The 144,179-nt window shown below is 30.5% G+C and overlaps 7 protein-coding genes and 5 non-coding genes across 14 annotated transcripts in view; 7 read left to right on the top strand and 5 right to left on the bottom strand.

Annotated features, from left to right (window-relative positions):
* LOC119607788 (thialysine N-epsilon-acetyltransferase-like) overlaps positions 1–1,350 on the top strand; it is a 4,066-nt gene extending 2,716 nt beyond the window's left edge. Inside the window, exons 3-4 of the mRNA XM_037961899.1 lie at positions 609–690; positions 799–1,350. Of these exons, the coding sequence (XP_037817827.1) occupies positions 609–690; positions 799–1,117 (401 nt within the window). The 3' untranslated portion in view covers positions 1,118–1,350. The remainder of the gene's footprint in view (positions 1–608; positions 691–798) is intronic.
* Positions 1,351–2,495: 1,145 nt separating this feature from the next.
* Positions 2,496–7,309, bottom strand: LOC119607789 (trafficking protein particle complex subunit 10). Its single transcript, XM_037961900.1, has 7 exons — positions 7,169–7,309; positions 6,881–7,104; positions 6,499–6,770; positions 4,096–5,818; positions 3,401–4,033; positions 2,958–3,300; positions 2,496–2,893 (listed from the first exon to the last, which is right to left on the bottom strand). The coding sequence occupies exons 1-7, from the start codon at positions 7,191–7,193 to the stop codon at positions 2,667–2,669; spliced, it is 3,447 nt and encodes a 1,148-aa protein (XP_037817828.1). The 5' UTR covers positions 7,194–7,309; the 3' UTR covers positions 2,496–2,666.
* A 1,065-nt stretch (positions 7,310–8,374) lies between these two features.
* Positions 8,375–12,017, top strand: LOC119607792 (small G protein signaling modulator 3 homolog). Its single transcript, XM_037961904.1, has 3 exons — positions 8,375–8,674; positions 8,741–9,874; positions 10,019–12,017. The coding sequence occupies exons 1-3, from the start codon at positions 8,609–8,611 to the stop codon at positions 11,234–11,236; spliced, it is 2,418 nt and encodes an 805-aa protein (XP_037817832.1). The 5' UTR covers positions 8,375–8,608; the 3' UTR covers positions 11,237–12,017.
* A 620-nt stretch (positions 12,018–12,637) lies between these two features.
* On the bottom strand, positions 12,638–13,534 carry LOC119607791 (DNA-directed RNA polymerase II subunit RPB7). Its single transcript, XM_037961903.1, has 4 exons — positions 13,433–13,534; positions 13,048–13,368; positions 12,842–12,979; positions 12,638–12,771 (listed from the first exon to the last, which is right to left on the bottom strand). Exons 1-4 carry the CDS (start codon positions 13,442–13,444, stop codon positions 12,721–12,723), a joined length of 522 nt encoding a protein of 173 aa, XP_037817831.1. The 5' UTR covers positions 13,445–13,534; the 3' UTR covers positions 12,638–12,720.
* Positions 13,535–17,348: 3,814 nt separating this feature from the next.
* On the top strand, positions 17,349–21,811 carry LOC119607794 (phenoloxidase-activating factor 2). Its single transcript, XM_037961905.1, has 2 exons — positions 17,349–17,502; positions 20,420–21,811. Exon 2 carries the CDS (start codon positions 20,430–20,432, stop codon positions 21,744–21,746), a length of 1,317 nt encoding a protein of 438 aa, XP_037817833.1. The 5' UTR covers positions 17,349–17,502; positions 20,420–20,429; the 3' UTR covers positions 21,747–21,811.
* Positions 21,812–25,577: 3,766 nt separating this feature from the next.
* On the bottom strand, positions 25,578–39,759 carry LOC119607795. The gene is made up of 3 exons (XM_037961906.1): positions 39,523–39,759; positions 38,051–38,222; positions 25,578–26,860 (listed from the first exon to the last, which is right to left on the bottom strand). Exons 1-3 carry the CDS (start codon positions 39,566–39,568, stop codon positions 25,909–25,911), a joined length of 1,170 nt encoding a protein of 389 aa, XP_037817834.1. The 5' UTR covers positions 39,569–39,759; the 3' UTR covers positions 25,578–25,908.
* A 5,592-nt stretch (positions 39,760–45,351) lies between these two features.
* LOC119607786 (extracellular sulfatase SULF-1 homolog) lies at positions 45,352–141,220 on the bottom strand. Of its 3 annotated transcripts, none has more exons than XM_037961892.1 (15): positions 141,166–141,220; positions 124,017–124,096; positions 77,951–77,982; positions 52,030–53,017; positions 51,795–51,964; positions 51,412–51,738; positions 50,998–51,356; positions 50,655–50,938; positions 50,434–50,582; positions 49,285–50,372; positions 48,990–49,224; positions 48,618–48,928; positions 48,309–48,491; positions 48,137–48,239; positions 45,352–46,881 (listed from the first exon to the last, which is right to left on the bottom strand). In XM_037961892.1, exons 4-15 carry the CDS (start codon positions 52,852–52,854, stop codon positions 46,227–46,229), a joined length of 4,689 nt encoding a protein of 1,562 aa, XP_037817820.1. In that variant the 5' UTR covers positions 52,855–53,017; positions 77,951–77,982; positions 124,017–124,096; positions 141,166–141,220; the 3' UTR covers positions 45,352–46,226. The 3 variants fall into 3 exon arrangements, with proteins under 3 accessions (XP_037817820.1, XP_037817821.1, XP_037817822.1); XM_037961893.1 differs by having other exon boundaries at positions 45,352–46,878; XM_037961894.1 differs by having other exon boundaries at positions 50,434–50,570.
* Positions 104,197–104,269, top strand: Trnaf-gaa. The gene has a single exon. It is a non-coding gene; the product is annotated as a tRNA-Phe (tRNA).
* On the top strand, positions 104,479–104,551 carry Trnav-aac. Its single transcript has one exon. It is a non-coding gene; the product is annotated as a tRNA-Val (tRNA).
* Positions 105,145–105,217, bottom strand: Trnav-aac. Its single transcript has one exon. It is a non-coding gene; the product is annotated as a tRNA-Val (tRNA).
* Positions 105,427–105,499, top strand: Trnav-aac. The gene has a single exon. It is a non-coding gene; the product is annotated as a tRNA-Val (tRNA).
* Positions 107,326–107,398, top strand: Trnav-aac. Its single transcript has one exon. It is a non-coding gene; the product is annotated as a tRNA-Val (tRNA).
* Positions 141,221–144,179: the final 2,959 nt, after the last annotated feature.

The raw sequence follows: 144,179 nt of genomic DNA, 5'->3' as shown, positions 1-144,179 counted from the left end.
CTAGAACTGAACTAGAACTGAACTAGAACTGAACTAGAACTGAACTAGAACTGAACTAGAACTGAACTAGAACTGAACTAGAACTGAACTAGAACTGAACTAGAACTGAACTAGAACTGAACTAGACTGAACTACTGAACTAGAACTGAACTAGAACTGAACTAGAAACTGAACTAGAAACTGAACTAGAACTGAACTAGAACTGAACTAGAACTGGACTAGAACTGAGCAATAACTAAAATTAAGCTAGAATTGAACTAGAACTGAACGAGAACTATTGAACTATGGCTGAACCAGAACTGAAACTAAAGTTGATCTAACCTGAACTAGAACTGAACTATGTAAATTAAAACTGTTCTAAAATTAAACTGAAATTGAACTAAAACTGAATTAGAACTAAACTGGAACAAAAACTAAACTTGAAATGAACTAAAACTGAACCAGAAATGAACTATAACTGAACTAGATCTGAAATAGAACTGAACTAGAACTAGAGCTTAACTAGAACTATAGCTGAACTTATTGAAATTCCTACAATTTCCACAAAATATTTCGTAAAAATATAAAACAACTCGAATGCACATAAACATATTAATTATTTCTTATAGATCTTATACGGGATTCTGGTCTCAATGGTAATCGGGAATGTTGTCACATTTATGTTTTGGAATTAATTGAAGAAAATCAACCGTAAGTCTCACATAAAAATGTACAAGTACATAGTATATAATATTTCAATATAATAGTTGGAAATGATGTAAACTTGAGATTTAATCAAAATATTGTTTTTATTTCTAGCACCATTATCGGATATGCCATCTGTTTCTTCTCCTACTCCACCTGGCAAGGTAGATCATATTTCTTAGAAGACATTTATGTACGTCCCAAATATCGTGGCATTGGTGCCGGTGCGCGCATATTTTCGGAAGTTGCAGCAAAAGCTAATGAATTTAAATGTAAACGTTTGGATTTTCATGTTTTAGCGCATAATCCTGCCACGAAATTCTATAAGAAAATGGGTGCTAGCGATTTAAGCGAAACAGAAGAATGGCGTCTTTATCGTTTAGATTATGACAATATGGGGAAATTATTAGAACAACTGAAAAGTGAAAAATAATATGGATTTTTAGAGATTAGTGTGCAAGTAAAAAATATGAAGAAATATGTTGTTTATAAAATTGTTCAATACTGCCAAACATGTTGTACATTGATATTTGTAGTATATTTTTAAAGGTTTTATTTCACACTTTTCAAATAATTGATGAAATATGTGTATATTTAAAAAATGGCCATCATTTGATGATTATTTTTTTTTTTTTTTTTTTGTATTTTACCAAGATCACACTATTTTGTATAATATTTGAGTAATGTGAAATTTTCTTAAGTTTCTATTTATTTAATTTTTTGTTGCAGTGTTTTTTGAAGTCGTTTATTTTACGAATTTATAACCAATGTTAGTTATTTTTTTAGAACTCATCTTTTGTTTAGAAAATGTAGAAGAAAATAAACAAAAACCTAATTATTAAAACACAACTATGATTTGATTTTTTTCTGATATGTATATGTATGTAATTAAAACATGGAACTGAACTAGATCTGAATTAGAACTGATCTAGATCTGAATTAGAACTGAACTAGAACTAAACTAGAACTGAACTAGAAATGAACTAGAACTGAACTAGAACTGAACTAGAACTGAACTAGAACTGAACTAGAACTGAACTAGAACTGAACTAGAACTGAACTAGAGCTGAACTAGAACTGAACTAGAACTGAACTAGAACTGAACTAGAACTGAACTGAACTAGAACTGAACTAGAACTGAACTAGAACTGAACTAGAACTGGACTAGAACTATACTTGAACTATACTTGAACTGATCTAGAACTGAACTAGGACTGAACTAGGACTGAACTAGAACTGTACTAGAACTGAACTAGAACTAAACTAGATCTGAACTATAACTGAACTAGAACTATACTTGAACTGATCTAGAACTGAAGTTGAACTAAACAAGAATTATTAACTTGAACTGAACTAGACTTGAATTAGAACCCTTTTTTAGAATTTGAGTTGATATTTCATACCTTTTACCAACATGAAGACTACTGATTCCTCTGAGATTTATCGTCCTAATGTAACCACTTGAACTGACGTGTATCCGAAAAAGTGTTGAAATTGAAGACGTATTACAGATCAAAGGAAATTTTCTTCACACAATCGCGTAAGTGCCGAAAAATGAACTAAAAAGTGTGTTACTTTTCTTCAGGGAAATTGAGCTGATATTGGGAGCTTCTATGGAACTTTAGATGATTTGAACGGCTTTTAGTTGACTATATATTACCAAGAGTCGGCATTCAACAAAGTTATGATCTGATTGGTACTGCAGCATTGTCACATACAATTTTTTAATGCATCTTTATAGTATCTTAATATTAACAAAATTCCTGTTAAAAATTAACATTATTATTTCTATAGTTCGTTATATATTTATATAATTTATTTATAATGACCTCTAATATATGTTTATTTTTGTATATGTAAATGATTAACAATAATACTTTTTGTCTAAATAAAAAAAAGTAGAATTAAATAAATAAATTCACCTTATAATTATTAATTATTATAATAAAAATAGAAAAAAAATAATAATTAAAAAAATCTAATTATTGTTCGACCGCGGTAGCAATAACATGTATTTGCATTGATTTTGTAGAATTATATAACTGGCCGGGTGGAAACGGATGAACTTTGGAGTGAGTATCGGTTTTATTTTTACCGCCAGCGGTATATTTTGATAAACGTATGCTAGGCATAGGTAAGAAACCGGTACAGAGGGGCATGACGTCCAAACTAATGGAATGACTTTCAACCTCTTTCATGGAAATGACACCTGAAATAAAGGAAAGGAAATGGTTTAATAAATAAAATGGAAATTTTTAACTTAATAGCACTACCTGATGAACGACCACAAACAGCCCAAGAATTTTGATCTGTCAACACTTCATACATTAGATCAACAAAGGGATTTTCATGGATTTTAGTGATTTTTATATTTAAATTGCACACAGACTTTAGACGACACAACTCATTCGGTTCCAGTTGTGCCTGAACCTTAAACAAAGTCACATAATCCACCAAATCAAAGGCACAGCCAAAATTACGCAGTAAATAGGGTTTCTCCACGCTAGAGTATTTGGTAACAAAATGCACTTTGATGACAGGAAATTCAACTTCAGCATTTAAGGGTTCCACTTGGATTTCGTATAGGAAATAAACCGTCAGAGATTTATAGATTTCCTTGAGTTAAAGAAAATAAGAGATAAATCATTAAATAAAGTCATTATTTTGCAATGAAAATAAGTGATAATTTTTTAAAATAATTATAAAGATTACACACAATTCTCTGTTGTGTTGGAGGATTCAAATCGATCAAACGTACACCTGGCACATCACAACGCACCCGTGCCTCGGTCAAGTACAGATGCGCCTCTAAACCCCGAACAATCACTTGCAAAAACTTTTGCGTACCACAGGTATGCAAGTGACATGAGGCCTCTATGGCCGGTTGGAATTCAATGGGTATCTGTAGTTCATTGCGTGACCAGGGGCAACTCAATGAAATGTGATGTTCTAGGTGTTTGGTCAATTTGCGTCCCGGCATATCCGTTAAAACTTCCAATGGTATATCACGTTCCTCGAATGATTTAAAATTCATCAGCGGTACATTTAAATTACTCTCAAAAGTGGCATCTTCATCGGGATTCTCTTTATTGGTGTCGGAATCTTCTTCTTTAATTTGATTTTGCATACGTATGCGTAAATTTTTGGAACATTTTAGTGTTATTTTGGCATCTGGTGGAAATATAAAACTACCACCGGAGACATGAAGACGTATGGGTTGTTCAATGCCCGCAATTAAAGTCTTAAAGTTTAAAACAGCTGTAGCAGGTTTTGTAGTAATCTCAAAGGGTGGACATTTAACAGGCAGTTGTTCAGAAAGAAATTCCAATTGTGACATTCGTATGCAGAGCTGGAAAGTATAAATTGTATAAAATAATAGTTTGTGGTGAACTGAAGAAACTCTTTTCTTACCTGCTTAAATTCCCATTGACCAACCCGTGTGCCCTTAGTCTTCAACTCCACCACTTCGAGACCAGGATGTATGACTATATTTTCGGCCGCTACGAAATTTGTAAAGTCCGATTGAACACTTGGTGATAGTTTGCGTTTAGTACTACTAGTACGCCGTACTGGCTGTTTAGGTTTCGGTATATCACAGGCCACCGAAGCACACGCAAGAGTAGTATCTTGTTTACGATCCAGAAGTAAAGAAAATTTCAAACGATTTTCCTTATTAGCTGCTATTGGTTTATTTAAACCCACATTAACCATATTCTGTTGAGTGGGCAATGGTGTCACATAACGTTCAAAAGACAATTTAATCTCATCTACAAGCACATCTCGAGGATATAGACTTTCGAATTGCAATTGTACACAAACGTATTCATCCTGTATAATGGGTTTATCGTTCAGTACTTGTATATTTAAGATGCGAAAGTGATCTTCTAACACACAAAAGTTGGCATTTTCCACAGAGGGTTGGGCCGAAAGGGCCGATTTGAGTAATTTTAGGGATTTTAAGAATTCATCAAAGTAAAAAGATCTAACTAGAGTTTCTAATTCAGGACAGCAGGAAATGGCACTGCAGGTTTTGGTATAAGCCATGGCATCACCCATTTTGCGATAACAGTTCGATAACTCCAATAGAGTCTGAGAGCATAATGCTGGCCAATTTTCTGCTTTAAGTTCTCTTAACAGATCCGTAAAAAAGCCCACTGCCTTGTGCGGCTCATTAAGGGCACAATAAAAATTACCTAAATCCAAACCCACTAGACGGGCAGACCTTAAACGTGATACATGCTTATAAGTGCTGATAGCTAATTCAGCCAATTCTAAATAAAGTTTCTGGAAGGCTTGATTGGAACCCAAAGCCTCTTTTAGCTGTTCTGGTGCTGACTTGCGAGGCCTTCGGGCTGGTGAACGATCCCTTTGCTGGGGCGTAGGATTTAAAAATTGTTGCTGATCCATTGGCGTGTCTCCTATACCTGCTGAAAGTTGCACCACTATATGCAGTTGAGCGGAGGTGGGTGTACAACCCGGCAATAAACCACATAGTTTGCCCAATTCATACAGTTTATCTTTAGCCAAATTCCATATGGGAGCACAATGCTGAAAACAAGTTACTTCTTGTGGTTCCATAGATAGCTCACACACCTGCAACACTTCTAGAGCACAAACAAACTCCCAGCAAGCCAAGGCACCCTCTTGACATTCCAATTTAATCAGCTCCACTTCTCTTAAAGTAGAAAATAAAAATCCCAATAATCTCTTTGCTATACAGGGTGTGTCATTGCTTTGCTGCAGCAGATACGCCTGTCTTTCGAACAGATAATTTCGAAACTCTAGCAGAGAAACACCATCATTTCGAATTTTTTCTCGCCACTCAAAACGATCTTTACGACGCAGACACACGCCATGAAAAGAGGTTAGGGGACGGCGAAAATATTCCAACCATTTTTGTTTTTCACCAAAACTGGAATTTGTTATGAATTGTGAAAATATGGCATCTAGTTCGTCGTACTGTATAAGAGCTTCAGTATGTAGTTCAAGTTTTTCAAAGACCAAAGCTAAATCTTCTTGTAGAAAGAAATATTGACGAAAATCCCAACCGTCGTGATTGCGTTTTTCACGCTTCGAACGTATGAGCTCTTCGTATTTGCCAATATTGCGATTATAACTGGTTAGCATAAGGAATCTGGAAAGGGAGAAAAATAAATTAAGTAAATGTTTTAACAATGGATAACTTTTTAAATTTTCTAACAAAAAAAAAACTTTTTTAAAAATTTTCTGAAAATTTTTTTTTCGAAAATTGTCTAAAAAGATAGAATTGTTTAAATAAATTTTTGGAAAATTTTCTTAAAAGAGAGAATTTTTTGAAAATTTTCTCAAAAGAGAGAATTTTTTGAAAAATTTCCAAAAAAAGAGAATTTTTTGAAAATTTTCTAAAAAAGAGAATTTTTTGAAATTAAGTAAATGTTCTAAAAATGGATAATTTTTTAAATTTTCTAACAAAAAAAAAAAACTTTTTTAAAAATTTTTTGAATAATTTATTTTCGAAAATTGTCTAAAAAGAGAGAATTTTTTCAATATTTCTAAAAAGAAAAAAATTTTTAATAAATTTTTGCAAAATTGTCTTAAAAGAGAACATTTTTGAAAATTTTCTTAAAAGAGAGAATTTTTTTAAAAATGTCTAAAAAAGATTTTTTTGAAAATTTTCTAAAAAAGATAATTGTTTTTAAAATTTTCTAAAAAAGAGAATTTTTTGAAAATTTTCTAAAAAAGAGTTCGAGTTTTAAAGTTCAATTTGGTTGCAACGAAGACTATCGAACTTCATTATGATTTAATCTACTTCGATAATGGCCTGATAACACTTACCTTATTCTCTGCACCAGACAACGAAAACTTTCGGTTGATTTTTGTTCGAATTTCGCTGGATTCAATACGGAAATGCAACGATCATCATTTTTGGCACCAAAATCTAAACGTATTTTATCAAGAACCGTAGTTCTTTGCAATAAGTTTTTAGTTTTTCTTACATCTATAGTTTCCACCAATAAAATCATCCAATCGGAAACATCATAACTGGATAATAATTTTAACCAATTATCGATTTCTTCATGTGTTGTCTTCTTATAACTATCCAAATCCTAAGAAAAATAAAAATAAATTAGATAATAATCATGATGAACACAAAGCAACCCCTTTTTCACAATAGTTATTAAAATCCCTACACATAGAGAAGTTAGTTAAAACTTACATTACATTCCGTCACATAAATATGCAGTATCGGATGTTCCACTATACTCCATTCACCTTTTTTATATTTTTCCAAAAGTTTTTCATTGAGTGGCTGAAATTGAGCATCTAAGCGTACGTGTTTTGTGGGTCGATGTAAAGTACGACGCCATTCACAAGTATCCAATGGGATGGCATTTGAAATTTGTGACTCCAATGACCGAAATAATGGAGCAGCACCCGTATCTAGAGTAAATAAAAGAAATATTTTTGCTCATTTCTTTTTGTGAGTAAATGTATGGACACTCACATGTTATTGTGGGCTTAAAATTCATTATTTTATAAAATAATTGTTAGTATTTTATTGGATTTTTATCAAAAACAATAATTTTTTCACGTAAACAAATAAATTCGACCAGCTGATGGCCAGTGATGTTTATTTAGTTATTTTCTTGGTATTTTTGACGATTTTGAAATCAATATAGCGGGGAAATGTTGTTTGTTATAAGAAGGATTCTAGCGATTTCTTTTGTTATAAGCACCCTACAAGAAATGTATGACCGAAACTAACACATACAAAATGATTTCACTAACACTCTTGCAACATTTTTTTTATAAAATTGCTAAAAAAAAAAATAGTTAATGGATAATTCCATCAATAATGACAGTCAAATGACCGGTAAAATGACTGTTAATGTACCCAATGTGTGGTAAAGGGTTTCATTTGCATATGAAAGAGTGAAACAACTACATTTGACTGTACTGTGTTTTAGAGTTATATATTTCGATGTTATAAATTAATTATTTCTGTAAAAGCCAAAGATCATGAAGCGAAAAATCTCAAAATTTACAAAGTCTATAAATTATTGAAAATAAAGAGAATTATTATAAACAGAATTTAAAAATAGTGCAGGAAGTGGAGCTGAAGATAAACACTTCGGAGCTTAATCAATCTATGGTAACATGATTACTTACTTTTAATTTTTATATTTCGATATTTATATGTATTTCTTACAGACAACTTATTTCCACAAATTAAAAGGAGCATCAGCGGATTTAAGATCCTGCGAGGTATGTAAAATGGTGAAATGATTGTTAATTTATGTACATGCTTATTATATTAATAAAATTAACAAATATATATCTTATAATAATAAATTGTGTTTTATTATAAATTGGTATAGCCGTCACATTTGACGGATATATTCATCACATATGATTAGTCAACAATGACCGATAAATACATCATTTTTAATTTGTTAACTGTGATGGATATATCCATCAAGCATGATCAGTCAATCCTGACTAATATTTATGTCATCCTTGGTTAGTAAACAACAAAAGAGTGAGGAGCTCAAATATATGTTTTAAAGTCGATAGAATTCATAAGTGCAAGGGAGAAGAAAAATCACATGTACACAAATGTTTCCATCACTTTTGTCCATTTGCCTTAAGAAACTGATAGAAACTTTGCTTTACGCTGTGATAGAAATAATACATCAGTAGTGCCAGTCAAATGACCTATCAAATGACTGTCACTGTTCTTGTAGGGTTGTAGTGTCAAATTTAATACAAGAGAAAATATTTTCATTTCAGTAAAAGTGTTAGAAAAAATGAAATTTGTATAGAAAATTTAATTTTTTTACGTTTTAAACAAATTAAAACCTAAAAATAACAACTAATTAAAGAAAATAAAAGTGTTAACGTTGAGTAGTATTGTAAATACTAACAAAAAATCTACTAAATTACCATGGAAATGGCAAAAATTTTATTTGGTCGAGATCATGATGGCTATGTGGGCAGAGATGAACATACGGTAAGTAATAACAACAACAGAAATAAACAATTCGATAATTATTAATATGTCATCAAATTGTTGTAGAAAAAACTACAAACTTTAAGTTCAGAAGATGATGTTTTGGAAGAGTTACCCACCATGATGGAGGAATTGAGTGTGGTGGATGGTTTAAGGCCCAATCCGGGAGGTCCATTTTCAGCATTAACACCTTCTATGTGGCCTCAAGAGATACTGGCTAAACTGGGTCAACCGGAATCGGAGACTTCAGCTGGACCGAATGATCAACCGGACTATAGATTTGATGAGTTTGGTTTTCGGGTGGAGGAAGAAGATGGTCCTGAACAAAACTCGAATAAATTATTAGGTATACCTTTCGTAGAGGATGCTCAGCATCGTTTACAATGGATTGCCCATTTAGAATTTTCCCACAATAAAGAGGCTACTGAATTGACGTGGGAACATGTTGATGTTATGTTACCACGCACTGAAAAACTAAGAAATATGGTAAGAGAAGGTATACCCCATTCATTGAGGGCACAAATGTGGATGCGTTTATCGGGCGCGTTGGCCAAGAAACAAAAAAGTGAAACCAGTTATCAGGACATTATTAAGGCCTCAGCAAATGATCAGTTAATGACTTCAAAACAAATCGAAAAAGATTTATTGCGCATTTTGCCCACTAACGCTTGTTTTAGTAATCCCAATGGTACTGGCATACCAAGACTAAGACGCATTCTACGTGGCATTGCCTGGCTATATCCAGATATTGGTTATTGCCAGGGTACTGGTGTTATAGCGGCCTGTTTACTTTTATTTATGGAAGAAGAAAATGCATTCTGGATGATGGCTACCATAGTAGAAGATCTCTTGCCAGCTTCTTATTACTCTTCAACTCTGTTGGGTATACAGGCCGATCAGCGGGTCATGCAAACACTTATTGCTAATTATCTGTCGGCTGTTGATGATTCATTGAAGAAACATGATATAGAATTATCGTTAATAACATTGCATTGGTTTCTAACACTATTCGCAAATGTGGTCCATATGAAGATATTGGTACGCATTTGGGATTGGTTTTTCTATGAGGGTAGTATTGTACTCTTTCAACTGACCTTGGGTATGCTAAAGATGAAGGAGAAAGATTTACATAATCTTGAGAATTCGGCGCAAATATTTAATTCCCTGTCGGATATACCGGGTGAAGTGGATGATGTGGAGGTGAGTACAGCAACTTAACGAAATTTTATTTGGTGAATCGTCAAGTTTTTGTTAACAAACGGTGAAGCTTTTGTTTATTTCTTAATATAACAATGCCGTTTTTAATACAGGTTCACTTCTATATTATGTAATCTTTATTTTCAGGATCTTTTTAAACTTGCCCTAGAAGTTGGCGGATCTTTGAGTCAAACTGTTATCGACACACATCGTCGACGTCATTTGGCCTATCTAATGGCCGATCAAGGGGGTTTAGTTGGCAATCCCGAGGCTGTACCCAATCTACCCAAACAACATTTGGCCCGTAGACAGGTGCGCAAATCAAAATCCATACTCGAAACTTTACTATTCCGTGGTGACAACACGGGCGATGAGATTAAAAACAAGAACATAAGACAAACAGAGATTTTGGTAGATTTACGTGAAGCAATACTTAAAGTAGCTAGACATTTTATAACAATTGAACCGAAATTGGCCAATCACATACAATTGACAGCCGATTATAGCACACAATCACATGCTAAAGATCATGAGAATTTCATAAATGTAGCCAGGACACGCAAGAGAAGAGCCAAGGCTTTGCATGACTTTGAGAGGCATGACGATGATGAATTGGGTTTTAGAAAGAATGATATAATAACGATTGTCAGTCAAAAGGATGAACATTGCTGGGTAGGAGAACTGAATGGTTTAAGAGGATGGTTTCCAGCTAAATTTGTGGAACTTTTAGATGAACGTAGTAAACAATATACATCAGCAGGAGATGATGCTATATCAGAAACGGTAACTGATTTGGTGAGAGGTACATTGGCACCAGCGGTTAAGGCTTTTCTAGAACACGGCATGAAGAGACCCTCTTTCTTAGGAGGACCCATACATCCCTGGCTTTTTATAGAAGAGGCAGCCTCTAGAGAGGTGGAAAAAGATTTTGAATCTGTTTATAGCCGTTTAGTATTATGCAAAACTTATCGTCTAGACGAAGATGGTAAAGTACTTACACCCGAAGAACTTTTATACCGCTGTGTACAATCAATTAATCAATCTCATGATGAAGCTCATGCTCAAATGGATGTCAAATTAAGATCGTTAATTTGTTTGGGACTCAACGAGCAGGTCTTGCATTTGTGGCTAGAGGTATTATGCTCTTGCCAAGAGGTAGTGCAAAAATGGTATCATTCCTGGTCATTTATAGATTCACCCGGCTGGGTGCAAATTAAATGCGAACTACGTATATTGGCCCAGTTTGCCTTTAACCTTAATCCCGATTGGGAATTACCACCGAAACGTGGTAAAGAATCGCAACCTCTTAAAGATGGTGTGCGTGATATGTTGGTTAAACATCATTTATTCTCTTGGGATTTGTGAAAGGTTTCATGTGTTATTTTTAATCTTACTATTTTGCTCTTAATATATGATGAATTTTCTTATAATAGTTTTAAGTACAAAATTTCCACAATCAATCTATATATTATAAATATAATTATTGTATTTAAGCTTTAGCTTTGTTTTTGATTTATTTGTTTTAAAAGACAAAAGCTAACAACTTCCATTACGTTTTAAATTTTTTTACAACCATTAAGTTTTTTTGTTTTAAACATATTTTTTACTTAAAAAATAGAAATTTTTAATTTTCTTTAGTAACAAAAAGAAACGAAAAATGTGCATTTAATGTTATAGATAACAGTTTAATTAAAATATTTATTATTGTGTATTTGTTAGTTAACGTTTTGTTTAAATACCTCTTTAATTTTGTTTTTTTTTTTTATAAAAAAAATAATTATGCAGCTTTAAATGTCTATTTATATATGGAATTTTTCTTATAACTAGTTAAATTTTTGTTTTATAAATTATACATTTCAAATCTCACCGTTTTATTTATGGCTTTATATTTGGTAAATTATAGTTATACATTATTTTTATTATATGTAAACAATATACATATATTTATTATATATACTATTTGTCAGTCCACTTAAGTGCTTATACGAAATTATTAAAAAACCAATTTTCCTAAACCTTTAAACTGTCATAAGATAACAATTTTATAACATGTATGTACCTTAAATAAATATTTGAAAATTATATTAATTTAAAGATATATAATAGCTATATATATACATAAATATAAATAAAAATTATAAATATTAAAAAAACTAAACGAATATTAAAATCGCTTTTCATAATGACCGAAATTGGATTTGGACATAGACCAACAATATTATAAAAACACATAGAACAAAGTATACATTTCTAAAGGATTGAGCAGAGTTTAATCGACATTTGGCCTCATAATATTTCCATCGCTTCGTATTTTTAGAACCTCAAACTTTGAAAAATGGTTTTGTGATGGGAAGTGGTTTTCTAACGCTCTTCTTTATAGAGATGTCTATAATCTAGCCTGGTTTGGTCTATAAGCTAGTCTGTAGTCTAGTCAAAAAGTACTCTTTAATCTAGTCTATAGTTTATTCAATAGTCTAGACTATAGTCTAATCTTTAGTCTATGGTTTATAGTATATAGTCTGTAGCCTTTTTATAGTTTAAAGTTTAGTCTATAGCCTTGTCTATAGTATAGTCTATAGTCTACAGACTCGATTGTCATACTTTAAATTAATTTAGTACTTTAAAACCTAAAAAAGGACTATTTTTTATATGTAATCTCAAATCGAGATTTCGATCCCGAACCAATGCCGTAATTTCGCTCTGAAGTATGTTTTCTAACTTAATAAAATCGAATTTAATCTTCTCTTAAATAAAAAACACAATTTCTTAAGGTTTGCATTAAATCTATTACATTTATATAAATTATTTTTAAAATATTTGTTTGCATTTTGCAACCAGACTATATAAAATTAACTGCCAACTAAACCCAAATAATCATCCATCAAAGTACCAATAGCAAACTGTAAATAAACACAAAACAAAGCCATATAAAAATCATATAAAGTTAGCAAAAATCCCAACAAAACTTACAATGCCGGTAGCATCAACACGAGTACCAACGATTTTTAAACGTATTTTATCCTCGCCCGATATAACCACATCTTCATCTTTGGATTTATAGCAAGGTGGATTGCCATTGGGACAAAATTGCATATCGGCGGGAATGGACTGAAAACGCAAACACATAGAAATTATAAGTAATTTAAATAACGCTTAAAGTCACCTTTAAAACTTACATGATGTGATATAAAACACGATAGAGGACCAATTTCAGCAAACATGCCAACTTTGTTGATTTGTTTGACGACAGCATCTAAAACTTCCCCCTTAAATGGACGAAATACAATAGCTTTGTATTTCACCGGGTACACTACGAAACCCTGGCCAGGTTGTATAACACCGGAACCTATCTGATCAATAGTTGTGACAGCTATAACAAAACCATATTTTCCCGTACATGTACCCTCAACTTCAGTGTATAATTTTTGTTTTACCGTCTCCAATAGCTGGGGGCCAAAGTAACGTGGATGCAGTAGAATTTCATGTTCAAGAGAAATCTTTAGGAAAACACAAAAAAAAATTAATTTATGGCTATTAACGTAGAAATTTCAAGTAACTTACGTGGTAAAACATTTTTATTTTTTAATTAATCGGAATAATTGTACAAAAATTAGATTGTTTACAAACAAAATTGCAAATTCCCCAAGAAGTGAAATTTTCAATGGACAAAAAAAAAACGCGCTGCAGAGCCCTGCGCCGACAAATATTAACGACGGCGGCGGCTGACACTAAAAATATCGGCGACAGCTTAAAATCAACTGTAAGCCGGCTACGTTCTAAAATACGCTTAATTTTAAAATTTTCAAAGATTTTAAATAAAAACGGAATCCGAGAGATAAAAAAGTGGGATTTTGTATATAATTTATAAAAATAAAATAGAGCAAACACAAAAGCTGTGTGAGAAATTATGCAGAGATGGAAAAAATTTTAATTTGATTAATTCTTAAAAATTAAAAACAAATCCTTTCACCAAATTTTATGATGCTCTGCCCATATTTTCCCAGGTATTTATTTTAGACGCATAGTGTGATCTATAAGATACCGTTTCTTTGGGAAATCTTATAATGAACCACGAGATGAGAACTACCATTAGCTAGATAGATAGATAGATAGATAGATAGATAGATAGATAGATAGATAGATAGATAGATAGATAGATAGATAGATAGATAGATAGATAGATAGATAGATAGATAGATAGATAGATAGATAGATAGATAGATAGATAGATAGATAGATAGATAGATAGATAGATAGATAGATAGATAGATAGATAGATAGATAGATAGATAGATAGATAGATAGATAGATAGATAGATAGATAGATAGATAGATAGATAGATAGATAGATAGATAGATAGATAGATAGATAGATAGATAGATAGATAGATAGATAGATAGATAGATAGATAGATAGATAGATAGATAGATAGATAGATAGATAGATAGATAGATAGATAGATAGATAGATAGATAGATAGATAGATAGATAGATAGATAGATAGATAGATAGATAGATAGATAGATAGATAGATAGCTCTCAAAACATTCAGAGTGGTTGGTATACTTTGATGTTAGTATAGAACCAGTATAATCTTGAAGATTATAAACAGGTTATTGATCGCAATAAAATCCATTTTTTTTCTATAAAACTAAAGATGCTAAAAGGTAAAAATATAACGATGTACTAACTAACGCAATCAATTATGATGATTCGTCGTAAGTTGAGAATTATAATTGATGATACGAAAATTAGTTTATGGATCAAGAAACTTTTATATGTATAGTTATGCCAGTTTTTTAATATTAAAACAAATGATTTATTTAGATTTAAATTGTTTTCCACTGTTTGTCGATTACTCAGTTGTAAAAAGTGATCTAGATTTCTTCAATACATGTTTCTATTTTTTCAATCCACAGATTTCTCTATTTCACGCTGATGCTTCGTACAGAATTTATAATTGTGATTTTACATAAATTATAACCACTTATAGGGAATTCAAAAATAAAGATTTTTTTATATTTTAAGAGTTGCTAAACTTTGTGTTTGATTATAAATAATGGTTGCACTGTGTTGTAGGAAAAGGAAGTTTCTAAGAACGAACTTATTTCTATGCAAATGCATGTTGTAATGAAATGTAACCAAAATAAATGCATTTCTAGAGATAATATTTTGAATAAATTAAAAAAATACTTGAAATACTCTCTTGCGCACACTTAAGAGTGAATTGTTTTTGTGTGGTTTTTTGTATTTTTTTCAAGATTGCCATGACGTAGATACATTTAAAACTAGTTTTTGTTGTTTATGAAGACGCTTAAATGTATCTCACAAATATAATAAAAACAGAAAAAAATACATACTAGTCAGGCATGGAAAATTCAGTACTTTAATACTTTCAAAGTTCGAAAAATTCAGCAGTAACCCAACGACTTTTTAGGTACTTTTTCTAACTTATAAACTTTTGACAAACAGATTATAATACAGTCTAATCAATAGTGTTATCTAGCCTATAGTTTAGTCAATAGTCTAGTCTATATTTCAAAGTCTATTCTATAATCTAGCCTGAGGTCTATTGTTTGGTCGATAGTTCAGTTTACAATCTAGTGTATAATCTATTCCATAGACTAGCCTATAGATTAGTCTACAGTCTAGTCTATAATATAGTCGATAGTCTAGTCTATATCTATACTTCAGTCTATAATCTAGTCCGTAGTCTAGTCTTTAATCAAGTCTATAGTCTAGTATATATTCTATTCAATGGTCAAGTCTGTAGTCAAGTCTATAGTCCAGTCTATAGTCTAGCCTATAGTCTTGTCTATAGTCTAGTCTATAGTCTAGTCTATAGTCTAGTCTATAGTCTAGTCTATAGTCTAGTCTATAGTCTAGTCTATAGTCTAGTCTATAGTCCAGTCTATAGTCTAGTCTATAGTCTAGTCTATAGTCTAGTCTATAGTCTAGTCTAGTCTATAGTCTAGTCTATAGTCTAGTCTATAGTCTAGTCTATAGTCTAGTCTATAGTCTAGTCTATAGTCTAGTCTATAGTCTAGTCTATAGTCTAGTCTATAGTCTAGTCTATAGTCTAGTCTATAGTCTAGTCTATAGTCTAGTCTATAGTCTAGTCTATAGTTTAGTCTATAGTCTAGTCTATAGTCTAGTCTATAGTCTAGTCTATAGTCTAGTCTATAGTCTAGTCTATAGTCTAGTCTATAGTCTAGTCTATAGTCTAGTCTATAGTCTAGTCTATAGTCTAGTCTATAGTCTTCTAAGTCTAGTCTATAGTCTAGTCTATAGTCTAGTCTATAGTCTAGTCTATAGTCTAGTCTATAGTCTAGTCTATAGTCTAGTCTATAGTCTAGTCTATAGTCTAGTCTATAGTCTAGTCTATAGTCTAGTCTATAGTCTAGTCTATAGTCTAGTCTATAGTCTAGTCTATAGTCTAGTCTATAGTCTAGTCTATAGTCTAGTCTATAGTCTAGTCTATAGTCTAGTCTATAGTCTAGTCTATAGTCTAGTCTATAGTCTAGTCTATAGTCTAGTCTATAGTCTAGTCTTAGTCTAGTCTATAGTCTAGTCTATAGTAGTCTATAGTCTAGTCTATAGTCTAGTCTATAGTCTAGTCTATAGTCTAGTCTATAGTCTATAGTCTAGTCTATAGTCTATAGTCTCTCTATAGTCTATAGTCTAGTCTAGTCTAGTCTATAGTCTAGTCTATAGTCTAGTCTATAGTCTAGTCTATAGTCTAGTCTATAGTCTAGTATAGTCTAGTCTATAGTCTAGTCTATAGTCTAGTCTATAGTCTAGTCTATAGTCTAGTCTATAGTCTAGTCTATAGTCTAGTCTATAGTCTAGTCTATAGTCTAGTCTATAGTCTAGTCTATAGTCTAGTCTATAGTCTAGTCTATAGTCTAGTCTATAGTCTAGTCTATAGTCTAGTCTATAGTCTAGTCTATAGTCTAGTCTATAGTCTAGTCTATAGTCTAGTCTATAGTCTAGTCTATAGTCTAGTCTATAGTCTAGTCTATAGTCTAGTCTATAGTCTAGTCTATAGTCTAGTCTATAGTCTAGTCTATAGTCTAGTCTATAGTCTAGTCTATAGTCTAGTCTATAGTCTAGTCTATAGTCTAGTCTATAGTCTAGTCTATAGTCTAGTCTATAGTCCGGTCTATAGTCTAGTCTATAGTCTAGTCTATAGTCTAGTCTATAGTGTAGTCTATTGTCTAGTCAATAGTCAAGTCTATAGTCTAGTCTATAGTCTAGTCTATGGTTTAGTCAATAGTCTAGTCTTAAGTCTAGTCTAAAGTCTAGTCTAAAGTCTAGTCTATAGTTTAGTACTTAAAAAACCTAAAAAGTACTCAATTTCTTGTAAGTTAGTACCATTTCAAAATTTAAATTTTCCATACCTGATTCACGTATTTGTATTAAAAAACTCTGAGATAGTCAGATATTGATAACTTGATTTAATTACTTTTCTGAGTTTTTAAACGTAACGAACAAATGGACGGAATGGCTATAGATTGAGAATTTAGTCAGACAAAAGCAGCGGCTGTGAAAAGAGGTTTTTTTGTTTTGGAATAAAGAAAAGTGATTGTAAAGAAAATAACACATTAAGTTTTTTTTTTGTTAAAAAAAGGTACAAAACATATTTAAATTGTAATTTTAAAAAGGCAATAATATCAAAAGAATCATCTTCTTTTTTGATTACAAAAGAAATAAAGTCAAGGTATTGGGAATAATGTAAAAGGCTTACTTTAAAAAAAAGATGTGTTAAAAATTGTAAATTTTATTTCAAGTGGGAATTTTTAGTGTGTGCTAAATACATATTACACGGAATTATTAATCGTATTAATCTTGTTTGTGTTAATTCCCTTTACCCCTTAGAAGGTCATTATAAGTTCTAGTAGTTTATGCGTAAAATTATTAGTCATGGCATCATATAAGTTGGGGAAATTTTATATCACATATAAAATTTTCAATTCAATTAACTATTTCTTTCTAAAATTATTAATAATTAATTTTCAATATATTTTTAACAATATTTTAAACATTAATACAAACTAAATTTAAGAACCTGTTTGTTTTTTGCAAAAATCAATGCTTTTCTGTGAATTTCACGATTTCAAGTTGATGTTTCTTAAAAATGATTCAAGGTTATTAGCCAAAAATAAAAAAAAATTAGGGTTTGTTTATATAATTATACATTCAAATATAATTTTATAACAAAACAATAAACAATTGTTAATTAACATTAAACTTAAAATATTTTATACATAAAAAGCAATCACAATATACGACAAAGGTCAATAAAGTTATCAATATCAAATGTTAATCATGGAGACACTTTAGAAAACATGTAGTATACGAATTGGACATGATCATGAACATCATATGTCTTCTCATCTAAGTTTAACCTAATTTTATAACAGAAAATTAAAGTAGTATGAAGAAATTAGTATTTGTTCCAAATTGTTTGTAACAAAATACGAGGGAAGTTTGAAAAAAGTCGTTACATTTCAAATTATTGTTTTAGTGATTAAACACTCATCACTTGAGTTTGCGAAACAGGAAATAAATAAGGGTTTGATCACGTTGGGCCTTGTAAGAATTTTTACCATGGGAATTTGAAGTGCTTTGTCATGACAGAAGATCATTAATTTTTGTCTCTTATCAAATCTAATCCATTTAAAGAAACAGTTTTTAAGTAAAAGTTAAGCTATTACATAAATTAAAATTAATATTCGAATATTGTTTTTGAATTCCTGATTATTTTATTTTGTTGGCTAGTTCAAAGGTCAATGAACTTGGTTTAAACGTGGACAAGAAGTGGGAAAGTGCAAACGGTTGATGAGAAACGATATACATATTAACAATTTATGCAAATAACGATAAAATGGATAATTTTTCGAATGGCCATGATTGTGAACTTTAATATATAAAAATTAGTGTTTTTATTTTGGTACCCACTATTATAAAACATGAAGGTATATTGATTTTGTCATTCAGTTTGTAACACATCTAAATATTGTCTTAAGACCCACAAAAGTACACATATATGTATATAATATGTATATTTAGAAATGTCCGGCTGTGTGTCCATCTTTTTTCCCGTATTAATAGGTCGAAATACTTTTTTCACACTGGTACTTTTACAACCGCTGGGTGAGCTGTTAGATGACTCACCATCGCTTATTTCTGTTGGTCCATGTACCAGCACTTTGCTCAAGTACTCTAGCTATATAATCTCTTGATCATTGCTGCCCCTTTGTGTAAATTCACAGAGCACACTCGGTGGTAAGTTAGGTATGAACAGGGTCAAGACTGAACACACCTGAAAGAAGAAGAAACATTTGATGGTGTCTTCCGAACTAGGTATCACCATTCAACCCAGCAGTCTTCTTATTTATACGATATACCCAAGATAAAACATTCAACATATTCATGCGATTATATGGGTATGGCTAAGTTTTATCCCGGAATATAGTTTTCACCATGTATCAGTCTTTCAACCAACAATCTCTTTCCGCGGGTTTGGGTTTAAACCTCGCCCTCTACACGAATCTGAAAATTATAATAACCGGGACAAAACATAGACCAAAACACCTCTCTATGAGCTACCGGTTGCCGAGCAGTCTTCTTATTTATACGATACACCCAAGAGAAAACATCCAATATATTCATACGATTATATGGGTATGGCTAAATTTTATCCCGGATTATAGTTTTCACCATGTATCAGTCTTTCAACCAACATTCTCTTTCCGCCGGTTTGGGTTTAAACCTCGCCCTCTACACGCATCTGAAAATTATACTAACCGGGACAAAACATAGACCAAAACTCCTCTCTATGAGCTACCGGTTGCCGTGATACCAAATTATATTACTCTCTGGTTCAATACCAGGTCAAATTATTCCAAGCAAACGGTGAGAATACATTTGACACAAGCAGCTTAGCCCCCCGTATTGCAATCACAGCAAGATGAAGGAAATTAATCAATGTAACATGCCCCGGGGGATTGTTCGTATCTATGTTAAAATCTGTTTTCGAAAGACTCCAGATATCTGCGAGATTCGAACTTCAATAATTTAATCAAACTTTCCAAAAGTTTGTTTTTTAATGTCAGAAGGGACAGAACAAAGTCTGTCCTGTGGGCTACTGGTTCTCGTGATACTAAATTATATGACTCTTTGGTTCGACCCCAGGTCAAATTCTTCCAAGTAAAGAAAGACGAAACTTTTGACGTCAGTAGTTCATAAGCTCGGCAGAATAGAGGTATTTTGTTCCTCTGTACCTCTGTTCCCCCGGATTGCAATCACACCAGGACAGAGGTAGTCCTTCAAGGTAACATGTCCCGGGGGTTGTCCGTATGTATGTTAAAACCAGTTTTCGGATATCTGCGATAAACGAATCTTCAATAATTTTATCAAACATGCATTCGAGGAGTTCGCTATTTAAAATCAGCAACAGTATCTGAACAAATATATTATTTAATATTAAATATATTGTGTGTAAATCTGTAACTAATAAATTATATATTTTTGTCTCTTTTTAGCTTCTTCAAAATGTTCCGCCAACGCTTAACACTTTTAGCGTTGTCAGCGCTTCTAGTCACTGTCGCTGCCATGCCACAGCAGCAACAATCACAACAGACTGTAGATCCATCACTTGTCACCCTAGTCGACAGTGTTTTTGGACAAAATACTAATCAGCAACAGCAGCAGCAACAACAACAACGACCCACTAGTGGTTTTGGAGTTGTAGTAACACCTGTGCCCATAGATCAAACAGCACCTTCGGATGAATTTAGCTCAATTAGTGGCAGAGCCCAGTGTAATTGTGTACCCTATCATCTGTGTGATCCAAATACTCAAACTTCCACGCCAGTGGATGATGGAGCTTTTGATGGTTTCGGTTTGATTGATATTCGTTTCAATAGGGATTCTGATGATAATGCTCCTTCCTGTGAACATTTCTTGGATGTATGCTGTGATGGTGGTAATACACGTAATATGAGTTTAACACCTACTCCCCAGGAGAATAGACCAAATCGTCCTAAGGGCTGTGGTGTACGCAATGTGGGTGGTATTGATTTCAATATAACTGGTGCCAATGATAATGAAGCCGGTTTTGGTGAATTCCCTTGGACTGTGGCTTTATTGCATTCCATAAATGCCAGTTATTTCTGTGCCGGTTCTTTGATTCATCCTAGAGTTGTTTTGACTGCTGTTCATTGTGTTATAGATCGTCCTTTGAATAGTTTTGTTATTCGTGCCGGTGAATGGGATACACAAACTATCAAGGAACGTTTGCCTTTTGAGGAAAGAGGCGTAGCCCGTGTCGTTACACATCCTCAATATAATTACCGTAATGTGGCTAATGATTTCGCTTTGGTTATTTTGAATTCGCCTTTCACTTTAGGTGATCACATAAATGTGGTTTGCTTGCCACCAGCTAATAGCTCTCCAGCTCCTCGCACTACTTGCTACTCGACTGGCTGGGGTAAGGATGTGTTTGGTGCTGCTGGTCGTTATAGCGCCATTATGAAACGTGTTCCTTTGCCCATTGTCGATTACTCAACCTGCCAGGCCCAGTTCCGCAGTACACGTTTAGGACCCAGATTTGCTTTGGATCGTTCTTTCATTTGTGCTGGCGGCCAACGTGGTATTGATACTTGTCAAGGTGATGGGGGTGCTCCTCTTGTTTGCCCTATTGGCTTGGAGTCTAGTCAACGTTATCAACAGAATGGCATTGTTGCTTGGGGCATCGGTTGTAATGATGAAATACCTGCCGCTTATGCTCATGTTGCTTCCGCGCGCAATTGGATCGATGATCAGATGTATGCTAATGGTTTTGATACTACTTCGTACTCTCCAATTTAAATTTAAATAAAAATAACTTTAAAGCAATAAATACTTAATAAATTATATTAAATATTTAATTATAACGAATGTAAGATTTTTATTGTTTGATTTACTTGAAGCCCAATGACAAATCTAAACTTTGAAAAGGAACAAGGTTTAAAAGTGGTTTTAATTTTCAAACCCAATTTATAGAACTTTCAAACGACATATTAAATTTTATAAATAAATATGAATTCTCGCTATTATAACTTACTAGCTATACCCCTAAAAGCAATTCTTCATGTAAAATTTGAAGATATACGATATACGAATTTTTCTATTTGATTCATGTGGAGGCTTAAAGCTCCCCAGATGAAAGTTCCCCATTATACTCTAAATGCCCGTTATACTCTAAATTTTCAGATGAATGTCAAGATTCTTCAAGTAAAATTTGAAGATTCTAGCTCTAATAGTTTCTCAGATATACGATTTTTTATATTTAACTCATATGGGGGCTTTAAGCACCCCCCCCCCCCCCCCCCCATAAAGTCCGTTTTTTTCCTTCCAAAATGTTCAGATGAATATTTAAGTTCTTCGTGCAAAATTTGAAGAATTTAGTTCCATTAGTTTCCCAGATAAACGAATTTTTGTATTTAATTAATTTGGGAGGTGCAGTGCAGCTCCCCTCATGGGTAGTCCGCCAATTTAATACCCAAAATGTTTAAATGGATGTAAAAGTTATTAGTGCAAAATTTGAAGATTCTAACTGTAATAGTTTCCAAGATAAACGAATTTTTTTTATTTAATTTATATGGGAGGTGCCACGCCCCCTAATGATATTCCGCCTACTTTTTGTCCTAAATAATCATATTGACACTAAAGTTGCTCCGACAAAATTTGAGGACTCTAACTGTTATATGATCTCAAATATACGAATTTAATATTTTCTTAATATGGGCGTGGCTCCTCGCCCACTTAGAATTTCAAAATAAAAAGTAGCCCATTACTTAATCCATACAGGAATACGCTGTGAAAATTTGAAGAAAATCGGTTCAGCCGTTTATAGTCTATAACGTTCATACATACAAACATATAAACATAAAAACATACAAACAAACACATATTCATTATATATATATAGATTAAATATGGTGAAATAATCTGTCATAGATATCTGTCATAGATATCGTGGTTCTGGGTCTCAATGTTCGTTTGTTGATTGACCACAGACATAATACTATATTAGTTGTCATATTTTAGAAAGTATATTTATAGATTTGTATCTCTTGGATTTAATAAATGAATAACTACTTTATATCCCATTATCAATTATAAAGTATTTAAAATACCCTAATATTTGAAAAAACCAACGGGGATTTTTCTCAATTTGTTTTGCAGAAATGTTAACCTAATAATTAAAGTGATTCATTTAGATTACCAGATATAAATTATAATCTTGTTATTTTTATGTAAATAAATAGTCTTTATAAAAGATTGCGTATAAAATCCATCGCACAGTAGTTTAGAAGCGTTTTATTCTGGAAAAATTTGTTGCGCATATTCCAGAGAAGTGTGTCTTTGTATACCAGTAATAAGTACTAGTAAAGTATTGAATATCGAATAATAGCATATTCTATAGTCTAGTCTAGACTATAGTCTAGTCTACAGTCTAGTCTATAGTCTAGTCTATAGTCTAGTATAGTCTAGTCTATAGTCTAGTCTATAGTCTAGTCTATAGTCTAGTCTATAGTCTAGTCTATAGTCTAGTCTATAGTCTAGTCTATAGTCTAGTCTATAGTCTAGTCTATAGTCTAGTCTATAGTCTAGTCTATAGTCTAGTCTATAGTCTAGTCTAGTCTAGTCTATAGTCTAGTCTATAGTCTAGTCTAGTCTATAGTCTAGTCTATAGTCTAGTCTATAGTCTAGTCTATAGTCTAGTCTATAGTCTAGTCTATAGTCTAGTCTATAGTCTAGTCTATAGTCTAGTCTATAGTCTAGTCTATAGTCTAGTCTATAGTCTAGTCTAAGTCTAGTCTATAGTCTAGTCTATAGTCTAGTCTATAGTCTAGTCTATAGTCTAGTCTATAGTATAGTCTATAGTCTAGTCTATAGTCTAGTCTATAGTCTAGTCTATAGTCTAGTCTATAGTCTAGTCTATAGTCTAGTCTATAGTCTAGTCTATAGTCTAGTCTATAGTCTAGTCTATAGTCTAGTCTATAGTCTAGTCTATAGTCTAGTCTATAGTCTAGTCTATAGTCTAGTCTATAGTCTAGTCTATAGTCTAGTCTATAGTCTAGTCTATAGTCTAGTCTAGTCTAGTCTAGTCTAGTTATAGTCTAGTCTATAGTCTAGTCTATAGTCTAGTCTATAGTCTAGTCTATAGTCTAGTCTATAGTCTAGTCTATAGTCTAGTCTATAGTCTAGTCTATAGTCTAGTATATAGTCTAGTCTATAGTCTAGTCTATAGTCTAGTCTATAGTCTAGTCTATAGTCTAGTCTATAGTCTAGTCTATAGTCTAGTCTATAGTCTAGTCTATAGTCTAGTCTATAGTCTAGTCTATAGTCTAGTCTATAGTCTAGTCTATAGTCTAGTATATAGTCTAGTCTATAGTCTAGTCTATAGTCTAGTCTATAGTCTAGTCTATAGTCTAGTCTATAGTCTAGTCTATAGTCTAGTCTATAGTCTAGTCTATAGTCTAGTCTATAGTCTAGTCTATAGTCTAGTCTATAGTCTAGTCTATAGTCTAGTCTATAGTCTAGTCTATAGTCTAGTCTATAGTCTAGTCTATAGTCTAGTCTATAGTCTAGTCTATAGTCTAGTCTATAGTCTAGTCTATAGTCTAGTCTACAGTCTAGTTTATAGTCTAGTCTATAGTCTAGTCTATAGTCCAGTCTATAGTCTAGTCTATAGTCTAGTCTATAGTCTACTCCATAGTCTAGTCTATTGTATAGTCTATACTATAGTCTAGTCTATAATCTAATCTATAGACTAGTCTACAATCTAGTCTATAGTCTAGTCTATAGTCTTACGGAAAATTAGTTTAGTACTTTAAAATTTAAAAAGTACTATTTTTGTTATAATTTAGTGCTAATTCAAAATAAAAATTTTTCATGCCTGGTGTAGGGTATAACACCATCGATTAGGAACGAGCTTTACTTTTTACTTTTTAATTTTCATAATTAACTTACAATTGTAATAAAACAAACAATAGTCTAGTCTATAGTCTAGTCTATAGTCTAGTCTATAGTCTAGTCTATAGTCTAGTCTATAGTCTAGTCTATAGTCTAGTCTATAGTCTAGTCTATAGTCTAGTCTATAGTCTAGTCTATAGTCTAGTCTATAGTCTAGTCTAAAGTCTAGTCTATAGTCTAGTCTATAGTCTAGTCTATTGTCTAGTCTATAGTCTAGTCTATAGTATAGTCCATAAGTCTATATTCTAGTCTATAGTCAAGTCTATACTCTTGTCTATAGTCCAGTCTAAAGTCTAGTCTATAGTCTTGTCTATAGTCTAGTCTATAGTCTAGTCTATAGTCCAGTCTATAGTCTAGTCTATAGTCTAGTCTATAGTCTACTCCATAGTCTAGTCTATTGTATAGTCTATACTATAGTCTAGTCTATAATCTAATCTATAGACTAGTCTACAATCTAGTCTATAGTCTAGTCTATAGTCTTACGGAAAATTAGTTTAGTACTTTAAAATTTAAAAAGTACTATTTTTGTTATAATTTAGTGCTAATTCAAAATAAAAATTTTTCATGCCTGGTGTAGGGTATAACACCATCGATTAGGAACGAGCTTTACTTTTTTACTTTTTAATTTTCATAATTAACTTACAATTGTAAATAAAACAAACAACATTTACATATTTTTATAAAATTCAATAATATAAAAAACTATATATTATTTATTATTCATATTTTTTTAATTATTTACATAAATATTACATCAATAAATCCTCATACTTACAAAATGAAAATCTAATGAATGAAACTCTATTGCCATTGAGTTCAATTTAATCCATATTTAAAGAAGGCAATATAAGGCAAATATTTTAATTGTTTTTGTTTTCCTCAAAATAAGTTAATAAAATACTTAAAACTATAATTCTTGATGATAACGATATTGTGAGGATTATGCTTTAGAAGCCTTTTTTAAAGAAATAATTTTATAAAAATATTGATTTATATATTTTATAAAAAATTAATCCTCTTTCAAATGGAAATCAAAAGACTGTACTCCACTGCCGGTAAAGACACGCACATAAGCCCACTTGATACCATACTTAAAGAAGGCAATATAAGGCAAATAATACATTAATTGTTCGTTAATCCATACACGGAAATTCAGATACCAACGTACAATAGTATATTTATGTAAATAGGTCACTAATAGAAGGCCATAAAATACCACTATACGATCCCACCAATTTAAATCCTTATAATAACGATATTGATTTGGATCGGGTTTTGTGCCGGGACGATAGTCAAAATCATAATATTCATAACCTTTGACATAAGCCAAACGTTTGGTCATATAGAGAAATGAACCCACAGTTAAACTGGTGTTTACTGGCCATAGACCATCTAATAAAGCTTTACACATTTGCTCAAAATCTTTGCTAGTATTCTCCAAAGCCGGTTCATATACTTTACGCATAACAATGTCCAGTCTCAGTTTAGTTTCGGCCCAATTCTCACCGCAAATATTGTACTCATCTTTAATGCCCAATAAATAGCCTAAAACACGCCACATATGTGAGGTGGACTCTAGGAAATCTTCATCATACATTTGTATGCGATGAGCACCCAATGTTAGAAATCCTATAAAACCAAATTGTGTTAAAGCTAAATCTTTTTGTGTTATTTGACCAGCACCCAATTTAGCACAGGCACGACTAGAACGCGAATGGGCCTTACGTACCGCTTCTAAACTAATCCAGAATTTCGAGGTTCTCGGTGTGGGTGAGTAGTAATACCAGGCAGTTGTATGCATTATTGTGCGTACATAACGTCGATATGCGGTAGCTGGCGAAGAGGATTGTCGTGTACATATTAGCACTTTTAATATCGAGGGTATGGCTAAGACAGCTACTAAACCGGCCAGCATACCACTTTGCACAACAAAGCGATATTTCGACAAATAACTTTGGCCTCTGAAAATATAAAGAAATGTATTTAATAGTATTTAATAATCAAGTAAATAGGTACAAATCAATTAATGTCTGATTTGAAGTGAAATGCATCAACAGCAATTATTAAAAAAAAAACAAATTATTACTAAGTATTACCCACAAATTATAAGTGTGTTAAAAGATTTTATAATTTATTTAAATGACTTGTGTTTATATTTATTTAGATATTTATTGTACATTGAAATGTGTATAAATTTTGAATGAAAAATATTACATACGAAAAGCTATTGGAAAGTAAGGTGGGATTGGCATACACTTCTCTATAAATTAAGTTTATTTTAAACAATTTTTTTTTACGAATTTGTAACCTTATAAAAAAAGAAACTTAAATTCGAATTTTAATTGAAAAAGCTTATCGATAGATATGTTTTTGAATTTAACGGTTAAATATAATAAAAGTATTGATAATAAAAGTTTGAGTGCTATAATCGGCTATGCTAAATTTTAAATACTCTTCATCTATAAGCAAGCTTTCTACTAACTGATCGCATATTATAAATTTACATTTTCTAAATGTTGAAAGCTTAAGTAATAAACAAATAATGGACCGGTCCAGGAAAAAGGGTAGCAGTGAGATTTATATACATATAAATATATACAAATAATTTTCGTGTCGAATTTCATCCATACATCATTATTAATATTAAAGCTTATTATCAAAACTAATTGCAGTTGATGTCTCAGGGATCATTTTATACATAATTGTTATAGAAGCGAGTTCAGTCCCAGCAAAATCTTTATTTACCCGGTAGGAAGGCAAGTAATATTGGAGCAAAGTGTAAGTACTTTCTTTTTGGGTGAATACTACTTATTTTTGTTTGACGATAACCAAAAAATAACTGTTTACAAATGTGCTTACCCGACTTTTCCGGATTTAAAACCAGCTTTACAGTTATTTTCTGTGTTTATTAGTCTATTCTATTACCCAATGCTCCATTAATAAGTTGTTTTATCGTGCTATTTGGAATAGTTTTTACACAAAGGTACAAATCAATATTTCTTCAAAAATCTTCTAATATCGACTAGGTTTAAAATTAGATTATTATAATATAAAATTAAATTATTAGACTAGCTACAAATCCTATCCAAAAAAAAAAAAAAATTAAATAATTTTATTATTAAAGACCACTCGTTACCAAGTAATGTGTTAAATAACTACATTACCTACAATACTCATTACCAAAATTCGAAAATATTTTACTGGGGTATTTTAGCGGTACCGAAAGACTATGTTATTTGTCTTACTCTACTTAGTTCTTATATTCAAAATATGTCCATTTGTCATTCTAATTCATTCAATTATAGGTAAAGCCAGGCATGGAAAATTCAGTACCATAAGACATTTTCAGTACTTTTTCTAACGTTTGATAAGTTTATTCTAGTCTATAGTCTAGTCTATAGTCTAGTCTATAGTCTAGTCTATAGTCTAGTCTATAGTCTAGTCTATAGTCTAGTCTATAGTCTAGTCTATAGTCTAGTCTATAGTATAGTCTAGTCTAGTCTATAGTCTAGTCTATAGTCTAGTCTATAGTCTAGTCTATAGTCTAGTCTATAGTCTAGTCTATAGTCTAGTCTATAGTCTAGTCTATAGTCTAGTCTATAGTCTAGTCTATAGTCTAGTCTATAGTCTAGTCTATAGTCTAGTCTATAGTCTAGTCTATAGTCTAGTCTATAGTCTAGTCTATAGTCTAGTCTATAGTCTAGTCTATAGTCTAGTCTATAGTCTAGTCTATAGTCTAGTCTATAGTCTAGTCTATAGTCTAGTCTATAGTCTAGTCTATAGTCTAGTCTATAGTCTAGTCTATAGTCTAGTCTATAGTCTAGTCTATAGTCTAGTCTATAGTCTAGTCTATAGTCTAGTCTATAGTCTAGTCTATAGTCTAGTCTATAGTCTAGTCTATAGTCTAGTCTATAGTCTAGTCTATAGTCTAGTCTATAGTCTAGTCTATAGTCTAGTCTATAGTCTAGTCTATAGTCTAGTCTATAGTCTAGTCTATAGTCTAGTCTAGTCTAGTCTATAGTCTAGTCTATAGTCTAGTCTATAGTCTAGTCTATAGTCTAGTCTATAGTCTAGTCTATAGTCGAGTCTATAGTCTAGTCTATAGTCTAGTCTATAGTCTAGTCTATAGTCTAGTCTATAGTCTAGTCTATAGTCTAGTCTATAGTCTAGTCTATAGTCTAGTCTATAGTCTAGTCTATAGTCTAGTCTATAGTCTAGTCTATAGTCTAGTCTATAGTCTAGTCTATAGTCTAGTCTATAGTCTAGTCTATAGTCTAGTCTATAGTCTAGTCTATAGTCTAGTCTATAGTCTAGTCTATAGTCTAGTCTATAGTCTAGTCTATAGTCTAGTCTATAGTCTAGTCTATAGTCTAGTCTATAGTCTAGTCTATAGTCTAGTCTATAGTCTAGTCTAGTCTAGTCTATAGTCTAGTCTATAGTCTAGTCTATAGTCTAGTCTATAGTCTAGTCTATAGTCTAGTCTATAGTCTAGTCTATAGTTCTAGTCTATAGTTCTAGTCTAGTAGTCTAGTCTATAGTTTAGATAGTCTAGTAGTCTAGTCTATAGTCTAGTCTATAGTCTAGTCTATAGTCTAGTCTATAGTCTAGTCTATAGTTTCGTACTAGTAGTCTAGTCTATAGTCTAGTCTATAGTCTAGTCTATAGTCTAGTCTATAGTCTAGTCTATAGTCTAGTCTATAGTCTAGTCTATAGTCTAGTCTATAGTCTAGTCTATAGTCTAGTCTATAGTCTAGTCTATAGTCTAGTCTATAGTCTAGTCTAGTCTAGTCTATAGTCTAGTCTATAGTCTAGTCTATAGTCTAGTCTATAGTTCTAGTCTATAGTCTAGTATATAGTCTAGTCTATAGTCTAGTCTATAGTCTAGTCTATTAGTCTAGTCTATAGTCTAGTCTTAGTCTAGTCTATAGTCTAGTCTATAGTCTAGTCTATAGTCTAGTCTATGAGTCTAGTCTATAGTCTAGTCTATAGTCTAGTCTATAGTCTAGTCTATAGTCTAGTCTATGGTCTAGTCTATAGTCTAGTCTATAGTCTAGTCTATAGTCTAGTCTATAGTCTAGTCTATGGTCTAGTCTATAGTCTAGTCTATAGTCTAGTCTATAGTCTAGTCTATAGTCTAGTCTATAGTCTAGTCTATAGTCTAGTCTATAGTCTAGTCTATAGTCTAGTCTATAGTCTAGTCTATAGTCTAGTCTATAGTCTAGTCTATAGTCTAGTCTATAGTCTAGTCTATAGTCTAGTCTATAGTCTAGTCTATAGTCTAGTCTATAGTCTAGTCTATAGTCTAGTCTATAGTCTAGTCTATAGTCTAGTCTATAGTCTAGTCTATAGTCTAGTCTATAGTCTAGTCTATAGTCTAGTCTATAGTCTAGTCTATAGTCTAGTCTATAGTCTAGTCTATAGTCTAGTCTATAGTCTAGTCTAGTCTAGTCTATAGTCTAGTCTAGTCTATAGTCTTGTCTATAGTCTAGTCAATATCTGGTCTATAGTCTAGTCTATAGTGTAGTCTATAGTGTAGTCTCTAGTCTAGTCTATAGTGTAGTCTCTAGTCTATAGGCTTGCCTATAGTCAAGTATAAAATTAATTTAGTACTTTAAAACCTAAAAAGTACTATTTTTGTTATAAGTTAGTACATAGTACATATTTAAAAATTTTAATTTTCCATGCCTGTCATATAGATTACGAACCTTTTTGTTGTTGTTGTCTCCTTATTTCACTTCTAAAACACAATAATTACATTTTTCTACCATTTTGCTTACAGACAATTTCTTTAAATAAATGTAATAATGTATCAAGTAAGAAAGTATAGTCGGGCGTGGCCGACCATATGATACCCTACACCAGTTATGAATATTAAATGTGATTTATTTTTCATAATATCGCATTTATCTTCAATATTCCCTTGTTCCGATACATTTAAGCAATTTATGGATGAAAAACTAATTTTCTGAAAGAGGCTTTATATGGGGGCTAGGGGCAAATATGGACCAAGCCCGATAAAATTTTGTGAATATATTTATATTTACATAATATTTTATTGTGCTGAATTTCATCGCGATATTTGTGTTTATAAGTTAATTTGGGACATTCAAGTAATTTTCTGAAGGGGACTTTGTATGGGAGCTAGGGTCAAATGGGGCCCGATCTTTATGAAATTTGGCAGGGTTATCAAGACTTCTATAAAACTTAGTTATGCCGTATTTTATCGATGTATCTATATATTTAACATAATTATGAGCTCAGAAGCCCTTTTCGGGGGGTTCTGTTCTATGGGGGCTAGGTGAAATAATGGACCGATTTTAACCATTTTCAATAGGCTTCGTCCTTGGGTCAAATAAAACGTGCGTGCCAAATTTCATCCAATTATCTTGAAAATTGCGACCTGTAGCTTGCGCACAAGGTTTACATGGACAGCCAGCCAGCCAGACGGACGGACGGACGGACGTACGACTCAGAAAACGATTCTAAGCCGATTGGTATACTTTAAGGTGGGTCTAGGACGAATATTTTTATATGTTACAAACATCAGCACAAATCCAATATACCCTCCCCACTAAAGTGGTGTAGGGTATAATAACAAAACATTACACTCCCACTCAACAATACTCTCTTTCGTGTTTGTCTGCTTACGAGCTGCCCTGGAAACTAAGAAACAAAATCTGCCTTCTAACAATTGTCTTAACAAATTTGGCATAATACACATATTTATTAAATATTCTAACACTTTTTTCACTAATTTCTAAAAATTTTTATATCCCGTTATAATTTAACATTTGTTTAATATTAAACAACAAAAATATTTTATTATTAACTATTAATTAACGTTTCAGCTTAATTTAAACAGTACCATTAACCCTCTACAACGGAACACTTTAGAAATATTAAGAAAACTAATGAAATGGAACAATAACAAAAAGCATCCATCAGTTATAGCAATTGTTGTTATTGTTTTTAGATATTTGCTCTTTAAATGGAGGGCTAATAATAACAACAACAATGACATATTGTATAACCATTTGTTGCTTTAGTTATTTGCCTTCTTCTTTAGTTGCTAAAAATTTCTAAAGTGTTCGGTTGTTTAGTGTCAATAGTCCTGTTTAAATTAATCTAAAGCGTTAAGTAATTGTTAAAATTTAAATATTTTTGTTGAAAATTGTTAATAAATACCGTTATGTAAAAATGTTTATAAAAAAGTATTAAATTATTAGTTTGAAAAAGTGTTTTAAAATTTGCCAAAAATTCAATGCAATTTTGTTAGGCCGAGCGCCGGTCGGTGTTTGTCGCGAAATTCGTTTTGTAAAGTGATGAGAAAGCGTTAAACAAAGGGGGAAGTGGGAGAGTTTGGAAAGAAAAACAATTTGTTTGAAAAAAAATTTGATGTGATGAGGTGTGAAAAATAATGAAAAAAAGTTAAAGAAAAAGAGTTGCTGGGGTATGTGTATATGTAAATATGTGTGTGTTGCAAAATAGAAATATTGTTTTTGTATGCAAGGAAATACAAACGGGAGAATATCGTTATTTGAACAACAAAAGAAAAAGGTGAGTGATTTGAAATAACTTGGACAATTTGTTTTTGTTTCTTTGTTAAATTTATTTCTTTCTTATATTAAATTTGGCTATAAAAAGCCTATGGTCTTCGCTAAAGAACTATTTACAATCTAGACTACAAAACAGTCCACATTCTTCACTATAGAGCAACCTATAGTAGTGACTATAAAGCAGTGTCAAGTCTTGACTACAGAACTGTTAATAGTCTTTATTATAGAAAATTCTATTGCCTACTTTTTGAAATTCAATTAGAAATTTCTGAAATATAAATGGAAATGGTGTTAAAGTTTGTCATCCAAATCAACATATCTGCATAATAACATGTTGAATAGTTAATTAATACTTATACTTTTTATTTTTAATGTAATAAATTTAATGTGATATTAAACTAAAAATGTAATATGCAGCTCACGTTCAATTTCAAAATGCGCTCTAATAAGTTACTTCATAAAACATGTCTGATAATTTTAAGAATCTACAGAATTTTTATATATAAAGCCGAAATATCTCAGACAAATTTGTCGTTCCGACTTCAAATATATAGGAGATGCGAAATGTTTGATAATAAGTCAAATGTAAAGTTATCCCTTTGGAAAAAAAAAACGAAATCGATGGTGTATATCGGACCATAATTGACCCTACAAAAATTCAAAAATTATGGAATTAAAATAAAATTCCGCGTTTTACTACTTTAAATTCTGTAGAGCCCGGCTGATAACTAAATCAAGCCTATTAAACTCCTAAAATATAAATCCTAATATAGGATCATTGGTGGTGGGTATATAAAATTCGGTATAGCCGAATATAACACTATAATAAAGATTTTCTACTAAGGTATTTTTCTTCGTTTGACGTTTGATATGTATTTCACACAGAAAAAAAGTCAACTGTCATGATCAACTAATCGTCATTTCCCTTGCTTGATAGACGGATATATGCACATAAAATATTGAATGTTATATGCCTTACTCATTTGTATGAGTTAATTGATCAGAAAAATATTGAGAATCTTTTTCAAAACATAGGTACTCATTTCCATCGTAGATGAGAGAGAAACCATAATGTGCAATATCATCAGGAGATCGGTACATACATAATATGTACTTATATCTTTTGCAAGTTATTGTCCTCAACCGACAATAGTATGGAGGTATTATATACGGGTTCTGCAGTTCCTATAAACAAGCGATTCTTAGATAAATTCGAAACGAAAATAATGATAATATGGAATATATATACATACATCTGGGTTTATAGCGCAGTATTAATATGAATACGAAATTTATGAGAATTATATAAACTTGGCATTAATTAGAGAGTATTACAATACTTTATCTTTTTGATCAAAACATATATGTTCAATTCACAATCGATGTTGTAGCGTTGTATGCGTTGTATGTCAGCAGCTGCTACAATAGTCATAACAATGTTGTTGGTATTTTCTATGCAAAAGCTCTATACAACTCCTACGACAATTTTTCATATGTTTTTCGAATGTTGTAAGAAATTTTAGTGTTGCCAATTGTTTATTTCAACATATAAACAAAAAATTCAAACGATTTTAGCATAAAAAACGATAAAGTGGTAACACTGAAATCAAAAACAAACAGCTGTTTACCAAAACAACAAAAAAAACTAAAATTTTATTAAAAATAGTTTATTTATTAGTTTAAAATGTGGAATAAAAAAATAAAAGAATTGAAAATTCAAACAAATTAATTTGGTTTATTTCGCAAGTTTAATTAATTTAATATTTTTTGATTTTTTTATACTTTCACATTGTTATGTATATTTGTTTTGATTATTTTTTTTCCATTGAGAACATAAACTTATGACTTTCTGCAAAGATCTGTTCACAATCACTGTTACTACACTTTAGTAGGTACAATATACAACTTGATTGTGAATTGAACAATAGAGTTTCATCTTAACTGACATATTAACGTCTTACCGATTTGCCACACAATCCACTAATTTGAGGCGTTCAAGCGTAAAAGCTATTTGCATGGGGGCTATATTGTTTGGGGGGCTTATTGTTTGCAATTTTTAAAATAATGACAATTTTCAATAGATTAATCGATTAATTTTAATCAATTAATTGCAAAAAATTATAAAAAAATATCAATTTTACAAGTATTAATGCCGGTCTTATTAAACAACATATTTGTTGATAAAAATTATAAATTTTGGATGATTTTATTTTAATAATAAAATAAAGAACAATACATTTTTAATATTATTTGAATTAACTTTTCTATTTTTATAAAAAAATTAAATACTTTATAATGCAATACAAAAGATTAACCATTAAAAAATTATTAACTAATTTTATGCGTATCAAGGAATTCTGGATATACATATGTATATTGAAAACTAATTAAACAAAATTTCAAATTCAAAATTACAATCAAAATAAATAAATACTAAGGTCTATTTATTTTTTGAAATCGTAATCAAGTTTATGAAAGTTATTAAAGTAAATTATTTACATGATCGTTTTTTTTTTCAGTAAAATTTCAATAACTTTATAAAAAACTAGTTGCAATTATTTCATATATTTTGCAATTTAATTAAACAAATTGTACGTACTATGAGCTTTTATTAGTGTAAAAATATTACATTTAATGCAAGGTAAGCTTTAAATTTCAAGAAAGTATGTTAGAATCTGAATTCTAATACTTTGGCACGTACTGCAATGTTCTTAAAACGTATTTAAGTGAAACAATATCCACTATATGAGACCCTACTATAGACTGGACTAAAGACTAGACTAGAGACTATACTATAGACTAGACTATAGACTAGACTATAGACTAGACTATAGACTAGACTATAGACTAGACTATAGACTAGACTATAGACTAGGTTATTGACTAGACTATAGACCAGACTATAGACCAGACTATAGACTAGACTATAGACTAGACTATAGACTAGACTATAGACTAGACTATAGACTAGACTATAGACTAGACTATAGACTAGACTATAGACTAGACTATAGACTAGACTATAGACTAGACTAGACTATAGACTAGACTATAGACTAGACTATAGACTAGACTATAGACTAGACTATAGACTAGACTATAGACTAGACTATAGACTAGACTATAGACTAGACTATAGACTAGACTATAGACTAGACTATAGACTAGACTATAGACTAGACTATAGACTAGACTATAGACTAGACTATAGACTAGACTATAGACTAGACTATAGACTAGACTATAGACTAGACTATAGACTAGACTATAGACTAGACTATAGACTAGACTATAGACTAGACTATAGACTAGACTATAGACTAGACTATAGACTAGACTATAGACTAGACTATAGACTAGACTATAGACTATAGACTAGACTATAGACTAGACTATAGACTAGACTATAGACTAGACTATAGACTAGACTATAGACTAGACTATAGACTAGACTATAGACTAGACTATAGACTAGACTAGACTATAGACTAGACTATAGACTAGACTATAGACTAGACTATAGACTAGACTATAGACTAGACTAGACTATAGACTAGACTATAGACTAGACTAGACTAGACTAGACTAGACTATAGACTAGACTAGACTATAGACTAGACTAGACTAGACTAGACTATAGACTAGACTATAGACTAGACTATAGACTAGACTATAGACTAGACTAGACTAGACTATAGACTAGACTATAGACTAGACTATAGACTAGACTATAGACTAGACTATAGATTAGACTATAGACTAGACTATAGACTAGACTATAGACTTAGACTATAGACTAGACTATAGACTAGACTATAGACTAGACTATAGATTAGACTATAGACTAGACTATAGACTAGACTATAGACTAGACTATAGACTAGACTATAGACTAGACTATAGATTAGACTATAGACTAGACTATAGACTAGACTATAGACTAGACTATAGACCAGACTATAGACTAGACTATAGACCAGACTATAGACTAGACTATAGACCAGACTATAGACTAGACTATAGACTAGACTATAGACTAGACTATAGACTAGACTATAGACTAGACTATAGACTAGACTATAGACTAGACTATAGACTAGACTATAGACTAGACTATAGACTAGACTATAGACTAGACTATAGACTAGACTATAGACTAGACTATTGACTAGACTATAGACTAGACTATAGATTAGACTATAGACTAGACTATAGATTAGACTATAGACTAGACTATAGACTAGACTATAGACTAGACTATAGATTAGACTATAGATTAGACTATATACTAGACTATAGACTAGACTATAGACTAGACTATAGACCAGACTATAGACTAGACTATAGACTAGACTACAGACTAGACTATAGACTAGACTATAGACTAGACTATAGACTAGACTATAGACTAGACTATACACTAGACTATAGACTAGACTAGACTAGACTAGACTAGACTATAGACCAGACTATAGACTAGACTATAGACCAGACTATAGACTAGACTATAGACTAGACTATAGACTAGACTATAGACTAGACTATTGACTAAACTATAGACTAGACTATTGACTAAACTATAGACAATACTAAACTATAGACAAGACTAGACTATAGACAAGACTAGACTATAGACAAGACTAGACTATAGACAAGACTATACTATAGAGTAGACTATAGATTGGACTTTAGAGTAGAATATAGACTAGACTACACTATTGAGTAAACTACAGACTAGACTATGCTGTAGACTAGAATGAACTATAAACTGGTGTACTGACTACTAAATATGTATGTGGACTATTTATCAAAAGTTTATAAGTTAGAAAAGTTACCGAAAATGTCGTGGGCGTACCGTGGTATTTTTGGTATCAAAAAGTAGTGAAAAAAGGACTGAATTTTCTATGTCTGAAGTGTTTCTTTAAATTAAATGGTCGGATAGGTATTCTAACAAACAACAGCTCAATGATATATAGTTGATTAGTATACAATATTAAAGATCTAAATTTTCAAATGTAGTATAATATATGTACGTATCTGTTATTTATAAAATAATTTGTATTTATTATAATAAAGTAACATTAACTATTTATATATAATTCGAACATAATTGATAATTTAGTTTAATGATCTTTGAGTCAAACAATCAACTATTTTAAAATTGGCAGCCTATCTGGTAAATAGTTTATAACAAGTTTATTGCTGTAATTTACTAATACAACACCATTTCGATTTGTATTTCAGAAATACATAACTAATTGTATCAAAGATTTAAAAGTTATAATTCCATATTATTGAAATCGAATTATCTTTTTAAGAATTATAAATTCTTTATTCGATGAGATTTAATTCAGGAAATTAATTGACTTAATTTTTGAAATGGTTTTATATAAAAATGCATAACAGTTAGACAATTTCAAACCAAAAAATAGAAATTTCTTAAGCACAAATGGAAAAGGTGTAGTAATTTTTTTTATTTCATAATAAACACTCAAATACTTTCTACTATTCAAACATGTGAATTTAACAAAAAACAAATAAAAAAATTTCGTTGTTTACATTAGGTCGTTGCTAAATATGTATTGCGCTACTTACTGTCTAAATAATTTATCATTGTAGTAAGTGGGCAGTTCCATTTCATAACCGCTATCACCCTCTTTGCAGCCGTCATTTAATAAATGATCTAAATAAGCTTGAGCTTTTGGATTTTCTTCGGCGGTTTCGGTTGCATCATTGTTATGATTATCAAATCCATTGCAATCTTCACCTAAAAAAAACACGAGGAAAAAACAAAAAAAAAATGCACTTTATTTGAAAATATTTTTTAAAATTTATCTCAATCAACTGTGACAAAACTGTTACAATAAAACTCTCTGCTGTAACTAACATCCCAGCGGTAAATGAAACAAAGTACTTAGATAATATTCGATGACATCAGTATGACGTTCTAAGCGAGCAATCTAAGTACTTAGAGTGCAATGTATGCGTAATCCAACATATCATGCACTTTAATTATAACATAGATTACGATTTAAGCAGAGAGTTAGCTGCCTTTTTCATTTTGTTTTTTGTTTTTATTTCTTAAAAAAAAACCTAAAGTACCGTTTTATTTTTCTTTTGTATACTACATGAAAAGAAGAATCTTTTTGTATCAGTTTAAAGTTGATCTTTTGTAAGTGAAGTTGTATTTTGTTAAAAAAGTTATTTTATTGTAAAAATTTAAAATAATTGTGGTGATCTAAACGGCAGAAATGGATTTAAAAATTGGTGTAAATTTATTTCATACATTCTAGTTTTAATACTGATAATTTCCTCCTGATTGTTTACAGGATCTGTAAAGGAAGATGGCCAAAAGTTTCAAAAGAAAATTAAGATTAATTTCATTTATCTTCGTTAAAATTGTTTAATTATATTTTTATTGAATTAACTATAATACATGTTTATTATTTGATAATCATTTTTAAATAAACTTACATAATTTTAAAATAAATATAAAAAAATATATATTTTTTCTATAACAAAAAGGGAAGACAAATGCAAATAGGATTGTAATCTACATACATTACATTACTATTTGCAAGCGTTTATAGGCGTCTCATTAACTTCGCTTAGAACTCCACACATTATGTAAGTGAAATTTTAATTTGTCCTAATGATATTGTGGCTTACATTCTAAGCGAGAGCACATCGATGTGGCAGCCTAGGACACTTTTATGTTAAATCTAAGTAGAAGAATAAGTGAAAGCATCACCACTGACTGCCACGAAATATCACTTAGATAAGCGAGTACATAATGTATATTTTTACCGCTGGGATATTCATGTTTTTGTTTTTGTTTTGATTTTGTTTTATCTTTTTATTCAAGAGAAAGTTTTCTCTTCTGTACATTTTTTTTACATTTCAATGTTTGTTGTTATTATTATTTACTAGTGTTGTTATTGTATTTCTTGTTGTTTTTTTATTTCACTTGTTTTTAAGCACTCATTTTATTAAAAAAAATATAAACAACACCTTTTAAATTAAATGAAGAAGAACTTTGTTTTTTTTTTGTATTATGTTGTACCCACCTTCATTTAGTTTATTTGCATTACTTAAGTTATTCGTATTTTCCATTTTTATTAAATTAATTTTTAACTAATATTAAAGCCATTTATTTATTGTTTAATTTACATCTATTGCTAATGCAATAGTTTGAAGAAGTATTGATTATTCGAAGCAATTTTATCTATAACAAAAGAAATATTTTTAAAAAACGTTAGACCAACTAACTACTTGCAGCGACTGACGTCTGGTTTAGCACTAATGTGTTATGTTATAAAACTGAGTATTTTTGTATTTATTTATATTAACATCCAACATATTGTTGCTATTTTGCAGAGCAGCTAACATTAATGTTACTGTTAGTTTAACTTTGCTGTTAATGTTGTTTTGTGTGCATCCTGAAAATATGCAATTTATATTTGTCATATTTGCATTGTAGAGAATGAAATGTATGAGTTGATTTTGTAATTAGGGAATTTGACATTATAGCCGAAATATTTATTCAGTACCAAGCCAAGTAAGGACCTATAACCCTAACTACTTAAACGATTGGAACGGATAGTCGATAGCATAATATCGGACAATGACTTGCAGTATAGGAAAATGCAAACAAAGGGCTGAATAGTCTGCATAGATAGATAGATAGGATAGTAGATAGATAGATAGATAGATAGATAGATAGATAGATAGATAGATAGATAGATAGATAGATAGATAGATAGATAGATAGATAGATAGATAGATAGAAATAGATAGATAGATAGATAGATAGATAGATAGATAGATAGATAGATAGATCGATAGATAGATAGATAGATAGATAGATAGATAGATAGATAGATAGATAGATAGATAGATAGATAGATAGATAGATAGATAGATAGATAGATAGATAGATAGATAGATAGATAGATAGATAGATAGTAGATAAGATAGATAGATAGATAGATAGATAGATAGATAGAAGATAGATAGATAGATAGATAGATAGATAGATAGATAGATAGATAGATAGATAGATAGAGATAGATCGATAGATAGATAGATAAGATGAGATAGATAGATAGATAGATAGATAGATAGATAGATAGATAGATAGATTAGATAGATAGATAGATAGATAGATAGATAGATAGATAGATAGATAGATAGATAGATAGATAGATAGATAGATAGTCGATAGATAGATAGATAGCTAGATAGATAGCTAGATAGATAGATAGATAGATAGATAGATAGATGATAATAGATAGATAGATAGATAGATAGATAGATAGATAGATAGATAGATAGATAGATAGATAGATAGTAGATAGATAGATAGATAGATAGATAGATAGATAGATAGATAGATAGATAGATAGATAGATAGATAGATAGATAGATAGATAGATAGATAGATAGATAGATAGATAGATAGATAGATAGATAGATAGATAGATAGATAGATAGATAGATAGATAGATAGATAGATAGATAGATAGATAGATAGATATAGATAGATAGATAGATAGATAGATAGATAGATAGATAGATAGATAGATAGATAGATAGATAGATAGATAGATAGATAGATAGATAGATAGATAGATAGATAGATAGATAGATAGATAGATAGATAGATAGATAGATAGATAGATAGATAGATAGATAGATAGATAGATAGATAGATAGATAGATAGATAGATAGATAGATAGATAGATAGATAGATAGATAGATAGATAGATAGATAGATAGATAGATAGATAGATAGATAGATAGATAGATAGATAGATAGATAGATAGATAGATAGATAGATAGATAGATAGATAGATAGATAGATAGATAGATAGATAGATAGCTAGATAGATAGATAGATAGATAGATAGATAGATAGATAGATAGATAGATAGATAGATAGATAGATAGATAGATAGATAGATAGATAGATAGATAGATAGATAGATAGATAGATAGATAGATAGATAGATAGATAGATAGATAGATAGATAGATAGATAGATAGATAGATAGATAGATAGATAGATAGATAGATAGATAGATAGATAGATAGATAGATAGATAGATAGATAGATAGATAGATAGATAGATAGATAGATAGATAGATAGATAGATAGATAGATAGATAGATAGATAGATAGATAGATAGATAGATAGATAGATAGATAGATAGATAGATAGATAGATAGATAGATAGATAGATAGATAGATAGATAGATAGATAGATAGATAGATAGATAGATAGATAGATAGATAGATAGATAGATAGATAGATAGATAGATAGATAGATAGATAGATAGATAGATAGATAGATAGATAGATAGATAGATAGATAGATAGATAGATAGATAGATAGATAGATAGATAGATAGATAGATAGATAGATAGATAGATAGATAGATAGATAGATAGATAGATAGATAGATAGATAGATAGATAGATAGATAGATAGATAGATAGATAGATAGATAGATAGATAGATAGATAGATAGATAGATAGATAGATAGATAGATAGATAGATAGATAGATAGATAGATAGATAGATAGATAGATAGATAGATAGATAGATAGATAGATAGATAGATAGATAGATAGATAGATAGATAGATAGATAGATAGATAGATAGATAGATAGATAGATAGATAGATAGATAGATAGATAGATAGATAGATAGATAGATAGATAGATAGATAGATAGATAGATAGATAGATAGATAGATAGATAGATAGATAGATAGATAGATAGATAGATAGATAGATAGATAGATAGATAGATAGATAGATAGATAGATAGATAGATAGATAGATAGATAGATAGATAGATAGATAGATAGATAGATAGATAGATAGATAGATAGTAGATAGATAGATAGATAGATAGATAGATAGATAGATAGATAGATAGATAGATAGATAGATAGATAGATAGATAGATAGATAGATAGATAGATAGATAGATAGATAGAAGATAGATAGATAGATAGATAGATAGATAGATAGATAGATAGATAGATAGATAGATAGATAGATAGATAGATAGATAGATAGATAGATAGATAGATAGATAGATAGATAGATAGATAGATAGATAGATAGATAGATAGATAGATAGAAGATAGATAGATAGATAGATAGATAGATAGATAGATAGATAGATAGATAGATAGATAGATAGATAGATAGATAGATAGATAGATAGATATATAGATAGAGATAGCCTAAGAAGCAAGTGCAACGAGAATATGTACATATTTATATCCCTGCTCTTAATGAATGTCTAACAGTAGCAGAAAGAATTAGACAGTCTTCCCTTCCTCATCGCTATTACAACTTCTGCAGTAATCGAGATCCAGTCTCATAATTAGCTCTTGCAGCTCTCAATGTAGTTTAATTAATTGCCTAATGAATTAATTCCTATGGAATCTTGCTTTTTATTGAATTCAAATTGAATTAACATATTTTGCAACCTTTTCCATTGCTTTTAAATTTTTGAATGCTAAAAGTTGATTGTAATTCTTTTTTGAATTTTATTACCATGTATGTTTTTCTCAAACAAAAACAAAAAGCATCCGGCTTTTAAAAACATGATTTCCTTCCATTCCATTTCTTAAAAAAACCAACATCATTTTAATATTGTTTTTAAATTTTTGCCTTTATTATGTATTTATTATTATTTACTAAAAATTTGTTGCTAAATGTAATTTATTTATTAATAATAATTTAAATGGCATTTAACAATGGTTAAACATTTGTTATTTAAAAAAATTATCGCTGTTTTTTTACATTTATGGGATTTAACTACTTTCAAACACCACGTTTAATATCAATAATATTTTTCAATCAATTAAAACAAATTTAAATTATTTTTTATTTAGTTTTTAGTAAAGTGATGTTTTTAGAGAAATAAACATTTGTAGTTAAATCCCAATAATTAACACAATTATTATAATTAAAGTTTAAAGATTTTAATTTTTTAAAAAATATATTTACAATTATTTACTAATTAAGATTATAAAATAAATTAAATAATTAGAAATATCGAAAGAAACCTATGAGATAAAAATTTCTAGAAAGATAAATTAAGTAAAAGCTTAAATGGCAAGAAAGAAGAAAAAAATTAATGTATAAATTATACATAGCAATAGGTTATTAATAATATTGTTGCATTTGAATTGTAATTTTATAAATAAAATTATTTTCCTAAAATGTTATTAGTCAATTGTTTTAAATTTATTAGATGCAATTAGAAAATACTTAAAATATTTTTGTTTTTCAATGCTTTCAACGAAATGTTTTAAATGAAATGGATATTGTTTTGTTAATGTTTTCAAATTTCTAAACTAAAATGTTGTTTTTATTATAGTTTTTCTATTTTTAAAAAGCATTTCTATAATTAAGTTCATTTTGAATACTTTTATTAGTTAGTTAGTTTTTATAGTAATATTTAACTTAAACAGTCTCCTTTTAAATTATGGGAAATTTCTTTTAAAACTATAGATTTTTATTTGGTTGTGAACTTTATTAATTATAAATATTTGAACTAATTTTAAGATCTTTCAAAAAGTTAGGTTATATTTATGTTTCTAACTTTTGTGTTTGGTTTCTTATCATTTAAAAAAGTTTCAAAATTGTAGTAAAAGTTGCCGGGAAGAGCGAAGAAAAATTTGAGATCGTACTGTTATAATTAAAGATCTCATTGCTGTAGTAATTGTTCTGGAATTAGGCGGGATTATGATTAAACAACAACTTGCTGACTCCGGGAATAACTCGTTAACATTAGCGCTTGAGTGTAATGCCAACTAGACTATAGACTTGACTAAATATTAGACTATAGACTAGACTATAGACTAGACTATAGACTAGACTATAGACTAGACTATAGACTAGACTATAGACTAGACTATAGACTAGACTATAGACTAGACTATAGACTAGACTATAGACTAGACTATAGACTAGACTATAGACTAGGACTATAGACTAGACTATAGACTAGACTATAGACTAGACTATAGACTAGACTATAGACTAGACTATAGACTAGACTATAGACTAGACTATAGACTAGACTATAGACTAGGACTAGACTATAGACTAGACTATAGACTAGACTATAGACTAGACTATAGACTAGACTATAGACTAGACTATAGACTAGGACTATAGACTAGACTATAGACTAGACTATAGACTAGACTATAGACTAGACTATAGACTAGACTATAGACTAGACTATAGACTAGACTATAGACTAGACTATAGACTAGACTATAGACTAGACTATAGACTAGACTATAGACTAGACTATAGACTAGACTATAGACTAGACTATAGACTAGACTATAGACTAGACTATAGACTAGACTATAGACTAGACTATAGACTAGACTATAGACTAGACTATAGACTAGACTATAGACTAGACTATGGACTAGACTATAGACTAGACTATAGCCTAGACTACAGACTAGACTATAGACTAGACTATAGACTAGACTATAGATTAGACTATAGACTAGACTATAGACTAGACTATAGACTAGACTATAGACTAGACTATAGACTAGACTATAGACTAGACTATAGACTAGACTATAGACTAGACTATAGACTAGACTAGACTAGACTATAGACTAGACTATAGACTAGACTATAGACTAGACTATAGACTAGACTATAGATTAGACTATAGACTAGACTATAGACTAGACTAGATTAGACTATAGACTATACTAGACTAGACTAGACTATAGACTAGACTATAGACTAGACTATAGACTAGACTATAGATTAGACTATAGATTAGACTATAGATTAGACTATAGACTAGACTATAGACTAGACTATAGACTACATACAGCAGTGCTACTGATATTGATAAGAATTAGAAAGAAAAAAGATCTCACTTATTTAGTTCAAATATTTCAACTTGATTTTCAAGCCTAAAATTTATGTAAAGAATTAACAATTAAAAAGAAATTTAATTAGAAAACTTATAATTTGTATGCAATAATTTAGGTACATTAGTTTGTTTTTGCTGTTGCTGTTTTTTTGTTTTTGTTTATAAATAGTATTAGAGAATAGACTTAAAATTGTTTTTCGGTTACAATTAATTTTATAGCAAATATCAATACAGATTTTTCATAATAAACTAATTTTCAATTCTTTAATTGTATGTATGTGTATAATATAGTTAGTATTATAGTATAGAGTACGGTTGTTTGTTGTTGCCTAATAGTTTTTCACTGGTTTTAAAGAACAGCGCGTTTATGTTGGTACTAGAGTTTAATTATTTTAATAGTTTAGTTATTTAAATAGAAGCAATTTTATTTGAATAACAATTTAACATTTTGTTAAGGATATGCAGCTGGCTGGATATGTTAAAAGAGCATGATTTTTTAGTATTTTGTAGATTTTGTTTGTTTAATGTAATTAATGTTATAATGTTATGGAATTGAGCAGTTAAAGAAATTACACAATTTCAAATTATTTAGAATTATTTTTTTGTCAAAATAATTCCCATTAATAATAGTCTTCAGAACTAACAGTTGAAAATGTTATTGTGTAAAGAAGTATTTCTTCATTTTTTCTTTTTTTGGAAAGGATAGGAAGTTAGATTAGATTTTTAGCTTACATAACAAATTGTTAACTATAAATAATTTTATTTTACAATAAATTTGCACAAACACAAAAATATATGATAATGAATTTCTACTTAAAACTTTACTACAGATTATGTTCGACTAACAATGTTGGTGGTGGTGAGGAAAATGATGTTGTTATGGTGGTGGCAGAAGAAGATGATGATGAGGAGGACGATGTAGATGATGATGATGACTTTGTTGTTGTTGCTGTCTGTTGTTGTTGTTGTTGTTGTGGTAAGTGCACATATAAATCTGTTGTAGTTTTTGTTACTACCGACGAGGAGGAAGAGGATGTGGATGCTGATGAAGCTGTATTATTGTTATCATTTGCTGTATGATGCTGTTTTCCTATTTCTATAGGATTTTGCTGTTGTTGTAAATCAATTGTATTATTTTTCATTGTTATTGATGGCTGTTGCTGTTCTTTGTTTTCTGATTTATATTGTGGTTGTATATAATGACGTTGTGGTTCTAGCTGCTGCTGCCGCTGTTGTTGTTGCAAATCCTGATGAAAACGATTTCTGCGTAAACTTGTATTACGTTCAGCAATGTGTTGTTGTGTTGTAGTTAAACGATTTTGGTTATGATGCTGATTATAGTTGGGTCGTATATGTTGCCCAAATTCTTGTCTATTGTAATAGGAATGATGTTGATTATTTTGTTGTTGCAGGTGATGTTGTTGTGTATGTTGCTTCCATGGCTTACGACGTACACTATTTGTATTAGATGACCATCTACTAGAAATAATGTAATAGTTTTTATAATTAATTTGTGCATATGCATTTATGTATGAGATCAAAATATTAAAAGCCTAATGGTTTGTTGAAAATTAGTTTAATTTAAGTTTGTTTTTGTTAGATTGTATATTACGTAATAAAGTTTAATTAGAAATAATACGTACATTTTATATAAATAATGAAAAATAATCGAAATAGCAAAATTATTGAAGTTTTACGTCGCATCTAGGTCAGATCTAGTTCAGTTCTAGTTGAGTTTTAGTTCGGTTTTAGTTCAGTTCTAGTTCAGTTCTAGTTCAGTTCTAGTTCAGTTCTAGTTCAGTTCTAGTTCTAGTTCAGTTCTAGTTCAGTTCTAGTTCAGTTCTAGTTCAGTTCTAGTTCAGTTCTAGTTCAGTTCTAGTTGAGTTTTAGTTCGGTTTTAGTTCAGTTCTAGTTCAGTTCTAGTTCAGTTCTAGTTCAGTTCTAGTTCAGTTCTAGTTCAGTTCTAGTTCAGTTCTAGTTCAGTTCTAGTTCAGTTCTAGTTCAGTTCTAGTTAAGTTCTAGTTCAGTTCTAGTTCAGTTCTAGTTCAGTTCTAGTTCAGTTCTAGTTCAGTTCTAGTTCAGTTCTAGTTCAGTTTCTAGTTCAGTTCTAGTTCAGTTCTAGTTCAGTCTAGTTCAGTTCTAGTTCAGTTCTAGTTCAGTTCTAGTTCATTTCTAGTTCATTTAGTTCAGTTCTAGTTCAGTTCTAGTTCAGTTCTAGTTCAGTTCTAGTTCAGTTCTAGTCAGTTCTAGTTCAGTTCTAGTTCAGTTCTAGTTCAGTTCTAGTTCAGTTCTAGTTCAGTTCTAGTTCAGTCTAGTTCAGTTCTAGTTCAGTTCTAGTTTCAGTTCTAGTTCAGTTCTAGTTCAGTTCTAGTTCAGTTCTAGTTCAGTTCTAGTTCAGTTCTAGTTCAGTTCTAGTTCAGTTCTAGTTCAGTTCTAGTTCAGTTCTAGTTCAGTTCTAGTTCAGTTCTAGTTCAGTTCTAGTTCAGTTCTAGTTCAGTTCTAGTTCAGTTCTAGTTCAGTTCTAGTTCAGTTCTAGTTCAGTTCTAGTTCAGTTCTAGTTCAGTTCTAGTTCAGTTCTAGTTCAGTTCTAGTTCAGTTCTAGTTCAGTTCTAGTTCAGTTCTAGTTCAGTTCTAGTTCAGTTCTAGTTCAGTTCTAGTTCTAGTTCAGTTCTAGTTCAGTTCTAGTGCAGTATAGTTCTGATTAGTTCTATTTCAAAATCATTAAAATACTTACTTTGCAACTTTTCGACGCTTCGCTTGCGGACCATCATAACCGTCCATACGATTTGAAACGAAACCAGGATTCACATTCAAGGGTGTATTAACTATGCCGGAAGCTAGATGATAACAAATTAATAAATTAATACAAAATAACATAATAACTAAAAAGGTTTCTAAAAACCTACCATGTTTTCGTTTTGTACCTCTGGGTAAACTATTCACAGTAGTTGAAACATTAACTGGTATTGTAGGTTTCTTTAGGGTACAATTGCGTCCCTTGCAACTCTTAAGTTTAGCTAAAGCATCATGCATATAGGACTTTTCGCCGGAGGTTAAAGATGAAGCACGATTTAAGGTTTCAAAGGGATCTGTAGAAAAGTAAAAAGAACATTATTGTGTGGTATTTAATAAACAATTCAATTCACTTCAATTCTAATAATCTGTAATTATTCAATATCATTTTAGAATTCAATATCTATTTTATTTCAACTCACCTATTTTCAAATTATAAAATGTTATTAAACCTGTGGTAAATTCACAATATAAATAATCATGTGTTGCATTAATAGTTCTCAAACATGAATAGGTATTATTGTTGGCATTCATACAAAAACAGAAGGGACTATCATTCCACAAGGGAGCTGTACGCCAATGGGTATTGTCGTGCGAAAAACAATTCATTTTCTCCGAAAGACATTCCTTTTCCAAGCGTGCCTTCTTAATGCGTTTACGTTCCTTTTTACGTTGACGTTCTTCCTTAAGTTTACGTCTAGCTTCACGTGCAATTTCCTTGGAATCGGGATATCTAATAATAGAGTTATGTATTACAGAGAGATTAATTAATTTATTTTCATTCTAGTACTTACATATCATCCTCCGGTTCACAATAACATTCTGCTGGTCCTGAGTATTGATTATTATTGTTGTTGTTATTAGTTTGGAAGGGATCATTAAGAGGTTGTCTTTGATTGTGATAGGTTTCTTTGATCACTTCCTTTTGACCTTTATTATGATTTATATGTCGATTGGCAGTTTCTGTGGTGCTTTTAAAATCTGTTATGGGATGGGAGTAGCGATTTCTTTCAGTGCTGTATATGGTATCTAAAAAATAAAAAATGTTTCTATATAAAATTTACATTCTTAACTTTATATTTAACTTACCTTTATTGATACCCTCATAGTCCATGTTATAAGTCGAGGTGCTAAATCTATTGAAATTTCCTTTTTCGAAATTGTTATTATTTGTCGAACTTTCTTCTGGGAATTGAGAAGTTGTACTGCTGGTTATTGTACTTGTAGGCATATTTGGCACATTATGACGTGGTTTTCCTCTGGGGTGTGTTCCCATTAAATCGTGTATATTTATATTTTTCGAAACCTGAGGATATTTTTCATATTCTGTATTTTCCGATATTTTTCTACGACTACCTGGTCCATTATTAATTCCACCATAGGTATGATGTCTGCCATGATGTTGTGGCTGATGATGGTGATGATTGCTATAAGGTCTACGACGTCTAGCCCCTTTAGGACCATGATATTCTGTTGATATTACCGATAAATCGGAATTAGCATTATCATCCCGAGATTGTGTTATAAATTCATTATTCCAATATCTGCCCTGTTGTTGTTGCTGTTTACTTTCCCTCAATTGTTTCTTGATATCCTTTAAATGGGTTATCTTATCCTTTAACACCTTAATTAACATATCAATTTGAGATCTTGATTTACGCCATGTTTTCTCATCATCATATATAACATCGGAACAATTAACTTTACCAGTTTCAGATTCAATATAACAGCGTGTACCGACACGGCCACCTACCTTGGGAAATTTACTACCCCTAACAAAACCGGAGGAGGTAAGTTTCGTAGATACTTTCGAGGTATTATTATTAGACCAATCATGTTCTACAAACTTTAATTCCAAAGTCTCTAAAGTATCTTGTATCTCTTGTATAACTTTGGAAATGGCATCATTTGAAGAGGAATTCTTTTTACTTTCATCACTATCATTAAGAGCCTCCGGATTTTCAAATAAATTTGCCGTTAGCTCACGTTTAAGCCGTAAATGTTCGGCTTTCTTTTCATGCTCAGCTAATAGATGTTTTTCTAGATCATTTAAATTGCCATGTAAATCTAAAAGTTCTTCCATTTCATAGGGTAATTCGGTGTGATATAATTCTTCTATATCAAAATTTTCCGTGTCTCGCTTGTGTCGCCGGGAAGTTTTTCCAAAACTTTGGGTGCTGTGAAATCATTTTAAATTCAATTTTTGTATATAATTATCCTTATTCCCTTTACACTTACCGTTTCCTAACTCTTCTTTGTTCACCATAATAGTTTTCGGGCTTAATTTTGGTATACACCACGCCATCTGGTGTAAAACAGGCGCATTTACGTTTATTCGGATTCTTCGGGTATTTGGAAATTTCCGCTAAATGATGCTGTAATTGTAACTGCATTAAAATTGTTTATTTATTAAATAACTACTCTCCTACTAAGCCACCCCTACTCCAACCTATACTTACATGGAATTTACATTTGTGCTTGCGCCATCTGCCATTCTCATTGATACATTTCCATTTCTGACCCGGTCTACAGTTTTCCAAAAGTTTTGGATCTGAACATTCTGAATTTAAACGCATCATTTTAGTTATATAGGGAGCCAAAGGTAGATTATTGTCAAATTGATCTTGTTGTTCATTATCTTCATCGACATCCTCATCTTCCTCGTCTTCCAGATTGCCATTGGAAGTATCGACTTCTTCATCATTATCAAAATCAAAATCATCTTCAGTATCAGTGTCTACTTCTGAAAATTTATATTATAAGTACTCGTCCTATTTATGTTATTCTGTCAGTTTTAAATACCTCTCTCACTCTCAGCAAATTGTTCTTCTTCCCTCGATTCCAAATCGATGACATCTATGTGTGTTTGTGCAGTGGATGAAATGTTTCCTACAAGATCTTCTAATAGAGTGCTATTAGCCAATTTCATATTTGTTCTCTCGATCTGTAAACGGGCCCTAGCTTCTGCTATCTGTTCTGGGGTCTCCCGACGTCCTGAACTTTCGATTAGAAATGTATCTGGCCATTGTTCCTTGATATTTCTATGTTTATTTAGCAGCAAAGGTAAAATACTGCGACCATCCATATGAGCTGGTGTAGGCACTCCACCCATATCTAAAAATGTGGGAGCCAAGTCCACATTTAAAACAATTTCATCCACCCTATAATAATTCAGATTTTATAAGAAGTTAAAAATTTCTTCAATTAAAAACTTACACTTTTGAGGGCTGTATACCAGGGCCGCGCACCAAGAATGGCACTCTGACATCAAATTCAAATGGAAAACTTTTACCCTTAATCAAACCAAATTGACCCAAATGATAACCATGATCGGAGGTGTATATTATATAGGTATTATCTAATTCTCCTAATGCCTTCAATTCATTATAAACTCTTTCCACAGCCGTGTCCACGGATTGTAAAGTCTGTAAACGTTTGGTCATTAATATGTTTGTAAAACGTTTATGTACCGGTTCCATGGGTTGGGTTACTCTCAAAATCCATTGTTTATCGGGATTCGGAGCCAGATCATATGAAGGGGTACTAATATTAAAAAGAATTAAGTTAATTGTTCCCTAATAATCTTTATCAAAACTTACTGGTGTGTAGTTACATTAAAAAATAAATGACTATATTGGGGCGCTGAATCTTCGGGTCCATGTGGTGCCGGAAAACTCATTGTTAACATCACAGGTTTTCTTTGGTTTTGTTGTTTTGATGATCTTAAAAATGCTATCGAATCATTAGCTATTAAATCGGGATAGTAATCCTAAAAGAAATAATACATTTTACTCCAATAACTAGAAATAAAATTCTCTCCTTTCCGCCCTTTACCTTGGCATAATCAAATCCATGTTTGATCTTTTGTCCATTCATATTTATACTATAATTATAATATTTTGAATTCATTATAAGACCTCCCCATTCCCGCCAACCTGGTGGTATATAGGAACCATTATACTTATTCAAATATTTGCCAAAATAACCCGTCCGATAGCCGGCATTTGACAAATATGTAGCAAAGGATCGTGTCTCATGTGTGGCCTGCCACTGAGGACTCGAACAATTATCGTTATTGGTGAAGACCATATGATTATGCACATACATGCCGGTCAATATGGAAGAACGAGCCGGACAGCACATGGGTGTTGTGGTATAGGCATGTTTGAACTCCGCACCGCCATCTCTTAAAATACGCAAAGTTCGGGGCATAAAATTCAAAGAACCCAGTTCCACATCCTGATCATCGGTCAGTATTAAAATAATATTAGGTTTACGACTACTGTAAGTATTGGCCGTATCCTTAGAATCTCTTGAGTAACGTCTATATGTATTATGAGCTGCACTGGAACCGGCATTACGTTGCCTCTGTTGTTGCTGCCTGTGGTGATGATTGCTGCCACTTTGGGCATGATGTAACTGATGATGCTGTTGGCTATTATGATGTGCCGTTCTATGTTGACTATAATGTGTCTGTGGCTGTTGTTCTATAGGTCTATAACTATCTCTTTTCTCTCTCCCTTGTTGTTCAGCTTCATCATCACTAACATATGTGGGTATATTTTCTTTGGCAGCTGCTGTCTTAAGCAATAAATTTAGCACAAATATTGTCATAATGCTGGCAATTATTGCTAATTTATTTAAATTTTGTGGCTGCATTTTGTTTAGTTTTTTATTTATCACAGTTATTTTAATAAATTTTGTTTATTTTTTTATCTTAATGATTTGTAGAGCGCAATGTTTTACGCTTCTTTTTATGTAGATTTTCAGAATATTACGTCATTTTGCTTTGAATTGAGGGGAACTTGAAGTATTTTTATATCTGTAAAGAAACAATTAAAAATTATTATTAAGTTTTAGTTTATTTATACATTTTTAATTATTATAGTCTATAGTATTATCTACAGTCCAGATTAAAATAAGTTCTATAGCCCAGTCTATTCTATAGTCTGTACTATAGCCTGAACTTGATATATTCTATCAGATTATTGTTTGTTCTATTGTATATTCTACAGTCAAGACTATAGTCTATTATGTGGTCCAGAATGAAGTCTGTTCTATATAGTCAAGATTATAGTCTATTCCATGCCCAGTCACGATTGTAGTCTATTTTATAGCCCAGACCAGGCAGGGAAAATTCAGTACTTTAGTACTTTTTTCATTACATTTTCGAAAAATAGTGCGATTCTTTTTGTAACTTATAAACTTTTGATGGATAGTCCACATAGAAGTTAATAGACCAGTCTGTTCTCTAATCTATAGTCTAGTTTATAAGTCTACAGTCTAGTCTGTAGTCTAGTCTATAGTCTAGTATATAGTCTAGTCTATAGTCTAGTCTATAGTCTAGTCTATAGTCTAGTCTATAGTCTAGTCTATAGTCTAGTCTATAGTCTAGTCTATAGTCTAGTCTATAGTCTAGTCTATAGTCTAGTCTATAGTCTAGTCTATAGTCTAGTCTATAGTCTAGTCTATAGTCTAGTCTATAGTCTAGTCTATAGTCTAGTCTATAGTCTAGTCTATAGTCTAGTCTATAGTCTAGGCTATAGTCTAGTCTATAGTCTAGTCTATAGTCTAGGCTATAGTCTAGTCTAGTCTAGTCTAGTCTATAGTCTAGTCTATAGTCTAGTCTATAGTCTAGTCTATAGTCTAGTCTATAGTCTAGTCTATAGTCTAGTCTATAGTCTAGTCTATAGTCTAGTCTATAGTCTAGTCTATAGTCTAGTCTATAGTCTAGTCTATAGTCTAGTCTATAGTCTAGTCTATAGTCTAGTCTATAGTCTAGTCTATAGTCTAGTCTATAGTCTAGTCTATAGTCTAGTCTATAGTCTAGTCTATAGTCTAGTCTATAGTCTAGTCTATAGTCTAGTCTATAGTCTAGTCTATAGTCTAGTCTATAGTCTAGTCTATAGTCTAGCCTATAGTCTAGTCTATAGTCTAGTCTATAGTCTAGCCTATAGTCTAGTCTATAGTCTAGTCTATAGTTTAGTCTATAGCCTAGTCTATAGTATAGTCTATAGTTTAGTCTATAATCTAGTCTATAGTCTAGTCTATAGTCTAGTATATAGTCTAGTCTATAGTCTAGTCTATAGTCTAGTCTATAGTCTAGTCTATAGTCTAGTCTATAGTCTAGTCTATAGTCTAGTCTATAGTCTAGTCTATAGTCTAGTCTATAGTCTAGTCTATAGTCTAGTCTATAGTCTAGTCTATAGTCTAGTCTATAGTCTAGTCTATAGTCTAGTCTATAGTCTAGTCTATAGTCTAGTCTATAGTCTAGTCTATAGTCTAGTCTATAGTCTAGTCTATAGTCTAGTCTATAGTCTAGTCTATAGTCTAGTCTATAGTCTAGTCTATAGTCTAGTCTATAGTCTAGTCTATAGTCTAGTCTATAGTCTAGTCTATAGTCTAGTCTATAGTCTAGTCTATAGTCTAGTCTATAGTCTAGTCTATAGTCTAGTCTATAGTCTAGTCTATAGTCTAGTCTATAGTCTAGTCTATAGTCTAGTCTATAGTCTAGTCTATAGTCTAGTCTATAGTCTAGTCTATAGTCTAGTCTATAGTCTAGTCTATAGTCTAGTCTATAGTCTAGTCTATAGTCTAGTCTATAGTCTAGTCTATAGTCTAGTCTATAGTCTAGTCTAGTCTAGTCTATAGTCTAGTCTATAGTCTAGTCTATAGTCTTGTCTAGTCTAGTCTAGTCTAGTCTATAGAATAGTCTATAGTCTAGTCTATAGTCTTGTCTAAGTCAATTTAGTTTAGTACTTTTAAACCAAAAATGTAACATTTTGGTATAAGTTAGTACTATACTATATAGTCCAGACTATATCCTATTCTATAGTCCAGACTATAGGCCAAATTGTAGCCTGGACTCAAGTTTGTTACATAATTATATTCATATCTTATCAATTTCTATATATTCTTCAGCATAAGAAATCAAGGCACAAATTATTTTATTGTATTGAAAATTTTCAATTTATGTATCAATTTATCGACAAAGAATCTAATTTACCAATGACATTTACTGTGACATTAAGTATCATCTTAAATTTATTTCAATTGAATAGGTTATTTAAGAAAATCATTTACCAAATTATATAGCACATAAAAAAAAAGAAAATGAAAATAATGCCAATGTCAATATTTTGTAACAGTAACAAATAGAAATCTAATGATAGACACTATTCCACAAACTCAATGAGTCAAAATTATGATGAAAAAGGAGAACTATTTAAATGTAAGCTCTGTGTGACCTCTTTCATATAAAATAGTTGTTAGTTGTAACAAGTGTAGTGAGTGTGTTTGTATTATCCTTAAAAGCTGTGATATTTTGTTGTTGTCACTTTGAATTTGTGAAATTTGAAAAAAAATACTCTCTATGTGCTTTTATTATTGTGATGCTTTTTATCCTAAAAATTGTATGTGTTATAAGTAACACGATTTTTGGTGTGTATATGTGACAACTTTTATTTTGATTTTATGTGACATACAATTCATTTTTTTGTAAAAAAAGGACTTTTGGTTCCATGTGTTAGTTTTTTCTTTTTTCTCTCTCTCTCACAATTTTTATAAAAATTTTTCTATGTTAATATTTAGCAAGATATTGCTACAAAAAAAACCATAGAAGAATGTCTGTGTATATCAGTGTCTACAGAATTCAACGGATTTCCGTTGTATATCCTTTGAACATGCATGCTTTTGGTTCGGTTCTCTTTTTGCTCCATTATTTTTTTTTTGTCTTTTATTTTAGTGTTGGTACTTTACATGAATTTGAATATGTTTTTTTTTTTGGTATTTTACTTTGTACTAGAACAACACCAAATTATTCCAAGGTTCATGGTTGAAAAATATTTTACAGATTTTTTCCATTTTTTCGTGTCAATAGTCTTTTTTATATTTTATATTTAAATCGTTATTATAGGAAAAAAGTATGACTATTGTGGTCTAAATGATATCCTAAATTTCAGCACACCCTTTATATTAATTCTATGTATGTATATATCAACGACCTTGTACACTTGATTTATAATAATTCTATTCATTATGCAAAAAATGTTTCCTTCTTTTTTGCTTTTCTGTAAAACAAAATACAAATTTAATTTGGATAAAAAAGCAATTTTAAATGCATGTAAGTGTAGTCATTTGACATAATCGATTACACTTCAAAAAACATTTTAAAGACAAGTAAATTGTAAATTTAACTTTAATACTAATCAGATTAAAATGTTTGTAATGGATATTAAGAGTAAATTCATTGAAGCGTATTTCAATTTTGCATGATTCATTATCAATAAATATTTATATGAAAATATTTAAATACTACTTATATAGAAAATATGACATTTTATGTAATATTTGTAAATTTTTTTAAAAATATAATAATGTGTTAATAAATAATTTATATTGTAATTTATTTTACAACAGAATTTATTTCATGAAATAATCATTTGTTTAAAAGTCACGCCCAAAAAATAATTAAGAGTGTTTAAGCATTATTAGAGCAAGTGATTTCGGAAAATTTTATGACAATAATCAGACAGAATCTAGACTAATCTATATTCCAGAACGTATTAAGGCTAGACTATAGACTAGACTATAGACTAGACTATAGACTAGACTATAGACTAGACTATAGACTAGACTATAGACTAGACTATAGACTAGACTATAGACTAGACTATAGACTAGACTATAGACTAGACTATAGACTAGACTATAGACTAGACTATAGACTAGACTATAGACTAGACTATAGACTAGACTATAGACTAAGACTTAGGTTTGACTAGGCTATAGACTGGACTATAGTTCCGATTTTGAGCTAGACTATAGTATATACCATACACCTGCATAATAAATTGAACATTTAATTACGAAATAAATACGTACATTTGTAAATACCACTGCATTCAAAAGTTCCTCATTATTTTAATTTAACATTACGAAAACCTTCACCATCAGCTTGGTTGCATAGAACATTTAAACTAAAAGCTTGAACAAATCCGTTGGTAAAATCTCTACAACTCATATTCGTATTAAACAAATTTCCACATTAATAAACATTCATATTTGCATAATTTATAAATAAACACATGTTAAACAAATTGTTTATGTGTTTTCGTTTTTTTTTTTTTTTTTTTGCATTTATTTTCCTTACTAGTTATTTGCAAAAGTTTTACATAATTTTTCAACAACGAAAAGGTCATCTTGCAGCTGTTTTTAAAATTATTTTAAATGCTGAATTTACGAACCGAACAAAAAACATAATTTAACAAATTTTGGTTAAAAGTTACTTGTATCAATAAATAATAATCAAGGCGATTATTTACTACTGGCAATTTTTTTCCTTCTTTAACAAATATAGTAGTTGTTATAATGTAAATGTGTGACCTGACCATTAATAATGTAAGTTTAAATTGAAAATTTTACCAAAATGCTGAAGTTTATTAGGGCGAGATTTAATGTAGTGTAGGAAACGGTAGATTGCAAAAGAATGTTGAGGTTTTTAAGGTATGTCACTCTATGGAATTTTGTTTCAACTCAGACAAACTATAGTCCAGATTATATACCAGATTCGAAACTACACTTTAGTCCAGACTATGGTACAAACTAGAAGCAAGATATAGACTAGACCATATTCCAGACTATAATCCAGACTATGTATAGACTAGACGATATAGTCTGGACTATAGTCTAGTCTATACTCTGGGCTGTAATCTAGTCTATATTGTGGACTATAATCTAGTCTATTGTCTAGCCTATAATCAGAATTAAAGTCTAGTCTATACTCTGGACTATAGTTTAGTCTATAGTCTAGACTATAGTCTAGTCTATAGTCTGGACTATAGTCTAGTCTATAGTCTGGACTATAGTCTAGTCTATAGTCTGGACTATAGTCTAGTCTATAGTCTGGACTATAGTCTAGTCTATAGTCTGGACTATAGTCTATAGTCTGGACTATAGTCTATAGTCTGGACTATAGTCTAGTCTATAGTCTGGACTATAGTCTAGTCTATAGTCTGGACTATAGTCTAGTCTATAGTCTGGACTATAGTCTAGTCTATAGTCTGGACTATAGTCTAGTCTATAGTCTGGACTATAGTCTAGTCTATAGTCTGGATTATAGTCTAGTCTATAGTCTGGACTATAGTCTAGTCTATAGTCTGGACTATAGTCTAGTCTATAGTCTGGTCTATAGTCTGGTCTATAGTCTGGTCTATAGTCTGGTCTATAGTCTGGTCTATAGTCTGGACTATAGTCTAGTCTATAGTCTGGTCTATAGTCTGTACTATTGTCTAGTCTATACTCTGGACTATAGTCTAGTCTATGGTCTGGACTATAGTATAGTCTATAGTCTGGATTATAGTCTAGTCTATAGTCTGGATTATAGTCTAGTCTATAGTCTGGACTATAGTCTAGTCTATAGTCTGGACTATAGTCTAGTCTATAGTCTGGTCTATAGTCTGTACTATTATCTAGTATATAGTCTGGTTTATAGTCTGGACTATAGTCTAGACTATAATCCGTAGGATAGACTAGACTATATTCCAGACTATAGACTGTACTATAGTCCAGAGTATAGACTAGACTATAATCCCAACTATATATAGACTATAGTCTAGTCTATAGTCTGGTCTATAGTCTGTACTATTATCTAGTATATAGTCTGGTTTATAGTCTGGACTATAGTCTAGACTATAATCCGTAGGATAGACTAGACTATATTCCAGACTATAGACTGTACTATAGTCCAGAGTATAGACTAGACTATAATCCCAACTATATACTAGACTATAGTCCAAAGAATTGTCCAAACTATATTATAGATCTATTAGATTATAGTGCAGACTATAGTTCATACTGTAGACTATTTTGATTGTAATTTGAATAGGAGTAAATTCCTTTGAATCCTTACTTTGATTAATAGAACATTTGTTATACTATCACTTCTTAAGTGATGTGCCACCCTAATATAAGTATGTGCATTACCACACTTTGATACTGCAATTGCTTACAAATATATCTATCTGAACATTTTCCCATACACTTTCATAGATAGGTATGTGAGTATAAGTAGTTGTATAAATGAACATAGAAATTGATATATTTATGGATCAGGGCTGTGATTTGCAATAACTAGAAATATTGAAAAGGTTCCAAAAAATCATATGTGTAAGACCTAAAATAGACCGCCAAAGCACTACGATTTAAAGGATCTTTTATGTCTCATAATATTTTACTAACAGGCTATATGTTAAAACATGTTTTTTTCGGGAAACGTTTAAATTGGACTGTTTAGAACAGTTACAAATTGGCGCCATTATGAAATCTTCAATAATATTTGAAATCCCACATGTTTTGCCTGCAAACCCCAACCCTGCATTTGATGTATGAGTTTTATATGATAAAGGTGTTGTCGTCTACTATATGTTACACATTTAAACTATGAACTTTTCAGAGTGAAAATTTTAAGCTCAAATGTCACATATTTGCAATGACATCAAGTCAAATAATAAGTTATTGTAACTACATACATACACACATACATACAAGTTACATGAATAATATTTTGACATTTTAATCTAAAGAGTAAATACATTGATCTTAGTTAAATGATTTTTAGCAAAAAAAAAAAAAAAAATGGGAATTGGTTTACAAAGATAAAATTTGTTGTGCAAGTGTTATGGTTTTAAACTTAGAAATTTGATTTATGTAAAGGATATGATAGATTGGATTAAAGTGTTAGAGTAACAAATCATGTTTAATTATCTACATATGTATAAGTATATAAATTATATGACCGCCAGCAGTTCGATAACTAGTCAATGCATCTGAAAAAGACAGTAATTTCCACTAAAGTCTAAGCATCTGGTTGGCTCTAATAACAGCTGAATATAATCATCACTTTAGTGTCCCACTTGTAAGCGAGAGAGTGGAAATATGCTTTTTGTCTGTCTCTTCGTAATCTATGGGGTGACAATTAACTTCCTCGAAGATCAAGACATGTTAAAATAACTAGTCACTTGTCCAGTCAGTGGTTAGGGGTAACCCTAAGCGGTAGGTTAAATAGGTAGTTCGAGACTTAAATAGGTAGTTCGAGACTGCCCGACCGAACTACTGATACGTTACTGAGAGATTCACTTCGCATAGACTAAACGGTTAGTGCCAAAAAGTAGAAATTTGGGCAGATCATTAGTCTCTCTCAACAATTCAGTCTTTAGTACAGACTATATAGACTAGGCTATAGTCTAGAATATAGATTAGATCATAGTCCAGACTTTAGACCAGATCATAGTCTAAATTATAGACTAGACCAGACTATAGACTAGGCTATAGTCCAGACTATAGACTAGATCATAGTCTAGATTATAGACTGGACCATAGTCCACACTATAGACTGGACCCTATACCAGACTATTGATTGGACCATAGTCCAGACTATAGACTAGACCATAGTCCAGATTATAGACTAGATCATAGTCTAGACAATAGACTAGACCATAGTCTAGACAATAGACTAGACCATAGCCCAGACTATAGACTAGGCCATAGTCCAGACTATAGACTATAGAGTAGATCATAGTCTAGACTATAGACTGAACCATAGTCTATACTATAGACTTTACCATAGTCAACACTATAGACTGGACCCTATTCCAGACTATTGATGGGACCACAGTTCATAGACTGGACCATAGTCAAAACTATAGACTATACCATAGTTAAGGTTATAGTCTAGATCATAGTCTAGACAATTGACTATACCATAGTCCAGACTATAGACTAGGCCATAGTCTAGACTAAAGAGTAGAACATAGTCTAGACTATAGACTAAGCCATAGTCTATACTATAGCATGGACCATAGACTGGACCATAGTCCACACTATAGACTGGACCATAGTCCAGACTATGGAGTGGATCCTAGTCCAAACTATAGACTGGACCCTAGTTCAGACTATAGATTGGATCATAGTCCAGACTAGTGAGAGGGCCATAGTCCATACTATAGAATACTTTGGACTTCACAATAGTTCAGAGTATAGACTAGACTATATGCCAGACTATAGTCTAGATTATAGTACAGACCATAGACTGGGCTTTAGTCCAAACTGTAGACTATAGGCTAGACTATAGTCTAAACTATGGACTAGTCTCTAGTACAAACTTAAACATCCAGAGGAAAGGATTTCTGGTACTTCTTCGTTCTCCAACTGGTACTTTTTGAGATACAAATGTAGAGTCCTAAGTAAATGAGATTCTATGAAACTTGGACTGTTTTCTGCAAATACAACTAATTGCTAGTGATATTAGCAATAGCAAATAACAATTACCTATAATTGTAATTGTTTTTTACAATTACAAGTAATCAAACTCAAATTGCAATTACATGACGGCCTTAATATTTTGAACCAATACTTCGGTAAAAGTAATCATTTATGCACTTTTTCTTACTCATTTTAGCGGAACTACAATGTTATTACAACAATACAATTATTTGTTCTTCCTTTCCACATGACATTCTCTGTTGTTCTTCCTTTGGCAGCATTTTCTTTAATTTGTTCAAAATTTTATTGCTCTTAGCAACAATCATTATTGTTGCATGTTTGTGTTGCAACAAAAAAGAAACGAAACAAAATTTACCATAAATGTTAAAATAACAACAAAAGGCCATAAATAGACAAAAACTCCTTAATTTTGTCTAGTATGTAAGAAGACTACCCAAAATGGTCACCTTCCAACTAAGAGCAATAAAATAGGAAAAAACAAGCAACAAAGTGGAGGAAGTCTATAAAAAATTAAGGCGAATTCAACAACTTCAAACAGACAAATGTTAAAAAATATATAAAATTAATAAAAAAAAAACTGGTATAGAAGTTTAGAAATATAATTCCGAAAAAAGGAAAAAAAAACTAAACGTTAACAATCATGAATGAAATCAGGAAATCATGTTTTTAAAAGCTTGTTTACCTTTTTATATTCTTTTTTTTTTACTTTTTTTTGACTAATTTCCCAAGAATGACAAGAGAGCACGACATCAGAACAGCAGACATCTGCGACGTTAGCAGCAGCGACATATAGATTTAAAAGCGAATGTCCAATGTATTGGAAACCCAAAAAAAATCTAAAAAAAAGAGGAGACATGTCTGCTGGTGCTGAATATGCCCGACATGCGTGTGTGTTGTTCTTGATTCTGTGTGTTTTTTTTTTTTTTGGAGCGACTTTTCTGTTGTTGGTTTTGTTGTATCTTTTTGCAAAGTGTGATTTTAAAAGTTGCCAATGTCTGATGCATTTAGTGGTCCTTTTTGTGGTTTTTATAGTCTCCGCGTGTTTTTATAAAGTTTCAAATGTTGATCGTGTAATGTAAGATTGTTGTTGGTTTTTTAGTTTTTTTTTGTCTGTTATAGTTTGTACACTTAGAAAAATTTATGTGATAAAATCAGAATAGTTTCATTTACTTTAATGTTTGAAAGCAAAATTTGATATGATCGCTTCAGATCTGTTGAAATGATGTTTTATTTTAATACAGATCTGATTGTATTTTATTCCAAACTCAAATTTCTATTGTTTGGTTGGTCTTCTAAGGGTTGAAAACCAAATTTGAAACGATCGGTACAGATCGGTTGAAAAATTGGAAGTTATTCGTATGATCTAAGAGCGAAAGCTCAACCCCATCAAAATTTAAACTTTTGCAAGATTCAAATAGAATATTAAATCGGTTTCTACAGCATACGTTTGATCCTTGACTCGATTCCAAATTGTTTGAAAGTCTTCTTTAGGTTGGCATTTTTGAATGAATAACAAGAATGCCTGCCCGCAAGAGGTCTAAAGACTAAGATTTTGGGCCTTAGTTGGATATTTTTTTTATAGATAGGTTGGTGAGACAATTTCCCAATATTCCAAACCTTTTCTTTCTCTGTATTATTTTGCAGCTTTTTCGATTTGGTGGTTTCGTCTGTATTGCTGTTTTTTTTTTTTCTTTCTTATTCTTTTTAACAGTCTTGTTTTATTACATAGAACATGTTCTGTATACCCCGGGAGTTATACATACTACATCCACTTAAAATGCAGGAAAAACTAGTTTTTTTACAGTGCATGTCTGAAGACTAAGACGAAAAAACAATAACAATATCGAATACATTGTAGAAGACACATCCTTGTAACCAAAAAATAAGAAGAACAACAAACAGACAACGAAATAAAAAGGGAAGACTTTCAATGCAGTTTGTTACTTAAAATGCAGACTTTTACTTTGAAGATGTAGTCTAAACAACTTTTATTACACAATACGAAGGTGGTTGCAGAAGTTATGAATCAGATGAAGTTTTAGTCTAAGGAATTAAGGCTTAAAAGCTTATAGGGAAGGGTCCTGAAAATTTTGGAAAAAAAATCGAAAAAGTTTTCGAAGAAATTATCTTTTTTTACAGAAAATTTTCGAGAAAATTCACTTTTTTATAGAAAATTTTCGAGAAAATTCTCTTTTTTATAGAAAGTTTTCGAGAAAATTCTTTTTTTTTATAGAAAATCTTCGAGAAAATTATCATTTTTATAGAAAGTTCTCGAGAAAATTCTCTTTTTTATAGAAAGTTCTCGAGAAAATTCTCTTTTTTATAGAAAATTTTCAAGAAAATTCTCTTTCTTATAGAAAATTTTCAAGAAAGTTCTCTTTTTTAAAGAAAATTTTCAAGAAAGTTCTCTTTTTTAAAGAAAATTTTCAAGAAAATTCTCTTTTTTATAGAAAATTTTCAAGAAAATTATCTTTTTTATAGAAAATTTTCAAGAAAATTATCTTTTTCATAGAAAATTTTCAAGAAAATAATCTTTTTCATAGAAAATTTTCAAGAAAATTATCTTTTTCATAGAAAATTTTCAAGAAAATAATCTTTTTCATAGAAAATTTTCGAGAAAATTCTCTTTTTATAGAAAATTTTCGAGAAAATTCTCTTTTTATAGAAAATTTTCGGGAAAATTCTCTTTTTATAGAAAATTTTCGGGAAAATTCTCTTTTTATAGAAACTTTCCGGGAAAATTCTCTTTTTATAGAAAATTTCCGGGAAAATTCTCTATTTTATAGAAAATGTTCGGGAAAATTCTCTTTTTTATAGAAAATTTTCGGGAAAATTATCTTTTTTATAGAAAATTTTCGGGAAAATTCTCTTTTTTATAGAAAATTTTTGGGAAAATTCTCTTTTTTATAGAAAATTTTCGGGAAAATTCTCTTTTTTATAGAAATTTTTTGGGAAAATTCTCTTTTTTATAGAAATTTTTTGGGAAAATTCTCTTTTTTATAGAAAATTTTCGGGAAAATTCTCTTTTTTATAGAAAATTTTCGGGAAAATTCTCTTTTTTATAGAAAATTTTCGGGAAAATTCTCTTTTTTATAGAAAATTTTCGGGAAAATTCTCTTTTTTATAGAAAATTTTCGGGAAAATTCTCTTTTTTATAGAGAATTTTCGAGAAAATTCTCTTTTTTATAGAGAATTTTCGAGAAAATTCTCTTTTTTATAGAGAATTTTCGAGAAAATTCTCTTTTTAATAGAGAATTTTCGAGAAAATCCTCTTTTTTATAGAGAATTTTCGAGAAAATTCTCTTTTTTATAGAGAATTTTCGAGAAAATTCTTTTTTTATAGAAAATTTTCGAGAAAATTCTCTTTTTTTTCTATAGAAAATTTTCGAGAAAATTCTCTTTTTTATAGAAAATTTTCGAGAAAATTTTTTTTTTTTTTTCTATAGAAAATTTTCGAGAAAATTCTCTTTTTTATAGAAAATTTTCGAGAAAATTCTCTTTTTTTCTATAGAAAATTTTCGAGAAAATTCTCTTTTTTTCTATAGAAAATTTTCGAGAAAATTCTCTTTTTTTTTTTTTCTATAGAAAATTTTCGAGAAAATTCTCTTTTTTTTTTCTATAGAAAATTTTCGAGAAAATTCTCTTTTTTTTCTATAGAAAATTTTCGAGAAAATTCTCTTTTTTTTTTCTATAGAAAATTTTCGAGAAAGAAAATTTTCTGTCTTATAGAAAACTTTCGAGAAAATTCTCTTTTTTATAGCAGATTTTCGAGAAAATTCTCTTTTTTATAGCAGATAATATCTCTTTTTTATAGAAAATTTTTGAGAATATTCTCTTTTTTATAAAGAATTTTCGATAAAATTCTTTTATATTATAGAAAATTTTCGAGAAAAGTCTCTTTTTTATAGAAAATTTTTAAGAAAATTCTCTTTTTTATAGAAAATTCTCTTTTTTATATAAATTTTTCGAGAAAATTCTCTCTTTTTTATGGAAAATTTTCAATAAAATTCTCTATTTATGGAAAATTTTCAATAAAATTCTCTATTTATGGAAAATTTTACTTTGATAAACAATTTTCTTTAAAACACAAAAAAGTATATAAAATTAAAGAATCCATCCACTGATTAAATTTTTGTTTTTAATTCACAAAAATATTTATCACATTTCCTGTCATAATATTTTGCCAATTAATCATAAACATTTATTTGATTAATCTCCTTTCGACAAGATATATTACATCAAGTCAAATATAATAAAAATTAAATTCCTTTAAAGAAAAATCACCTCAATAGCATTTTAATACTCGATATTAGCCAAGTATCATATTTAATCATCGCATTAGTTTAAATTGCCATTTAAGGTCTTGTATTTCATGGCGCAAAAAAAATTAATCTTAATAAATTTCAAATTACCCAGATAAATGTTTTGAGTCGACGACATCCTTTCTAAACATAGACGCACTGCTGGAAAATACATTGGGAACATTGTAGGCATGTAGAAGAATTATTTAGATATCGTAAATATCGTTTTCCTTCTTCTAGCAATCATCATCATCTTAAAGCCAACAACATATGCCTTTTATCATTTTTCACGTCAACATCATTAGCAACGGCCGCCACAATTGTTTGAAAATGTCTCACTTGCCTTTTTTTCAATATTATGTATTTTTCATTTTTTAATCTTATGATGATAATATTGCTGCTGTTGCCGTTGAAGTTGGTGTTGTAAGCATTTTTTCATGAAAAACTTTGTTATTAAACATCTGTTGGCAAACGGTCAACATGCTAACAACATTGACAGGAAAACGTGGGCCACATTTAAAGATTTCTTCTAGGCTTTTTTTCGTTTTCTTTTTCTAAACTCCATGTGAGTAGGGTAGAAGAAAATATCCATAATGCAACATCTACCTATAAAATGAGTCCATTGCTAGACTGCCGAAATTGTTAAATAGTTGGTGTTCAAAAGCTTAAGGACACAGTAAAAACATAATTTCTTAAATTTTTTCTATATGATGGCGGTGACAAAATTTGATTAATGCCAATAAAATATAATGAATAATATAAAATTTCTATACTAGCCAAGCAAGGACTTGAAATTCAATTTTCTGTTTAAAAACAAAATTTATAATTTTGAATAATTGAAACCATTTTGCAGCAATTTAAATCACATAAATTTTAACTTATTTAAAAGTTTTATAGCATACTTCTTGTTATATGTAGACCGATTGCTATTTGCATGTTAATTTTATTTTAAATACAATCATCATACTTTTTAAGAGGATTATAACAGTGACGAAAATTGCAATAAGTGCAAATTAATTTTTCGAAAATATTTTATGAAAAGAGAATTTTTTCAAATATTTTGTTTCAAAAATTCTCTATAAAAAAATAATTTTCTCGAAAATTTTCTATAAAAAAGAGAATTTTCTCCAAAATTTTTTAAAAAAGAGGATTTTCTCGAAAATTTTCAGTAAAAAGAGAATTTTCGAAAAAAATTTTTATAAAAAGAGAATTTCCCCAAAAATTTTTATAAAAAGAGAATTTCCCCAAAAATTTTCTATAAAAAAGAGAATTTTCCCGAAATTTTTCTATAAAAAAGAAAATTTTCCCGAAATGTTTCTATAAAAAAGAAAATTTTCTATAAAAAAGGATTTTCTTGAAGTTTACTACAAAAAAGAGAATTTTTGCCGAAAATTTTCTATAAAATGAGAATTTACTTAAAAATTTTCTTTAGAAAAGAGAATTTTCCAAAAAATTTTCAAAAAAATTTAGTATAAAATAGAGAATTTCCCGAAAATTTTCTATAAAATAGAAAAAAATCTTCTATAAAAATAGGATTTTCTTGAAAGTTTACTATAAAAAAGAGAACTTTTGCAGAAAATTTTCTATAAAATGAGAATTTTCTTAAAAATTTTCTTTAGAAAAGAGAATTTTCCTGAAAATTTTCTTTAGAAAAGAGAATTTTCCCGAAAATTTTCTATAAAAAAGAGAATTTTCCCGAAAATTTTCTATAAAAAAGAGAATTTTCCCGAAAATTTTCTATAAAATATAAAATTTTCCCGAAAATTTCTATAAAATTTTCAAATAAAAAGAGAATTTCCACGAAATTTTTCTATAAAATGAGAATTTTCTTTTTTCCAAAAATTTTCTATAAAATGAGAATTTTCCCGAAATTTTCTATAAAAAAAAGAATTTTCCCGAACTTTTTTTTATAAAAAAAAAGAAATTTCCCGAACTTTTTCTATAAAAAAAAAAAGAATTTTACCGAAAATTTTCTATAAAAAAGAGAATTTTTCCGAAAATGTTCTATAAAAAAGAAAATTTTTCCGAAAATGTTCTATAAAAAAGAGAATTTTCCCGAAAATTTTCTATAAAAAAGAGAATTTTCTCGAAAATTTTATTTAAATTTATTATAAAATAAAGAATTTTCGGGAAAATTCTCAATTTTTCTATAAAATAAAGAATTTTCCCGAAAATTTTCTATAAAAAGGAGAATTTTCCTGAAATTTTTCTATAAAAAAGAAAATTTTCTATAAAAAATAGAATTTTCCCGAAAATTTTCTATAAAAAAAATTCCCAATAAATTTTCTATAAAAAGAGAATTGTCTCGAAAATTTTCTAAAAAAAGAGAATTTTACCGAAAATTTTTTATAAAATGTCATTTACATTTCAACCTGCGCCTATTTAAATCTCTCCCACTGTTAAGACTTAAAGTGTTAATGAGCCATATAAACTTAAAGATATTTTAGAAGATAGCAAAAACTGCATACTTGATTTCTTCAACATCATCAACGCCATTTCTTAATTTATTTTCCTTTTTTTCTTGATTTCCTATTACTAAATAGTCATACGAGTGAAGTAAAAAATTTTATCAAATAAAATTTCGTATGGCATGTCAGTTTTCTTTTGTATTAAAGAAATTGTAATTTAAGTGGACACACTGCAGACAGCCATGCAACATTTTTCACTAGATCAGACTTTTGCTGTTGTTGTATTTTAAAGTTATCTGTTAGTTCCTTAATACTGGCTGGATAACTAGAAGAAGAATTGTCAGTTTTAATCATAGTATTTAATAAATCATAAATGTTTTTCAAAAGATTTGTGTGGCTGTTATGGAATGGACTAGTCAGTTAGTCCCGACAGACTCTGGGCTAAATGTATTAAATGAGTGAATGTATGTTGGTATTTCAAACGACAACGATAAAGATTCTTGTTAAATGTCTTTGAGACAATTAAAAATTAAGCAAAAAAAATATATAAATTGCTAGAAAAATGTGAAAAGTTAAATAGATTAGCAGACTTAACTGGAGGTGTAATCAGTTAATTGATAAACTAGGCCTCTTATTAAGTCTGTCATCTATTGCTTTCGCCTGAGCTCTGGTGTCATTCAGTTTAATTAAAAACTTTTTAAATTGTGTTCTCCACAGTAGTTCTGCGCCATAATTTATCAAATATTCTAAGTAATTTATTTAATGCTCTTTTCATTTTCAGTTATTTTTCTAATTTATTTGAACGCTTTTATTAAATTTGCGGAAATTATTTAGTTTGTAAGTTATTAAATAACCATTACTTATATTTCCTTGATTATAATTGTATTTTGCAATGAACCCACTCACTGACTCTATTATTTTGGTGCTAAAATTTTCATATGATTTGTTAGCTTTCATACATATTTAAAAGTTTTTCTCTATTATTTTTTTCTCCCAAGGACAAATTCTAACAATAATAATAAAAAACTTTTTTTTTGACATTTGTTTTTGACTTTCTTTCGATATGTGTAAATGTGTATGAGGTTCGCTTCGAAAAAACAAACAAAATAAAAAAGAAAGGTCAGGCCAAAGTTCAGATTGTGTGGCAAGTGCGTCAAGTTCATGAAAAATAAATATTCTGTTGGTTGGAATGAAAACAAAACTTAAAGCTATTTTGACGGTTTTAATGAAGTTAATTAGGGAATGAGTTTCCATAGAAAAATTTTAATACAAAAGAGAATTTTCTCGAATTTTTTTAATATAAAACAAAACTCGCGAAAATGTTCTATTAAAAAGAGAAATTTTTGAAAAATTTCTATAAAAAGTGAATTTATTTTGAACATTTTCAATAACTACAGAATTTTCACGAAAATTTTCTATAAAAAGAAAATTTTCACGAAAATTTTGTATAAAAAGAGAACTTTTTCGCAAATATTCTTTAAAAAGAGAATTTTTTCGAAAGTTTTTCTATAAAAAGAGAGTTTTCTCGAAACTTTTCTATAAAAAGAGAATTTTCTCGAAAATTTTCTATTAAAAAAAAACATTTTTCGAAAGTTTTCTTTAAAAAGAGAATTTTCTCAAAAGTTTTCTACACATTTTCGTGAAATATTTCTATAAAAAATTATCTGAACTGAACTAAACCAGAACTAAAACTGAACCAGTACTAAAACAAGAACTGAATTAGAACTAAACTACAACTGAACTGAACTACAACTGAACTGATCTAGAACTGAACTAGAACTGAACTAGAACTGAACTAGAACTGAACTAGAACTGAACTAGAACTGAACTAGAACTGAACTAGAACTGAACTAGAACTGAACTAGAACTGAACTAGAACTGAACTAGAACTGAACTAGAACTGAACTAGAACTGAACTAGAACTGAACTAGAACTGAACTAGAACTGAACTAGAACTGAACTAGAACTGAACTAGAACTGAACTAGAACTGAACTAGAACTGAACTAGAACTGAACTAGAACTGAACTAGAACTGACTAGAACTGAACTAGAACTGAACTAGAACTGAACTAGAACTGAACTACTAGAACTGAACTAGAACTGAACTAGAACTGAACTAGAACTGAACTAGAACTGAACTAGAACTGAACTAGAACTGAACTAGAACTGAACTAGAACTGAACTAGAACTGAACTAGAACTGAACTAGAACTGAACTAGAACTAGAACTGAACTAGAACTGAACTAGAACTGAACTAGAACTGAACTAGAACTGAACTAGAACTGAACTAGAACTGAACTAGAACTGAACTAGAACTGAACTAGAACTGAACTAGAACTGAACTAGAACTGAACTAGAACTGAACTAGAACTGAACTAGAACTGAACTAGAACTGAACTAGAACTGAACTAGAACTGAACTAGAACTGAACTAGAACTGAACTAGAACTGAACTAGAACTGAACTAGAACTGAACTAGAACTGAACTAGAACTGAACTAGAACTGAACTAGAACTGAACTAGAACTGAACTAGAACTGAACTAGAACTGAACTAGAACTGAACTAGAACTGAACTAGAACTGAACTAGAACTGAACTAGAACTGAACTAGAACTGAACTAGAACTGAACTAGAACTGAACTAGAACTGAACTAGAACTGAACTAGAACTGAACTAGAACTGAACTAGAACTGAACTAGAACTGAACTAGAACTGAACTGAATTGGAACAGAACTTGCTTTCTCGGCGACTTGACTCATTTATAAACCAAAAAAGTTCGACTATCGCTCGTCCAACAAGTCCTCAATGTATTTAATCAATATGTTCAACCAAAACAAAACCTAGTGAATATAAAAGTGGATTAAGTGGCACTGAAAACAGAACAAAAAACAACAATACACAAAAAATAGAGTCCTTTAGTTTTGGCAACGAAATTACCACCTTCAATGAATTTCAAATCATTTCAAATCGACAAAACAAACAATTACCGCGAAGTAAAATTAGAAATTCTAATAAATGATTTCAAGGAGAATGTAAAAAATTTATAAAAAGAAAAAAAAAATAGATATTAGCCGGTATTTGGTATTAAATATTTAACAGTTTTGTTTTTACCACATGCAATTACATTCATTTTATAGATAGCAGTGTTAATTGAAAGGATATACATAGATGGGACTTTTGTTGTGTTTTATAGAAATAAAAAATCAATAGTTTTTCAAAGTTATTTATAAAATATTTTAAAGTTTAGTTTTTATCTTAGTTTGTGCTGTCTTTCGTTTTTCATTTATATTTTTCCATTTATTTTAATTAATTTCCATTTACATGTTTTTAAATTGCAATTTCAAAGTAAGAAAAAAAGTTTAAAATATATACACATATATGTACATATATGTACGTATATGTCCATCAATAAAACTTTCACTTTCAATTGATGTTGGCATATCAAACGACATACAGACAAACACTCCCATATTATCAACTCATGGGTAAATGAATAACCCAGCAAACAAATTAAACTCTTTTTTTGCTGTAGTAATACATTTTACAAGAATTTTGTTATTAAATCAGCCACGACATGGAATCAAATATTTGCGTTGATGCAAACCTAGTTAAATTAAGAAAGTTTTAAATATTTATAAAAATTAATTGCTGGGTTTAACATTTTATTGTTAGTGCTAAAGTTAAAATACAATTTATAAGAAAAAAATCTTTGTCAACAAATAAAGTTTTTGCCACTGATGGCGTGTCAACATCGCAATTTAATCTGTAAAATACTTAGTCAAATATTATTCAATACAATCCTGGGCTTTAAATATACTTAATCTATAAAACAGAGCTGTACAAGCCTAATTTACAAATATTCGAATAAAGTATTCAACAAACTGAAGAAAAACTGCTAACTTTCATTAGAACTATAACTGAATAAGAACTGAGATAGAACTGAACTAGAACTGAACAAGAACTGAGATAGAACTGAACTAGAACTGAACTAGAACTGAACTAGAACTGAACTAGAACTGAATAAGAACTGAATAAGAACTGAGATAGAACTGAACTAGAACTGAACAAGAACTGAGATAGAACTGAACTAGAACTGAACTAGAACTGAACTAGAACTGAACTAGAACTGAACTAGAACTGAACTAGAACTGAACTAGAACTGTACTAGAACTGAACTAGAACTGAACTAGAACTGAACTAGAACTGAACTAGAACTGAACTAGAACTGAACTAGAACTGAACTAGAACTGAACTAGAACTGAACTAGAACTGAACTAGAACTGAACTAGAACTGAACTAGAACTGAACTAGAACTGAACTAGAACTGAACTAGAACTGAACTAGAACTGAACTAGAACTGAACTAGAACTGTACTAGAACTGAACTAGAACTGAAATAGTACTGAACTAGAACTGAACTAGAACAGAATAAGAACTGAATAAGAACTGAGATAGAACTGAACTAGAACTGAACTAGAACTGTACTAGAACTGAACTAGAACTGAACTAGAACTGAACTAGAACTGTACTAGAACTGAACTAGAACTGAAATAGTACTGAACTAGAACTGAACTAGAACAGAATAAGAACTGAATAAGAACTGAGATAGAACTGAACTAGAACTGAACTAGAACTGTACTAGAACTGAACTAGAACTGAACTAGAACTGAACTAGAACTGAACTAGAACTGAACTAGAACTGAACTAGAACTGAACTAGAACTGAACTAGAACTGAACTAGAACTGAACTAGAACTGAACTAGAACTGAACTAGAACTGAACTAGAACTGAACTAGAACTGAACTAGAACTGAACTAGAACTGAACTAGAACTGAACTAGAACTGAACTAGAACTGAACTAGAACTGAACTAGAACTGAACTAGAACTGAACTAGAACTGAACTAGAACTGAACTAGAACTGAACTAGAACTGAACTAGAACTGAACTAGAACTGAACTAGAACTGAACTAGAACTGAACTAGAACTGAACTAGAACTGAACTAGAACTGAACTAGAACTGAACTAGAACTGAACTAGAACTGAACTAGAACTGAACTAGAACTGAACTAGAACTGAACTAGAACTGAACTAGAACTGAACTAGAACTGAACTAGATCTGAACTAGATCTGAACTAGATCTGAACTAGATCTGAACTAGAACTGAACTAGAACTGAACTAGAACTGAACTAGAACTGAACTAGAACTGAACTAGAACTGAACTAGAACTGAACTAGAACTGAACTAGAACTGAACTAGAACTGAACTAGAACTGAACTAGAACTGAACTAGAACTAAACTAGAACTGAACTAGAACTGTACTAGAACTGAACTAGAACTGAACTAGTACTGAACTGAACTAGAACTGAACTAGAACTGAAATAGAACTGAACTAGTACTGTAGTACAACTATTTCAGAACACAATTCTTAGAATAGTAAAAAAAATTCCTTGTAAATTTAAACAACTTTTTACACAGTTTGACGTATTCTAGATAAAAACTGTCAGAGAGTAATATTTTAATAAAAATAATTCAAAATGTTTGAATTAACCCAGTAGCAGAACACAGCAGTTGTCTTGAGAACTGTCATCACATTTTCAGTGTTTTTATAATAAATAAAAAATAAAATATTCTCGCAAATGCACACAATTCTAAAAAGTTCTAAATTAATGATATCGATTACAATTTAACATCGATTCGATTTTAATGCAGGTGTACATATATAATTTTAAAGGGTATACATTTGTGTTCCAAACATGTTAAAATATCATTTTACGCAGGACATCTACATACATATGTATATAAAAAATCAGCATTTTTAATCATATTTGGATTTAATAAATAGCGCACTCCTCAGTTAGTAAATGTAATATCTGGTTGAATTGGAAATCCTGTTTTAATTCACAATTAATTAAAATTGTTAAAAATTATAATCTGTCTTCATAAATTTTAATTAAAGATAACATACATATGAAGACCACACTTATAACTGTAACGATTCTTCTAGTCGGGTTTTATACACCTAATACACTTTCCTTTCATTATTGTGTATTTGTTAAATAAATGTACATGATATTTGGTACATTTATATCATAGATTAACAACTTCATAAACATTCAATAAATTTGATTGTAAGCGTACATTCGCATAAAATAAATTCATTAATAAAATTGTTGGTTAGTTCAAGTATCATTACAGAAATTTACAACGTATTTATACGAACGTTACCAATATGTAATGTTTAAAAATACACATTATATGGTTGAGGCCAGGGTCTTATGTGCGTACATGATCATAATATGTAAACAAAGTATTTGTATGGTTAGTGAGAATAAAAAGGGGCATATAGTGTTAACTATAGCGAATATCAGATCACATTTGCACATAGCCTCCATATAAGATCCCCCTTAGAAATTTACTTTAACATTTATAACTTGTTTGAGAATACAATACAGTGACCAAATCCAACATTAACAAGATTTATACAAGTTTCTCTCCCGAATTTTATGAAGATCGGTACTATTCTATAGTCATGACTACAGTATGCTCAATAGTATTGACTATAGACTGCTCTATAGTCTTGACTATAGACTGCTCTATAGTCTTAACCATAGACTGCTCTATAGTCTTGACTATCGACTGCTCTATAGTCTTGACTACAGACAGCTGTATAGTTTTTGACTATAGACTACTCTATATTGTTTACTATAGTCTGCTCTATACTCTTAACTATATACTGATCCATAGTGTTGACTATAGACTGCTCTACATTCTTGGCTATAGACTGCTCTACATTCTTGACTATTGAATGCTCTATAGTCTTAACTATAGACTGCTCTATAGTCTTAACTATAGACTGCTCTATAGTTTTGACTATAGACTGCTCTATAGTGTAAACTATAGAATGCTTTATAGTCTTGACTATAAACTGCTCTACAGTCTTGACTATTGAATGCTCTATAGTCTTAACTATAGAATGCTCTATAGTCTTGCCTATAGTCTACAGTATAGTTTTGACTATAGACTGCTTTATAGCCTCGACTATAGACAGCTACATAGTCTTGACTAAAGACCACTCTATAGTCTTGACTACAGACTATTCTATAGTCTTGACTAAAGACCATTCTATAGTCTTGACTATAGACTACTGTATAGTCTTGACTATAGATTACTCTATAGCTTTGACTATAGACTGCTCTATAGCCTTGACTATAGACTGCTACATATTCTCGACTATAGACTGATCTATAGTCTTGACTACAGACTGCCTAAAGACTGCCCTATAGTTTTGACTATAGACTGTTCTATAGTCGTGACTATAGATTGCTCTATATTGTTGACTATAGTCTGCTCTATACTCTTAACTATATACTGCTCCATAGTGTTGACTATAGTCTGCTCTATAGTCTTGACTATAGACTGCTCTACATTCTTGGCTATAGACTGCTCTACATTCTTGACTACTGAATGCTCTATAGTCTTAACTATAGACTGCTCTATAGTCTTAACTATAGACTGCTCTATAGTCTTAACTATAGACTGCTCTATAGTGTAAACTATAGCCTGCTCTATAGTCTTGACTATAAACTGCTCTAGTCTTGACTATTGAATGCTCTATAGTCTTAACTATAGAATGCTCTATAGTCTTGGCTATAGACTACAATATAGTTTTGACTATAGACTGCTTTATAGCCTCGACTATAGACAGCTACATAGTCTTGACTATAGACTACTCTATAGTCTTGACTACAGACTATTCTATAGTCTTGACTAAAGACCATTCTATAGTCTTGACTATAGACTACTGTATAGTCTTGACTATAGACTACTCTATAGCTTTGACTATAGACTGCTACATATTCTCGACTATAGACTGATCTATAGTCTTGACTACAGACTGCCTAAAGACTGCCCTATAGTTTTGACTATAGACTGTTCTATAGTCGTGACTATAGATTGCTCTATATTGTTGACTATAGTCTGCTCTATACTCTTAACTATAGACTGCTCCATAGTGTTGACTATAGTCTGCTCTATAGTCTTGACTATAGACTGCTCAACATTCTTGACAATAGACTGCTCTACATTCTTGACTATGGACTGCTCTATAGTCTTAACTATAGACTGATCTATATTCTTGACTATAGACTGCTCTATAGATTTAGTATAGACTGCTCTATAGTATAGACTGATCTATAGTCGTGACAATAGACTGGTCTATAGTCGTGACTATAGACTGCTGTATAGTCGTGACTATAGACTACTCTATAGGCTTCCCTATAGGCTGCTCTATAGTCTTGACTATAGACTGCTCTATAGTCTTGCCTATAGACTGCTCTACACTCTTAACTATAGACTGCTCTATAGTCTTGCTCTATAGTCTTTACTATAGACTGCTCTATAGGCTGCCCTATAGTCTTTACTATAGACTGCTCTATAGTCTTGACTAGAGACTGCTCTATAGTCTTGACTATAGACTGCCCTATAGTCTTGCCTATAGACTACTCTACATTCTTGACTATAGACTGCTCTATAGTCTTTACTATAGACTGCTCTATAGTCTTCACTATAGACTGGTCTATAGGCTTGTCTATAGACTGCTCTATAGTCTTGCCTATAGACTGCTCTATAGTCTTGACTATAGACTGCTTTATAGTCTTGACTAAAAACTAATCTAAAGTCTATAGACAAAGCTATAGACTGTTTAATAGTCTTGACTATATACTGCTCTAAAGTCTTGACTATAGATTTCCCTACAGTCTTTACAATGAGTGAAAGACCTAATATTCTATTCATAAATGCATGTCAATATTTTTGCTCTAATTGACATTTCAGCTAACTATGTGTAAATATTAAGTGTCAAAAGTATAATAAAAATCTGGTAATGGTTGTAGTTGTTCTGATATTAAACTTTTACAAAAAATTGTTTAAAAATTTAATAACGGGTGGGAGGAATCATTTTAAATTCATATATATTTATAAATGCATGAATGCAAGCACATACAATGCATATTTATTCATAAATATGTATTTAAGTACATAGTATGTATTTAAATGTTTTTTTAGTTTGATGGTCGGTAGGTTGCGTTACAGCATGCCTGCCTGTCGTAACCGATTATGTTAGAATATTTATTACACAAAAAGTACAAGCAATAACCAGAGAGAGAGAAAAAAAATCTGCATTCTGTGTAGGTTTCTTATGGTATACAAATTGTGTATAGTTTTCGAATAAAAAATATGTAAATATTGCCAAAATAAAATTATATTGAACATATTATATTTATTTGAAATATTTAGCATAAACAAAAATATATAAAAAATTTTACTATATTTATCAAAATCAATTTTTAAAGAAAATTTAAAAATTATTAATGAAAACATATTTATTATAAAAACGGCATATTTTTGGCTTAAGGTCATGATTGCAAATTTAAATGTAAAATTGTTAAACAATACAAGAATTTCTATAAAATGCATGCAATTGTAGTTTTTATCGACATGTTGTTAAAAATTTACTACAATCAGCGCATTTCCATAAATTTTATAGTATTTTTCATAGTAATTAAGTATTACAATTAAGTATGTATGTGTTTGTATTTGTTTTTTTTTTTTTTTTTAATTTGGTATTTTGTTTTGTTAAAGAATAGAGTTGCCAGAAATGCGAAGAAGTTCAATAGAAAAGAACGACGTGTTCAAGATATATCCAATCATGGATAGATTTTTTAGAATTTCACTGAATTTAAATTCAATTAAAAAACTTTAACTTACCACAATGATAAAATTTCACAATGATGAGAATTCTGTAAAGAAAAAAAACTTAATTACTTTTTTGAAGAATGTAAGTTTAATTTGTGTCCTTAAAACTCTAATAATTTGAACAAAAATGGATAACATATATAAACCTATGACGCTTTGACTCAGAAACTTCCAAATGCAACATAACATTTCTACGAAGATATATAAATCAACAAGTTTCAAAATCGGCAAAGACGATCATAGTGCTATCAAGATAATAAATTTAAACAACTATGGTTTTAAAGGTAATATTCAGAGGGAGAAAAAATGAGGACCAGAGTTACGCGTGGTCTAACTTAATCCATACTTTATTGCCTAACATCTGAATACATCTAGATTGTGCTATATTTTATCAGGATCGTTTCTTATCCGTTTTTAAACAACTAGACTACAGCTAGACTATAGACTAGACAATAAACTAGAATATAGACTAGACTATAGACTAGACTATAGACTAACATAGACTACTATGACTGACTAATAGACTAGACCTATAGACTATACTATAGACTAGACTATAGACTAGAACTATAGACTAGACTATAGACTAGACTATAGACTAGACTATAGACTAGACTATAGACTAGACTATAGACTAGACTATAGACTAGACTATAGACTAGAACTATCGACTAGACTATAGACTAGACTATAGACTAGACTAATACCTAGACTAGACTAGACCTTAGACTATAACTACAGAATAGACCTATAGACTAGACTATAGACTAAGACTATAGACTAGACTATAGACCTAGACTATAGACTAGACTATAGACTAGACTATAGACCTAGACTATAGACTGAACTATAGACTAGACTATAGACTAGACCTATAGACTAGACTATAGACTACTAACTAGACTATAGACTAGAATATAGACTAGACTATAGACTAGACTATAGACTAGACTATAGACTAGACTATAGACTAGACTATAGACTAAGACTAGTACTATAGACTATAGACTAGACTATAGACTAGACTATAGACTAGACTATAGACTAGACTATAGACTAGACTATAGACTAGACTATAGACTAGACTAGACTAGACTATAGACTAGACTATAGACTAGACTATAGACTAGACTATAGACTAGACTATAGACTAGACTATAGACTAGACTATAGACTACTATAGACTAGACTATAGACTAGACTATAGACTAGACTATAGACTAGACTATAGACTAGACTATAGACTAGACTATAGACTAGACTATAGACTAGACTATAGACTAGACTATAGACTAGACTATAGACTAGACTATAGACTAGACTAGACTAGACTATAGACTAGACTATAGACTAGACTATAGACTAGACTATAGACTAGACTATAGACTAGACTATAGACTATAGACTAGACTATAGACTAGACTATAGACTAGACTATAGACTAGACTATAGACTAGACTATAGACTAGACTATAGACTAGACTATAGACTAGACTATAGACTAGACTATAGACTAGACTATAGACTAGACTATAGACTAGACTATAGACTAGACTATAGACTAGACTATAGACTAGACTATAGACTAGACTATAGACTAGACTATAGACTAGACTATAGACTAGACTATAGACTAGACTATAGACTAGACTATAGACTAGACTATAGACTAGACTATAGACTAGACTATAGACTAGACTATAGACTAGACTATAGACTAGACTATAGACTAGACTATAGACTAGACTATAGACTAGACTATAGACTAGACTATAGACTAGACTATAGACTAGACTATAGACTAGACTATAGACTAGACTATAGACTAGACTATAGACTAGACTATAGACTAGACTATAGACTAGACTATAGACTAGACTATAGACTAGACTATAGACTAGACTATAGACTAGACTATAGACTAGACTATAGACTAGACTAGACTAGACTATAGACTAGACTAGACTATAGACTAGACTATAGACTAGACTATAGACTAGACTATAGACTAGACTATAGACTAGACTATAGACTAGACTATAGACTAGACTATAGACTAGACTATAGACTAGACTATAGACTAGACTATAGACTAGACTATAGACTAGACTATAGACTAGACTATAGACTAGACTATAGACTAGACTATAGACTAGACTATAGACTAGACTATAGACTAGACTATAGACTAGACTATAGACTAGACTATAGACTAGACTATAGACTAGACTATAGACTAGACTATAGACTAGACTATAGACTAGACTATAGACTAGACTATAGACTAGACTATAGACTAGACTATAGACTAGACTATAGACTAGACTATAGACTAGACTATAGACTAGACTATAGACTAGACTATAGACTAGACTATAGACTAGACTATAGACTAGACTATAGACTAGACTATAGACTAGACTATAGACTAGACTATAGACTAGACTATAGACTAAGAACTAGACTAGACTATAGACTATAGACTAGACTATAGACTAGACTATAGACTAGACTATAGACTAGACTATAGACTAGACTATAGACTAGACTATAGACTAGACTATAGACTAGACTATAGACTAGACTATAGACTAGACTATAGACTAGACTATAGACTAGACTATAGACTAGACTATAGACTAGACTATAGACTAGACTATAGACTAGACTATAGACTAGACTATAGACTAGACTATAGACTAGACTATAGACTAGACTATAGACTAGACTATAGACTAGACTATAGACTAGACTATAGACTAGACTATAGACTAGACTATAGACTAGACTATAGACTAGACTATAGACTAGACTATAGACTAGACTATAGACTAGACTATAGACTAGACTATAGACTAGACTATAGACTAGACTATAGACTAGACTATAGACTAGACTATAGACTAGACTATAGACTAGACTATAGACTAGACTATAGACTAGACTATAGACTAGACTATAGACTAGACTATAGACTAGACTATAGACTAGACTATAGACTAGACTATAGACTAGACTATAGACTAGACTATAGACTAGACTATAGACTAGACTATAGACTAGACTATAGACTAGACTATAGACTAGACTATAGACTAGACTATAGACTAGACTATAGACTAGACTATAGACTAGACTATAGACTAGACTATAGACTAGACTATAGACTAGACTATAGACTAGACTATAGACTAGACTATAGACTAGACTATAGACTAGACTATAGACTAGACTATAGACTAGACTATAGACTAGACTATAGACTAGACTATAGACTAGACTATAGACTAGACTATAGACTAGACTATAGACTAGACTATAGACTAGACTATAGACTAGACTATAGACTAGACTATAGACTAGACTATAGACTAGACTATAGACTAGACTATAGACTAGACTATAGACTAGACTGTAGACTAGACTATAGACTAGACTATAGACTAGACTATAGACTAGACTATAGACTAGACTATAGACTAGACTATAACTAGACCTAGACTATAGACTAGACTATAGACTAGACTATAGACTAGACTATAGACTAGACTATAGACTAGACTATAGACTAGACTATAGACTAGACTATAGACTAGACTATAGACTAGACTATACATTAGTCTAAGAAAAGTATACTTTAGTCTCTTTCGTCTATAAAATTGATTTGGCTCCTGTAATCAACTGTTAATAAAACAAATAAACATATAATTGATTCAATCAAATTTCACAACTGTCAGAAAAGATGCTCAGAAGGTTATACCAAAACTTCTTAAGTAAATGACGTTCATAATAAATATTTATATTTTTAAATAAAACTAACAAAACACGTTCTCTATTTTTAAGTAACAAATTTTTTATAAATTTTACATTGAATAATTAAAAAAAAATACATTCCTTTTGTTAAATATACGCATTTATAATGCAAAAGCTTAAAAATTGAAACGTGTTAAATTGGTTGTTAAATTAGAGATGAAAAAAAAATTTAAAATAATTAAACAAAAACAAATTGTAAACACTTAAATATTAATAAATTCAGAATGATAATAAAGTTCAATTGAATTTTAATAATTTTAAAGAAGCGTTAAACTCATACAATTTGAAAATTAATTAAGAATAATTAAGAATTGTTTAAATCAGTGAGTTTCTATAGCTTTTAGCACATATTAAAAAAAATTTATTACAAAATTATAACTTTAATTGTTTTTGTAGAAAAAAAAAATTATTATTCAAAAGTTCATTATACAAATTCAAATTTAAATGAATTTGTTTTATATCTTATTATTGTTAATTTAGTTAATTTCTTAAATATTAATCTACAATATCATTCCATAACTATAAATTTCTAATGTATTTATTTCATTTAAATAATATTTAAAATTTTTTGTTCATAATGAAAATATTTAAAATATTGAATGATTGGCACATACAAAAAACAGTGATGACAGGTAAGAATATTGTTTTTCATTCAAAATATCAGGCAAGTAGACAGACAGACATAAGAGAACCAAAATGGCATACCAAAACCGCAACACAGACACGACGATAAAATTAAAAGAATAAATAAATATTTTGATTTTACGCGGCAGATGACAGACCTTCTCAAGGGTACCCACATCTGAGCACAGTGGTTTCGGACTTAAACTATTTGCATACAATGATAACACAGGCCAACAAATTTTAACCCAGAAACCAAAAAACACTTTTCTAAGGATTGAGCTGTGCTAATCTGTGAGTCCTAATCTAGCCTCCATGTTATCTCAAGAAGAGATAACAGCGATAAAACCTTAATTTCTAGTCTAGTCTGTAGTTCTAATCTACAGTGTATAGTTCTAGTCTATAGTCTAGTCTATAGTCTAGTCTATAGTCTAGTCTATAGTCTAGTCTATAGTCTAGTCTATAGTCTAGTCTATAGTCTAGTCTATAGCCTAGTCTATAGTCTAGTCTATAGTCTATAGTCTAGTCTATAGTCTAGTCTATAGTCTAGTCCTATAGTCTAGTCTATAGTCTAGTCTATAGTCTAGTCTATAGTCTAGTCTATAGTCTAGTCTATAGTCTAGTCTAGTCTATAGTCTAGTCTATAGTCTAGTCTATAGTCTAGTCTATAGTCTAGTCTATAGTCTAGTCTATAGTCTAGTCTAGTCTATAGTCTAGTCTATAGTCTAGTCTAGTCTATAGTCTAGTCTATAGTCTAGTCTATAGTCTAGTCTATAGTCTAGTCTATAGTCTAGTCTATAGTCTAGTCTATAGTCTAGTCTATAGTCTAGTCTGTAGTCTAGTCTATAGTCTAGTCTATAGTCTAGTCTATAGTCTAGTCTATAGTCTAGTCTATAGTCTAGTCTGTAGTCTAGTCTATGTCTAGTCTATAGTCTAGTCTATAGTCTAGTCTATAGTCTAGTCTATAGTCTAGTCTATAGTCTAGTCTATAGTCCAGTCTATAGTCTAGTCTATAGTCTAGTCTATAGTCTAGTCTATAGTCTAGTCTATAGTCTAGTCTATAGTCTAGTCTATAGTCTAGTCTATAGTCTAGTCTATAGTCTAGTCTATAGTCTAGTCTATAGTCTAGTCTATAGTCTAGTCTATAGTCTAGTCTATAGTCTAGTCTATAGTATAGTCTATAGTCTAGTCTATAGTCTAGTCTATAGTCTAGTCTATAGTCTAGTCTATAGTCTAGTCTATAGTCTAGTCTATAGTCTAGTCTATAGTCTAGTCTATAGTCTAGTCTATAGTCTAGTCTATAGTCTAGTCTATAGTCTAGTCTATAGTCTAGTCTATAGTCTAGTCTATAGTCTAGTCTGTAGTCTAGTCTATAGTCTAGTCTAGTCTAGTCTGTAGTCTAGTCTATAGTCTAGTCTATAGTCTAGTCTATAGTCTAGTCTATAGTCTAGTCTATAGTCTAGTCTATAGTCTAGTCTATAGTCTAGTCTATAGTCTAGTCTATAGTCTAGTCTATAGTCTAGTCTATAGTCTAGTATAGTCTATAGTCTAGTCTATAGTCTAGTCTATAGTCTAGTCTATAGTCTAGTCTATAGTCTAGTCTATAGTCTAGTCTATAGTCTAGTCTATAGTCTAGTCTATAGTCTAGTCTAGTCTAGTCTATAGTCTAGTCTAGTCTAGTCTATAGTCTAGTCTAGCTAGTCTAGTCTAGTCTAGTCTAGTCTAGTCTAGTCTAGTCTAGTCTATAGTCTAGTCTAGTCTAGTCTATAGTCTAGTCTATAGTCTAGTCTATAGTCTAGTCTATAGTCTAGTCTATAGTCTAGTCTTTAGTCTAGTCTATAGTCTAGTCTATAGTATAGTCTATAGTCTAGTCTATAGTCTAGTCTATAGTCTAGTCTATAGTCTAATCTATAGTCTAGTCTATAGTCTAGTCTATAGTCTAGTCTATAGTCTAGTCTATAGTCTAGTCTATAGTCTAGTCTATAGTCTAGTCTATAGTCTAGTCTATAGTCTAGTCTATAGTCTAGTCTATAGTAGTCTATAGTCTAGTCTATAGTCTAGTCTATAGTCTAGTCTATAGTCTAGTCTATAGTCTAGTCTATAGTCTAGTCTATAGTCTAGTCTATAGTCTAGTCTATAGTCTAGTCTATAGTCTAGTCTATAGTCTAGTCTATAGTCTAGTCTATAGTCTAGTCTATAGTCTAGTCTATAGTCTAGTCTATAGTCTAGTCTATAGTCTAGTCTATAGTCTAGTCTATAGTCTAGTCTATAGTCTAGTCTATAGTCTAGTCTATAGTCTAGTCTATAGTCTAGTCTATAGTCTAGTCTATAGTCTAGTCTATAGTCTAGTCTATAGTCTAGTCTATAGTCTAGTCTATAGTCTAGTCTATAGTCTAGTCTATAGTCTAGTCTATAGTCTAGTCTAGTAGTCTATAGTCTAGTCTAGTCTATAGTCTAGTCTATAGTCTAGTCTATAGTCTAGTCTATAGTCTAGTCTATAGTCTAGTCTATAGTCTAGTCTATAGTCTAGTCTATAGTCTAGTCTATAGTCTAGTCTATAGTCTAGTCTATAGTCTAGTCTATAGTCTAGTCTATAGTCTAGTCTATAGTCTAGTCTATAGTCTAGTCTATAGTCTATAGTCTAGTCTAGTCTAGTCTATAGTCTAGTCTATAGTCTAGTCTATAGTCTAGTCTATAGTCTAGTCTATAGTCTAGTCTATAGTCTAGTCTATAGTCTAGTCTATAGTCTAGTCTATAGTCTAGTCTATAGTCTAGTCTATAGTCTAGTCTATAGTCTAGTCTATAGTCTAGTCTATAGTCTAGTCTATAGTCTAGTCTATAGTCTAGTCTAGTCTATAGTCTAGTCTAGTCTATAGTCTAGTCTATAGTCTAGTCTAGTCTAGTCTATAGTCTAGTCTAGTCTATAGTCTAGTCTAGTCTATAGTCTAGTCTAGTCTATAGTCTAGTCTATAGTCTAGTCTGGTCTATAGTCTAGTCTGGTCTATAGTCTAGTCTATAGTCTAGTCTAGTCTAGTCTAGTCTAGTCTAGTCTAGTCTATAGTCTAGTCTAGTCTATTAGTCTAGTCCTATAGTCTAGTCTATAGTCTAGTCTATAGTCTAGTCTATAGTCTAGTCTATAGACTAGTCTATAGTCTAGTCTATAGTCTAGTCTATTGTCTAGTCTATTGTCTAGTCTATAGTCTAGTCTATAATGTAGTCTATAGTCTAGTCTATAGTCTAGTCTATAGTCTAGTCTATAGTCTAGTCTATAGTCTAGTCTATAGTCTAGTCTATAGTCTAGTCTATAGTCTAGTCTATAGTCTAGTCTATAGTCTAGTCTATAGTCTAGTCTATAGTCTAGTCTATAGTCTAGTCTATAGTCTAGCCTATAGTCTAGTCTATAGTCTAGTCTATAGTCTAGTCTATAGTGTAGTCTAGTCTATAGTCTAGTTTATAGTCTAGTCTATAATGTCTAATGTTTGCAATTCATGGTCTTCAAGCCTTTTTCCTGTGTTCCGGGTCGATATCATTAATTCTGAACCGCCCAATTGCGAATCGACAGCTCATCATTTCTCTTTTATTTTCACATAAATTTCTTAAGTCTAACCCACTGTGCACCCATACAACTTATAGTATTTCGCGCACCTTGCAAAAATTTGTGCATGGAAGTCTTGTCGGTATGTATGTATGTGTGTGATTATTTTTATTGTTTTGAAAATTTATAAAGATCAACAAAATTGTGTAGAAACAAAGTATTTTCTTATTTTTATTGTAGCGAAAATGCAGCTGCTGTTTCATTTTTGGCAAAAAAATTAAGGTGAAATTTGGAAAATATTTTTTGTGTACTTTTTTTTTTGCAAAAAAAAAACTTAAAACTTGCACGGAAATGATTAAGCAAAAATTATATGTATGTATGCATGTGCTCTTGATTTTTTGGTTGGATGCAAAAACATATAGAAATATTAACTGTAAGCATTGGAAAAAACTGGATAGTTTAATAGCTTTTTATTTGAAATTGTTGCTGAAATTGTTTTTAAGAACCAAGGCCAATTCTATGACCTATTTGAACTTTTAACTAATTTTTATATATGAACATTTACTAAAGATTTTTGAAAGCTTTTAATAACTTCTGCAAGTAATCAAAAAAACTCAGAAATTAATCATCAAGTCAAGTACTCAAAACAAAATATGCAAAATTTAAAATTATTATTTTTTTTTATTATAAAATATTATTAATTTTTCAATTTGTAAAAATTTAAATGTTTACATTTGTATGTCTTCTGCAGTTTTTTGCACTTTTTCACTTGTACTCGCACATCTTTGAAATTGAAAAATTTTTTTGTTTGCAAACATTATTTAAAATAAAATAAAAAATTATTATCCACATGCATGTCTTCAAATTGTTGGCAAATGTTCAATTATTTTTTTTTCTTTCGACTTCTGTATTTATATTTTTGGTATATTTTACAAACAATATCGGCTAAATGGCTATAAATTATAAAGAGACGTGACAAAAAGTATAAAAAAATACATATTCAAAGAACTTTTTATTTACATCCATACATACCCTCGTGTGTTTGCACATACATACATAAATTCTTGTAAAATAAACGCAAATATATTTGATGATAACAATTTAAAATATCGACAGCTATGAATGACATAGAGGCAAAAATGATATGAATGCCATAAAATCAAATGTGTAAATATTTAAACGTGCTAAAAAGGCGGACTTGATTTGGCATTGTCTAAAGTTTGATTTTCCTTAATGTGTTCTACTAGTAAAACCTTTAAAATGTGGTTTATATTAGACTGGCTCTAAAAACGCCAACGTTTTTAGACTAAAATCTAGAATAAGGTCCAGCCAAAGACTAAACTGTAGTCCAAGCAATAGACAAGACTACAGTGCAGACTATAGACCAGGCTATAGTTCCGACTATACAGACAAAGTCAAGTCTATAGACAAGACTATAGTCCAAACTATATAGAATAGACTATAGTCCAGACAATTGACTAGACTACAGATCAGAATATAGACAATACTATAATCCAGACTATAGACCAGGATATTGACTATAGTCCAGACTTAAGACAAAGCTATAGTCTAGACTATAAACTAGACTACAGTCCAGACTATAGCCTAGACTATAAACAATAGTATACTACAGACTAAAGACTATAGTCCAGATTGTGGTGAAAACTGGACTATTGACTACACTATAGTCCAGACTACAGATCAGATTTTAGACATGAGTATAGTCTAGGCATTATACAAGCGTATAGTCCAGACTATAGTTCAGAGTATGGGAAAGATTATAGTCAAGAGAATGTTCAGACAATAGACTAGACAAAAAGCCGGACTGTAGTCCAGACTATAGACAACATTATAGTCCAAACTATAAACCCAACTATAGTCCAGACCAAAGAATAGACTATAGATTAGAATATAGTTTAAACTATAGATTAGAATGTAGTTGGAACTATATACTAGACTGTAGTCCAGACTATAGACTAAACTATAGCACAGACAATAGTCCAGACTAAATTACAGACTAGATTAGACTATTCATTAGACTATATATTATAACCTAGACTAGACTATAGACTAGACTATAGACTAGACTATAGACTAGACTATAGACTATAGACTAGACTATAGACTAGACTATAGACTAGACTATAGACTAGACTATAGACTAGACTATAGACTAGACTATGACTAGACTATAGACTAGACTATAGACTAGACTATAGACTAGACTATAGACTAGACTATAGACTAGACTATAGACTAGACTATAGACTAGACTATAGACTAGACTATAGACTAGACTATAGACTAGACTATAGACTAGACTATAGACTAGACTATAGACTAGACTATAGACTAGACTATAGACTAGACTATAGACTAGACTATAGACTAGACTATAGACTAGACTATAGACTAGACTATAGACTAGACTATAGACTAGACTATAGACTAGACTATAGACTAGACTATAGACTAGACTATAGACTAGACTATAGACTAGACTATAGACTAGACTATAGACTAGACTATAGACTAGACTATAGACTAGACTATAGACTAGACTATAGACTAGACTATAGACTAGACTATAGACTAGACTATAGACTAGACTATAGACTAGACTATAGACTAGACTATAGACTAGACTATAGACTAGACTATAGACTAGACTATAGACTAGACTATAGACTAGACTATAGACTAGACTATAGACTAGACTATAGACTAGACTATAGACTAGACTATAGACTAGACTATAGACTAGACTATAGACTAGACTATAGACTAGACTATAGACTAGACTATAGACTAGACTATAGACTAGACTATAGACTAGACTATAGACTAGACTATAGACTAGACTATAGACTAGACTATAGACTAGACTATAGACTAGACTATAGACTAGACTATAGACTAGACTATAGACTAGACCATAGACTAGACTATAGACTAGACTATAGACTAGACTATAGACTAGACTATAGACTAGACTATAGACTAGACTATAGACTAGACTATAGACTAGACTATAGACTAGACTATAGACTAGACTATAGACTAGACTATAGACTAGACTATAGACTAGACTATAGACTAGACTATAGACTAGACTATAGACTAGACTATAGACTAGACTATAGACTAGACTATAGACTAGACTATAGACTAGACTATAGACTAGACTATAGACTAGACTATAGACTAGACTATAGACTAGACTATAGACTAGACTATAGACTAGACTATAGACTAGACTATAGACTAGACTATAGACTAGACTATAGACTAGACTATAGACTAGACTATAGACTAGACTATAGACTAGACTATAGACTAGACTATAGACTAGACTATAGACTAGACTATAGACTAGACTATAGACTAGACTATAGACTAGACTATAGACTAGACTATAGACTAGACTATAGACTAGACTATAGACTAGACTATAGACTAGACTATAGACTAGACTATAGACTAGACTATAGACTAGACTATAGACTAGACTATAGACTAGACTATAGACTAGACTATAGACTAGACTATAGACTAGACTAGACTATAGACTAGACTATAGACTAGACTAGACTAGACTAGACTAGACTAGACTAGACTAGACTAGACTATAGACTAGACTAGACTATAGACTAGACTAGACTATAGACTAGACTAGACTATAGACTAGACTATAGACTAGACTATAGACTAGACTATAGACTAGACTATAGACTAGACTATAGACTTGGATATAAACTAGACTATAAGCTAGTTTATAGACTAGATTGTAAACTAGACTGTAAACCAGACTATAGACTAGACTTTAAACTAGACTATTCCCTAGGTTATAACCCAGACTAGACTATAGACTAGATCATAGACTAAACCATAGACTAGACCATACAATATACTATAGACTACAGTATAGACTAGACTATAGACTAGACTTCAGACTAGAGTACGGTCTAGACTACAGAATAGAGTACAGTTTAGACATACTAAACTATACTCTAGGCTATAGCCGAGACTATAGGCTAGAATACAGTCAAGATTGTGTTCTAGTCGATAGTCTTGACTAGACTATACCACACACTATCTTTTAAGAAAGTTATTAAAAATTCTACTATATTTTATGTCTTCAATTTACAAATCAATATATTGAAATTTAAAAATCTCTAAATCATAAAATAATTATATGAATTTTATTGATAGCGAAGAAAGACACATTTTTATGATCATTCTTGACCAAGTATCTTAAGTTTATGTGATTTTTTTTAACCATTCTTCTTTATCTTACTTAATTTTCTACTGTTTCTTAATGCATTCCTTTTTTATACATATTTACCTTTAATATGTTTTTTAAGGATGAGGCAAAAAAATAAGAAGAAGAAAACTTAAAACCTTTTAAGACTTTAATGCAAAAAACTTGCTTACCTTGGACTAAATTTGTATTTTTTTGTTGATGTTGTTTTTGAGTTTTTTAAAGTTTTGCATGGATAAAATCACCTTTGAGATTCTTAAAAAATATTGTGTGTGTGTCTCCAGAATTTTGTTGATGTATCTTTTTTGTTATTTTTTTTTTTTTTCTCTTAAGAGTGCTTTTTAATACGAAAATTTTTCATTCTTTAATTTCACATTTCACTAGAATTGTTTCCTTTTTTTTTTGTAAAAAAGGCAATAGAAGCAAAGTGAGCTAACTACAGTTTTGTCATTGTTGCAATTAGTAAGAAACTCCATACATAAATCTAAAGTTCAATAGATAAAGTGGTAAACTAGAATTTGTTGCTAATTCACATTAGAGGTGTGTTGGCGATTCTTATACGAAATTTTTAGATTGGCTGTTGGAGATAACTATCTTTGCTTTTATAGGATTATTTTGTCGATTTTTTTTTTTTTGAAAATATATCTCTTTAATTTGAGTCAAGAGAGTATAAGAGGAATAAAATTAAAAGAATTTATTTAAAATTCTACACTACTACACTATAGTCCACACTATAGACTAAACTAGACTATAGTCCAGATTATAGACTAGGCTATAGTCCAGACTGTAGACTAGACTATAGTCCAGACTATAGACTAGACTATAGTCCAGACTATAAGCTAGATTATAGACCAGGCTATAGACTAGATTATAATCCAGACTATAGACAAGATCATAGACAAGACTAAAGTCCAGACTATAGACTAGACTATAGTCCAGACATCAGGCTATAGATTAGACTATAGTCCACACTATAGACTGGACTATAGTAGCTTTGGTGAGCAATAGATTTGCTTCTGAGATACTTTTTTTCAAATTAAAAGAGCATTTGTCTCAAATCCCTTGATCAGCTTAAATTACTCAATAGTCAGTTTGGAAAAAATGGATCCAAAAAAAAGCACCAAATAATCTGAATCCATAATGTGTCATACATTGATACAGCACATTCTAAATGACACACATACATAAATACATACATATAAATCGAGTATGGATTCTAATCTATAACAAAAAACAACAACTAAAAACCAATACCAACTCTTTTCTCGTCTTTACCTTCGTTACCTTGAGATTAATGCTGAATCATTTATTTTCCAAAAAAAAAAAAAAAACAACAATAAAAAACCTTAGGAGTCAAATGAAAAAAATAAAAAACACATGAAACAGAATCAATTTGCCAAATTACTAAAAGAGGATGTTAAAATCCACATTGGCAGGCAGCCCACACTATCGTAGTTATAAACAAAATATGATTGAAATAATGACCCAACGAATGAACGAAAGTATCCATATAGATAAGTATGTTTATGGACGACTGGATATGAGATGGGTTATATGAGAATGTATGGGATGTGGTGTCTGTTTAAATAACTATGGTGATGATAATGATGTTGGTATAATGATAAATGAATCGATTTCATTGGAAATTTTAACAAACACCAAGCAAATGTTGTGGTGTTTGTGGTGACTCTGAGTATGTGTGTCTGTGTTACGTTTCCCTTTTTTAGGAATTTATGCGTAAAACAGTAGCCAGATTGGTTTCATGATAATGTTTCAGTTAAGAGAGCAGGAAACTTTGTTGTTTCATCACTTTTATTATAATGGTTTTTTAATTTAGTTTAGAGAAAAAGTAATTTGTTTGATTGATATTCATTTTGTATTCATTAATTTGTTTATAAATGAGTAAAAGAGGATTATATATCAACGGAAAAGAAACTGTGTCTAGTTAACGATGGCTCTGATACAAAAAGCTGCAATTTTGACGATATTATAGTCCAGGCATGAAGAATAACATCAAGAATAACCAGTCTATAAACAAGTATATTGACTAGTCTATAGATAAGTACATTTACTAGAATATGAATTATTCTGTTTACTGCTCCATTAATTACTCTATGGACTAGACTATAACATAGCCGATTAACTCGTCCATTGACTAGAGTATGAACTAGTCTATTGACTGCTCTATGAACTAGTCTCTTGACTGATCTATGGACTAGTTTATGGACTAGACTACAGACTAGACTATTGACAAGACTATAGACTAGACTATTGACAAGACTATAGACTAGACTATAGTCCAGACGATAGACTAGACTATATTCCAGACTATAGACTAGACTATAGTCCATACTATAGACTAGACTATAGTCCAGACTATAGACTAGACTATAGTCCAGACTATAGACTAGACTATAGTCCAGACTATCGACAAGACTATAGTCCAGACTATAGACAAGACTATAGACTAGGCTATAGACTAGGCTATAGTACTGACTATAGACTAGACTACAGTTCGGACTATGAACTAGTCTATAAAGCAGTTTATTGAATAATCAATAAAGTAGTCTATTGACTAGTTTATGAACAAGTCTATTGACTAGTCTATAAACCAGTCTATAAACTAGTCTATTGACTAGTCCATAAACTAGTGTATTGACTAGTCTATGAACTAGTCTATTGACTTGTCTATAAACTAGTCTATTGACTAGTCTATGAACTAGTCTATAAACTAGTCTATTGACCAGTCTATAAACTAGTCTATTGACTAGTCTATAAACTAGACTATTGACTAGTCTATTAACTAGTCTATTGACTAGACTATGAAATAGTCTATTGACTACTTTATAAACTAGTCTATTGACCAGTCTATAAACTAGTCTATTGACTAGTCTATAAACTAGTTTATTAACTAGTGTATTGACTAGTCTATAAACTAGTCTATTAACTACTGTATTGACTAGTCTATAAACTAGTCTATTGACTAGTCCATGAAATATTCTTTAAACTAGTCTACAAACTAGTATATTGACTAGTCTATAAACAGGTCTATTGACTAGTCTATAAACTAGTCCATTATATGTGCTAGTCCATTGGCTATTCTATAAACTAGTCTATTGGCTATTCTATAAACTAGTCTATTGGCTATTCTATAAACTAGTCGAATGACTAGTAAATTGACTAGTCTACAAACAAATATATTGACTAGTCAATAAACTAGTCTATTATCTAGTCTATAAACTAGTCTATTGGCTATTATGTAAACTAGGACTATTGACTAGACTATGGACTAGTCTCCTTACTATTGACTACCCTATTGATTACTCTATGGAATAGTCTATTATCTAGTCTATAAACTAGTCGATTGACTAATCTATTGACTAGTCTATGAACTAGTATATTGACAGGTATATATACTAGTCTATTGACTAGTCTGCCAAACTGTTCTTTTTTTCGATTGACAAGGCTTTAAACTTTAATATATAAATAATTTTCGTTTTCTGGGAATTTCGGAACACCCTTTTTTTAACTCATTATCAATGTGGTAAAGGGCTAAATAAGAAACAAACAGATGACACACTGAGTTTTTACCTCAAAAATGTTTTTGCGGTTTTGTTTAAAAATAATACATTTTAAAATAAAACAATTGTTTAATAATTTTTAATCTACTTTAACAATAAAGTAATTTAATTGTAATTTATCAAATGACATAAATAATTAATATGCTTTTCAAAACATTTTATGAAAAATTTATAAATGTAATTTATTTTAAAATTTTACTTTAATAAAAATTAATAATATTTTTTTTGTAGAAGCAAATATTAGGCAAACAATTTGCTGTAATTTCACTCACATGACCAAATTCTATAAAATGTGTGACAAATTAAGTTTATATTTAAAAAACAAACAAAATTATAAATAAATTTATTGAAAAAAATTTGTTAAACGAATTTCATTTATATTGACTGTGAGACATTCTAATGACTCACAAGTATAGTGTTTAATCCGATAGAAATGTTCGGCGAATATCTAAAAAATGTTTAAAAAAGAATTCCAGGAATATTCGCGAAATCTTTATTTATAGATTTTTTTTATAAAATTTATTTTTTATAGAAAATTGTTGAGAAATTCTTTTATTGGAGAAAATTTTTGGTAAATTGTGTAAATTACTAATAAATTATTTAGAACAAATTTTTCACATAGGTCGGAGGAGGACCCGAAATCAAAGCATACTATTTATCATTGATAGACTAGTACTTATCACGTTGACCGGGCGCTCTGTGACAGGATCAACTACTATATGTTAAGAGATATTTAGGAAAGAGATTTTTGGCGGTACAACATAGGGAGCATTTATATTCTTTACTTTGGTAACTATGTTTAATAACCTGACGACCCTAACCGGGATCTGACTAAGACCTATTAGTTACGTAGGCGATTTAGAACTTTTAAAATGAAGAAACTATACAAATTATTTGTGAAGAAAGGCCGCGAAGACTCAGAATGCGGTCTTATGCCGGGCTCAGACTATAGGGCTGAATGGCTGAAAAATAGACTTTAAACTAAACTCCCCAGTACATAAAATTCTGTTTTCTGGACAAGAAGATACCAGGGACTGATAGAGTTAAATACTTAGCTATAATGCTTGATTGAGAGGATGAACTAGAAACATCATTGCTACGTAGAAGAACCATACGCTCGAAATAGGTTCTTAGTTCCACGCTTTATAAAAGGGAGTTTGGAGATATTGCTTAAAAACTTGATTTCTGATTAAAAAGATACCAGTGATTGATAAAGTATATAGTATGTCGCATGTTTTGAAGTTGCGTCGTTAGTGCTTCGATTCGTACTCACAGCCTAGAGGATTTTAACTTTAAACGAATTGATGAAATTCGGTTACAGAACACATCATCTATGTATACAGGTCATATTGGACCTTGGACATCAGACGTACCGGATCGCATACCGGAAACATAATTTGTTGGGTACTGTGCAACATCGATCCCATATAGAATATCGTAATCAAGCAAACTCCTTCGGGAATTTGTTGATACACGGATTGCACTAAACTGATAGATAAAATGGGTCTGGAGATTCCCCCAATGGGATTGAAAACTCATAACTTGAGATATACTATCATCTACCTAGCGCAAACAGATGTTAACCAGAAGGAGATATCATACTCTTATAGCGGTAAACTTTGCATCCTATGGATAACAGGTCACTCGGGAATATTTGACAACAGAAGAACGAATGTACATGCTATAGAGAGAAAAGGGCTTGAGTATGTTAATTTGACGAAAGTAAAACCATTCGAATCAAGAAGGGCAGCGGTATGAATCGATGAGTAGGATAATTAAAATTCATTGCCGTTACCCCAACTAGAACGGTACGAGAAGCCTCCTACTACACAAAATCACTAAAGCACTTTCTTTCTCTGTCGTTGTCAGGTTTATGACAAAATTAGATCTAAATATCTTAGAAGCGATGTTATTCCAGACATAACATCCCTCCGATGTTCGAAAACTGAATTTCTGAACATCAGACGATAGTTCCTTTCGTAGATCGCTATATAAGATGTTTCCAGGAACATTATCTACACTAAAAAATTTAGTGTCGATTTGGAACCAGGCGTGTATATATTTTTTCCCTCTGTGTATGAATAGGAGCTCACATTAGGTGAGTTGCCAGACTATATGTATTTTTTCGGATAATAAAATTAAAACCCCTATTGAAAAGCTATAATTTTCTCAATATTTACAAGCTAATTGCAAACACAAAATGTTGTCCAACTAATAAAAAAATAAATATTAAATACTTACAAATGTATGCACATAAATCTTTCAAAATCTCGTATAATAATAAAATCCATAAACAGCAAAATACGTCTCCATAATGATGTTCAAACGTAGACAAAGCAATTAACCAACAAAAAAAATGCAATTCCTTATTGCGCAAAATGATACATTTATGGGAATTCACAACACTGGCTGGCTACAAGCCAAACCCAAAACAAATTAAATTATTATAGCAAACAAACATTTTTTATTTAAAGTTTTAGCCACAAAATAAATAAAATATAATTTGTGTTTAAAAACAAACAAATATTTAAACAAGTTTCACAAAAATCACCCACAATTTTATAAATGAAAACAATTAATATTTTAAATTTAAATTTGTTCTTAATAATATTTTCTTTAAAAAAAAAAGATTTCTTAACAGCCGTTGCTGCTGCTGCGGAGGCGAAAATACAAAGTTAACTGAACGAATAATGAGGTGTGAGTTCATTCATGTTCTTCATACATCATACAAATGACTTTTTGTGCTCGAGTGTTTATAAATTTTTGAATTTGAAATATAATTGCAATAACACACACACACATACACCCACCAACAAAACTCACTGACACTTTTTGTGAATGTATGAAGTGTGTTGCAACACTGAATGCAACACAACAAGTGCACGAAAGTGCATGTGAGTGATTGAGTGTGAATGTTTGAATGTAAAAGATATAAATATTAAAGTTGATTCCTTAAATTAACACAGATAGATAGACAGACACACACACTCTCTCTTACAGGTACCAACACTCTAAACATTATCTTATGAGTTCACAAGTACTGAGATCAGCTAAACCACAATTATTAAACATTTTCCAAAAATTTTCCATAAAAAGAAAATTTATGGAAAATTTTCTATAAAAAGAAAATTTATGGAAAATTTTCTATAAAAAGAAAATTCAAGAAAAATTTTCTATAAAAAGAAAATTTATCCAAAAATTTTCTATAAAAAGAAAATTCAAGGAAAATATTCTATAAAAAGAAAATTCAAGGAAAATGTTCTACAAAAAGAAAATTCAAGGAAAATTTTCTATAAAAAGAAAATTCAAGGAAAATTTTCTATAAAAAGAAAATTTAAAGAAAATTTTCTATAAAAAGAAAATTTATGGAAAATTTTCTATAAAAAGAAAATTTATAGAAACTTTTCTATAAAAGGGAAGTTTAAGGAAAATTTTCTATAAAAGAAAATTCAAGGAAAATTTTCTATAAAAAGAAAATTCAAGGAAAATTTTCTATAAAAAGAAAATTCAAGGCAAATTTTCTATAAAAAGAAAATTTATGGAAAATTTTCTATAAAAAGAAAATTTATGGAAAATTTTCTATAAAAAGAATATTCAAGGAAAATTTTCTATAAAAAGAAAATTTATGGAAAATTTTCTATAAAAAGAAAATTTATGGAAAATTATCTATAAGAAAAAATTTATGGAAAATTTTTTATAAGAAAAAATTTATGGAAAAAAGAAAAGAAAATTTATGGAAAATTTTCTATAAAAAGAAAATTTTCTATGAAATGAAAATTTATGGAAAATTTTCTATAAAAAGAAAATTTTCTATGAAATGAAAATTTATGGAAAATTTTCTATAAAAAGAAAATTTATCCAAAAAGTTCTTATCAAAAGAAAATTCAAGGAAAATTTTCTATAAAAAGAAAATTTATCCAAAAATTTCTTATAAAAAGAAAATTTATCCAAAAATTTCTTATAAAGAGAAAATTCAAGGAAAATTTTCTATAAAAAGAAAATTTAAGGAAAATTTTCTATAAAAAGAAAATTTAAGGAAAATTTTCTATAAAAAGAAAATTCAAGGAAAATTTTCTTTAAAAATAAAATTTATTGAAAATTTTCTATAAAAAGAAAATTCAAGGAAAATTTTCTATAAAAAGAAAATTCAAGGAAAATTTCCTATAAAAAGAAAATTCAAGGAAAATTTTCTATAAAAAGAAAATTCAAGAAAATTTTCTATAAAAAGAAAATTCAAGGAAATTTTTCTATAAAAAGAAAATTCAAGGAAAATTTTCTATAAAAAGAAAATTTATGGAAAATTTTCTATAAAAAAAGAAAATTTATGAAAAAATTTCTATAAAAGAAAATTTATGGAAAATTGTCCTCATGTCCCTATTTGTTTCATCCCAGTCCTTAACCTAGTGCACTTGTTCTCCGTTCTTTTTTTTGTCGTTATTTGTGGGTTAATGTGCAAAACTAAACTAAATTGTAATTGTTACACTAAATACTTACATGCAACTTGTATCTATGTAAGTATCTGTAGTGTTTGTTGTTGTGGCATTTATTATTATTATTATTGTTCAACATGTAATTGTAGTTGTTGTTTTTTAGTTGTTCCTGTACCACACAGGTTGCAACACTAACGACCATACCAATTTGTTTTATTAGTGTCCGTCCTGCTGTCTGTCGAACTGTCCTATTGTAGGTTTGTTAGAGAAGTAACAACTTTTAGTTTAATACCACATGTAGTCGCATTTGTTGTGCCAGTAAATATGTAAAAAATTGGTGTAATTAGAACAGTTAAAAAGTTTACAATACAATATTTATGCTGACGAAAAGACAGGTAGTCTTCTCGTCCATGAACATTTTATGTTTCGTCCAGAGAGTGCAATAAAACACATATAACAGACACTTAAAGAAAATAGTGTTCTAATACCAAAGTTTTCGCTAAATTTCATTTTTTATAGAGAATTTTCGATAAATTTTCTTTTTATAGAGAATTTTCGACGAATTCTCTTTTTATAAAGTATTTCCAATCAATTCTCTTTATATAGGAAATTTTCGATAAATTCTCTTTTTATAGAGAATTTTCGATAAATCTTCTTTTTATAGAGAATTTTCGGTAAATCTTCTTTTTATAGAGAATTTTTTTTTAAAAGAGAATTTCCAATCAATTCTCTTTTAATATAGAATTTTCGATAAATTCTCTTTTTACAGAGAAATTTCGATAAATTATCTTTTTATGGAAAATTTTCGATAAATTCTCTTTTTTTATAGAGAAATTTCGATAAATTCTCTTTTTATAGAGAAATTTCGATAAATTCTCTTCTTCTAGAGAACTTTCGATAAATTCTCTTTTTATAGAGAAATTTCGATAAATTCTCTTTTTATAGAGAAATTTCGATAAATTCTCTTTTTTATAGAGAATTTCCAATCTATTCTCTTTTTTATAGAGAACTTCCAATCAATTCTCTTTCTATAGAGATTTTTCGATAAATTCTCTTTTTATAGAGAATTTTCGATAAATTCTCTTTTTATAGAGAATTTTCGATAAATTCTCTTTTTATAGAGAATTTTCGATAAATTCTCTATTTCTAAAGAAGTTTCGATAAATTATCTTCTTATAAATATAAGTTTCGATAAATTCTCTTTTTATATAAAATTTTCTCTTTTTATAGAGAATTTTTGATAAATTCTCTTTTTATAGAGAATTTTTGATAAATTCTGTTTCTATAGAGAATTTTCGATAAACTCTGTTTCTATAGAGAATTTTCGATAAATTCTGTTTCTATAGAGAATTTTCCATAAATTCTGTTTCTACAGAGAATTTACCATAAATTCTCTTTTTATAGGGAATTTACCATAAATTCTCTTTTTATAGGGAATTTTCGTTAAATTCTCTTTTTATAAAAAATTTTCGTTAAATTCTCTTTTTATAGAGAATTTTCGATAAATTCTCTTTTTATAGAGAATTTTCGATAAATTCTCTTTTTATAGAGAATTTTCGATAAATTCTCTTTTTATAGAGAATTTTCGATAAATTCTCTTTTTATAGAGAATTTTCGATAAATTCTCTTTTTATAGAGAATTTTCGATAAATTCTCTTTTTATAGAGAATTTTCGATAAATTCTCTTTTTATAGAGAATTTTCGATAAATTCTCTTTTTATAGAGAATTTTCGATAAATTCTCTTTTTATAGAGAATTTTCGATAAATTCTCTTTTTATAGAGAATTTTCGAAAATTCTCTTTTTATATAAAATTTACGATAAATTCTCTTTTTATATAAAATTTTCGATAAATTCTCTTTTTATATAAAATTTTCGATAAATTCTCTTTTTATAGAGAATTTTTGTTAAATTCTCTTTTTATTGAGATTTTTCGATAAATTCTCTTTTTATTGAGAATTATCGATAAATTCTCTTTTTAGAGAAATTTATTTGAAAAAAATCTTATTTTTATTCTCAGTGTATATCCATAAAATTTACAAATTTATCATGCACTTCGTACCCCTGTTAATGGTAATAAAAGGACACGTCAAAAAAGTAGTTGTTGCAATTTTACATTTAAAATCCAAGTACTTTAACACACATGGACGGTAAATGAAGAACATTCATAAAATACAACACCAACTATACAACACAGGCAGAAAAAAAAAACAACAAGGCAAAATGCATTGACAGGAAAAAGGACATCATCATTTTATGTGAATAATACACATTCATAAACTTACAAGTAAAACTACTTGAAAAAGAAATGTTTCGAAATATAGAAAGAAACAGTTGTCATACAATTACCGCATAACAACTGACAGTACTTGACAATAATTTAAGGCATTTATACGAGGGTTGTAGGTTAAGTTTAGCTTGTTTAATTTCAAGCAATGCAATAAAATGAATTTCAAAGTTGAAAGTTATTTTTGCAAACAATTCTTCTTTCTTCAACTTAATTCTCAGACCACGTAAGAACACATAATTGCAACTAGAGTAAAATTCACAACCCAAAAAAACAGTTATAACAATTTATGACTTTGCAGGTAAAATGTTGTTACTTCCTTTAAACATTACAGTTCGAAATAAAAATGTCGCATTGCACATGTTTTATATTTTGTTCTATATCCTTGTTGTGTATTTGTATGTGAGTCTGTATAAATTTTCATTTCATTCTTAATCCTTTTGCCAAATTTCTATAGTCAAGTATTCTCTTCTATACGTGTATGTGTGTAACTACAATTGCTTTCTAAATTTACCAAAAAAAATGTTCTTTCTATATTTGTTGTATTTGCAACACTAACAAAAAAAAGTACTTTAAAAAATGAGACAACAACTGAATAGTACAGAAGAAAGGAAAAAACTCCTCCTGCATGATTATTGTAGTCAATTGTAAAATACAATTTTCATAAACAAGAAACTCATATTTGAAGAAATAAATGAAACTAACATTTTTGCAAAAATATGAAAAGCAAAATATGTATGTAAAAATTACCTAGAATAATTTTTTTTGGTAAAACAGATTTGTGAATGAATTAAATCTTCTAGAGGTGAATAAACACATGACTATTTAGTTCCGCAACTGTTTTTTTGACAGTGATCAATATTTTTGACTAAAGACTGATCTACAGTCTTCACCATACAATGATCAACAGTCTTGACTATAGCCTGATCTATGGTCTTGACTATAAACTGACCTATAATCTTGACTAGAGACTGCTATAGACTTGACTATAAACTGCAATATAGCTTTGACTATAGACTGATCTATAGCTCTGACTATAGACTGATAGCTTTCAATATAGTCTTGACTACAGACTGATCTGGTCTATAGACTAGACTAGTCTAGTCTATAGCATTGACTATAGACTGGTCTATAACCTTGACTATAGACTGGTCTATAACCTTGACTATAGACTGGTCTATAGCCTTGACTATAGACTGGTCTAAAGCATTAACTACAGACTGGTCTAGAGCCTTGACTATAGACTGGTCTAAAGCATTAACTACAGACTGGTCTACAATATGGTCTATAGCCTTGACTATACCTTGGTCTATAGCCTTGAATATAGACCAGTCTATAGCCTTGACTATAGACTGGTCTATAGCCTTGATTATAGATTGGTCTATGTTATGGTCAACAGCCTTAACTATACCTTGGTATATAGCCTTGAATATAGACTGGTCTATAGCCGTTACTATAGCCTGATCTATAGCCTTAACTATAGTCTTGACTATAGACTGGTCTATAGCCTTGACTATAGACTGGTCTATAGCCTTCACTATAGACTGGACTATTGCCTTGACTATAGACTGGACTATAGCCATGACTATATATAGACTGGTCTATAGCCTTTACTATAGACTGGTCTATAGCCTTTACTATAGACTGGTCTATAGCCTTTACTATAGACTGGTCTATAGCCTTTACTATAGACTGGTCTATAGCCTTTACTATAGACTGGTCTATAGCCTTTACTATAGACTGGTCTATAGCCTCTACTATAGACTAGTCTATAGACTAGTCTATAGCCTTTACTATAGACTGGTCTATAGCTTTACTATAGACTGGTCTAAAGCCTTTACTATAGACTGGTCTATAGCCTCTACTATAGACTAGTCCATAGCCTTTACTATAGACTAGTCTATAGCCTTTACTATAGACTAGTCTATAGCCTTTACTATAGACTAGTCTATAGCCTTTACTATAGACTAGTCTATAGCCTTTACTATAGACTAGTCTATAGCCTTTACTATAGACTAGTCTATAGCCTTTACTATGGACTTTTCTATAGTCAACAGCCTTGACTATAGACTGGTCTATAGAGTTGACTATAGACTGGACTACAGACTAGACTATAGACTAGTTAATAGCCTTGACTATAGACTGGTGTATAGGCCCGACTATAGACTCTACAGATAGATCCATAGTATTGACTATATAATAATGACTATAGACTGGACTTCAAACTTGAGTATAGACTGGTCTATAGCCTTGACTATAGACTGGTGTATAGCCTTGACTATAGACTGGTCTATAGCCTTGACTATAGACTGGTCTATATACTATTCCTTACTAAAGGCTATAGACTAGTTTATAGTAAAGGCTATAGACTAGTATATAGTAAAGGCTATAGACTTGTCTATAGAAAAGGCTATAGACTAGTCTAAGTAAAGGCTATAGACTAGTTTAAGTAAAGGCTATAGACTAGTCTATAGTAAAGGCTATAGACTAGTCGGTAGTAAAGGCTATAGACTAGTCTAAGTAAAGGCTATAGACTAGTTTAAGTAAAGGCTATAGACTAGTCGATAGTAAAGGCTATAGACTAGTCGGTAGTAAAGGCTATAGACTAGTCTAAGTAAAGGCTATAGACTAGTTTAAGTAAAGGCTATAGACTAGTTTAAGTAAAGGCTATAGACTAGTCTATAGTAAAGGCTATAGACTAGTCTATAGTAAAGGCTACAGACTATAAACTAATCTATAGTATTTACTATAGATTGATCCATATTTTTGACTATATAATAACCTAGATAGATCTTGACTATAGACAGATCTATAGTATTGATTATATATAGATCTATAATTCTGTCTATTGACTGATCTGGTTTTTGTTCCAAATATTTCTCGGATGGAAACAAAAACTCGATCAAAGTATTAAGAAAGGAATTGTCATATATTCAAAAGTCTGATGTCACAGTTATATATAATGAAAACATACATATACATATTTACATTATATACACACATTTCATTATCCTTTTGTTGTTGTACAAAGTAGAATAATTTTTCTGGTTGTTCCTTATTATTTCGTTGAAAGTTTTTTTTACTTTTTTATTAAATTTTTAACATGTCCTGCCATTGTTATCCTTGTATTCATACTTGCAGCATACAAACAATACATACTTAGTACATAAAAGTTCATTCATACATTTATCTTCTTTCTGAATTTACAAAAAAAAACTTAACAATAGGGAGTTAACAACAACAATGTTAAAAAAAGGATAAAAACAAGTAAAAGTGCACTTTTACTTGACAATGTAGTTAGTGGTGGTAGTAGTAGTTGTAGTTGAAAATGAAATTAAAATTATTTGTAGGAAATTTAAACAAAGAAAGACTAAACACATACAAAAAGGAAGAAAAGTACATACATGTCTATGCATGTATGTATTCAACCATGTATGAATAGTTTAAATTCCAAAATTATAAAACAAATCTAAAGAATGAACTTTCACATGTGGTTTCATTTACTCTGCTGAGATTGTGATGATGATATGTACAAAAAGCAACAACAACAACAAAAACATTAAAAAGTTAACAATACTATAAAACAAACAAAAAGCTTCAAATGTCCTTGGAGATATACAAGTGTGTGGGTAAATTGTTGTTAAACACAATTCATTAGAAATGTATCTAAAGAAATTTTAAAATATTTATTTAAAAGTAAAAATAAGATTTTAGTTAAACAAGTGTCACAAGCCGAAATAGCTCAGTTGGGAGAGCGTTAGACTGAAGATCTAAAGGTCCCCGGTTCAATCCCGGGTTTCGGCAGTCATTAATTTTTTACTTTTATTTTAAAGTAAAATACCTGTTTAAATATAAAATCTCTGCCTTGATTTGACTTTGTTATGGTTATTTTTAATTTCTTTGCTTTTGTTTTTGTTTGCTTTTTACTTTTCTTTGCTTGTGTATGTTTTATTTTTGTTGTTATTATATTACTGCTTGTGCTTAGTTTTAGCTTTGCTGCTTGGATGTTTATAGTTTCCGTGGTGTAGTGGTTATCACATCCGCCTAACACGCGGAAGGCCCCCGGTTCGATCCCGGGCGGAAACAGTTAACTTTTTTATTTATATTTTTTCAATTATAATAAGTTAATTTTTTTTTATTTTAATAATAAACTTTAAAGATTTTCGAATTTTTATAATATTCTAACTGAAGCCGTTGGTATTTCTCCAACATTAAGTATCCTAATATCTAGAAAAGATATTAATACAACGACCTAGATCGAATAATGCCTACGACTGTACGATTAATGTTTGGACTTCCCAAGTTGAAGTTTTCATAAACGATCCCGTGTAGTAGTCGATTATAGGTTTATCACTTAACATAAAGGGCTGAACCGAACTGTATCATTAAGAAATACAGTCGTTGGCACTATACGATCTAGGTCGTTGTATTAATATATTTTCTAGGTATTAGGATTCTTCGACAAATTGGTCCAGAATATAAATGCATTTGAAAAGCCCTATATAAAACAAAAATTTGAATCCAACTCCCCAAAATGAAAGTCGTGGAGGTCTTCCAATCTCTATTATCTGAATTTTGACTAACAGCAAATCGACCTCGACTATTTATATCGAGGTTAACGATATGGATTCTATCAAAATGATCGCTTAATTACAAACCAATCAAAAACAAATTATACATGTTTCCGCCCGGGATCGAACCGGGGGCCTTCCGCGTGTTAGGCGGATGTGATAACCACTACACCACGGAAACTATATTTAGGTACGAAACAACAAACACATTTGAGAAATAATATCAATTCATTGAATATTCAATAAAATTTTTGTAAGTTTTAATAAAATACAGTAGAAATTTAAAAAAAAATTGATCAAAACTAAAAAATAGAATGTGTTTTTTATAAACATAATGAGAATTATAATCTATGGGCAGCATGACTCCAACTAGCTCCCTAATGATGTATAGTTTCCGTGGTGTAGTGGTTATCACATCCGCCTAACACGCGGAAGGCCCCCGGTTCGATCCCGGGCGGAAACATGAATAACTTTTTTTTAAATTATTTTTTATTAAAAGTTAGGAATAATAATTTTATCAAAAGAAATTTTGGTCTTGGATGGGAACATGTATTGTTAATAAAAGGGGCCGACAAGTTTTTTACCCAGTATATATAAAGCCGCACTGAATACGAATCTTAACTTCAGAATTAGATGGGATTTAAGATATCGCCATCTGAATTGTTTAAAAATCTGCTGCAGTTTCTAAGATATCATGCGTTAAAGTTGACGGAAGGATAGACATCGTTAAGTCAAATCAAAAACTGATTAGGAGTCTATTGGAATATCCTTAGATAGGTGAGGATCCAATTATTTTGCTCGTTATAAACAATATCTACAGAGCATAATACCCTCCTTAATATAGTAATGCTATGTATATACCGCAAACCATGAGTTTTCTAGATTTAGGTGAAGATATCCTGAAGTATAAAGACGATATATCAGATGTTACGCCTTTATTATAAAGTTGACCGACCGGACTTTCAAATGGTATACAACATTTTATATATAAAGCTGTATTGCCAATGTTATTACATCTCAAAAAGATTTGATGAAGCAAATAATCGGGTCCAGCACAACTCAATCCCTTTTTAGGACACAATATCACAAATTCCAGATTTAATGAAGAAAATATTTGGCACAATCCCTTAGAAACGTCTAACTTGGTATCAGGGTTTTGTCAATTTAAATTGTTGTCGGCTTGTGTAACACAAGGCAACAAAATTTGGAAAATATCGAAAATTAGAGCCCAAAATAGACTTTTCTGAAAGATTGTCCCCTAGTTTGAAAAAATACGTTTTAGGCTATTTTTATACATACATATATAAAAGTCTAATCTCACGACTTTAAAATAAAAGTTTAACTCTGTTATTTATTCCTAATTATTCGAGATATCTTAATATAATGCTTGAAGGAGACATAAATTGATAAAATTTAATTTTTTACTTTATATCGCCTATATTTTACGAATTTAGAAGACGATATCTTGAAAACATGATATGATGGATAAAATCTGATGTCAGTATTCGAATTCGCAACACAATCCTATAGAAAAGTACACTTTGGTCTCTGGATCAAACATTTATGTATTTCTATCTAATACCAGATTCCAATTAGCAATACAATCCTTTAGAAAAGCAAAATTTGGTCTCTGGATTAAACACCAAAGGCAACTTTAGATTTGAGAAAGTGTATTGCTTAAAAGATTTTTAAAAGAATAAGAACGAAAAGGTCTCCTAGTCATTTCTGCTAGTGAAAAAAGAAAAATGGAGTTTAATAAATCGATCAGAAGTATTGGAAATCTGCATTTAGACATCATCTACTTGCAGTTTCCGCCTAACACGCGGAAGGCCCCCGGTTCGATCCCGGGCGGAAACACACGATAGATAATTTTTGTTATTTCAAATCAGAAAAAAATAACTTACCTAATTTCACATTGGTTTTAAAATTAATTAAAAATGTAATGAATACTTATTAGGTCGCTCGTGGTCCGGGGTTTATGTCTAGTAATAACTATAAATAATTTAAAAGCCCTCAAAACCTAATTTAAAAAGTATAACTGTGTCGTCGTATGACACGTGCTAATTGGCAATGCATTTCGTGTATAGAATTAAATTAGAAAGTATTATAATTATAAATATAATTGAACTAATTTGTAATATATCTTATTTTGATTTAATATTAGAATTGTTTCCAACTCTTTTTGGGTACATATTATTGGTATAATCTGTAAAAGTACATATTTTAAAATGTCGCTTTTGAATAATTAGTTTTCTCTGTTGTGCTTTAAAGATCCTAACCTTCCCAACTGTTTCCGTGGTGTAGTGGTTATCACATCCGCCTAACACGCGGAAGGCCCCCGGTTCGATCCCGGGCGGAAACACATAGCACTTTTTTATACATTTTAGGCTAGTTAATTTGAAAAGGGGTAACTTGATTCTTTTATTTAGTCTAGTCTATAGTCTAATCTATTTGTAGCATAGTCCATAGACTAATCTATTTGTAGTCTAGTCTATAGTTTAGTCTATAGTCAAATCTATAGTCAAGTCTATAGTCTAGTCTTTAGTCTAGTCTATAGTCTAGTCTATAGTCAAGTCTATAGTCTAGTCTATAGTCTAGTCTATAGTCTAGTCTATAGTCTAGTCTATAGTCTAGTCTATAGTCTAGTCTATAGTCTAGTCTATAGTCTAGTCTATAGTCTAGTCTATAGACTAGTCTATAGTCTATAGTCTAGTCTATAGTCTAGTCTATAGTCTAGTCTATAGTCTAGTCTATAGTCTAGTCTATAGTCTAGTCTATAGTCTAGTCTATAGACTAGTCTATAGTCTAGTCAATAGTCTAGTCTATAGTCTAGTCTATAGTCTAGTCTATAGTCTAGTCTATAGACTAGTCTATAGTCTAGTCAATAGTCTAGTCTATAGTCTAGTCTATAGTCTAGTCTATAGTCTAGTCTATAGTCTAGTCTATAGTCTAGTCTATAGTCTAGTCTATAGTCTAGTCTATAGTCTAGTCTATAGTCTAGTCTATAGTCTAGTCTAGTCTAGTCTAGTCTAGTCTAGTCTAGTCTATAGTCTAGTCTATAGTCTAGTCTATAGTCTAGTCTATAGTCTAGTCTATAGTCTAGTCTATAGTCTAGTCTATAGTCTAGTCTATAGTCTAGTCTATAGTCTAGTCTATAGTATAGTCTATAGTCTAGTCTATAGTCTAGTCTATAGTCTAGTCTATAGTCTAGTCTATAGTCTAGTCTATAGTCTAGTCTATAGTCTAGTCTATAGCCTAGTCTATAGTCTAGTCTATAGTCCAGTCTATACTCTAGTCTATAGTCTAGTCTATAATCTAGTCTATAGTCTAGTCTATAGTCTAGTCTATAGTCTAGTCTATAGTCTAGTCTATAGTCTAGTCTATAGTCTAGTCTATAGCCTAGTCTATAGTCTAGTCTATAGTCCAGTCTATACTCTAGTCTATAGTCTAGTATATAGTCTAGTCTATAGTCTAGTCTATAGTCTCGTCTATAGTCTAGTCTATAGTCTAGTCTAGTCTATAGTCTAGTCTATAGTCTAGTCTATAGTCTAGTCTATAGTCTAGTCTATAGTCTAGTCTATAGTCTAGTTTATAGTCTAGTCTATAGTCTAGTCTAGTCTATAGTCTAGTCTAGTCTAGTCTATAGTCTAGTCTAGTCTATAGTCTAGTCTATAGTCTAGTCTAGTCTATAGTCTAGTCTAGTCTATAGTCTAGTCTAGTCTATAGTCTAGTCTAGTCTATAGTCTATAGTCTAGTCTAGTCTAGTCTATAGTCTAGTCTAGTCTATAGTCTAGTCTATAGTCTAGTCTAGTCTATAGTCTAGTCTAGTCTATAGTCTAGTCTAGTCTATAGTCTAGTCTAGTCTATAGTCTAGTCTAGTCTAGTCTAGTCTAGTCTAGTCTAGTCTAGTCTAGTCTAGTCTAGTCTAGTCTAGTCTAGTCTATAGTCTAGTCTAGTCTAGTCTAGTCTAGTCTAGTCTATAGTCTAGTCTATAGTCTAGTCTATAGTCTAGTCTATAGTCTAGTCTATAGTCTAGTCTATAGTCTAGTCTATAAGTCTAGTCTATAGTCTAGTCTATAGTCTAGTCTATAGTCTAGTCTATAGTCTAGTCTATAGTCTAGTCTATAGTCTAGTCTATAGTCTAGTCTATAGTCTAGTCTATAGTCTAGTCTATAGTCTAGTCTATAGTCTAGTCTATAGTCTAGTCTATAGTCTAGTCTATAGTCTAGTCTATAGTCTAGTCTATAGTCTAGTCTATAGTCTAGTCTATAGTCTAGTCTATAGTCTAGTCTATAGTCTAGTCTATAGTCTAGTCTATAGTCTAGTCTATAGTCTAGTCTATAGTCTAGTCTATAGTCTAGTCTATAGTCTAGTCTATAGTCTAGTCTATAGTCTAGTCTATAGTCTAGTCTATAGTCTAGTCTATAGTCTAGTCTATAGTCTAGTCTATAGTCTAGTCTATAGTCTAGTCTATAGTCTAGTCTATAGTCTAGTCTATAGTCTAGTCTTGTCTATAGTCCTATAGTCTAGTCTATAGTCTAGTCTATAGTCTAGTCTATAGTTAGTCTAGTCTAGTCTATAGTCCTAGTCATAGTAGTCTAAGAGCTATAGTCTAGTCTATAGTCTAGTCTATGTCTAGTCTATAGTCTAGTTATAGTCTAGTCTATAGTTAGTCATAGTCTAGTCTATAGTCTGTCTAGTCCTATAGTCTAGTCTATAGTCTATTATAGTCCATGTCTAGTCTATAGCAGTCCATAGTCTAGATATAGTCCAGGAGTCATAGTTATTTTATGACAATAAGTACATACATATATCTAAACCAAGTCATCTAATAAATCTATGAAATTTAATCCAACAATTGCCCAACGACTTCATTAAAACTTTTTCTCTTAAAACATTCAGATCGCATCACATAATGATACTGACTTAAAAACACTCTAATTACATTTCCTTTTTGGTAGAACAACACGTGGAAAAGACATAAATTATATGGTATTTCTTTCTTCTAAAAACCAACAAAAATAAAAAAGAAAAGTGCAAATTATTAAGAAGAAAAAACTTCAGACAGCAGCCAACTATGAAGACTTTCATTATGTTGAGCCTTACGGTTGGCTACTCGTTCAAATATGTATGTATGTGCATACAGTTTTAGAGAAAGTGTTATTTTCCTGCAACATGTACGTTGTCATGTTGTAAGTGTTCGAGACCTTAAATATTCTTTGCCCCTTTTTAGTTTCTAGTTGCCAACAGCTGTTGTGCCATTATTATTATGATTTTTGTTACTTTTTTCTAACTGCAACCATGCTCGAAGAAATATCATAAATATTTTCAAAATTGCATTTAGAAAAACATTGAAGAAATGTATATTTCAACTAAAAACAGAAAATAATATCATAAACTATAATTTACAGCATTTTCTCATACCCGTTGGCGACTTGCCTTTTCCTATAGTATTCGTTTAGTGTAAATTAAGTTTGGTACTTTTCGAAAGAAAAAATGCCGCCGATTTGTATGTTTTATTAAAGATTATCATAAACATGGCAGGTACACTTAGTTGTGAATTCTGTTTGTAATGCACTCTATAGTCTGAACGATAAAACAGTCAAATCTATAGTATGAACTATAGTCTAGTCTATAGACTGGACTATAGTCTAGTCTATAGACTGGACTATAGTCTAGTCTATAATCTGGACTATGGTCTAGTCTACAGTCTTGACTATATTCTATAGTCCATAGTCGGGACTATAGTCTGGTCTATAGTCTCGATTATAGTCTGGACTATAGTCTAGTCTATATTCTGGTCTATAGTCTCTACTATAGTCTAGTCTATAGTTTGGACTATAGTCCATAGTTTGTACATATAGGCTAGTCTATATAATGCACTCTATAGTCTGAACGATAGAACAGTCAAATCTATAGTATGAACTATAGTCTAGTTTATAATCTGGACTGTGGTCTAGTCTACAGTCTGGACTATATTCTAATCTAGTCTGGATTGGACTGTAGTCAGGTCTATAGTCGGGACTATAGTCTGGATTATAGTCTGGTCTATAGTCTCGATTATAGTCTGGACTATAGTCTAGTCTATATTCAGGTCTATAGTCTCTACTATAGTCTAGTCTATAGTATGAACTATAGTCCATAGTTTGCACTATGGGCTAGTCTATAGTATGTAGTAGACTATAGTCTAGTGTATAGTCTAAACTATAGTCTAGTCTATAGTCTGAACTATAGTCAAGTCTATGGTCTGAACTATAGTGTGGTCTATGCTCTGAACTATAGTCTAGTCTATAGTTTGGACTATAGTCTGGTCTATAGTCTGGACTATAGTCTGGTCTCTAGTCTGGACTGTAGTCTAGCTTAAAGTCTGGCTTATAGTCTAGTCTGTAGTCTGGACTATAGTCTAGTCTGTAGTCTGGACTATAGTCTAGTCTATTGTCTGGACAATAGTGTAGTCTATAGTCTGACTATAGTCTAGTCTGTAGTCCGGACTATGGTCTAGTCTGTATTCTGGACTATAGTCTAGTCTGTGGTCTGGACTATTGTCTAGTCTATAGTCAGGACTATTGTCTAGTCTATAGTCTGGACTATAGTCTATAGTATGTAGTAGACAATAGTCTAGTGCCTACACTGAACTATAGTCTAGTGTATAGTCTGAACTATAGTCTTGTCTATAGTCTGGACTACAGTCTGGTCTATAGTCTTTATTATTGTCTAGTCTATAGTCTGGACTATAGTCTACTATGTAGTCACGACTATAGTCTAGTCTATTGTCTGGACTATAGTCTAGTCTGTAATCTGGACAATAGTCTGGATTATAGTCTAGTCTGGACTATAGTCTAGTCTATAGTCTGGACTATAGTCTAGTCTATAGTCTGGACTATAGTCTAGTCTATAGTCTGGACTATAGTCTAGTCTATAGTCTGGACTATAGTCTAGTCTATAGTCTGGACTATAGTCTAGTCTAAAGTCTGGACTATAGTCTAGTCTATAGTCTGGACTACAGTCTAGTTTATTGCTTGGATGACAGTCTAGTCTATGGTTTGGATTACAGTCTAGTCTATAGTCTGGACTATAGTCTGGTCTATAGTCTGTACTATAGTCTGGTCTATAATTCGGCCCCAAATTAAAATGTTTGTTGACGAAAAGTGTATTTCAAATTCCTCTCTGCTCCCCATTCTCACATCCAGCACTTTTGAAAATAGCACTAACTACATTTGTTTACTTTTAGCTAGATGATGCTCAACAGCAGCCTTCGTCTCCTTTTCTCGCTAGACTTTTTGTGGCTACTTACTTATTACTCTGTTAGTCGCTTAATATTCAGGCAAGTAATTAATGCATATAATTATGCTGTAATTTATGTAGTTTTAGCCATTAAAAATGTTTTTTTTTTTTTTTTTTGCTGTTGATGCGTTTTTTTATTTTTAAATTTCTCTCATTTTCTTTTGATCATCATAATTGCCTCATATTTATTTAGTACATGTGTTTCGAGTTTTCTTCGTTTATTGTCTTCATAAATTTCACTGATTTAAGATTTTCTTGTACGAGTAGCAAAGTGGCTGTGTGGCGCTTTTCTTGTGTGTATTTTCTTAGTTTATTTTGTAAAATAACAAAATAATATTTATAGAATAATAAGGAAATGTATTATTAAATACTCTATAACAGATAATATTGATAATGAATTTTAAATGTCAAAAATATAGTGATTTAAAGTTCTATATTCTCAAAATGCTAATAATTTATGATAATTCTGATCATTTTTTAAATATTAGAAATTAATATTTATCGATTTTTGTTTTTAATTTTATACTTTTTGTGGATTTTTAAGACAATAAATTATGGAAAAATAATCCGGTACCGATAGTTTGGACAATACTTTTGTTGTCACAAACAATAACAACCTAAATCAATCTTTAATTTTTTGGAAATACAAATCCAATATGATTTATCGATATCTTATCTTGAAAAAGATCCAGAAGGTATAATTGTTTCAAAATGTTCAAGAATTCTGAAAATTTAAAACTTCATTTAATAACGTGTCAATTGATTTGAATTTATTTGTATTTAAAAGAGTGTTTTCAATTCGTCTCGATTTAGCTTAAGCAGTTTTACTTGTGTTTGTTTGGCTTATTAAAAAAGTGCATTTTTAAATAATAAATTAAATCTCTTTGACTTTTATTTTAAATTTATAATTATTTTATCTAGATATTAAAATTACACAGGCATGACACAGCACAATGGGACAATGTTATATGAAAAATTAACAACCCTGAGGCAATAAATTTTTCATCAGACCAGTCCACGGAGTAATCTTTAGATAGGTGGACAGAATAGTGGAAGGAATAATGTATCGACTGGAAGACTAGCCAATGGATTAGTTAATGTACTACCCAAGAAACTAGTCACTTGTAGATAAATTAATCGATATACTAGTCGATCGATTAGTCCATAGACTAGTCGATAGATAAGTCCACTGACTAGATTCGTCTACAGACTAGTGTGTAGACTGGTTGATACACTACCTAACCAAGATAGTATTAGACAGATCAATACATATACTAGTCGAAAGACTATTCAATTGACTGGTCGATAGACCAATCAATAGTCTTATCGATAGATTAGTCTATAGACTGGTTGACAGATTAGTGATAGATTAGTCTATAAACTAGTCGAATAATTGGTCCATAGACTGGTCGATAGATTAGTCTGTAGACTAGTCGATTGATTGGTCTGTAGACTAGTCGATTGATTGGTCTATAGACTGGTCGATAGATTAGTCTATAGACTGGTCGATAGATTAGTCCATAGACTGGTGGATAGACTAGCCTATAGACTGATCGATAGATAAGACTAGACTAGTCGATTGAATGGTCGATAGATTAGTCTATAGACTAGTCGATTGATTGGTCTATAGACTGGTCGATAGATTAGTCTATAGACCGGAGGATAGATTAGTCTATAGACTAGTCTACAGACTAGTCGATAGATTAGTCCATAGACTAGCCAATAGCCTAGTCGATAGAATAGTATATAGCCTAGTCGATAGATTATTCAATAGACTGGTCTATAGACTAATCAATAGACTAGTCTATAGATTAGTCTAGAGATTAGTCTATAGACTAGTCGATAGATTAGTCTATAGATTAGTCTATAGACTAGTCGATAGATTAGTCTATAGAATAGTCGATAGATTAGTCTATAGAATAGTCGATAGATTAGTGTATAGACTAGTCGATAGATTAGTCTATAGACTAGTCGATAGGTTAGTCTATATACTAGTTTATAGACTAGTCTATAGACTAGTCTATAGACTAGTCTATAGACTAGTCGATAGATTAGTCTATAGAGTAGTCGATAGACTAGTCGATAGATAAGTCTATAGATTTGCGAACCGGAGACGAGGAGGATTCCTTTTCCTCTGACATCATGCCGGGGCCATAAATAATCATCCCACCAAGGAGACCATCAAGCCACCCGACATGAAACAGATGATTGACAAAGACACTTTAATACCGGAAACTATTTATGTAGCCGGACTGCTCTACTCGCTTCCTGTCTCTGTGACAGGAGAAGCAATCAGCAGAATCCTACTTATAGACCACACACTTCATCCTCTAAGCCGTCTGAAATGGGTGACCCTAATGAAGATAGTCAGCTTGCGCAGAGGTGTGTACATCAGCCTATAACCTTAGGCCTAAGCTTTCATATAGAAACATAATATTCAATCTTTTTTTAAAGTTTCAAACATTTATGCATTTTTTTCACCCATAGTGCATTGTAATTTAATTTAATATGTGTTAATTATGTTGTTTTTGTTTTATTACAAAATAAACATGTTTTTGTACAAAGTTGTTAATTTATGAACTTTATTTGTAATAAAAAAAGAAAAATAAAATCACATAAATAAAATTTGAAACTGGCATTTGAGTATGAGAGTGTCATGAAATATGGATGTGATTAACCCTTGGGAAACTTTATGAGCTAATCAAGACTTAATAAAATAAAGATAAAAATTGTTTAAAATAAAATTAAGTTATTTTATAAATTTAAAAAATTTTTGTTTAAGATAAAAGAAGATTGAAAGAAAATTTTTATGCAAGAACTGGCCACATTTAAAACCACTTGATTTACATTTAAAATTTTGTCTGGAGATTTCCTATATATGACTGTCAAAAGAAAACATTACTTTTTTTCGTTTTCTTAATGACTCATAAACATTTTAAACAACTTTATACACTTTACACAAATTTTATTAAACTTGTTCATTTCTTTAAAGTCAATGGCTCATTTCGCAATTAGAAAATTAACTTGAAAATCTCGAAAAAAAAGACACAAATGTAGAAAAATACTCATAAAAAAATATAATTTTAGAAAAAAGTCCAATGTCTGCTTTTTAGCACTTGAAGTATTGTGACATTTTGTGTTCCCCATTTCGTGTCTAAAATAGCATATGTAGCAACTTCATCATTGTCATTAATGTCAGCCAACAGCAGCAACACATCAAGTATCATTTTGTTGCTCTTATTCACGATAATGATGATGACTCTTTTTTTGTTAATTTTTTTGGAGTACAAGTACTTGTTTAAAATGGATGCATTTCGTAAAAGTATTAAGAACCCAGAGCAGCAGAAATGGGCAAAAATTAGAGATTGAAATTGAAAATGTTGTATGTGTAACATCTTCATGATAAATACGATTATGATTCAAAGATAAATTGCTTAATGTCCGCTGACATTTTCCAATTTGCTTTCAAAGTATTTTTAATTTGTTATATTATTCAAAATCACACAGACCCAAGAAAAAAAAACGTCCTAAATATATATTTCAGAATTATTCCAGTAAATTTCAAAAAAATCTATTTATTTGAACATCGCGATAAGTCAATTTATGGACGTTTAAGATATTTTTTAAAGGGGGGTTTATATGGGGGCTAGGGTCAAACGACGGCCCATCATTATAAAAATCGACATGATCATTTAGGCCTATATAAAACTTAGTTGTGCCTATTTTAAAAAGTTAAAAATTCCAAATCTGAAGGTCTGGTTGTATGAGGGCTAGGTGAAATAATGGATCGATTTCAACCATTTCCAATAGGCATCGTCCTTGTCAAAATTTAATAAAAATATCTTTAAAATTTGCAGCCTGTAGCTTGCGCACAAAGTTTACATGGACAGCCAGCCAGCCGTACATGTCTTAATCCACTCAGAAAGTGATTTTGGGTCGATCGGTATACTTTAAGGTAGGGTATTATGCGTTTGTGCTGATGTTTGTAACGCACAAAAATATTGGTCCTACATTTTTGTGCGTTACAAACATCAGCACAAACGCATAATACCCTTCCTACTATAAAGGTGTAGGTTATAATGAGACAAAGATTTTTACGTCCAAAATGTGAGGAAAATAGACGAAACGTGTTGTGGTACCTATGACAATAGCAGCAACAACAACAATCATTTATTCAAAAATTATCCAAACGCCAAAATGAATGCTTTTTCATACTTTTCTAAAGATTTGTACCAAAGAAATTCGTAACAGTTGGAAGCAAACTAATAGCACTAAAGCATACGTTTTCTTTTTATAAAGAAAACCACTTTCTCTTTTTATAGAAAATTTTTGAGAACAAACTCTTTTTAGAGAAAATATTCGAGAACAAACTCTTTTCATAGAAAATTTTCGAGAACAAACTCTTTTCTAAGAAAACTTTCGAAAACAAATTCTTCTTTTTGGAAAATTTTCGAGAAAATTCTCATTTTTTATAGAAAATATTCGCGATCAAATTATTTTTATAGAAAATTATCAAGAACAAACTCTTTTCTAAGAAAATTTTCGAGAATAAATTATTTTTTGGAAAATTTTCGAGAAAATTATCTTTTTACAAAAAATTTTCGAGAAATTCTCCCTTTATAGAAAAACTTCGAGAAAATTCTATTTTTATAGAAAAAATTCGAGAGCAATCTCTTTTTGTAGAAATTTTTCGAGAACAAACTCTTTTTATAAAAAATTTGTGAGAAAATTCTTTTTTATAGAAAATTTTCGAGAAAATTCTCTTTTTTATAGAAAAATTTCGAGAACGAACTCTTTTCATAGAAAATATTCTAGACCAAACTCTTTTTATAGTAAATTTTCGAGAAATTTCTCTTTTTATAGAGAAATTTCTTTTTTTTCGAGAGCAAACTCTTTTTATAGAAAATATTCCAAAACAAACTCTTTTGATAGAAAATTTTCGAGAACAAACTCTGTTTTTTAGAAAATTTTCGAGAAAATTCTCTTTTTATAGAACATTTTGGAGAAAATTAACTTTTTATAGAAAATTTTCGGGAACAAACTCTTTTTATAGAAAAATTTTCGAGAAAAAAAAAACTCTTTTTATAGAAATTATTCGAGAACAAACTCATTTCATAGAAAATTTTCGAGAAATATCTCTTTTTATAAAAACTTTTTGAGAAAATTCTGTTTTTATAGAAAATTTTCGAGATAATTCCCTTTTTCGAGAACAAACTCTTTTCATAGAAAATTTTCGAGAAAAAAACTCTTTTTATTGAAAATTTGCGAAAAAATTTGCTTTTTATAGAAAATTTTCGAGACAAATTCTTTTTTTGAAAATTTTCGAGAAACTTCTCTTTTTATAGAAAATTTTCGAGAACAAACTGTTTTCGAGAAAATTCCGTTTTTATAGAACATTTTGAAGAAAATTAACTTTTTATAGAAAATTTTTGGGAACAAACTCTTTTCATAGAAAATAAAAATAAATAACTATAAAGGTGTAGGTTATAATGAGACAAAGATTTTTACGTCCAAAATGTGAGGAAAATAGACGAAACGTGTTGTGGTACCTATGACAATAGCAGCAACAACAACAATCATTTATTCAAAAATTATCCAAACGCCAAAATGAATGCTTTTTCATACTTTTCTAAAGATTTGTACCAAAGAAATTCGTAACAGTTGGAAGCAAACTAATAGCACTAAAGCATACGTTTTCTTTTTATAAAGAAAACCACTTTCTCTTTTTATAGAAAATTTTTGAGAACAAACTCTTTTTAGAGAAAATATTCGAGAACAAACTCTTTTCATAGAAAATTTTCGAGAACAAACTCTTTTCTAAGAAAACTTTCGAAAACAAATTCTTCTTTTTGGAAAATTTTCGAGAAAATTCTCATTTTTTATAGAAAATATTCGCGATCAAATTATTTTTATAGAAAATTATCAAGAACAAACTCTTTTCTAAGAAAATTTTCGAGAATAAATTATTTTTTGGAAAATTTTCGAGAAAATTATCTTTTTACAAAAAATTTTCGAGAAATTCTCCCTTTATAGAAAAACTTCGAGAAAATTCTATTTTTATAGAAAAAATTCGAGAGCAATCTCTTTTTGTAGAAATTTTTCGAGAACAAACTCTTTTTATAAAAAATTTGTGAGAAAATTCTTTTTTATAGAAAATTTTCGAGAAAATTCTCTTTTTTATAGAAAAATTTCGAGAACGAACTCTTTTCATAGAAAATATTCTAGACCAAACTCTTTTTATAGTAAATTTTCGAGAAATTTCTCTTTTTATAGAGAAATTTCTTTTTTTTTCGAGAGCAAACTCTTTTTATAGAAAATATTCCAAAACAAACTCTTTTGATAGAAAATTTTCGAGAACAAACTCTGTTTTTTAGAAAATTTTCGAGAAAATTCTCTTTTTATAGAACATTTTGGAGAAAATTAACTTTTTATAGAAAATTTTCGGGAACAAACTCTTTTTATAGAAAAATTTTCGAGAAAAAAAAAACTCTTTTTATAGAAATTATTCGAGAACAAACTCATTTCATAGAAAATTTTCGAGAAATATCTCTTTTTATAAAAACTTTTTGAGAAAATTCTGTTTTTATAGAAAATTTTCGAGATAATTCCCTTTTTCGAGAACAAACTCTTTTCATAGAAAATTTTCGAGAAAAAAACTCTTTTTATTGAAAATTTGCGAAAAAATTTGCTTTTTATAGAAAATTTTCGAGACAAATTCTTTTTTTGAAAATTTTCGAGAAACTTCTCTTTTTATAGAAAATTTTCGAGAACAAACTGTTTTCGAGAAAATTCCGTTTTTATAGAACATTTTGAAGAAAATTAACTTTTTATAGAAAATTTTTGGGAACAAACTCTTTTCATAGAAAATTTTCGAGAACAAACACTTTTTATAGAAAATTTTTGAGAAAATTCTGTTTTTATAGAAAATTTTCGAGATAATTCCCTTTTTTGAGAACAAACTCTTTTCATAGAAAATTTTCGCGAAAAAAAACTCTTTTTATAAAAAATTTCGAAAAAAAAATTAGCTTTTTATGGAAAATTTTCGACAATAAAATATTTTTTTAGAAAATTTTCGAGAATAAAATCTTTTTTTAGAAAATTTTTGAGAAAATTCTCTTTTTATAGAATATTTTCGAGAACAAACTCTTGTTTTAGAAAATTTTCGAGAAATTTCTCTTTTTACAGAAAATTGTCGAGAACTAACTCTTTTTATAGAATTTTTTCGAGAGTAAACACTTTTTATAGAAAATTTCCGACACAATTATATTTTTATGGAAAAGTTTCGACAAAATTCTCTTTATGTAGAAAATTTCCGAGAATATTCTCTTTTTATAGAAAATTCTCGAAAAAAATTGTCTTGTCATAGAAAATTTTAGAGAAAATCCTTTTTTGTTGAAAATTTTTGACAATTCCCTTTTTTGTTGAAAAATTTCACGAAAATTTTCTTTTTATAGAAAAATTTCGAGAAAATTCAGTTTTTAAAGAAAACTTTCGAAAATTTTTCGTTTTTGTAGGATATTCTCTATAAATTTTCTTTTTATAGAAAATTTTAGTTTTGTGAACACGTCTGTTAATTACAAGATTATGCCCCTGTACGTACGAAAATATACATATCTACATATGTATGTACGTGAGTAATTTACTTTTTACTTGTATACATATTTTTTTATCATTTAATTTGAACATTATCATTAAAAATCATGTTCCTAATGAGTTTATGACACTAAAGACCAAAAACCACATCTACTCTTACCAAAAAACAAAAAAAAAATGAAAAAATGAACAGTAAAAATATAAAAAATAAATATATTAACATTAATGTTTCTGTTGGTTTTTTTCAAGAGGTTTTTGTATTTAAAATGTTTTTATGTTTTTTTTTTTTTTTGCTAATATTTTTCTGACTTAATTTTTTTTTTTTGCTTGAAGAAAAATTAACGCACTTGAAATGTTTAGAACACATGTTGTTGTATGAAATTTGTTTGTTAAAAGTGACAGAATATTTTATTTATTTTCTACGGTTTAAATAAGTCATTCATACAATTTCGTCTGACAGACGGAATGTTATTTAGGCAGACATTAAGTCATATCGAATATGTAGATGGAAACGAATGAATGAATACAAGAGAGTACGAATATATAGACGACAGACTTTTAAAATGTTCACACTTTGACACTTGTCCGTATAAATTTGTCTTAACAATTAAAATAAGAAAAACACTTCAAAATTATGTTGAACATGGTATGAGTAAGAATATTTTGGGGTATTATTATACTGGATATGTTTGTTTTTTTTTTATTATTGCCTGAAATTTACATACAGTGAAATCTAAAACTGGAACTAATTAATTTTCTAATACTTATGTTTTGTTAATGATCTCTTGTATTTTTGGCCACATGTTGAAATCGTAAAAAAAGACTAAATAGGAACAAATTATATTTAATGTGAAAACATTTAAAAGATTATAGGTCTTATCTTTCAAAAGAGTGTGTGTCATTCTATTTATACCTTTGGTTGCGATTATTACAGTCTTGGGTAAAATATATTGGGAAATGTTAATAAAAAAGAACATTATTGTTAAAGATTCTTTTTCCTAATAAAAATTATCGAATATAATTTATGGAAAACATTTTACAAAAAGAAGATTTATTGAACATTTTTTATAAAAAGAAATCTTATTGAAAATGTTCTATATAAAAGGAGTTTGTTTTCGAAAATTTTCTATAAAAAGAGTTTGTTCTCGAAAGTCTTCTATAAAAAGGGAAGTTTTTTGAAAATTTTCTATAAAAAGAGAATTTTCTTCAAAAATGTTCTATAAAAAGAGAATTTTCTTCAAAAATGTTCTTTAAAAAGAGAATTTTCTTCAAAAATTTTCTATAAAAAGAGAATTTTCTCCAAAAATTTTCTATATAAAGAGAATTTTCTCGAAAATTTTCTATAAGATGAAAATTTTCTATAAGAAGAGAATTTTCTATAAAAAGAGAATTTTTTATAAAAAGAGAATTTTCTATAAAAAGAGAATTTTTTCTAAAAATTTTCTATAAGAAGAGAATTTTCTATAAAAAGAGAATCGAAATTTTCTATAAAATGAGAATTTTCTCGAAAATTTTCTATAAAAAGTCAATTTTCTCTAAAATTTTCTATAAAAAAAGATTTTTCGCTAAAAAAATTTCTGTAAAAAAAGATTTTTCTATAAAAAAGAATTTTCTCTAAAAATTTCTATAAAAAGAGAATTGTCTCTAAAAATTTTCTAATAAAAGAGAATTTTCCGAAAATTTTCGAGAAATTTCTCTTTTATTAGAAAATTTTTAGAGACAGAATTTTCTAGAAAATGTTCGATAAAAAGACAATTTTCTCTAAAATTTTTTACAAAAAGAGAATTTTCTCAAAAATTTTCTACAAAAAAAAATTTCTTAAAAATTTTCTATAAAAAAAGAAAAAAATTTTCTATAAAAAGAGAATTTTCATGAAAATTATTTACAAAATGAGAATTTTCTTTAAAAATTTTCTATAAAAAAAAGAATTTTCTCCAAAAATTTTCTATAAAAGGACAATATTCTCCAAAAATGTTCTATAAAAAGAGAATTTTCTTCAAAACTTTTCTATAAAAAAAGAATTTTCTTCAAAACTTTTCTATAAAAAAAGAATTTTCTCCAAAAATTTTCTATAAAAAGAGAATTTTCTCAAAAAATTTTTTATAAAAAGAGAATTTTTACCAAAAATTTTTTTTCTATAAAAATTTTCTATTAAAAGAGAATTTTCTCCAAAAATTTTCTATAAAAAGAGATTTTTTTCCGGAAATTTTCTATAAAAAGAGAATTTTCTCGAAAATTTTCTATAAAAAGAGAATTTTCACGAAAATTTTCTGTAAAAAAGAGAATTTTCTCGAAAATTTTCTGTAAAAAAGAGAATTTTCTTGAAAATTTTCTATAAAAAAGAGAATTTTCTCGAAAATTTTCTATAAAAAAGAGAATTTTCTCGATAATTTTCTATAAAAAAGAGAATTTTCTCGATAATTTTCTATAAAAAAGAGAATTTTCTCAAAAATTTTCTAAATAAAAAGTGAAAATATCTCTCAAAAAGAGAATGTTCGCAAAAAAAAGAGAATTTTCTCGAAAATTTTCTATAAAAAAGAGAATTTTCTCGAAAATTTTCTATAAAAAAGAGAATTTTCTCGAAAATTTTCTATAAAAAAGAGAATTTTCTCGAAAATTTTCTATAAAAAAGAGAATTTTCTCGAAAATTTTCTATAAAAAAGAGAATTTTCTCGAAAATTTTCTATAAAAAAGAGAATTTTCTCGAAAATTTTCTATAAAAAAGAGAATTTTCTCGAAAATTTTCTATAAAAAAGAGAATTTTCTTGAAAATTTTCTATAAAAAAGAGAATTTTCTCGAAAATTTTCTATAAAAAAGAGAATATTCTCGAAAATTTTCTATAAAAAAGAGAATTTTCGCGAAAATTTTCTATAAAAAAGAGAATTTTCTCAAAAATTTTCTATAGAAAACAGAATATTCTCAAAAATTTTCTATAGAAGAAAGAATTTTCTCGAACATTTTCTAAATAAAAAGTGAAACTATCTCTCAAAAAAAGAATGTTCGCGAAAATTGTTGAAAAAAGGGAACTTTTTCGAAAATTTTTCTAAAAATAGAGTATTTTTTAAAAAAATTTTATAAATTGAGAATTTTCTCGAAAATCTTTCTAAAAAAAGAGAATTTTCGCTAACAATTTCTAAATAAAAAGAGAAAATATCTCTCAAAAAGAGAATATTCGCGAAAATTTTTGAAAAAAAGGGAGCTTTCTCGAAAAAAGAGTTTTTTTCTCCAAAATTTTTATTGAAAGATTTTGTTCTGGAAATTTTTCTATAAAATATAATACTATTTCTATAAAAAGAATTTAGTCTTAAAGATGTTCTCTAAATTTTCTCGAAAAGTTTTCTATTTAAGGGAAATTTTCCACAAAAACAGAATTTTCTGTCTAAATTCCTAAAAAATCTTCCCTGGAATATCCATCTTAAAAACTCTATTGACAATTCAATAAAGTTGTTTAAAAAATCGCAAAACACCTGAATATAATGTTGGTGCTTTAATAAAAATTTAAAAAAAAAATTTGGCGCAATAAACTTGTTCTCACACAATTATTGATTAAACACATTTCCGGTACAATAAAAAATATTTTTTTTTAAACACAAAACCAAAACAAATTTTTACAAAATCTAGTAAAAAACAAGTTTTTACAAAAGAAAAAACATTTTAATATTTGTGTAGCTTATAAAAAAATAACACAAATGTATCTGTCAGATTTAATGAAACAAGAAAACTAACAAATGTGCGCTTTCACACCTCATACTCACTCTCTCAAGTGTTTTTTGTACATTAAGACACAAATAACAATCAACATTTGCAATCTAAATCTAAATCTGAATTCCAATCTGTATCTAATCTAATTAATTGAAATGTAAAAGAAATAGTTGCAATAATTACGTTCCCATATTAATTAATGTAATACCAACAATATCATTTGGAATTCAAAATTAACATTTTATCATCAATCACCCACACACTTGGATTTTATCTCAAATGTGCGCGTACAACAACTTTGTTGTGGCAACAAACAAAACCAACAACAAGTGTTTATGAATTTTAATTATTTTGTTTTTCTAGTAAGAATTTCGATTTTAAATTGTTAATTAAAACTTACCAGCACAGTTTCGTAGAACGAAAAAAACTCCAAATAAAATATCTCTAACGTTGACACGATATCAGCAATTAAATGTAATCCTGTAATTAAAGCAAAAAGAAAAAAATTGAAAAAGCAAATTAAACCTCATAATTAAAATGGTATTTATAATTTATGTGGTCAATTAAAATATTTGCAAAACAACTATTAATAACGCATAAATAAATGTTAAATAAAATAATTAAAATTTCAAAATATTATGAACTTATTTATGAATCTGACCATTTAATAAACTATAGACTAGGCTAAAGACCTGGCTATATACTAGACTATAGACTAGACTATAGACTAGACTATAGACTAGACTAGACTAGACTAGACTAGACTATAGACTAGACTATAGACTAGACTATAGACTAGACTAGACTAGACTATAGACTAGACTATAGACTAGACTATAGACTAGACTATAGACTAGACTATAGACTAGACTATAGACTAGACTATAGACTAGACTATAGACTAGACTATAGACTAGACTATAGACTAGACTATAGACTAGACTATAGACTAGACTATAGACTAGACTATAGACTAGACTATAGACTAGACTATAGACTAGACTATAGACTAGACTATAGACTAGACTATAGACTAGACTATAGACTAGACTATAGACTAGACTATAGACTAGACTATAGACTAGACTATAGACTAGACTATAGACTAGACTATAGACTAGACTATAGACTAGACTATAGACTAGACTATAGACTAGACTATAGACTAGACTATAGACTAGACTATAGACTAGACTATAGACTAGACTATAGACTAGACTATAGACTAGACTATAGACTAGACTATAGACTAGACTATAGACTAGACTATAGACTAGACTATAGACTAGACTATAGACTAGACTATAGACTAGACTATAGACTAGACTATAGACTAGACTATAGACTAGACTATAGACTAGACTATAGACTAGACTATAGACTAGACTATAGACTAGACTATAGACTAGACTATAGACTAGACTATAGACTAGACTATAGACTAGACTATAGACTAGACTATAGACTAGACTATAGACTAGACTATAGACTAGACTATAGACTAGACTATAGACTAGACTATAGACTAGACTAGACTAGACTATAGACTAGACTATAGACTAGACTATAGACTAGACTATAGACTAGACTATAGACTAGACTATAGACTAGACTATAGACTAGACTATAGACTAGACTATAGACTAGACTATAGACTAGACTATAGACTAGACTATAGACTAGACTATAGACTAGACTATAGACTAGACTATAGACTAGACTATAGACTAGACTATAGACTAGACTATAGACTAGACTATAGACTAGACTATAGACTAGACTATAGACTAGACTATAGACTAGACTATAGACTAGACTATAGACTAGACTATAGACTAGACTATAGACTAGACTATAGACTAGACTATAGACTAGACTATAGACTAGACTAGACTATAGACTAGACTATAGACTAGACTATAGAAGACTAGACTAGACTATAGACTAGACTATAGACTAGACTATAGACTAGACTATAGACTAGACTATAGACTAGACTCGACTTTTTTTTGTAGAAAATTTTCTTTTTATAGATGATTTTCTTTTTATATTTCTCTCGCTCGATAAATAATTACATACCTCCTTTTCTGCCTTATTTACATGGCTCCATTTCAACTAATTCTCTTAATCATAATTTACATTAAATTTGCCATAATATTGAATCAAAGAAACACGATTCCCACAGCGAACAGGCACGTTCCATAGAACTACAATGATATTCGCTGACAAGTGACAGCTATTGACAGTAACATGACTTGAGAGACAAAATACTGTTTTGTTTTGTTAAAAGTTTTCACTCTGTCTGGTGTAAAGTAACTTGACTTTTTGTTGCACATTAACCAGAGCATGAACCCACACACATCATATTTTATACAATTTAAATACAATACAATTATAATTAAATACATTTAAGAATAAATTAATAAAACAAATATTGTGTAAAGACAATATGCTAACGAAGATTTAATAAAGAATTATTATACCAACCGAGGATAAAGAATGAAGTAAGAGTTGCCAGTTTGGCAAAATAAAACAATTTACCATAAATTTTCTTTTTAAGGAAAATTTCTAATAAATTCCTTACTTACGCAAAATTTAAAACAATTCTCTCTCAAAGAAAATTTTAGAAAAATTCTCAATTTGCTGAAAATGTCCTCTCTGGCCACCCTAGTAAATAAATTTTGAACATTTATACAATTATGAATCAACTGCAATTGTATTGAAACACTTTAAAAACAATAATTACAAATAAAATATGAAATATAAAAACAGAAAATAATAAAAAATACAACAACTTTACGATAAACATGAAAAACAAGCCACAACTTAATGTTGCAACCAGGACAATTGACTTAAACAATAACTTTAACACAAACAATAACTTCAACAACAGTTGCACAATATGTAAGTACTTTTACTTACAACAGAATGCCAGAACAAGTACAACAACAACAACAATAAAAACGAAAATAAAACCAATAATTCCCTTAAGTTTAAAAATTAAGTAAATGAAAATAAATGCAATAATAAAACTGGCACTGGAACAACAGAACAAATATAAAATGGGTTTAATCCATTAAATGAACAAGTGCAAGTTGCAAGTAATGAAACCCAATAGAAAAGACGTTTAAGACCAATATGTACTTCCTGATTCTCATCACGATGTAGTCTATAATCTGTAGTCTATAATCTGTAGTCTATTCTATAGTCTAGTCTATAGTCTAGTCTATAGTCTAGTCTATAGTCTAGTCTATAGTCTAGTCTATAGTCTAGTCTATAGTCTAGTCTATAGTCTAGTCTATAGTCTAGTCTATAGTCTAGTCTATAGTCTAGTCTATAGTCTAGTCTATAGTCTAGTCTATAGTCTAGTCTAGTCTAGTCTATAGTCTAGTCTATAGTCTAGTCTATAGTCTAGTCTAGTCTAGTCTAGTCTATAGTCTAGTCTATAGTCTAGTCTATAGTCTAGTCTATAGTCTAGTCTATAGTCTAGTCTATAGTCTAGTCTATAGTCTCTAGTCTATAGTCTATAGTCTATAGTCTAGTCTATAGTCTAGTCTATAGTCTAGTCTATAGTCTAGTCTATAGTCTAGTCTATAGTCTAGTCTATAGTCTAGTCTATAGTCTAGTCTATAGTCTAGTCTATAGTCTAGTCTATAGTCTAGTCTATAGTCTAGTCTATAGTCTAGTCTATAGTCTAGTCTATAGTCTAGTCTATAGTCTAGTCTATAGTCTAGTCTATAGTCTAGTCTAGTCTAGTCTAGTCTAGTCTATAGTCTATAGTCTATAGTCTAGTCTATAGTCTAGTCTATAGTCTAGTCTAGTATAGTCTATCTATAGTCTATAGTCTAGTCTATAGTCTAGTCTAGTCTAGTCTATAGTCTAGTCTATAGTCTAGTCTATAGTCTAGTCTATAGTCTAGTCTATAGTCTAGTCTATAGTCTAGTCTATAGTCTAGTCTATAGTCTATAGTCTAGTCTATAGTCTAGTCTATAGTCTAGTCTATAGTCTAGTCTATAGTCTAGTCTATAGTCTAGTCTATAGTCTAGTCTATAGTCTAGTCTATAGTCTAGTCTATCTAGTAGTCTAGTCTATAGTCTAGTCTATAGTCTAGTCTATAGTCTAGTCTATAGTCTAGTCTATAGTCTAGTCTATAGTCTAGTCTATAGTCTAGTCTATAGTCTAGTCTATAGTCTAGTCTATAGTCTAGTCTATAGTCTAGTCTATAGTCTAGTCTATAGTCTAGTCTATAGTCTAGTCTATAGTCTAGTCTATAGTCTAGTCTATAGTCTAGTCTATAGTCTAGTCTATAGTCTAGTCTATAGTCTAGTCTATAGTCTAGTCTATAGTCTAGTCTATAGTCTAGTCTAGTCTAGTCATAGTCTAGTCTATAGTCAGTCTAGTCTAGTCTATAGTCAAGTCTATAGTCAAGTCTATAGTCAAGTCTATAGTCTAGTCTATAGTCTAGTCTATAGTCTAGTCTATAGTCTAGTCTATAGTCTAGTCTATAGTCTAGTCTATAGTCTAGTCTATAGTCTAGTCTATAGTCTAGTCTATAGTCTAGTCTATAGTCTAGTCTATAGTCTAGTCTATAGTCTAGTCTATAGTCTAGTCTATAGTCTAGTCTATAGTCTAGTCTATAGTCTAGTCTATAGTCTAGTCTATAGTCTAGTCTATAGTCTAGTCTATAGTCTAGTCTATAGTCTAGTCTATAGTCTAGTCTATAGTCTAGTCTATAGTCTAGTCTATAGTCTAGTCTATAGTCTAGTCTATAGTCTAGTCTATAGTCTAGTCTATAGTCTAGTCTATAGTCTAGTCTATAGTCTAGTCTATAGTCTAGTCTATAGTCTAGTCTATAGTCTAGTCTAGTCTATAGTCTAGTCTATAGTCTAGTCTATAGTCTAGTCTATAGTCTAGTCTATAGTCTAGTCTATAGTCTAGTCTATAGTCTAGTCTATAGTCTAGTCTATAGTCTAGTCTATAGTCTAGTCTATAGTCTAGTCTATAGTCTAGTCTATAGTCTAGTCTATAGTCTAGTCTATAGTCTAGTCTATAGTCTAGTCTATAGTCTAGTCTATAGTCTAGTCTATAGTCTAGTCTATAGTCTAGTCTATAGTCTAGTCTATAGTCTAGTCTATAGTCTAGTCTATAGTCTAGTCTATAGTCTAGTCTATAGTCTAGTCTATAGTCTAGTCTATAGTCTAGTCTATAGTCTAGTCTATAGTCTAGTCTATAGTCTAGTCTATAGTCTAGTCTATAGTCTAGTCTATAGTCTAGTCTATAGTCTAGTCTATAGTCTAGTCTATAGTCTAGTCTATAGTCTAGTCTATAGTCTAGTCTATAGTCTAGTCTATAGTCTAGTCTATAGTCTAGTCTATAGTCTAGTCTATAGTCTAGTCTATAGTCTATAGATCTGTCTAAGGTTTTGACTAGGGTCTGTCTATAGCATTAGCTATAGATTTGTTTCTATTTTTGACTATAAATCGATCTATGGTCTTGAGTATAGATCTGTCTATAGTCTTGGCTATAGATCTGTCTATAGCCTTGCTATATACTGATCTATAGTCTAGTCCATAAAATGAAAGTTTTTATAGTTTATATTCTATAATTCTCCTTACAAATTCCTATTGGGTTAAATCTCCTTGACGCATTGTAGCGCAATGAATAAATTCAAAATTACCCTTTTAGATATGTCTGTATAAGTATATTCCACATATTTATATATATCATCCACAGCGTATAATATGAACATTATTTAAACTGAATGTCTGAATGATACTCTAGCTTCTTTTTTTGTTTTCCTTGTTGCATAAAGACACAAAGAAGTTTTTCGTTCAATTGCATTTCTTTAAGTTAAAAAAAATGGAAAATACAACATGTTGCCAATATTAAATTAAGGTAATGATACCCCTGTTTTTAAAAAAATATATGTGTATAGAAAATTCATACAGGGAATAAGCAATGTCATAGAAATATGTCAAAGACGAATTTTAAAAAACACTACCAAGAGATGGTAAAACTATATGGGATTTGAATGAAATATTACGTAAAATCAATTAAACTATTTTAATTAAATTTCCATCAGCCAAATGATTTAATAAGGATTTTTAAACAAATTTAAATTTTGATTGAAATTTATATAAAATTGTGCAAAGAATTAAGTTATTTTTCGACTGTTACTCTATTTAGCCAATTAATAATTGAATTGATTTTAATATTCAACATCAATTAAAATATTAATTAAACAGAAATCTATTATTTTACAAAAATGGAAAAAAATTTAACAATTTCTCTTCAACATAACTATAGTATTTGACCTTTCACAGTTCTTTTACAGTTTAAACTCCAGTGACAAATTGTTAAACAAACTGTGGCGTTTATCCTTGTACGAAGAAGGGTGTTTCAGCAGTGTGTTTATTTAAAATAAAAAGTTCACTTGTTCATTTTTCATCTAACTTTTTTTGTTTTAGTTATTTTTTTAAGAATACTACGTGTCTCATGCAATTGAGAATTCTTCGGTGAAACATTTGTTTAAAATGCAATGTTTAACTTAAGAGGACATGCCTTTTTTTTGGTTGGCATTAAAGAAATTAAAATTAAACTAAAATAAAAAGAAATGTGAATGTCAAAATATTTAAAGCAGGAAAAAAACATAAATGTATGATTCATTTTATCACCAATATCGATTGTTTTCGAGATATCTATAGTCTAGTCTGTAGCTTTGTTTGACTAAAATATAGTCGGTATCCTTGGCTATAGTCTGTCTAGCTAATAGGAATAACAATAGTCTTGTCTATAATATAGTCTATGGTTTAATGGTTACACTCCTTTAACCAACTGCCTTTTAAAATTTATATAACATCATGTCAGACTCCATTTAGTCAAACAACAAATAAAATATCACGACAAAAAAAGTGGACAAATTTTTTTTGGGCCCAAAAAACAAAAAAATAAAACGTTTTTACTCTCGTGTAAAAAAAGCTACAAAAGTGAAACAAAACTTACCATTATTTTGCTCGTTTTATATTTTTTTCTTAAAATTTTTTTCACTTTATTTTACTTTTTAATTAAAATAAATATATAGTCAGAAAATGTAATAGCTATGTGGCCCCTGCTTACAAAACTTTGCTGCGGCAGTAACAGAAAAAAAAAATCACATCAACAACATTTTATCCAATTTGGCTTTTATCGAAATTGCAACAGAGAAAAAAAAACAGCAACCAAATTCAACTTTTATTAAATTCATTTATGGTTTAAACACTTGAGTAACAAAAAAAAAGAAATATATATAAAATAAAATTTCAATACAACTCTAAATTCCAAATATGGCCAGTTAAACTTATATGAATGAATGTAGCAAAAATGATGTATGTGCTACAGGGTTTAACAACATTTATGAAATTATTATTAAAGACTGAAATATATTCCTGGTCTAAAGTCAGGATTATAGACGATTCTATAGTGAAGAGTATAGACTGATCTATAGTGAAGACTATAGACTGATCAATTGTCAAAATTATAGACTGATCTATAGTCAAGACTTTAGAATGATTTATAGTCAAGACTATTGAATGATCTATAGTCAAGACTATTGAATGATCTATAGTCAAAACTATAGACTGATCCATAGTTAAGACTATAGATCAGTCTATATAGTAATCGCTATATATATAGCATATAGTAAAGACTATAGGCCGATCTATAATCAAGACTATAGATTGAATTATAGTCAAGACTATAGACCGATCTATAATCAAGAATATAGACTAATCTATAGTCAAGACTATAGACTAATCTATAGTCAAGACTATAGACTACTCTATAGTGAAGACTATAGACTGATCCATAGTCAAGACTATAGACTTATCCATAGTCAAGACTATAGACTTATCCATAGTCAAGACTACAGACTGATCTATAGTCAAGACTATAGACTGATCTATAGTGTAGACTATAGACTGATCTATAGTCTACAGACTATATACATATGTACCGACTATAGACTGATCTATAGTCAAGACTATAGACTGATCTATAGTCAAGACTATAGACTGATCTATAGTCAAGACTATAGACTGATCTATAGTCAAAACTATAGACTGATATATAGTCAAGCACATAGACTGATCCGTAGTCAAGACTCTAGACTGATCTATAGTCAAGACTCTAGACTGATCTATAGTCAAGACTATAGACTAAACTATAGTCAAGACCATAGACTAATCTGTAGTCAAGTAATAACTATATGCCGATCAATAATCAAGACTATGACATATGTATAGGCATGCCTATAGACTGATCTATAATCATAACTATAGATTGATCTATAGTCAAGAATATAGACTAATCTATAGCCAAGACTATAGACTGATCTATAGACAAGGCTGTAGATTGATCTATAGTCGAGGCTATAGATAGATAGTCTTGACTATAGATAGATGGTCTTGACTATAGATTGATCTATAGTCAAGACTATAGACTGATCTATAGTTAGGACAATAGACTATCTATAGTCAAGACTATAGACTATCAATAATCAAGTCTACAGACTGATCTATGGAGATGATTTTAGACTAACCCTGGACTAATCTATAGTCAGGACTGTAGACTAATCCATAGTCAGGACTCTAGACTAATCTATAGTTAAGACTATATACTAATCTATAGTCAAGACGATATACTAATCTATAGCCAAGACTATAGACTAATCTACAGTCACTACTCTAGATCTATGATCTATAGCCAAGACTTTAGATTGATCTATAGTCAAGACTATAGAGTAATCTATAGTCAGGACTATGCACTGATCTATAGTCAAGACTATAGACTGATCTAAAGTCCAGACTATAGACTGATCTATAGTCAAGACCATAGACTGATCTATAGTCAAGGCTATAGACAAGACTATAGATTGATCTATAGTCAATACTATTAATTGATATATAGTCAAGACTATAGATTGATCTATAGTTAAGACTATAGATTGATCTATAGTCAAGACTATAGATTGATCTATAGTCAAGACTATAGATTGATCTATAGTCAAGACTATAGATTGATCTATAGTCAAGACTATAGACTCATCTATGGTGATAATTTTAGTTAAGACTATAAACAGATCTATAGTCAAGCCTATAACCAAATTCCTACTTTTGTCACATACACAAAATAACACCTCTATTGAAAAAACCTTCTCCCCCTTATTTTTCTTATTGAATAGATGTGCAAACATTCCTAAAAATTGTGAAACACATAGTACCATGTGCTGTGCATTTTTAAAACGCAAATGCCATGTTCCCATTTTGATGGAAAACAATAATGTACACACACCAGCAGCAGCAGCAGCTTAGAAAGAAAATATTTCAAATACCAATTCCATATATTATGGTCAAAATACAAAAAAAAAGTTTTATTTTGATGCAAAAACTTTTTGTTGTGGACTTTTTTTCTATATATTTTGGCCAAATGATTTTTTTTATGTATTTTGTTTCTTTTCTAAAAACCTAATAAAATTGTGGAAAGGGAAATAAATGAGAATTTAACATTTTCCCTTTTGTAGCCTATTTATTTGGGGGCTAGTGGGGTGAACAACGGTTGAATGGAAAATGCTATTAAATTTTTTTTCTTTTAGAAACTAGATGTTATTATGTGAATGTTACAATTTCTATTTAACACTCCATAAAGTAAATGATTCTGGGTAATGCTAACTGAAGGGCAAAATTTCAGATTTGTTTAATAGGTGACCTTTAGATGGCAACGACAAAGAAAAAGAATTTGTTATTTGTGAGAATGTATTGGGAGCACTTTATGGAAGGACGGACGGACAACTTAGTACTTAGCAAGGACCCAGAATGGGGGTCCTACGGCTACTATTTAGATGTGTTACAACCAGAAATGAATCATTTTGCTGTTCGGTATAAAATTTTAACATTTCTTAGGCCCCCTTAAACGCTTCAACCAGCTACTCCTGCCAACAAGAATGTTTTTCCCACAAAAAACTCTAAATACAAACAGACACACGCACAACCATTCAAGTACTTGCAATACTTGAGGCATTTGGTAAATAGTTTTCCTCTTAACAAAGAAAAAAAACGAAAAAAAAGCGAGAAAAAGTTTAATTCTTTTATACTCGGTGGAAGGAAAACATCCTTTCAGTCTCCAAAATGTAATTTTACACTCATATATACACATACAGCTGAACACTCACCTACAATGCAAATTGCAAATTGTATGCTCACGTAATTTTTGTTCATAAGCTTATGTGTGTGTATGTTTTTTATTCCTATTCATTTTTATGCTTTTTTTCTTTGATTCGCTTTCGCCCACCCTCCATCTCTTTTGCTTTTTGCTTCACAGTCACAAATGGTTTTTATAGGACAGAAATGGAAAAGTACTTTTGTATTTGGTTCATTTAAATTTAAGCATTTTAGTACTTTGATCTGTCTATAGTCTTGATCAGAAGACTGATCTATAGTCAAGACATTAGACTGATCTATAGTCAAGACTATAGACTGATCTATAGTCAAGACTATAGACTGATGTATATTCAAGACTATAGATTGATCTATAGTCAAAAACTATAGACTAATCTATAGTCAAGACTATAGACTGATCTATAGTCAAGACTATAGACTGATCTATAGTCAAGACTATAGACTGATCTATAGTCAAGACTATACACTGATCTATAGTCAAGACTATAGATTGATCTATAGTCAAGACTATAGATTGATCTATAGTCAAGACTATAGATTGATCTATAGTCAAGACTATAGATTGATCTATAGTCAAGACTATAGATTGATCTATAGTCAAGACTATAGATTGATCTATAGTCAGTCTATAGTCTTGACTATAGATTAGTCTATAGTCTTGACTATAGATTGATCTATAGTCAAGACTATAGATTGACCTATAGTCAAGACTATAGATTGATCTATAGTCAAGACTATAGATTGATCTATAGTCAAGACTATAGATTGATCTATAGTCAAGACTATAGATTGATCTATAGTCAAGACTATAGATTGATCTATAGTCAAGACTATAGATTGATCTATAGTCAAAACTATAGATTGATCTATAGTCAAGACTATAGATTGATTTATAGTCAAGACTATAGATTGATTTATAGTCAAGAATATAGATTGATCTATAGTCAAGACTATAGATTGATCTATAGTCAACACTATAGATTGATCTATAGTCCAGAATATCGATTGATCTATAGTCCAGACTATGGATTGATCTATAGTCCAGACTATAGATTGATCTATAGTCCAGACTATAGATTGATCGATAGTCCAGACTATAAATTGATCTATAATGTAGACTACATATTGATCTATAGTCCAGCCTATAGATTGATCAATAGTCCAGACTACAGATTGATCTATAGTAAGACTATAGATTGATTTATAGTCAAGACTATAGATTGATCTATAGTCAAGACTTTGGCTTGATCTAGAGTCAACACTATAGATTGATCTATAGTCAAGACTATAGACTGATCTATAGTCAAGATAATATACTGATCTATAGTCAAGACTATAGACTGATCTATAGATGTGTTCTATAGTCCAGACTACATATTGATCTATAGTTCAGACTATAGATTGATCAATAGTCCAGACTACAGATTGATCTATAGTAAAGACTATAAATTGATTTATAGTCAAGACTATAGATTGATCTATAGTCAAGACTTTAGAATGATCTAGAGTCAACACTATAGATTGATCTATAGTCAAGACTATAGACTGATCTATAGATGTGTTCTATAGTCCAGACTATAGATTGATTTATAGTCAAGACTATAGATTGATTTATAGTCAAGACTATAGATTGATCTATTGTCAAGACTATAGATTGATCTATAGTCAAGACTTTAGATTGATATAGAGTCAACACTATAGATTGATCTATAGTCAAGACTATAGACTGATCTATAGTCAAGACTATAGACTGATATATAGTCAAAACTATAGATTGATCTATAGTCAAGACTATAGACTGATCTATAGTCAAGACTATAGACTGATCTATATGTTCTATGAGTGATCATTGCTGATATCAATGTCGATTATTATAGACCAATCACTTATCTAATCGTTGATCTTCATTAATATTAGTAATCGATCTGTATACAGATCAATTTCTACTCCAAACGTGAAACGACACCAGTGATGTGTATTTATTGATTGTTTTAATTTATTGATATCAGTGATTGATATTTATCCAACTATAGATAATTATAAATCGATCAATGATCGATCTTTATATAGATGAAATTACCAGAAATCAATCTTTGTATAAATAAAAATAGTTTTAAAATTTATTAATAATATTAGTGATAGATCTTTATAAAGACCAAAAACTGAACAGAAGTTCAGTGATTTAACATTATCCAATCATAGATCATTATGGAACGATCATTGATTGATCTTTATATATATCAAGTTTTACTTTAATCGTGGATCTTAATTTATAACAAAATTGATCATTATATAGATGAAATTTTAATGGTAGATATTTAATAAATAGTCATAATAGATCATAGATCAGCGATCGATCTTTATATAGACTTATTTAACTTGCATTGTCAGACTTTTTACAAGCTATTAATAGCATTAATCGCATCATAGATCTTGTCTATTTAAATCCCTGATCTTAATATATTAATTTTAGCTTCAGCCGATAAACTTATGTGGGACATTTCATTCTTTAATTTCAGATCTCTATACAGATAATTTTGATCTGATATTTTTATAGACGACTTTAAGCTACAAACATTAATCTTCCTATAGATCAATTTAAGCTTTAGTTTTAGATTGATCACTTATGGTAGATCTTTAGAAAGACCCAATCCCCCTTTATCTTTAGATATTTGTGCAGTAGTTTAAGCTTCGATCTTTAATCTTTATTTAATATCTAATGCTAAATCTTTATATAGATCAATGTTGGGTTCACTGATAGTTCTCTATGTAGATCGAGTTCTGCTGTATGTAGATCTTTATACTAACAAATTGTAACTTAAATTATGGATCGATTGATCATTATGAAAATACTTATTAAAACATCGATCCTTATGATGACTTTAAACTTGGGGTAATTTCATCTTCTGATATTTATAAAGATCATGTAGATATTTTTAGGCCAATTTGAAATACTATTATCGATCTTCTATTCTCATTCCTAAAAAAAATCGGTAGATATTAGTTGTATTTCGATAGGAATATGGTATTTTAATAGATTCAAATATTTCAGAAAAACGATGTGGTAAAAAGCACCATGTCCTGAGCAATTTAGTACAATTTCCCTAGCACATCCCTGTCACAAATGTTCGCTGTGAAAACTTTACACTATAAATGTGTTATGTACTTTTTCGCATTGAATGCCTGCTGCTCCTGCTGCTGCTGTATGTGTGAACAAAACTACGTAAGGATTTCTTTTTATGGTTAAAGTAAAAAATTTATAAACGGAAATTTGGCCAATTAAAGTAGGAAGCGTAAAATTGAGTTTTGTGGCTAGAAACTGAAACCCCACAGTATCTGTCCAAAAAAAAAAGAGAAACTACAAGAAGAATATAAAATTGGTTGCATGCATCAACGTCATCATTACCATACTCCTCATCACCACCATCATCATGATGAAGAGCAGTAAAAGTTTTAGAAGTGCAAACTGTGTGTTTTTTAAATGGTTTTTATGTTCATGTAAGTTGTAGAAGTAGTACCTACAACAGCATATAGTAGTACGCCTCGGGTTATTGTTGACGTAGCTTTTTGCAAAAGTTATTAAAGACAGAAGAAGGCAATTTGGTGCATTTTACAGTTTTAGTTAATTATTTAGAAATTTGAAACTTTAATCATCTATATATAGACGAAGTTCAGCTTTATACCAAATAATTTTAGTTTTCATTTCAAATCTTTTATCAATACACTAACGATCGCACTGATCTTTACAACGATCTATACCTTTTCCTAGATCTTAATGTAGTTCATATTCGTAGATCTTTTACGTAGATCATATTACTTGATTCAAATATTTTTAGAAAAAATCAATCTCATCTTTAATTGATCTTTGTATTTTCAAACTAAACTTTAATCCGTTGCTATTTAACTGATCACATCTGTATTACTATGGTTTGTTAAAGAAAAAAATAAACATTTAAAACTGTAAAGTTAACATTTTCAAGATTTTTTCGGTTAAACTATTTGTTTTACTTTTTTAATTGAGTCTTAAATGTGGGTGGCCAAAGGTAGGAACAATATTAAAAAGCTATCTATTTAAACCTTCAAGAACTTTAGAAGATTTTAGCTTATTTTGAGAGATCTCTAACCTGGTCACCTTTTAGTATTCTATTTACCTAAAGTGCATAATTTCAAGTATTCTTTGAATAGAAAAAAACTCAGTAAAATAAATTTCAAAAGTTGTTGTTTTTTTTTTTTGGCAACAGAAAAGTTACAGTAATCTATTTGAACTTGTTCAAATGAACTATAAAGGAAAAATATGAACAAATATAAACTGATAATAATTTAAATAAAATGTTCATTAAGTTTGAAGCAAAGAAAATTTATTAACAATTTCTATAAAGAAAAATGTTCTAAAACATCAAAAAAAGGTGGTGACATGTGTACTTCAAACAATACTAGATATTTCTTCCCTATAAAGCTGCTGGGCCGGATGGCATTTTCCCGGCACTCTTACAGATGGAGGCGGGACTGGTTTCCGTACATCTGTCTCAGATATTCACAGCTTGCTTTCACATATACGCCCATTAAATGGCAGGATTCAAGGTTAATATTTATACCTAAACCAGGGAAACCTAGCTATTCGATACCTAAGTCTTATCGACCGATAGGTCTTACGTCCTTCATACTTAAACCTTGGAAACGGATAGTTGATAGTATGGTTAAAAGCAGTATACCCGGCAAAGACCTAAAATTTAAGCAGCATACTTATGTAAAGGGACGATCAGTGGAAACCGCTTTAAAACGAAGTTGTCCACTACATACTTAGGTGAATCATTCGATAGCAAACTGTATACACTGGCGTCCCCCCGGGGGCATGTTACCTTGGCGAGAACTCCGCCTTGGTGTTATTGCAATCCCGGGGTATAAAGAGGTGGCCAATACCTCCAGTCTGGCCGGGACTGAAAAATTGGTTACAGTCTACTGCCTGGCTTAGTCCTTGCATAGATTGCCAAAGGTCAGACCAGAGCAACCGCATAATCTGGTACTACGGGTGGCCAGTTTGCCCGCAGGACTATGTCCTGGCTGGTCAGTTGGTTGAGGTTCCTTCGGGATCCACGTAGTGGCTGTGGTTTAAAACCCAAATTCGCAGGGAGAGTAAGTGGTGGTTAAAAGACTGATGCATGATAATAGACAATATTTCGGTATAAGTTCGGTGCTGTTGCCGAAAACAACAGATACCCCACAGTGGGGTGACTGTGGGACTAAGCGTTGGAAATGGGTTGGTGTCAATTGTATATGATACGGGATGAATGTAGAGGTATGCGAGCCTCGTCCACCCGTATATCTAAGTGAGTGTGTCCTATGTTTTTCTCTTATGAATTTGTCGGATAAATGAGAAGTGTGCTGGGTTGAATGATGATGGATGAAAGGTATCATATACAAGTGATACCATTAAATTTTCCTTCCTTGTCCAGATATGTTCAGAGTAAATTCTGTTCATATCAGAATTACCACAGCGTGTCACTGTGAGTAAGAACAATGTCTACGGCTTATTGATGGATCGTGCTTCGGTCCACCGGTTACGTCTCTAGGTGCTGTTGCCGAATCAACAGAGGCCATAGTAGTGTGGTTGGGCGACATTATGTCGGGGTAGATTGAGCTTGCTCATGACACCTGTCTTTCCCCAACGTGACTACTTTGGCAAGAGATTAGATAGCTCGAGTACTCCAGCAAAGTACTTGTGCATGGACCGGTCAAAGCCAATGTACAAAAATTGCCACCTGAGTTGAAGAAAAAGACCGTTCTCAAGTCTACCCAGTGGATGAAAAAGACCACCGTGGGATAAGGCCGTCAAGGCAGGTGCTCACGTTAAAACTCTCGACAGTCTGTATACACTGGCGGTATGCATGACATCGAAGACACCTTCAATAACATACACACTGATACTCTCATCCAATCCCTAGACCAGTTTTAAGTTGACCGGGTGCTTCGTAACTGCATCAACTGTATGCTAATAAACAGATGGATAAACTGCGAGATGTACGATATAACTATCAGGAAAAAGGTATTTCGCACTATACCACAAGGTGGCATCTTGTCACCTTTACTCTGGGTTACCACCTATGGAGTCACCAAATAGAGGATAAGATCAACAAGGCACTGGGCGATATGTAGGAGAACTATATGCATGAAATGAGGTGTTGTCCTACTATAACAAATTGGCTTTATAAAAGTGTAATTAGACCAATGGACAGCTTTGGACAAAAATATCAAACTACTACAGCGGAGTTCAGCGTACATGCTGCTGGGGTATAAGTGGTGCCATATGTACTACTTCAACCAAAGCTCTGGAAACGTTGCTAGATATTCCACCCATTGAAACATATTTAAGATATGAGGCGTCGTTTACAGCCGAACGGCTCTTTACTTTAGGCGAACTGGTCAAAAGCGGTTATAGGATACGTTATCAATATATACTTGACACATTGAAGGTTATACACAATTATGCCTGATCGCATACCAGAGACCCAGAATATGTCGGAAACTTTGAAACGCTGATCCCAGATAGAATGTCTTGATCAAGCGGAACATTAGAGGCAAATACCAGAAGGAATCCGTTGCTACACGAATGGCTCTAAATTGGGGTACAAATTGGGCCTGCTGTTCTATGTATATTAAAGACCCAGAAACAGAAACGCTCTTACTTTAGGCGGACTCCCCAAAAGCGGTCATCAATGTATACTGGACACATTGAAAGTTATACATAATCATCGGACGTGGCCTGATCGTGGCCGTTGTTGCACGGATGGCTCTAAATTGTGCGACAAAGTAGGCCTGGGGTTCTTTATTGAAGAACCAGAAACAGAAATATACCACCGTTTACTTAATCATTACACAAGCTTCCAGGCAGAAGTCCGAGCAATAACGGAATTTGTAAATTGGATTAGAATAAATATGGCGTCCACAGGCTCGGGTTAGTTAACCTGTCTAACGGAAAACCTTTCGACACACCAAAAGCTGAATTAAAAATATGGGTGAGAGAATCCCATAAGGAATCTTGTAATAATGAAACGGTGGGTAGAACCATAAAGATCCTAGGGGGTGACCCTGATGAGAACAGAAGAAAATCATATTTATATCATTTACAAAAAATCTGCATTATCTATCTAAAAACTTACTTTTGTTCTTAAACTGCAGAGACTTGAACTTATATTGGAATAAATTAACATTCATTAACATTTCAAACAGAAGAGATAAAACATAAATTTAATCACTTTCAGACAAGTACTTATTATGCGACTTAAAATTATTTGCATTAAAAACTTAATAATAGTTGGTCATAAATTTACAGGGACTTACCACAATTTTAATCTGCAACTCTGACAGTATCAGTGATTCTGCAAAATACAATAAATAAGAAAATAACTTATTAACATGAAATTAACATTATTTAAACAGCAATGAACTCAACAAAAAATATAATATTTATAAATAAAATAAAACAACTTAATATGCATTAATTATGCATAATAAACAGTTTAGTGAGGGCAGTAGTAGTTGGCACAAAGAGAAACAGTTTGCAATTACATTGACACTCGTATTATTTGCAGCTGATGGCTCGCGGCCCTTGCTGACTATAAGTGCTGACCACTCCTTTGGCCAAAAGAAATTGCTATTAAAAATGCAATTGCTTGCTGTTAGAATACATATTTTATGAATTTTATTCTTTAACATTTTAGTGTCATTTACAAATTTGCGGATAAATAAAGATTTATTTTCCTACATTTAAAGATACGACAACGAGTCCACATGCCTAATTGACATGCACACTTTTAATGTTTTGCATATAGAAAGTGTATTAAATATTTTATTGTTTTCGTTTTAATCAAACAAATTGTAGATAAATAAAGGTTTAACCTTAAGTTTATACATGGTAAATAGTATTTAAAAGTTTTGAGATTAAATCTAAAAGAAAATCTATAGAATTGAGAAGATATTTTTTTGGTTTACCTTGAAAACTAGGGAAATCTACAAAGCGTACCCGCTATATTAGATACGATACTGTAATGGAAATTAAGTTATTTATAAGAGAAGTACAACTCGCCCTATTGCCAGGCCGCCAATTTTGTCTCCAAATGTAGTCATGAATGTCGAAATTGTTCGTGTAAAACTTTGAAGATTTCAGCTCTAATAAATTCTTAGATATACGAATTTTCATACTTAATTCATATGGAAGGTGCCACGCCCCTAAATAGGTCATAAATATTCATGTTGTTACTAAATGGGACCCGAAGGACTCTTGCTGTTATATTTTTAAGATTTACTTTATATGGTAGGTGACATGCCCTTAGTTAGTTAGCTAGTTAGTTAGTTAGTTAGTTAGTTAGTTAGTTAGTTAGTTAGTTAGTTAGTTAGTTAGTTAGTTAGTTAGTTTGTTAGTTAGTTAGTTAGTTAGTTAGTTAGTAGTTAGTTAGTTAGTTAGTTAGTTAGTTCGTTAGTTAGTTCGTTGTTAGTTAGTTAGTTCGTTAGTTCGTTAGTTAGTTCGTTAGTTCGTTAGTTAGTTAGTTAGTTCGTTCGTTCGTTCGTTCGTTCGTTCGTTTCGTTTCGTTCGTTTCGTTCGTTCGTTTCGTTCGTTCGTTCTTTCGTTCGTTCGTTAGTTTCGTTCGTTCGTTCGTTTCGTTCGTTCGTTCGTTCGTTCGTTCGTTCGTTCGTTCGTTTTCGTTCGTTCGTTCGTTCGTTCGTTCGTTCGTTCGTTCGTTCGTTCGTTTCGTTTCGTTCGTTCGTTCGTTCGTTCGTTCGTTCGTTCGTTCGTTCGTTTCGTTCGTTCGTTCGTTCGTTTTCGTTTCGTTCGTTCGTTCGTTCGTTCGTTCGTTCGTTTCGTTCGTTCGTTTTCGTTCGTTCGTTCGTTCGTTTCGTTCGTTCGTTCGTTCGTTCGTTCGTTCGTTCGTTCGTTCGTTCGTTCGTTCGTTTTCGTTCGTTTTGTTCTTCGTTCGTTCGTTCGTTCGTTCGTTCGTTCGTTCGTTTTCGTTCGTTCGTTCGTTCTTTCGTTCGTTCGTTCGTTCGTTCGTTCGTTCGTTTTCGTTCGTTCGTTCGTTCGTTCGTTCGTTCGTTCGTTTCGTTTCGTTCGTTCGTTCGTTCGTTCGTTCGTTCGTTCGTTCGTTCGTTCGTTCGTTCGTTCGTTCGTTCGTTTTTTCTTTGTTCGTTTTTCGTTCGTTCGTTTCGTTCGTTCGTTCGTTCGTTCGTTCGTTCGTTCGTTCGTTCTTCGTTCGTTCGTTCGTTCGTTCGTTCGTTCGTTCGTTCGTTCGTTCGTTTCGTTCGTTCGTTCGTCGTCGTTCGTTCGTTCGTTCGTTCGTTCTTTGTTCGTTCGTTCGTTCGTTTCGTTCGTTCGTTCGTTCGTTCGTTCGTTTCGTTCGTTCGTTCGTTCGTTCGTTTCGTTCGTTCGTTCGTTCGTTCGTTCGTTCGTTCGTTCTTCGTTCGTTCGTTCGTTCTTTCGTTCGTTCGTTCGTTTCGTTCGTTTCGTTCGTTCGTTCGTTCGTTCGTTCGTTCGTTCGTTCGTTCGTTTTCGTTCGTTCGTTCGTTCGTTCGTTCGTTCGTTCGTTTTCGTTCGTTCGTTTCGTTCGTTCGTTCGTTCGTTCGTTCGTTCGTTCGTTCGTTCGTTCGTTCGTTCGTTCGTTCGTTCGTTCGTTTGTTCGTTCGTTCGTTCGTTTCGTTCGTTTTCGTTCGTTCGTTCGTTCGTTCTTCGTTCGTTTCGTTCGTTTTCTTTCGTTCGTTCGTTCGTTCGTTCGTTCGTTCGTTCGTTTCGTTTCGTTCGTTCGTTCGTTCTTCGTTGTTCGTTCGTTCTTCGTTCGTTCGTTCGTTCGTTTGTTCGTTCTTTCGTTCGTTCGTTCTTCGTTCTTTCGTTCGTTCGTTCGTTCGTTAGTTAGTTAGTTAGTTAGTTAGTTAGTTAGTTAGTTAGTTAGTTAGTTAGTTAGTTAGTTAGTTAGTTCGTTCGTTAATAAACCAAAATTACATCTTCTGTAAACAATTCGAGATTCCGCCATATCAACTGTGCAATGATGAGTCATTCACTTAATTACGTGCCTTTTTTCTATAGAATCTATATTTTTGATGAATTGATCAATTAAACAACACTTACTTAACTTATTTGAATGTTAATCTATCATTTACTTAAATTCAAATCCCCTTTACCAGTCCAAATTGCAACCTCTCTCCAGAAATAATCTATAAGCACTTTATTTTTATTTATTATAAAAAAACAATTTCATAACCTTTTAAGTCAAACTCAATTCTTATTATATTCAGTTTCTTAATGCAATAATAATTTTTGCTAAAATCATTAAAAATGTTATTCATTAAGAAAAGAAACTATTTAC

The sequence above is a fragment of the Lucilia sericata genome, unplaced genomic scaffold, assembly GCF_015586225.1.
Source record: "Lucilia sericata isolate MDLA Ls3-8-SP2 unplaced genomic scaffold, ASM1558622v1 Contig000749F_arrow, whole genome shotgun sequence".
NCBI classification, from domain to species: Eukaryota; Metazoa; Arthropoda; class Insecta; order Diptera; family Calliphoridae; genus Lucilia; species Lucilia sericata.
This window is presented reverse-complemented; position numbering and strand designations above follow the sequence as displayed.

What these genes read in the sequence shown, in the direction of transcription:
- LOC119607789 (XM_037961900.1), bottom strand. Translation starts at nt 7,193, where the DNA reads ATGAATTTTAAGCCCACAATAACAT. An exon ending in TGTCTGGTGCAGAGAATAAG is followed by an intron (nt 5,819 to 6,498) that starts GTAAGTGTTATC and finishes CTCCCTTTCCAG; the next exon opens with ATTCCTTATGCTAACCAGTT. An exon ending in GTCAATGGGAATTTAAGCAG is followed by an intron (nt 4,034 to 4,095) that starts GTAAGAAAAGAG and finishes TATACTTTCCAG; the next exon opens with CTCTGCATACGAATGTCACA.
- LOC119607792 (XM_037961904.1), top strand. Translation starts at nt 8,609, where the DNA reads ATGGAAATGGCAAAAATTTTATTTGGTCGAGATCATGATGGCTATGTG. An exon ending in TGGGCAGAGATGAACATACG is followed by an intron (nt 8,675 to 8,740) that starts GTAAGTAATAAC and finishes AAATTGTTGTAG; the next exon opens with AAAAAACTACAAACTTTAAG. An exon ending in GTGAAGTGGATGATGTGGAG is followed by an intron (nt 9,875 to 10,018) that starts GTGAGTACAGCA and finishes CTTTATTTTCAG; the next exon opens with GATCTTTTTAAACTTGCCCT.
- LOC119607791 (XM_037961903.1), bottom strand. An exon ending in CGTGTTTTATATCACATCAT is followed by an intron (nt 12,980 to 13,047) that starts GTAAGTTTTAAA and finishes TTGCGTTTTCAG; the next exon opens with TCCATTCCCGCCGATATGCA. An exon ending in GTGTTGATGCTACCGGCATT is followed by an intron (nt 12,772 to 12,841) that starts GTAAGTTTTGTT and finishes GTTTATTTACAG; the next exon opens with TTTGCTATTGGTACTTTGAT.
- LOC119607794 (XM_037961905.1), top strand. Translation starts at nt 20,430, where the DNA reads ATGTTCCGCCAACGCTTAACACTTTTAGCGTTGTCAGCGCTTCTAGTC.
- LOC119607795 (XM_037961906.1), bottom strand. Translation starts at nt 39,568, where the DNA reads ATGGAAAATACGAATAACTTAAGTAATGCAAATAAACTAAATGAAG. An exon ending in TGCAAATAAACTAAATGAAG is followed by an intron (nt 38,223 to 39,522) that starts GTGGGTACAACA and finishes TGTTTTTTTTAG; the next exon opens with GTGAAGATTGCAATGGATTT. An exon ending in AATGATAAATTATTTAGACA is followed by an intron (nt 26,861 to 38,050) that starts GTAAGTAGCGCA and finishes TTATATTTTCAG; the next exon opens with AGGCCAAAGTTATTTGTCGA.
- LOC119607786 (XM_037961892.1), bottom strand. Translation starts at nt 52,854, where the DNA reads ATGCAGCCACAAAATTTAAATAAATTAGCAATAATTGCCAGCATTATG. An exon ending in AGCACAAATGTAAATTCCAT is followed by an intron (nt 50,583 to 50,654) that starts GTAAGTATAGGT and finishes ATTTTAATGCAG; the next exon opens with TTACAATTACAGCATCATTT. An exon ending in CAAAGAAGAGTTAGGAAACG is followed by an intron (nt 50,373 to 50,433) that starts GTAAGTGTAAAG and finishes ATGATTTCACAG; the next exon opens with CACCCAAAGTTTTGGAAAAA.